Genomic DNA, 136,807 nt, shown 5'->3' on the forward strand with positions numbered 1-136,807 from the left:
TTCCTCTTGTTTTCCTCCTCCAAAAACTAGGTGCGTCTTGTGGTCTGGTGCGTCTTATAGAGCAAAAAATATGGTAATTGTAGTTTCCGGGTCACCTTCAAAGGTAGCCCCACATAGAGCGCATTGCAGTAGTCCAAGCAGGAGATAACCAGAGCATGCACCACTCTTGTGAGACAGTCCACGGACAGGTAGGGTCTCATCCTGCATACCAGATAGAGCTGGTACACAGCTGTCCTAGACACAGAAATGACCTGCACCTCCATGGATAGCTGAGAGTCCAAAATGACTCCCAGGCTGCTCACATAGAGGACAAGGTGATCCATTAAGTTACCTAGTTCTGAGCCATTAAGGTTTTATAAACCAATAGTTATAAAATTGATGCTTTTGAATTATGGTGCTGGAGGAGAGACTTGAGAGTCCTATGGACTGCTAGAAAATCAAACCTATCCATTCTTTTTTTTTTTTAATATACTTTTTATTAAGAAATTTTTATAACCACAAAAACATAACAATACAACACAATAAACACAACAAACAAACAAACAAAAACAAAAACAAGTACAATTTCAGATCTTATTTTCTTATACCTTTCTTCTCCGACTTCCTCATACCTCCCATTTCTGTATTCCAATTTCTAATCAATTATTCAGCAAATCTTCCCTTAATTTAATTTAATTTACTCTTCCTTATTCTCCTTATCTTGTCCATTACTAATAGTAACCATTTATTTTCTAATCCAACATCATTTTAACTTTCATTAATTTTGTAATATTTCTTTAAATAGTCCTTGAATTTTTTCCATTCTTCTTCCGCTGCTTCTCTTCCCTGGTTTCGGATTCTGCTCGTCATTTCTGCTAAACCCATGTAATCAATCACCTTCATCTGCCATTCTTCCAGGGTGGGTAGCTCTTGTGTCTTCCAGTACTTCGCAATGAGTATTCTTGCTGCTGTTGTAGCATACATAAAAAAAGTTATATCCGTCTTTAACACCCCTTGGCCGACAATACCCAAGAGAAAGGCCTCTGGTTTCTTAGGGAAGGTATATTTAAATACCTTTTTCAGTTCATTATAGATCATTTCCCAGAATGCCTTAATCTTCGGGCACGTCCACCAGAGGTGAAAGACTGTACCTTCCTTTTCCTTACATTTCCAACATTTATTATCAGGCAAATGGTAAATCTTTGCTAGCTTGACTGGGGTTATGTACCACCTATAGATCATCTTCATAATATTTTCTCTTAAGGCATTACATGCCGTAAATTTCATCCCGGTGGTCCACAACTTCTCCCAGTCAGCAAACATAATGTTATGACCAATGTCCTGAGCCCATTTAATCATGCTTGATTTGACCATTTCATCCTGTGTATTCCATTTCAGCAGCAAATTATACATTTTTGACAAATTTTTAGTGCTGGATTCTAACAGTTCAGTCTCCAATTTTGATTTTTCCACCTGGAAGCCAATTTTACTGTCCATTTTAAACACTTCGTTTATTTGATGATAGTGCAGCCAATCTCTCACTTTCCCTTTTAATTTCTCAAAGCTCTGCAATCTCAGTCTGTCCCCTTCCTTTTCCAGAATTTCCCAATATCTTGGCCATTTAGACTCCATATTTAACTTTTTAACTGCCTTAGCTTCCATTGGCGACAGCCACCTTGGGGTTTTGTTTTCCAACAAATCTTTATATCTAATCCAGACATTTAATAGTGCTTTTCTGACAATATGGTTTTTAAAACCTTTGTGTGCTTTAACCTTGTCATACCACAAATATGCATGCCACCCAAAGATATTATTAAAACCTTCTAAGTCCAAAATATCTGTATTTTCAAGAAGCAGCCAATCTCTTAACCAGCAGAAAGCTGCCGCTTCATAGTACAGTTTAAAGTCTGGCAGGGCAAATCCCCCTCTTTCCTTTGCATCCGTTAGTATCTTAAACTTTATTCTGGGCTTTTTGCCCTGCCAGACAAATTTAGATATATCTTTTTGCCACTTCTTGAAACAATCCGTCTTATCCACTATTTGCAATGCTTGGAACAAAAACAACATTCTTGGCAATACATTCATTTTTATAACTGCAATTCGACCTAACAAGGAAAGCTTCAGATTTGACCAGATCTCCAAGTCTTTTTTCACTTCTATCCAAGTTTTTTTCATAATTATCTTTAAATAAATTCACATTCTTAGCTGTCATATTTATCCCCAAATATTTCACTTTTTTAACCACAGTCAACCCTGTCACATTCTGAAACCTTTCTTTTTCAAACTGTGTTAAATTTTTCTCCAATACCTTAGTCTTTAACTTATTCAATTTAAATCCTGCCACTTGACCAAACTCTTGAATTATTTCCAAAACTCTTTTCGTGCTAGCTTCTGGCTCTTGTAATGTAAGTACCAGGTCATCTGCAAATGCTCTCAATTTATATTGTTTAGCTCCGACCTGAACCCCTTTAACCAACTGGTCCTTCCTAATCATATTTAGCAAAACCTCCAGGACCGATATGAAAAGTAATGGGGAGATAGGGCACCCCTGACGTGTCCCTTTTTCAATCTTGAACTCTTCTGTAACCACATTATTTACAATTAATTTTGCTTTCTGTTCAGAATATATTGCACCTATACCATTTTCAAACCCTTGACCTACCCCCATCCCCCGGAGGTTCTTCAACATAAAACTCCAAGATATATTGTCAAACCTATCCATTCTGATGGAAATCAGCCCCGAGTGCTCACTGGAAGAACAGATCCTGAAGCTGAGGCTCCAATACTCTGGCCACCTCATAAGAAGAGAAGACTAAACGACTAAACAACAACAACGAATCAATAGTATCACCTTGAACTTGGACCAGTAATGAAATGGCAGCTGGTGCAACCATGATATGATTTGTGATACATAGTGTTCTGCTTGACCACAAGCTGAAAAGCCTCTGCATCTGTTCAGAGGTGCCGTCTTCCTTGATGCGTCACATGTCATTGGAAGGAAGAGCGCCACGTGTCAACAAGCAAGGCAGAAGTGGCCCTGTGTTCCTTCATCCTTGCTGACTGTCTTTTGTGTTTCAGGAGCCTGTGTCGTTCGAGGAGATAGCTGTGCATTTCACTGAGGGTGAATGGGCTCTCCTGGACCCCCCTCAGAGAGCCTTATACAGGGATGTCATGCAGGAGAACTATGAAAATGTGACCTCTTTGGGTAAGCATTCCTTTATCTTGTATTTTGAGTGTGGAGTGTGTGCATTATTGAATCCAGCTGATCCCCTCCTGGTGTTATGGGATTCAAGAAAGTTTGCATGGTTTTGTTTATTTACAAGTGCCTTCAGACCATACCTTGAGACCATGCTTACCCTTTCCAAATGTTTTTATCCCCTTCACTCTCTATTCACACAGCTGCTTCTTTGTCTGTCTGCAGCTTTGATGCTGTTTTTCTTTTTTAAAACAAGGGCTTCATGGGAAGGCAATCACAGCCAATCAGAAATCACACAGGTAGCATAAGAACAAATTCATTCTGGCTACACAGTGGCATTATGAAGCCAAATCAGAGCTAGGACAGGAAGCCCCGCCTTTACTCTGATTTGGCTTAATAACATTATAGCATAGAAAAATGTAATCGGGCCCCTAGCATTGTCAAATTAATCTGCTTGGTTAGATTTGGCTATGTTGATTGTCTATGATTCAGATTTTCTTTATTTGTAGCCAGTTGCCAATATAACAAAACAAGCAAGACAATACAGGAATATGTTAAACATATACATTTTTTTGTATCCAACACTGTCATTCCACTTGCACAATGAAACTCTGCTTGCACAACCAAACTTCCCCCTCCTCTCACCTGCAGCAAGCCTAGTGTACCCTCAAAATCTTCTCCAGAGGGTTGGAGGACTCTCTGGAGCATATTTTGGGGACTTGTGGGGGAAAGAGAAGTCCCATTGTGTGAGCAACTTGTGTGGCGTTGAACACAACCATTTGTCTTCTAAATTTACTCCAATTCATTTACATTAAATTTTAAAAAAATCACATTGGGAGTCTCAGCACTGTTTTGGTTCAAAAAAGTATCTTATAGCTTCTTGATGCCAGTGCATATAAATAACAAATGCGTGTATATCAGCCAACAACCATCTAATTTCGAAATCATTTTAGTTATTGACGCTCTAGAAAATCCTGACATGAATAGAGGAATCCATCCAATTTGGCCGTGTCAAAGTGTCATAAAGCGATATGATGCAGGAATAACACCTCAAGGCACGCTGTTAAATTTTATTAGGGTGGTTCAGCAAAAAACCTTCAAGTTGAATTAACAACACAGTTTTTCTTCTTTCTGATTTCACTTTTGCACCCAGTTCTTTCCCTCACCAATTCGGATCGAAACTCCTGGGTGGAGGAAGGGGACGAGTTGATCTCCCTGGGTCTACACCCTCCGGGCTCTGAGAAAGGGAACAAACATGAAGTCACCAGAACAGGTGAGAGAAAAGGAAGTCCAAGAGAGACCAGCACTGGCAATGGCTACTGGCAATGGTGGCTAGGCTATGCCTCCAGCGTTTGTGACTGTATAATTCTGAATGCTAGGAATTGCAACTAAGGAGAGTGCTTTTGCACTCAGGTCCTGATTGTGGGCTTTCCATAGGCTAGCCGCTGAGGCAAACTGTGGCAGAGTTGATGCCAGGATAGAGCATTCCATAGACTAGGGGCTACTACAGAGAAGACCTGTTCTGTTGTCCTCACTCTCCAGACCCCTGTCTGAGTGGCACTCAGCTGACTGTCTCAGGGTCCAGGCGGGTTCATATGTGGAACTGCTGCAGCCCTTCAGGTATTCACTGACCTATCTTTCCTCTCTTTATTGCAGTGCAAGATGGGCAGGAGAAAAAGGAGGAGGAGAATCCAGCAGCGGAAAATGCTAAGGGAGATGAAAATCCTAAGAAAGGCAATGTAAGAAAGGCAAGGAAGAACGTAGTGCCAGGAAATCCTAAGGTGGTCAAAAAGTCTAAGGAATACATTCTTAGGAGGAAAAATCAAGTCTCTGGAAATTCTAAGGAAATTGGGCAGTCTAAGAGAGATGTTCTGAGGAAAAATCAAGTCCCTGGAAGTTCTAAGGAAACTGGACATTCTAGGGGAGAAGTTCTGAGGAAAAATCGAGTTCCCAGAAATTCTAAGGAAATTAACCATTCTAGGAGAGATGTTCAAAGGAAGAATCTAGTGCTGAGAAATGCTAAGGAAATTGGGAATTCTAGGGGGCATGTTCTGAGGGAGAATCTGGTGCCAGAAAATTCTAAGGAAATTGAGTGTTCTAGGAGAGATGTTCTGAGGAAAAATCGAGTCCCCAGAAATTCTAAGGTAACTGGACATTCTAGAAAAGTTCTGAGGAAAAATCAAGTCCCTGGAAATTCTAAGGAAATTTACCATTCTAGGAGGAATATTCAAAGGAAGACTCTAGTGCTGAGAAATTCTAAGGAAGTTGAGTGTTCTAGGGGAGATGTTCTAAGAGAGAATCTATTTCCTGGAAATCCTAAGGAAATTGGGCATTCTTCGGGAGACATTCCAAAGAATAATCTAGTGCTGAGAAATGCTAAGGAAATTGGGAATTCTAGGAGAGATGTTTTGAGGAAAAACCAAGTTCCCAGAAATTCTAAGGAAATTGGACATTCTAGGAGAGACGTTATGAGGAAAAACCGAGTCCCCAGAAATTCTAAGGGAACTGGACATTCTAGAGTAGAAGTTCTGAGGAAAAATCAAGTCCCTGGAGATTCTAAGGAAATTGACCATTCTAGGAGAGATATTCAAAGGAAGAATCTAGTGCTGAGAAATTCTAAGGAAATTGGGAATTCTAAGGGGCATGTTCTGAGGGAGAATCTGGTGCCAGAAAATTCTAAGGAAATTGAGTGTTCTAGGGGAGATGTTCTAAGAGAGAATCTATTTCCTGTAAATCCTAAGGAAATTGGGCATTCTATGGGAGACATTCCAAAGAATAATCTAGTGCTGAGAAATGCTAAGGAAATTGACCATTCTAGGAGAGATGTTCTGAGGAAAAATCAAGTCCCCAGAAATTCTAAGGAAACTGGACGTTCCAGAGGAGAAGTTCTGAGGAAAAATCGAGTTCCCACAAATTCTAAGGAAATTGACCATTCTAGGAGAGAGATTCAAAGGAAGGATCTAGTGCTGAGAAATTCTAAGGAAATTGGGAATTCTAGGGGGGGTGTTCTGAGGGAGAATCTGGTGCCAGAAATTTCTGAGGAATTTGAGTGTTCTAGGGGAGACATTCCAAAGAAAAATCTAGTGCTGAGAAATGCTAAGGAAATTGGGAATTCTAGGAGAGATGTTCTGAGGAAAAACCAAGTTCCCAGAAATTCTAAGGAAACTGAACATTCTAAGGGAGATGTTCTGAGGGAGAATCTGTTGCCAGAAAATTCTAAAGAAGACACCTCTTTCAGAATGTGCAAAGAAAAAATGTTCCAGGGTCATGATAGGAAAAATGCAACTTGGCATCAGCACAGATCAGAAAGGCAGCAGAAAGCTGCACAAAAGACCAGTCAGGAGAAACCAATTCCTTCTCAGGATGATGGTGGGGACATTGGTCAAACCACTGCCCAGAAGGAGATCTGCAAGGACAGGAGGCAAAAAGCATGCCCTAAATGTGGGAAAGTTTTTAGTCAGAGTATACTGCTTCTTAAGCATAAGAGAACCCACACGGGAATGAAGCCGTATCAGTGTTTGGACTGTGGAAAAATCTTCAGCCAGCGTTCCCACCTTAATATACATAGGAGAACCCACCGCAGAGAGAAACCATATGAATGTTTGGACTGTGGGAAAGCTTTCCATCGGAGCTCCCACCTTGCTTCACACCGGGGAATCCACACAGGAATCAAACCTTACAAATGTTCAAGTTGTGAGAAGAGCTTTCGTCGGGGGCCTGACCTCAGGAGGCACCAGAAAACCCACACAGGAGAGAAATTGCATAAATGTTTGCATTGTGGGAAAAGCTTTGGTCTGAGCTCTAGCCTTATTAAACATGAAAGAATCCACACAGGAGAGAGGCCGTATAAATGTCCAGACTGCCTGAAAGGTTTCAGCCAGATGTCTCATCTTATTGTACACAAGAGGATCCACACGAAGGACAAACCATACAAATGCTCTGTCTGTGGCCATGGCTTTAGCCAGAAAGCACATCTCATTTCACATCAGAGAATCCACACGGGAGAGAAACCTTTTAAGTGCTCGGAATGTGGCAAAAGCTTTAAACTGAACTCAGCTTGTATGAGCCACGAGAGACGACACAGAAACAACTTGGCAGTTTGAATCCCCACAGTGGCATGAGCTCCCATTGCTCTGTCCCAGCTCCTGCCAACCTAGCAGTTCAAAAGTACGCCAGTGCAAGTAGATAAGTACAGTCATACCTCGTGTTACGTTTGCTTCATGATACGTTTTCCAGGTTGCGTCCTGCAGCGACCCGGAAGTACTGGAAAGGGTTACTTCTGGATTTCGCCGCTCGCGCATGCACATGTGCGCAAAATGATGTCATGCAGAAGCGCCGAATCGCGACCTGTGCATGTGCAGACGTGCCGCTGTGGGTTGCGTTCTATTCATGTTGCAAACAGGCCTCTGGAACGGATCCCGTTCACAACCGAAGGTACCACTGTGGCGGGAAGGTAAACGGTGTGCTCTGGTTTCCATCACAGTGTTCCGTTGCACCAGAAGTGGTTTAGAAACCTGTCTGTGGACAAACGCCGGCTCCCTTGGCCTGAAGCGAAATGAGCTCCACAACCTCATAGTCGCCTTTGACTGGTAAAGGGGTCCTTTACCTTTGTAAATTGCCTTGTGGTTGTTCAAGAGCGAATTGATGATGATGATGATGATTATATTATATGACTGTCTAAAGGAAGAGGCTCTCCATAAATTTTGGATCCATGGTCTGAAATTACCCTGGGTAATTATTAGGACAAAATTTTCCAAAGCTGGTATGGCGGGTACATGGACCAGGGGGACAGGAACTTGTGCCATGCCTATGTTTCCTATGTATGTCTGACAGCTTCAAGAGATGATTTAATTAAACAGGAGGCAAAAGGGTTATCTCTTCCCCAGTGCCACTGCCCCAATCAGTGGGGAGATTTATCACAGGGATGTCTGTGCCTTCAGTGCTAATGAGTGATGATGACAGAACCACTTGTCCAAAGAACCCTGGAAATCACAATTTGTTAGGGGTGCCTAACAACTCTCAGCACCTAACACAGAGATGCCAGGATACTTTGCCAGGTGTGTTGGGGGGGGGGGAGCCATGACTATTTTAAATTGTATAAGAGTACTTTAAATGGGTGGTGTGGATATGAGAAGATAAGTTGATGTTACTAGCTGTTTGACTGCAGACCAGACTCCCTCAACCAGTAGTGGACTCTCCTTCATTAGGGGTTTTTGGGAGATGGCTGATGACTGACTATCAGGGATCGATCATTAGCAGACCCAAGGGTCATCTAGTCCAACCCCCTGCAATGGAGGGATCTCAGCTAAAGCATCCATGACAGATGGCCATCCAACCGCTGCTGAAAAACCTCCAAGGAAGGAGAGTTCACCACCTCTCATGGGAGTCCGTTCTACTGTCGAACAGCTCTTACTGTCAGAAAGTTTTCTTCTGATGTTTAGTAGGAATCTCCTTGTAATACGAAGAAGAAGAAGAGGAGGAGTTTGGACTTGATATCCACCCTTTCACTCCCCTTAAGGAGTCTCAAAGCGGCTAACAATCTCCTTTCCCTTCCTCCCCCACAACAAACACTCTGTGAGGTGAGTGAGGCTGAGAGACTTCAGAGAAGTGTGACTAGCCCAGGGTCACCCAGCAGCTGCATATGGAGGAGCGGGGAAGCAAACCCGGTTCACCAGATTACGAGTCCACTGCTCTTAACCACTACACCACTGCAATGAAGCCATTGGTTTGAGTCCTACCCTCCAGTGCAGGAGAAAACAAACTTGCTCTCTCTTCCATGTGACAGCCCTTGAGATATTTGAAGATGGCTATCATATCTCCTCTCAGTTTTCTCTTCTCCGTGCTAAACGCCCCTAAATCCTTCAACTGGTCCTCATAAGGCTTGGTTTCCAGACCCTTGATCATCTTTGTTGTCCTACTTTGCACACATTCCAACTTGTCAACATCCTTCTTAAATTGTGGTACCCAGAACTGGATATAGGAAGTTATCTGGAGTTCCTTCCAGCTCTGATTCTATGCCTTGGGGTAGGTTAGCTTTCCCTCTCCCCAAAATACACATTTCCCCTTTGCTCTAAAAAATGGTCTCTGTCCTCCTCCTTCATTTATGATTGGGGCAGACCTCTTTCTCCTTTTTTTTTAAAAAAACATTCCTCCCAGCTTCATGCCATGGAGATGGGAGGAAGTGATGGGTCCCTGAGGTAGCAGGATGGACTGCATCCCCTCAGGCGTGCAGGTAGAGAGGGAGTGCTTCTTTGGAATGTTTCTTTCCATTCAAACAAAACCCTGTAAGTAGAAAACAGAGGGAGCTTGGTTCATTCATTCAGAGTGATTGTTGCCCACTCTTCAGCAGGAAAAGCTCCAAGAGAAGCTTAGAAATCAATAATAAATAAATAAATGAGCATGCCCTTCCTTCAAGATTTACAGTCTAAAAAGGCATGGCAAAAAAATGAAATGAGGGAAGAGGTTCTAGTCTAAGTTTTCGTCTGCTGTGCTTTTTTCTGTCTGCCTCTTGTGGGAGCTCATTCCATATTTTAACTATGGGCTGTGTGAAGGAGTACTTTTATTGGTTCTTCTAAATCTTTCAACGTTCATGGGATGTCTCCCAAGTTCTCTCCATTTTCCTCCCTCTCCTGCTGTAAAGAATCTTCTATTGCCCAGGTTTTTGACTGATTAGCCTAGCATTAATTTGGTTTATGTGTAACATTTTAGTAATAATTTAACTGAGGAAAGTGTGTAAAGTTGTTTAGAGTTACTGCATTGCTGGTTTTTATTCTTAACTGTTGCCTTTGGCATTTTAGCTGTTTTGACAATTGTATTTTTTCATAACTACATTTTAAAATTGTTGTAATTTAATTTTGCTAGTAGAAATGGTAAAAAAGGCAAGGTATCGATCACTATTTTAAATAAATGCATAATTTTAAAGAATTCATTTATTTTATTTTAAAAAGGTTATCTGCCCACTTTGGCTATATCCACTTACCAAAAGCATTCAGTGGTATTTACTTCCCCAAACACACATTCTGCTGGTCATGCCTCGCCCCCCGCCCCCCCCCCCAGCAGGAGCGGGAAGATCTACTGGTAGAAATGGCGATCTACTGCTAGCTCTCCAGGTGATTTGCCATAGATCAGCAAGGGTTTCTGTCCATTTATTTATTTAAATTTGGACACCACTTTTCCATATAAACTACTGCATTAATCGAAACAAAATGTTACCGGAGTTTGGCTGGGCTCTCTGTCCCAGAGGGAGCAGCCTGAACTGTCATGCAACGAAGCCACTTTGGTGTCCAAAGATAAGGCTTGATTTAATAGCAAGCACCCCCTGCCCTATACGGGACGCGGGTGGCGCTGTGGTCTAAACCACAGAGCCTAGGGCTTGCCGATCAGAAGGTCGGCGGTTCGAATCCCTGCGACGGGCTGAGCTCCCGTTGCTCAGTCCCTGTTCCTGCCAACCTAGCAGTTCGAAAGCACGTCCAAAAGTGCAAGTAGATAAATAGGTACTGCTCCGGCAGGAAGGTAAACAGCGTTTGGTGCGCTGCTCTGGTTTTGCCAGAAGCAGCTTAGTCATGCTGGCCACATGACCTGGAAAAACTCTGTGGACAAATGTCGGCTCCCTCGGCCTGTAAAGCGAGTTGAGCACTGCAACCCCAGAGTTGTTCGTGACTATACTTAACTGTCAGGGGTCCCTTTACCCTTTACCTTTACCCCCTGCCCTAACTGCATATTTGAGACTGCAACCTTATCTAGAATAAGACCAGAGACACCTTCCGACAAAAGTGCTTCACCCAACAATATTGCGACGGCAGGCACTTATAGGGCAAAATATGGGGCGGGGTGGGGGCACTGGGGCCCTAAAATTTACTTTGCTTGGTGCAGAAATGACTTCAAAACAATCCATTACAATGGCCCACAGTTTACAGTGCTTTACAGTGGTGCCTCGCAAGACGAACGCCTCGCAAAACGAAAAACTCGCAAGACGAAAGAGTTTTCCGGTTTTGAGTCGTTCCGCAAGACGAATTTCCCTATGGGCTTGCTTTGCAAGAAGAAAGCCCATAGGGAAATCTCCGGGGACCTCTTTTAAATGCTGGCGGTGGGGAGCAAAGCCTTTCGCCCCCCTCCGGCCTTCAGAAGAGGTCCAGGAAAGCCAGCGGGGCCCGAAAGGCTTTGCTCCCCACCGCCAGCATTTTAAAAGCGGTCCGGGATAGCAGGGAAGTGCGCTGCACTTTCCCGCTATCCCGGACCGCTTTTAAAATGCTGGCCGTCGGGAGCAAAGACTTTCGCCCACCGCCGGCCTTCAGAAGAGGTCCTGGACCTCTTCTGAAGGCCGGTGGGGGGCAAAAGTCTTTGCTCCCCCCTGCCTGCCTTCCTGGGATAGCGGAGAAGCGCAGCGTGTTTCTCCGCTATCCCGGACGGCTTTTGAAGGCAGGCGGGGGGGGGGAGCAAAGACTTTCGCCCACCGCCTGCCTTCAGAAGACCTCCGCTGTCCCGGGGGCTTTTAAAATGCTGGGGGTCAGCAGCGAAGGCTTCGCTGCCGCCCGCCAGCATTTTAAGATCGCCCCGGGACAGCGGAGAAGTCTCCGCTGTCCCGGGGGCTTTTAAAATGCTGGCGGTCGGCAGCAAAGCCCTCCTGTCCCCGGAGCTTGCGGGGCGGGAGGTGGGGAGAAGGGCTTTTCTTCCCACCGCCAGCCTTCAGAACAGCCTTCTGAAGGCTGGCGGTGGGAAGAAAAACCCTTGTCCCCCCCCCCCAGCCTTCAGAAGAGGTCGGGGGACAGACTGTCCCCGGACCTGGTCTGAAGGAGGTTTCCATAGGAACGCATTGATTGATTTTCAATGCATTCCTATGGGAAACCGTGCTTCGCAAGACGAAAAACTCGCAAGAAGAAAAAACTTGCGGAATGAATTAATTTCGTCTTGCGAGGCACCACTGTATTCAATGGGGGGACCCAAAATGTGTGCTTCGAGAGTGTATTTAATATTGCCACATTGGAAACAAAACTAGTGTACCTTTTGTCTCATGTAACCCCAAACCTGAAGGACCCATCTTTTTAAAAGAATAGGGAACTTCAGCTCCAGGGGCCAAATGTGGCCTTCTGATCCCATCTAGTCCTCAGACTCTCTTGACAGACCACAAGTTTTCTGAGCTGGACCCTTCACACCAGCTTTGCTTCGCACCCACACCTGAATATGACCCTCAGGCCAAAAAAAGGTTTGCCACCCATTTTAGAGCGTGAATCTGGGGCCATCTCCTTTTACAGAGATTACCCAGAATGCTGTACTTATTGCCTCCTCAGGCCTTTGCTTCTTATTTGTGTTCATTATTTTCATCAATTTTCTCAGAAACTGAGGAAACACAAGCTATAGTACATTTTCTCTCTTAATGCAATCATTTCCATGTGCTGCTGAGGCAACACGTAGCCCAAAACATCTTGGGAGCAGCCTCATGTTATCCTGTCATGGCACTCCAGCTGCACCCTGGATCATCTACCATGAGGCAAAGTGAAATCTGGGCAAAACAGAGCGTTCCCCTCTTGTTTTTATTCCTGCTTTTTGCTGCTACCAGGTGAAATATTTTGCCAGGCAGCCTTTTACTAAACATCCTAAAATAAACAATAGTTAAATATACTTCTTCTGTCTCTTTGTGGTAGAGTATGAGGTTTGGCATCGGGGTGGATATAAATTAAGAGACCACACAGTTTTATGAATTATGTTCAAAGATTTACTGTAAGTTTAGAAAAGGCTGTTCTTAGGGGGAAAGGTTTAACATAAGAATGGTTACATACAGTCAAGGCTGGACAAGCAGCGTCATGTGATAGGACTCCATCATCACATGGGAATATCTCATCCTAGATTCAGGATATTTCTGTCAAATCCTGGGGAGGCGATATATTTCCGTTACAAAGTGACAGACCGCCACAGCATCATAAGCTACCTTGCACCTGCCAACTGACATTCAGTGCTTTTCCAGCTGCACTGGCTCCCGGTGGAGTACAGGGTCAGATTTAAGGTGCTGGTTTTGACCTTTAAAGCCCTTCACGGCCTAGGACCCTGGTACCTACGGGACTGCCTCTCCTGGTATGCCCCATGGAGGACCTTCAGGTCCATAAATAGCAACACCCTAGTGGTCCCGGGCCCTAAGGAAGTTAGATTAGCTTCAACCAGAGCCAGGGCATTTCAACTCTGGCTCCGGCCTGGTGGAACGCTCTGACCTCATGAGACCAGGGCCCTGCAGGATCTGATTTCTTTCTGCAGGGCCTGCAAGACAGAGTTGTTCCGCCTGGCCTTTGGCTTGGAGCCAATTTGATTCCCTCCCCCTCTTTCTTTTTTCTTTTTCCTTTCTCCTCCTGTGAGGAGGCTGCATTTTTAATTTTTTAATGTTGTATTTTAATCTTGTTTTTAAGTTGTATTCATTCAACTTGTTTTTATTATTGCTTGTTAGCCGCCCTGAGCCCAGCCTTGGCTGGGGATGGCGAGGTATAAATAAAAATAAAAATAATTATTATTAATAAGAGTGGAAGTGTAGCTGTAAGAAAGCTTTCCAATCCGGTCTAGTCTGAAGCCAAAGGGGTCCCTTGTGTACTTCGAAACCCTGCAAGTTTATAATATAGTAATTTATTAATTATGCCCCACCCATCTGGCTGGGTTTCCAACAAAATAAAAAGTGATTAAATATAAAACATTAAAAACTTCCCTAAACAGGGATGTCTTCTAAAAGTCAGATAGTCATTTATCTGTTTGACATCTGATGGGAGGGTGTTCCAAAGGGCGGACACTACCACCGAGAAGGCCCTCTGCCTGCTTCCCTGTAACCTCATATCTTGTAGGAAGTGCACCGCCATAAGGTCCTCGGAGCTGGACCTCAGTGTCCGGGCTGAAAGATGAGGGTGGAGACATTCTGAAGCAGCTGGCTGTAGAAGTATAATCCTCCCCTGGCCTATAAGTTTTCATTCTGCAGCCCTTGTCACAGGGCTCAGTTACAACCTGGCCAGTGAGAGAAAGGGAGGCCCTCCTTTCTTGGGACCTTTCCACTGCTACCAGGTAGAAGTCTTTAATGTTCTGTGATGCCTCTCCACCAAACAGCCTAAGTTCCCCTGGGTCTTCTTGAGGACACCCTTTACATAGGGCAGGGTGTAACTTTTAAGCATGGGATGAGCAAAATAGCCGGTAAGGAAACTGCTAGGCTTCATGGACCATGTTTAAGCATTTGCTTTAAAAAACGAAAAAAAGAAGACTCTTCTTCAGAAAGAGGTTTTAACATCTAAATTGTTACGTACAAACAAAACTATCTCAAAGGAGTAAAAGGGTACTGAAAATAAAACCGGATAAATACACTTAGCTAGCCCACATCTCTCTAAACTGGTTAGCCACTCTCCTGTTTCTTCCAGTGCAAGGCTTGAATTCCACTTGCAGCATGGAATCTCTGTATCCCCAAGCTGTCTTTTAAAATCTCTAATCCACACACACACACAAAAATCACCTTTGCCTGCAATCCACTTTACTTCATTTTAACACCTCTTGGAAGTGTCTGCCTTCAGATACAGTTAGGAACATAGGAAGCTGTCTTATACCGAGTCAGACCGTTGGTCCTTCTAGCTCAGTATTTTTTTTAAAAAAAGATGTTTATTAAGATTTTCAAAGTTAATACAATAAAGATATAAAAAATCAAAAAGAAAAAGGAAAAAAATACGAAAAAACAGAACAGAAAAAGATACATAAAAATTAAAATCATTAAGTTCACAATAATTTACTTTCATTGACATATTTTCCCGACCTCCTCATACCTCCCCTTTTTGTATTCCAATTCAAATTATTGATTCAGCAAATCCTTAACCATAATTATTAACCTAATTCCACCTCTCTTTTTTTCCCCTATCCCTCAGAACATTACAGCTGAAAACCTCTTAAATTCCATCCCACATCATTCTAACATTCATTAATTTTACAATATTTCTGTAGATAATCCTTAAATTTCTTCCAATCTTCTTCCGCCGACTCTTCTCCCTGGTCACGGATTCTGCCAGTCATTTCTGCCAATCCCATGTAATTGATCATCTTCAACTGCCATTCTTCCAGAGTGGGCAAATCCTGTGTCTTCCAGTACTTTGCAATAAGTATTCTTGCTGCTGTTGTAGCATACATAAAAAAATTTCTATCCTTCTTTGGTACCTGTTGGCCGACTATGCCTAGAAGAAAGGCCTCTGGTTTCTTCAGGAAGGTATATTTAAATACCTTTTTTAGTTCATTATAAATCATTTCCCAGAAAGCCTTAATCCTTGGGCACGTGCACCAAAGGTGAAAGAATGTACCTTCACTTTCCTTACATTTCCAGCATTTATTATCGGGCAAGTGATAAATTTTTGCCAGCTTGACTGGGGTCATGTACCACCTGTATATCATTTTCATGATATTTTCTCTTAAGACATTACATGCCGTAAATTTCATACCTGTGGTCCACAACTGTTCCCAGTCAGCAAACATAATGTTATGTCCTACATCTTGTGCCCATTTAATCATGGCTGATTTAACCGTCTCATCCTGAGTATTCCATTTCAGCAGCAAGTAAACATATCAAGTCCAATTGTTCTTTTCTTAATATATGAAAAACACCTTTTCTCTTTCGAGGGGAATTAAGTCCATTACAATTCCAACTTAGAAGTTGCAGAGCCATGATCAGTTACTTAATTTTACCTCCAACTGCTCCAAGTTGTTGTTCTTCTTCTGTAGGTGGTTTATCTTTCCCTGGGCCCAGAAGTCCAAATGATAAATTTGCTATGTCTAAGATTCCTTTTCCTGATGCAGTTGGGCCCTCAGCAGATTCCACTTCCTTCTGTAGATCCTCCTTGTGGTCTTTCAAAAACTTGTCTTTATCATTCACTGTCCTTATTCTTATTTTCCTTCCTCTGTATTTAAAAGATAGGCCTTGGGGGAATTCCCACCTGAAGAGTATTTTATTTCTTCTCAAAAGAGCCACCAGATCTCTGTAGTAGGCTCTTACATCCAAGATATGTTTGGGTATGTCCTTGAAAATCTCTACAAATGCGTCTTCAATTTCCAAAGTTCTTTGATAGTGCAAATTCAGAATTTTGTCTCTTTCTTCTTTTGTTCTTAAAGTGATCAAGCAATCTCTTGCTTTATTCTTTCTTTGTCTTCTGCCAAGTCTAAAAGCACTCACTATTTTGAATTCCTCTTTTCCCAAGTCCTGTTGCCAAAAATCTGTAAATTCCTTTGTAAGGAAGTCTGCCAGGTTGTCTTTCTCACTTTCAGGTACTGCTCTAATTCTTAAATTTCTCTCCTTTCCTTGTAATTCTATCATAGACAGTGTCAAATCATGGTCTTCTAATTACTTATATACCAGTGGTATCTTTTCTCGGACAGCAGATGCAATTTCCTTAGCTTCCTCTGCTATCCTTTGAGTTGAGGCCGATTCCTCTAGTAACTTTTCAATGGACTGTGTTAGAATTCACCTTCTTTCCCAATTCATTTATACTTGTAGTGTTCAAGTCGATTTTTGCTGAGGCCTCAACTACTTGTTTATTTGTCTCTGCAACCTGTTTAGCTAAATTTTCCAAAGATGCATTAATTTTGCCAAGTGCCTGAGCCAATAACTCTTCAGATGACATAACTTTTGGTTTTACTTGCGAAGCGGCAGCTCCTACTGTACCTGCTGCTCCAGATGTCGAGGCCCTTCTCTGATGTGTAATATCAGTCTTGTATTGTCTGCCGGACCTAGTAATTCTTTCCTGAGCCGACTCTATCTTCCCTTTCCCATCTGCCATAACACTCTCATGTACAGTCCAAGGTCAATCTAACGCCTGGTAGATTTGTTTTGAAGAGGAATTTTCCACAGCTTGGTTACTTAGTGGCTTAGTTGTTATTGCAACATAGTCTCCTCTAGGGGGACACACTTCCAACTTCACTTTGCAACTTTTAAAAACAAATATAGTCCTTATATGTCCCCAATACCCTTAAAAGCCACAAATTCAGTGTCCTTAAAAGTTACTTTTTAGTCAAAAACAGTTCCAAAAACACTGTATCTTTCACAGAGTTGTATCAGAAATCTTTACCTTTAACGTGCTGGCAATTCTTCCCAATTAGGCTTTCCCTATCATAGGCAGTCCGTTCCCAGATTTCAGAGGCAGCAGATGTAACTTTACTTCCCTCCTTCCTTGCAGGTAAATACTTCTCAAATTTCTCCCCTTCGCTCCTGCAGGCAGGGGGGGGGATCGCTTTTTTGGTGCTGGATTTTAAACCTTTAAAAAGACGTCTTTCAAAGTTACAGCTTTACAGTCTCTTTGCTTTGATCTGTTTACAAGCCAGAAAGGTAGACTTCCTGTTTTTACCTTTCCTGTTTCGGTGCCGAATTTTTAAAAAAATTTTTTCCTCCAATTAATTCACTTAATCCTACTCACGAGTAGTTGCTTTAGAGTCCAATTGCCCAGGAAGAAATCAGCGCTCTCCGACTATGGCCGTGCGGCTTCACTCCACGGAAGCGGTAGACGACTCTCAGCTCCGCGCCGCTCACCCCCGTTCCGTTCCGCAGCCTTTAAAAAGGCTCCTTCGCAGTCGGGGGGGGGCGCAAATGGAGCCCGTTGAGTCTCCAAGTTCACAGGCTTCACTGCCTGTGATTTCTTCGGGTCCCCGCTTCGCCGGAGCGGCAAGACCCTGTCCTGTGGAGCCGATTCCCTCCGGAGCTCAGAGGGAATCCGCCATTTGTCGCTGGCGCTGACCGGAAGTCCCTTCTAGCTCAGTATTGTCTAAACTGACTGATAGCTGTTCCCCGGGATTTCAGGCAGGAATCCCTCCTGGCCCTCCCTTGAGATGTCAGGGATTGAACCTGTGTCCTTCTGCTTGCAAGGTGCTATTCCACTGAGCTATGACCCTTCCACTCCAGGAAGCAAATTAACAACCCAAGGCTGCTGTTCCACTTAAGAAACAGAACTCCCTTCTCCCTTCCCCTGCAACCCCACTCCCAGGCTAGAGATGTGAAGGCCTGAGTAAACTCTGGGATCCACCCTCCCCCCACCCTGACATTTGTTTCCAAAATATTGGGGGAAACCCAGGGAAAAATATGGGAAAAAACCTATGTCATGTTCTTTTCTGGGACTTCACATCTCTGCCCTGGGCTCTCTCAAAATTTGCTCCAAAGGATTGAGGGAGAAGAAGAAGAGGAGTTTGGATTTGATATCCCGCCTTTCACTCCCTTTAAGGAGTCTCAAAGCGGCTAACATTCTCTTTTCCCTTCCTCCCCCACAACAAACACTCTGTGAGGTGAGTGGGGCTGAGAGACTTCAGAGAAGTGTGACTGACCCAAGGTCACCCAGCAGCTGCATGTGGAGGAGTGGAGATGCGAACCCGGTTCACCAGATTACGAGACTACTGCTCTTAACCACTACACCATACTGGCTCTCAATAGATGTTAGGAGCAGCTGGGGAGAGGAAGGCGAGGTCCCGTTGCATGAGCAGTGATGGACACAACTCCAAATTCCCAAATTGAACTGTATACAAGATTTATTTTTTTTAAAAAATGTCCAATTCCTTCAATGCTATTGGGAACTTTTGGCGAAGTTTCAGGTTCTCTTACAGTTCCTGGTACTAATTGGTCTTCCATGGAATCAGTGCCTTTCTGGAATCAGTGCTGTGGATTCTGCTTTTATACCAGCTATACCCCTGATCCTGACTGAGTGCTAGCTAAGTTGGGTAAGAAAAATGGCACTAGGGCAAGTTTCTCCCTCCTTATGTGGGCTATGTGAATTATAGTAAGGTTTCTGTTTTTGCTGGAGTTCTGACATTCCATGCATTTTTATGGTTTCTCACTTATGTGTATTCTTTGATGTGAAATAAGGTTACTTCTCTGAGTAAAGGCCTTTCCACACACCAAACATTTATAGGGTTTCTCTCCTGTGTGGGTTCTCTGGTGTGAAATAAGGTGACCTTTCTGTGTGAAGGTCTTTGTGCACGCCAAGCATTCATACGGCTTCTCTCCTGTGTGCCTTCTTTCATGTCTAACAAGATATACTCTTTCACAAAAACCTTTTCCACACTCCATACATTTATATGGTTTTTCCCCCGTGTGAGTTTTTTGATGTACAATAAGGCTTCTCCTATCACTGAAGCTCTTTTCACACTCCGTGCATTCATGTGGTTTCTGCCCTGTGTGGCTGTTTTGATGCACAGTAAGACTTCTCCTATCACTAAAGCTCTTTCCACACTCCATGCATTGATATGGTTTCTCCCCTGTGTGTGTTCTTTGATGTGAAATAAGGTTACTCCTCTGAGTGAAGGTATTTCCACACACCAAGCATTTATAGGGTTTCTCTCCTGTGTGGGTTCTCTGATGTGAAATAAGGTGATCTCTCTGAGTGAAGGTCTTTCTACATACCACACATTCATATGGTTTCTCCCCTGTGTGGGTTCTCAAATGTACATTAAGGCTTCCATTATGAGTAAAGCTTTTTCCACACTCCTTGCATTGATATGGCTTCTCCCCTGTGTGGGTTCTTTGATGTTTAGAACAAGCTCGTGAATCACTGAAGCTTTTTCCACACTCCATGCACTGATATGGTTTCTCTCCCGTGTGATTTCTTTGATGCCTTGCAAGATGTCCCCTTTCAATGAAGCTCTTTCCACATTCCATACATTTATATGGTTTCTCTCCTGTGTGTCTTCTTTGATGCCTAGCAAGATACCCTCTGTCAATAAAACTGTGTCCACACTCCATACACTGATATGGTTTCTCCCCTGTGTGGGTTCTTTGATGTGAAGTAAGGCTACGATGCACAGTGAAGCTCTTTCCACACTCCATGCACTTATATGGTTTCTCCCCTGTGTGGGTTCTCTGATGTACAAAAAGACTTCTTCTATCACTGAAGCTCTTTCCACACTCCAGGCATTCATACGGTTTCTCTCCTGTGTGGATTCTTTGATGTACAATGAGACTTCTCCTATCACCGAGGTTTTTCCCACACTCCATGCATTTAAAAGGTTTCTCCCCTGTGTGGGTTCTTTGATGTACAATGAAGTTTCCTCTCTTGTTGAAGCTCTTCCCACATTCTGTGCATTTATATAGGATCTGCCCTGTGCGGGTTCTGAAATGTCTATTTAATGCAGATTTATCTTTGCATATTTCCCCATACACTATCCACTTTTTCAGTTGATTTCTTTTGTGGTCTTCTGGGTTTGGGACTTCATGGTCATCTGCACCTTGAGAAATAGAAAAATTCTTCCTCCCATTCTTTGATTGGTATCTTTCTAGCCTATTTTTCCCCCTTTGAAGTCCAAACATTTCTTCTCCTGCTTTATGCTGGCCTGTTTCCAGTGGCTCACTGTAACTCTTGTCCCACTGATTAGCTATTTGGAGATAAAAGGAAAACACATATTTCCTGTTAGGACTTCAATGCTAAAAGCATCATGAGTTATCAAGCCCAATTACCCTTTTCTTTTTTCTGATTTCCTAGGTTGTCCCCTCCCCTCTCTGGACACCTTGCCGAAACGTATGTCACCTTTTGAATCTGTTACTCAACAGCATTAATGCCTTTCTTATTTATTTCCCATTGATTAAACAAGACACAGAAGTGTGTGCATGTGTGGATTACGCTCCCTCCTCTGATATAACAATGAAATGGGGTTCCACAAGGTTATGTAAAGTGGGGGGGGGGAGGTATGAAACTGCAAGAAGACTAGGAGAAGGGACACACCAAACTGAAAAAAGATAACTGTTCTATGGATTTTATTAAATGGGCGGTAATTTTTTTAAAAAGTAGATGGTGAGAAACAACACAGTTACATAGTCCAAAGCAGACTGGGGATATTCCGGTGCAGCAAAAGGGGAATGAGACGAGCAAATAAAAATGGTTATCACTGAAGGGATAGGGAAGTGGTCCCCAATACTTACCTCTCCTACTCCCAATGGGTCAACTTTGACAGGTGGATCGGGCCATTCACTTGTCAATCACCTGACATCACAATAACCCCTACACACAGCACTTTGGAGGTGCCACCCGTCAGCTGATTGTCAGGTGCAAGGAAGGTGGGCATGGTTTAACCCAAGCAGACCAGTGGGCCATATGGGGAGGTCTTGCTGGCCTAATTAGGCCTGTGTGCCAGAGGGTCTTCACCTCCGTTTTAAGGTAGGGTGTGAAGCGATGTGCCTTTGTTTGCAAAACAGTTCTCTGCTTTTGCTATCTGCTCTGACAAGGAAATCCAAAAGGTGTGTGTGTCAAATACTCAACCCTGGAATCTGAGATCTAATGGGGAAATGGAACCTAAACACTGAAAGAGAGAGGGGAAACAGACTGTCCCATTAGGAAGTTGAGCAGAACATAAAAGAAGCCTTGCTTCACCAGGCCCAAGCCAATGGACATGCTTGCTGGGGCTGATGGGAGTTGTAGTTCTGCAACATCTAGAGCAGGCATAGGCAAACTCGGCCCTCCAGATGTTTGGGGACTACAACTCCCATCATTCCTAGCTAACAGGACCAGTGGCCAGGGATGATGCGAGTTGTAGTCCCAAAACATCTGGAGGGCCGAGTTTGCCTATGCCTGATTTAGAGAGCCAATGGTTCCCTAGTTTTAACTAAGGGATACTTAGTGAGTGTCAAATCTACATCAGTGGGAAGGAGGAAGCCACAAGTTATGTATACCAGGAGTTTAAACACAGAATTAAGGAATGCCCTGAACACCCAGACAAGAACTGACCCATCACAGAGTTAATCTCTCTGCTTCCTCACAGTCCCTCAGAAGCAGATCTTCCCCTTTCTCTAGCCAGAGGTCTGATTTGGGAATTTCTTTCAAAGAAACAAGGCAGACTAATAACCACGAAATATTCAGGCAGTTCAATTCACCCACTGCTTTGACCCCCTCCCAAATGTAGCGGGGGATTAGTCCGTTGCGCCCTCTTCTTGTTGAGTATGACGGGGCAACTGGGCACCCAGTGTTCATTAAGTCCAGTTCATTGATAATGTAGCAGCAGCAGCAGCAGCAGCAGCAACCTCAAATATTGGACACCTCTCAACATGGTGTCCAGCATTCCCTCTGTGGCCTACGAACTGCCTCTGGGAAGCCTCCAAAGCGATACATGAAGACTGTGAAATGAAAGCACTCCAAATGCTAAGGAAAGGTTTAATGCTCACAAGGTCTTTAGAGCTCTGTGACGTCATGCGCCTGAGGCAGTTATGGCAGTTGGTACAGTTATGAACTGTCCTAACAGTTAGAGCAGCAGGTCTGTTCTGTTGCGCTGCTGTCTGCCTCAGAGTTAAGTCAGTCTGTAACAGTATTTATCTTAGATCCAAATCTACGTAAGATGCATTAGCAACAGCACTTGTCAACCAAGGGACAAGACATCCTTACCCAGAAACATTACATTTGCATAATTTTCCAGCATCACTTCCTTGTAGAGAGCTCTCTGGCAGGGGCCCAGGAGATCCCACTCCCCCTTGCTGAAATACAAAGCCACCTCCTCAAAGGACACCAGCCGCTGAAAGAAAAAGATAGATTCTCTACTCAGAAATGAACTCTTGTGTAGATAAAATAATAAACGTATATCTGACAGGGCTCCCAGCGTGAAAATAAAAGGGCTAACCTGGTAGCTTTATTTCTCTTGCTATTATTAATAATGTTATTTATTGATCACGTTCTACATACAGTGGTACCTTGGTTCTCAAACGCCTTGGTTCTCAAACGCCGAAAACCCAGAAGTAAGTGTTTCGGGTTTTGAATGTTTTTCGGAAGCCAAATGCCTGATGTGGCTATCAGCTATTGTTTCCAAGGTGCCTGCACCAATCAGAAGCTGCACCGAGGTTTTAGAACATTTCAGAAGTGAAACAGACTTCCGGAATGGATTAAATTTGGTGCTTTTGTTTTTGCTATATATTTTGCGTTTTGTTTTTGAGGCTTTTTTGGTTAATTTGTTTTTGTGACTGTGTGGAACCTAGTTCAGCTACTGATTGATTGAATGATTGATTGTGTGACTGTGGAAATGGATAAACCCCCCCCATCAAAACAATGACTATCATCAGTGCAGGTAAGGAAAAAAATTGATCTTAATTTTTATTAACTACAATACTGTCTTGTTTATTTTACAGTACAGTACATTGATTTTTGCTTTCATTTTATGGATCAATGGTCTCATTAGATAGTAAAATTCGTGTTAAATTGCTGTTTTAGGGGTTGTTTTTAAAAGTCTGGAACAGATTAATCCATTTTGCATTACTTTCTGTGGGAAAGCGCACCTTGGCTTTGGAATGCTTTGGTTTTGGAACAGACTTCTGGAACGGATTAAGTTTGAGAACCAAGGTACCACTGTACATCCTGAGGTGTTGTACAAAACGTAATGCAAAGTGGACACCGATGGCAGAGAGCTTTGCAAAATCCAGCTAGGAAAGCTTTAATTTTTTTTCTGCGGGACTGTAGACATCACGCAAGAGACATTGTAGAGTTCATAGCTTAAGTTGGGTCTCCTAGACATTTTGTAGGAGCAACAGAGAAGGGGCAGCGCATGTTTCCTGCAAACCTCACAGCCCAACACAGAGGGAGGCACCCAGGCTGTGCCCTGCCTGTCTCCACAAGGAACCTGCCTCTTACCTGTGATGGGTCCCTGGCAGAAGTTTCCACTCCAGCTCCAGCAAGCGATGATCCAGATTGGGCCTCTGATGCCATTGCTCTGTCATGGGGGGGAGAGGGAGAGAAAGAAGCGGTAAACCAGGCCATCTCTGGGACATGGTTGGAAGAAAAGTCCCAATCTGGGGGCAAGTGAGAAGTGGAGTTATTCACATTTCAGCTGAAAGGTGAAGGCAAGACTTTCACCCTTTTCACGGTTTCACGGCTTTTCACATAATTAAAATGAATTTCACTTTGCCCTCCTTTAAATTTATTCCTTATTGTCCTGCCTGGGACTCTCTTCTCTCTCTCTCTCTCTCTCTCTCTCACACACACACACACACACACACCCTCAATCAATCCAAATATACTGATGTCGTATTCCACGGGTGTCAAGCACAAGGCCCGCGGGCCGAATCCGGCCCGCCAGACCTCGTCATGTGGCCCGTGTAGCCGCCGCCAGCCGCCAGCCTTCACCTTTTATTCTCGCTTTTTTTTTTTGACACAAGAAAGCCGCCTCTTCAGCGCATGCGCGGCAGCCTACAAGCCAGAGAATGTCTGCCCTCTAGCAGCGCCGGCCGTTCTACACAGGAAACCTCCACTTTACATGCATTCAGGAAACCTCCACTTGTTTTTATATTGAGCGCATGCCATCCTGTGATGTGACAGATCCAACGGCTGCCTGAACCCTTCTCTCCTGTACTGTAAGTCCTACAGATACAACCGGCCCTTTGAGGGTGACCAAACTGCTGATGCGGCCCCCGATGAATTTGAGTTAGACACCCCTGTCGTATTCTACCCACTCCTGTTTCTACAAAACCTTCCCACTCCCTCAAGCCTAGAGGCAAACACTGAAAACTTTCCCTCGCGCAAAGGAACATAAGAAGCTGTTTATTTACACAAAAGCACAGGCGGAGTGGGGAGGGAATAGGGATCTAATTTGATGCTATTCACAACATGTATCTGGGGTTGTGAGCATCAGCATTTAGTAGTAGTAGTAGTAGTAGTAGTAGTAGTAGTAGTAGTAGTAGTAATAAATTACTTATAACCCCCAACCTGGCCGGGTCTCCCCAGCCACAACATTTTATAAATGTTGATTAAGCTTGGTGGTGGAGTGGGGGTGACAGAGGGAAAACCCTTTTTTCCAAATCCACCACCACCCAAGGGCCTTTCCCTTCCCGCGCGTGCGTAAAAACCACGGTCGCCCAGAACAAGGGGGAAGAGAGGCTTCAAAGTGCAGCTCTTGGGGGTCGCCTCCTTTTGCAGCTGGATTTGGGCGCATCAGCCTCAAACATTAAGACGACTCCCCTCCCCAGCCTTCCCCCCAAATGCAAGCTCCGGGTGTCCCACCGCCGCCCGCCGCGTGGCACCTCGTCGCCTCTTTCGTCTCCTGCCCGCCGCTTCTCGCCTGGGATTCCCGACGACGAGCCTCTTTCCTCCAAATCCAAATGGAGGTGCGTCGGCGACGGTCTTCCCCCAGTTCCAAAACTTCCTGCCTCTCTAGGAATCACAGCTCGGTTTGCTTAACCCTCGCAGGGCTGCATCTCTCAGCTCCTCCCTGCGCGCGCGCGTCGTTCTTCGTTCCAGATGGAAGCAAATTTTGAAGCGTTGTGGTTGCTTTTGACGCATTTATACATCAAATTTATGCATCCGTCAAACCAGGGAGCAGTTCATCCACAAAGCATATGGGGAATCTTATGCAAACAGCATATGGGAAATCTTATGCAAACAGTTGGAGTTATGCTTTCCAACTCAAGGCAACTGAACCCAGAATTATAAATGAATATATATTGTAATGATAATTATTAGTTTCCTTCCTCCCCCCCCCAAAAAAAAACCACGTTAAACCCGTAACAAATAAAGGGAAGAAATCTCTGTCTCTTACAATACTACATAAATATATTCAATCTCCACCCCCACCCCCAACTTAGATTTTGCACTTTGGATCTATTATGTTTATGCCATCACTGCATGGTCCCAATAAATTTTTGCAGAGTCCTTCAGTGATGAGTCTTTTAAAAATGTTTTTGGTTGTAAGGAATTCAAGCCTGCTGTTCTTTTTGTGACTGGACAACATTTAGCTTGGTGAGTCTACGTTTGATAAAGAAGCACATAAACTGCTGTTGGAAACCCAAAGAATTTTATTTTTACTTTCTGAAAATGTCAGGCAAAGCTAAATAATAATAATAATAATAATAATAATAATAATAATAATAATAATTACTTAGCAATCATTTTCAATGATTTCTACGCAACTTTACACACATTTTGCTTACCAAGCAAATTATATAAATTTAACCAAAATATCTTTTGAATTCTCAAGTCATGTTACAACTTTTTAGCATCCCTCATTTTTTGAATTGGAAAGTTGAAAAATTCAACACACCCTAATACACCAGTATAGATGTACAGTGCAACTTCCTACGGCATGTCACGTCACGACTCTGGGCCAAAGATCTTAAAATGTCACTCCCCTGTATACAAGTTCAGGTGTAGCATGTGGTCAGCATTAGGCTTGGTGACATCTGACAGTCAGATCCTTAATCTGCCCCAGTCCACAGGAAGGTTTCTGACCAGAAGCTGAAATCAGCTTGTATAATGTATTTAAACTACAATAGCAGGAAATAAGTGAATTTCAGTTTATGAAGCACATCTACATAATAATATTATCAAAAACAGTAATATGCACGTTGCACAAAAAAGGAATCCTGGGAAAGGGGAACTGAATGCAAGGGGAAAAAATAGGATACAAGAATTACACAGGACACAAAATATGAAGAGCACAATAATTATACTGAAATAGAAGGAAATTTTGAAGCATTGAATAAATGTCTATTAGAAGCCATATGGTATACAAACTAGTAAGGATTTCATTTACTAAATTACTCCCAACAGGTCAAACTGGTCAGTGGCCCTGCTACATTTCCACTATTCAGTCACTTTTTAAAAAACGTTAAGACATGAATTTTTTAACTGCCTATGTAAGCAGACGTTTGAAAGGTTCTGTGGATTCTTTGGAGATTTAAGAGGTGAATCTGGGATCCAAAGAGCTTAGATGGGGAGGGCAAATTATATATGTATACACACAGAGACACTCTTCTTATTTCATGCTAGAAACTACAAAAAGCTAAGTCTGATCAAAATTATTCCTGAAGCCCCGTATCCAAAAGGACTGGTTCAGAGGGAAATGGCAAAAAAACAGCTTCAAACTCTTTGAAAGAGAGGGTGAAAGGTCAGCTGGGTTCCAAAAAGCTGCAGAAGAGAAATCTAGTAGCCAACCTGAAGTTCAGCAAGCAAATGGAGTGAGCGGGAAAGGTTTGCCAACACTGAATTTGTGAGTTTTCGCCATGGATTCAAAATGTGGCCTGGCCTTATTTTATTTGAAGAATGAAAAAGAGATTAGGAAGATCTGAAGGACTCTTTAATGCTTTTTACCGTTTATAGTACTGTACATCTGTCTAAATTAAAGGGCTTATAAGAATACAGTGGTACCTCGGGTTACAGGCGCTTCCGGTTACAGACTCCGCTAACCCAGAAATAGTACCTTGGGTTAAGAACTTTACTTCAGGATGAGAACAGAAATCATGGCACGGCGGCAGCGGGAGGCTCCATTAGGCAAAGTGGTACCTCAGGTTAAGAACAGTTTCAGGTTAAGAACCAACCTCCAGAACGAATTAAGTTCTTAACCCGAGGTACCACTGTACTATGGGACTATGGGACCAGTAGCCTCACCAGATGTGTCCATTCTGTCAAGAAAATATCTATCACTTCAGATGACAACCTAGCTCCTAACCCAGGTGTGAGAAATGTAACTTAGATAACTTTCTCCCATGTATTTTTAAAAAAATGTGTATTAAACATTTGTTTCTCAAGTTATTTCAATGCGGCATGCATTTTTATGGTTTCCCTATAGGGGTTCTCTGATGTGAAGCAAGGCTTCGCCGAACAGAAGTATTTCCACAAACTCTGCATTTATATGGTTTTTCTCTTAGATGGGGAATCCCCCCCAAAGTATATAAAGGCTTCCACCAGTGCCAAACTTTTTCTAGTCTATACATTCATGTGGGTTCTTTCATGTTTTCTAAGAGTTCCACCATCACGGAAGCTCTTTCCACATGCCATACATTTATATGGTTTCTCGCCTGTGTGGATTCTTTTATGTTTAGTAAGACTTCCATTCACACTAAAACTTTTTCCACACTCTTCGCACTTATACGGTCTCATTCCTGTGTGGGTTCTTGCATGTATGACAAGATTCCCACTGTCACGGAAGCTCTTTCCACATTCCATACATATGTATGGTTTCTCTCCTGTGTGCTTTCTTTCATGTGTTTTAAGGCTTCCACTCACGCTGAAGCTTTTCCCACATACCAAGCATTTATACGGTTTCTCCCCTGTGTGAGTTCTTTCATGCTCACTAAGAGTTCCGCTGTTTCTGAAGCTTTTCCCACACTCCATGCACTTATATGGTTTCTCCCCCGTGTGGATTCTTTTATGTGCTTTAAGGTTTCCATTCGCACTGAAGCTTTTCCCACATTCCAAGCATTTATATGGTCTCTCCCCTGTATGAGTTCTTTTGTGTTCAGTAAGACTACCCCTATCTCTAAAGCTCTTTCCACACTCCATGCACTTGTATGGTTTCTCCCCTGTGTGGGTTTTGCAGTGTCTAGTGAGAGTTCCCCTATCTCTAAAGCTCTTCCCACACTTCATGCAATCATATAGTTTCACCCCTGTGGGGGTTCTGTGGTATCTATTCAGTACTGATTTATCTTTGATCATTTCCCCAAAGATGGGACACTTTTTTGGTTGCTTTCTTTGGTGATATTCTGGGTTCAGAAGTTCAAGGTCACCAGCACCCAGAAAAGTAGAGGACTCTTTCCTTCCATTCTTTGATTGATTTCCCTCAGGTCTCTTTTGTCCTGATGGATTTCCAAGCATCTCCTTCCCTGCTTTCTGCTTGCATGTTCCTGCTGGCTGACTAGAGTTTTCACTGTTGTACTGATCACCTCCTTGGAGGAAAAAAAACACAGGAAAAAAGCCAATTTTGTTAGGACTTCAAAGCCAAAATCAAGGATTTCATTAGACATCAAGACTGATTACCCCTGACAAGTTTAAAGAGCAAGATCATCAAGGAATCTGCCTGCATACCCAGACAAGACCAGGTCCCACCACAAACTGAAGCACATACCTGCCAATCTCTCTCCTTCCTCGCAGATCCAGACAAATGGCTCTTCACCTCCTTCCAGGCGGGAGATGAGGACTGGCTTAGGAATTTCTTTCAAAGAAACAGACAAAATATTCAGGCATACTCTCATTCATTAATTGCCTTCCAAATATATGAGCTGAGGTACAGAACATAGCAAGAACAGTTAGAAAGTGGGTGTCTTACCAACGAAAGTTGGTTAAAGGCACTCCGAGCCACCAAAGACCCGTGTCTGTAGGGGAAGAGCTGGATCCAGGAGCACCCCTAAACTGTGCACTTGCTCCTTCCGAGAAAGTGCAACAACATCCAAGGAAGGTCAGTTACTGACTTCCCAGACTCAGGACACTCATCTACCAAGCCTCTGCCTTGTCAGGATTCAGATTCAGTTTATTCAAAGTGTTGGTGCTGACCTTTAAAGCCCTAAACAGCCTCAGTCCTGTATACCTGAAGGAGCGTCTCCACCCCCATTGTTCAGCCCGGACACTGAGATCCAGCACTGAGGGCCTTCTGGCGGTTCCCTCATTGTGAGAAGTGAGGTTACAGGGAACCAGGCGGAGGGCCTTCTCGGTAGTGGCACCTGCCCTGTGGAACGCCCTCCCTTCAGATGTCAAGGAAATAAACAACTACCTGACTTTTAGAAGACATCTGAAGGCAGCCCTGTTGAGGGAAGTTTTTAATATTTAATGCTGTATTGTTTTTAACACTTGATTGGAAGCCGCTCAGAGTGGCTGGAGAAACTCAGCAAGATGGGCGGGGTACAAATAATAAATTATTATTATTAATATTATTTGTTCAAATCCAGTCCACCACTGTATCCAGACTCCAGTCTAGGGCCTTCTGCCACTCCCAGTTAGGATGTTACAAAGAAAAAGAGTTGGGCATTATTAGGGCAATTTCTGAAGGATGCAATGGAAGCAGCGAAGTATTCCTCTTCACAATTTCACTGCTACACGGCAGACACTGTTGCTTTCTCCAGCTCATAACCGCAGTGGGACTTTTGCCACTTGTGTTGTAGCCATCATCTGGCTAGTTTCATGACACGTAGCTCCTCAGTATACCAGGTAGCCAGACATACTCCACAGCATCGGAAAGGCTGCGTATATCCATGCTCCTCTGCGTTATGCTATTCCGTGGCTAGTCACCAGCTCTAACCACTGAAAAAATCCCCCCAAGCATTCAGAAATCCACTGCACTCCATAGGTCTCTCGGGGCAGACCATCCTAACTGGTCCCTCATTCCTACCGGAAATTGGAAATGGAAGCCCAGACTTCACCAGGAAGTGGTCTGGCCATGACAATGGGGCTTTACTTTCTTTTTCTCAACAAATGAATAAGCATCCTTACCTGGAGAGGCGACACTCTCATAATTCTCCAGCATGACTTCCTTGTAGAGAGCTCTTTGGCTTGGACCCAGGAGATCCCACTCCCCCTTGCTGAAATACACAGCCACTGCTTCAAAGGACACCAACAGCTGGGAAAAACAACAACACACCATAATGGCCTATGCTCAGATATGTACTCCCCATGTATACAAAAATATCTGTGTATTAAACAGGGCTCCCAGTTTGAAAGGGGAAGGACTAACCGGGTGGGTTTGTGTGCACTTCTTTTTTTTTCCTGCAGGACTGAAGGCATCATGCAAGGAATACTGCAGAGTTCATAGCCTTACTTGATCAACTTGACATCTCCTAAGAACAAAAGCTAAAGAGGCACATTCCTTGAAGATCGAACACCCCCAAGGTGCCCCCAACCTCTCTCCACAAGGATCCCTCTCCTACCTGAGATGAGTGCATGGCAGCTCCTTCCACTGTGCCACAAGGAAGTTATGGCCCAGACAGCACCCCTGATGCCATTGTTCTGCCTGCGGGGGAGACAAAAGTGAGGCAAGAGAGTCTGGGTCTAGGGGCAGCAGGGAAATTGTGTCATTCATGTCCCCATTTGCAGGCAGGGTAGAGAATGAAAGGTGACGAGAACAGTTTCATCCTTTGGGGAACTCATTTGGGTTTCACAGCTTTAACGTTTCTGAGCTGACCCATATTTTTGGACCATGTAAATAACTGTAAAGGAGGGTCCAGAGGCTGCAGCAAGTGCAGAATGTGGCTGCTAGGTTGGTGAGTGGGCAGCCAATGTGACCTTGTGATACCAATCCTGAAAGCACTGCACTTGAGCTACTGGACCCCATTCAAGGTGTCAGTACTAGCACATAAAACTCTAAATGGCTCAGGACTCAAAGTACTTAAAAGAGTGCCTTTCCAATCATCTCAGATCTTACAACTGGCAGGTGAGGCTTTGCTGGTGCTGCTGCAACCAAGGGCTGCCCTGTTGGTGCTGCCCTGACAGGGCCTTTCCAGCGGTGGTTCCCCAGTTGTGGAATGACCTCCCTAGTGAGGTGCACCTGTCTCCATCACTATTAACTTTCAGGAGGAATTTGAAAACATTCCTGTTTACTCAGGCCTTTGTTGTGTGAGGACTACTGTTCTGGGCAACCTTGAGCACACTGGATGAAATAAATGTTTTTAGTCATGTTTTTAACTGTAACTACTTTTAGAAGTTTCTTATTGCAATTGTTTTCAGAACGCTTTTACTGTTTTCCAGTTTTGTTTTTGAAATGTTGATGTGTTTGCCACCCTGGGCTCCTTCAGCAAGAAGGGGTAAGATATAAATTAAATTCAATAAATAAATAAAACAATTTAGTTTCTGCCTTTGACAGTAGCTTTAGAAAACAGGAGCCTGGTTGGTTTCAACACACAAATCCCTTACTTGTGCCTTGCTCTACTTTGAACCTTTTCCACAAAAAAGTTAGATTAAAGATTCCTTTTATTCTCTGTTGTCCGTTTTAAAGGCCTTTGGTTATATACAATAAAAATTGATTGATTGATTGATTGACAGTGGCCAACCAGATGCCTCTTCTGGGAAATACAGAAGCTGGATTTGAGTACAAGAGCACTCTCCAGAAACTGGTTTTCAGAAGCATTGCTCCCTCCAACTGTGGAGACAGAACATAGAGCCATCGTGGCTAGTAGCCATGACAGCCCTCTCCTCCATGAATTTATCTGATCCTCTTTTGAAGCCATTAAGGTTCATGGCTATCGCTGCCTCCTGTGGGTGCGTCCCATAGTTTGTGCAATAGCAAGTCAAAGTAAGCAAAAGATTACACAGCTGCACAAACACTTATAAAACATTACAGCTTATAGTTAAGTTTTCTTATTCTTTACATTCTTAAAATGGGGTTCTTATTTCCTTGGATACACATTTTAAGTCTACTTAATTAGTAGATTGATTGTTAAATTCCACCTTGATTGTTTCTATTGTTTTTGTAAAGAACTATGCAGAAATTTTGGTTTTAGTATGCTGTAATAATAAACATTCAACGTTCCACAGTTTGCACGTGAATCTGCTTCAGTGGACTTAAGAGAAAAGTGGTTTTGTGGGGGAGTGGAAAGCCTTTTTCTAACCACTTTCTCCCTGCCATGCAGAATTTTCTTAACAAGTCACTTCTTACCTCTCTTATTTAGCTGTAATTCTAATTAGTGATTAATTGCCTTTTAATGAATATTCCCCTCCTCCCCTCCTCAGTGTTGGAGAAGGTCAGGATAGAAATAAATATAATAGCAATAGCAATATTTTTCTTTAAACTAAGGAGTCCCGAAAGCTGCAAGCTTTGCTCCTTGCAGGGTGGGGGGGTCGTTCCCCGCCCTTGGTCGTTTTTTATTGCCCTTTTCTGAATCTCTTCCACCGTCCTCCTCCTCCCTATGGAGACGAGGGGCTTCCCTTCCCCGAAATAGCAGGGCCTCGGCCTCCCTTCCTCGCAAGCGGGGCAGCCTTTACCTTCCTGCCGGGCCCGTTACGCGCACAAAGCTCTCCTTTCCGCACGAAAGAATCCCAGGAAGCCTCTTTCCCTTCCGGGAATAACAATCATAACAATACTGTAATAACAACAACCATACAAGTGCGTCCGATATTATCGTCCCCGTTATGGCATTTCCTGCCTCTCTAGGAACCAGGTCTCTGTGGGTTTAACCCTTGGAGGACTAGAATCTCATTCTCTAGCATGGGTAGGCAAACTAAGGCCCGGGGCCGGATCTGGCCCAATCGCCTTCTAAATCCGACCCGCGAATCAGTGGGCGAATGAGTAGAATGTGTGCTTTTATTTAAAAGGCATCTCTGGGTTATTTGTGGGGCCTGCCTGGTGTTTTTACATGAGTAGAATGTGTGCTTTTATTTAAAAGGCATCTCTGGGTTATTTGTGGGGCATAGGAATTTGTTCATTTACCCCCCCACAAAATATAGTCCAGCCCCCACAAGGTCTGAGGGATAGTGGACCGGCCCCCTGCTGAAAAAGTTTGCTGACCCTTGCTCTAGAGGGTTTTGCCCACGCGCATAACTTTTAAGCTGGCATGTAGCTGGGAGGAATGTTTTTTTAAAAGGGGGGGCAGAAATAGGTCTGCCCCAATCACATATGAAGAAGGGGGGCAGAGAGACCAAATTTTAGAGCAAAGGGGAAATGTGTGTTTTGGAGGGAGGGAAAGCTAACCTCATCCAAAGGCATAAAATCATAGAGCTGGAAGGAACCTCAGAGATCTTCCTATATCCAGTTCTGGGCACCACAATTTATGAAGGATGTTGACAAGCTGGAATGTGTGCAAAGGAGGACAACAAAGAGGATCAAGGGTCTGGAAACCAAGCCTTGTGAGGAACGGTTGAAGGAGCTGGGTACGTTTAGCATGGAGAAGACATGGAGAAGAGATATGATAGCCACCTTCAAATATCTCAAGGGCTGTCGCATGGAAGAGGGAACAAGCTTGTTTTCTCCTGCACTGGAGGGTAGGACTCAATGTTACAAGAAAGGAAATACCAACAAAACATCAGGTAGAATTTTCTGGCGGAAAGAGCCGTTTGACAGTGGAATGGTCTCCCTCGAGAGGTTGTGGACTCTCCTTCCTTGGAGGTTTTTAAGCAGAGGTTGGACACCCATCGGTCATGGATGCTTCAGCTGAGATTCCTGCATTGCAGGGGGTTGGGCTAGATGACCTTCCAACTGTGATTCTATGAGGACAATCACAGTTTGTTGTGAACAGGGTTTTTCAACTCTGAAAAATATGAAAGATCAGAAGAGAAAGGCTTCTTTGTGTTGATGAGAAGATCTCAAAGCCACACCAATGGCTCTGATGAGAGGGGCAATATTGCAAAACAGTTGGAAACCCTTGATCATTTGTTAGCTGGTCTGTGTCTGAGGGTAGTCCTTCTAGGACACTCTCACAAACTGTCACCTGTACAATGACCCCAAATTTCTGCTAGTTACCACTTACTGTTTTCCTTCGGGAAACAAAAATAACCTCTGGCATAAAATTACCCAGAAATGCATTGAATTTTGCCATTAGGCAAATGTTACTCTAAGTAATGTTCCCCTCTCTTCTCAGTTTTGTTTTCTGTGTGTTTTTGCAACCTTTCATTTATTCTTTTACAATAAAGAACAGCAGCTTTTGTCCTCCACATATAATGAATGAAATGAAATGTTGTAAAACTATACAGAAATTTTTTTGTTGCCCTCCACCCCCAGATATCTGAGCTACAAGAGATTCCAGGCATCCCAATGCTTACCTATCCTCCTGATTCCTTGGAATAAATACGATGGTTATCATGGAACTTTGAAGTGTCAGGCATAGCTCTAATGGCTTTAGCCCAAACGTAGCAGAGTTTTCCTGCACAGCGAAGAAGCTAGTTGAGGTGAAAATTACTAGTCAGCTAGACTCAGAATAACTATTTACAGGATTTATTAAAAGGAAACATAAAACCAGCAGAGTTTCTGCATACAAAACAAAGCAAAATAAATCCTTTCTCTCTCTCTCTCTCTCTTAACCATACACAGCACTCCTACTCCTAACACACCTAACATCACACTGTGCTAGCAATCCCTAGATAACAGAGTTGAGTGCTGGTCGTTAACCAATCAGAGTAAGTAGTTTCTAAGGTCAAGCTGACCTTGGCTTTCTGCCAAGAGTAAATTGACACTGCCTTGAGTTAATTGTGTGAAGCCAGAATCTGTAAGTTTCCCATGAGAACCAATTAACAGAAACTGAACAGGTTATCTTTAGGATATATGGTTTTATTTGCACATATATACAGCCTTAATAAAGGATGCAGGGGCTCACAGTACAAACACTCAGATCTTGCCTTCCCACTAGGTTTCCAGGGTCAGTCTCCAGCTTCCAGCATCACACACCAAAACAAACTCCCCCTAGGGTGACTCAGAATGCAATCAGGGGAGGGGTGGGGGGTGAAGTGCTTATCCCTTCCTGGAAGCTTCTTCAGTTGTCACTACGCCAACACATATCTTCCTACCTAACTCTTCAAGATGCTGATGAGATCAGTCAGGGCAATTATTTTAACAAAGGTCTTGGCTTGTTTTACCAGGTTTTCTCTTGTAGATTCTAATCTTTCTTCACGGAGCTAAGAAGGCAGAAAACCCAGTGGGAATAATCTAGTTGCATGTCTACCTAGCTGAATCACCTAGAGCATGTGGCCCTCCAGGCCTTTTTGGTGGCCCTCAGCAACGATTGATACTCCCCCTCCCAGCCACCTGGCAAGTAACAAGGAGGGCTCATAAGGAACAGAAATACCTGTCTCTCCTGGGCCTTTGTTGAGATAACAGCTCATCACAGGTCTTATTTGGGCAGTCCTAGTTATTTTGGGGCCTTGGTTGCCTTTAGTGCCCCCTCTTCCTGTGCATCAGTATGTATAATAATAATAATAAATTTTATTTATACCCCACATACACACCCAGCCAAGACCGGGCTCAGGGCAGCTAACACCCGATATAAAAACAAATTGATTGAAATACAACTTAAAAACAAGATTAAAATACAACATTAAAGCATTAAAATACAGCCTCATTTCAATAGAAACTCAAATCAAAAACTTTTTGGGGGATGAAAACGTCAAGTCTTCACCAAGGCTAACTTTCCAGACTGGTCCTACATGGGCCAGAAAAAAGCCAGGGAAGTCCCCAAATAGGAGTTCCATCACAGGAGGAGAAAGGAAAAAACAAAGAGGGGGAGGGAATCAAATTGGCTCCAAGCCAAAGGCCAGGTGGAACAACTCTGTCTTACAGGCCCTGCGGAAAGAAATCAGATCCCGCAGGGCCCTGGTCTCATGAGACAAAGCGTTCCACCAGGCTGGAGCCAGTGTTGAAAAGGCCCTGGCTCTGGTTGAGGCTAATCTGACTTCCTTAGGGCCCGGGACCTCTAGTGTGTTGCTATTTATGAACCTTAAGGTCCTCCATGGGGCATACCAGGAGTCCTGTAGGTACAAGGGTCCTAGGCCGTGAAGGGCTATGTGTTGTGAATCCTGCTTTTGTACTAGCTATGCCCGCACAATTGCTAAGGCCTAGCTTGTTTAGTCTGAAAGTCTAAGGAACAGACCTCAGGCAGGTTTCTTCATTGTGTGGGTTTTCTGATGTATTTTAAGGTTTCTGCTTTTGCTAAACCTCTTCCCACACTCCTTACATTGATAGGGTTTCTCACCTGTGTGAGTTCTTTGATGTAAAGTTAGACTACTGCTCACGCTGAAGCTCCTTCCACACTCCACACATTTATATGGTTGCTCTCCTGTGTGGGTTCTTTGATGTGCAGAAAGGCTTCCACTCACACTGAAACTTTTCCCACATTCCATACATTGATACGGTTTCTCTCCTGTGTGGATTCTCTGATGTGCAGTAAGGTTTCCGCACTGACTGAAAGTCTTTTCACATACCAGGCATTTATATGGTTTTTCTCCTGTGTGGGTTCTTTTGTGAGCAGTAAGACTTCCACCATCACTGAAGCTCATTCCACACTCCATACATTTATATGGTTTTTCCCCTGTGTGGGTTCTTACGTGTGAAGTGAGGTGTTGATGTTGACTGAAGGTCTTTCCACATTCCAAACATTTATATGGCTTTTCGCCCATGTGAGTTTGTCGGTGTGTATTAAGGTTTCCACTTTTGTTAAAGCTTTTCCCACACTCCATGCATACATATGGTTTCTCCCCTGTGTGGGTCCTTAAATGTAAAGTAAGGCTACTGCTTACAGTGAAGCTCTTTCCACACTCCATGCATTTATATGGCTTCTCCCCGGTGTGAATTCTTTGATGTGAAGCAAGGCTACCGCTCACACTGAAGCTTTTTCCACATTCCAGGCATGTATATGGTTTCTCCCCTGTATGCGTCCTTTGATGTGAAGCCAGACTTCCACTTACACTGAAGCATTTACCACATTCCAAGCATTTATATGGTTTTTCTCCTGTGTGGGTTCTTGCATGTGCACAAAGACTCCCACTGTCAATGAAGCTTTTCCCACACTCCAGGCATGTATATGGTTTCTCGCCTGTGTGGGTTCTTTGATGTGTAGCAAGACTACTGCTCACGCTGAAGCTTTTCCCACATTCCATACATCTATACGGCTTCTCTACTGTTTGTTTTCTGCAGTGTCCATTTAATATTGGTTCATTTTTTAATATTTCGTCCTCTACTAGAATATCTTTGCTTCTCTTTCCTTTCTGATCTTGTGCGGCCAGAAGTTTGTGGATGCCAGCATCCTGAGAAGCGCTGGGCATGTTCACATTCTTTGAATGGTTTCCCTTGAGCCTCTTTTGTTCCATTTGATTTCCAAATATCTCTGTTCCGGCTTCAGCTTGGGTTGTTTCTAGTGACACCACTGGTGGGTTCCTATAATTCATGCTGTCTTGCTCATCACCTGCTTGCGGGGTGGAAATCCCATAAAGAGATTAATACAGTAACCAAGGATTTCAACAAGCACAATTACCAGCGACTATTTTTAAAAACTCAAAAATCTCCCCTTCCTGAAACCTCTATCACCTTTTGAATATGCTCCTGTCTCAGAAAATAACCTGAGTTCCTTTTGGTCCATTTCCTACTTGAGTTCAGTAGGTGTAAAAATGGTGGATGAGGGTTTTTTTTCTTCTGTGATACAGCTGTGATCTCAATTTCTGCAACTTAATATAATAAGGGTGTTTGTGCATATGAAAACCCCAGCAACATATGCACTCTGTATATTTATAAAGGACCTTGAAAGTGACTGAGAGGGTGGTGCAACTCTCCTGAGAGGAAATGTGACAATGAACCAAGGTTTATAGGCAAGAAAAATGGCAAGTAAAGCAGGTATATGATGCAAATAACGTAATGCATGATGAAGAGAGAGATTAAGAGAGATTTTCTCCCCTTATCATAATACTATAACTCTGGGTCAGCCCAGGAAGATGAATGTTGGAAGATTCAGGATGGCAAGAGAAAGTTCTTCTTCACATGACACATTATTTAACTATGGAATTCGTCCCCATAAGAGGCCTGGGCAGTGTGTGATTTCAGTGTGTGATTTCAGGCTGCAGGGCAAGTGCTCGCGTTATGGAAGGCACACAAAAATGGAAATAAAAGAAAGCAACGAATCTGTTCACACACACAAAGCCAGCATGTCAGGAACACAGCTTGGTAAGACTTGCTCCCTGATAGCTAGCTTTCTACATGCATTGATATTTGTATTTTCTTTTTGCAAAGGGTGTGTGAAAGGGAGGATTAAATTCCACTTAGTTCCTACGAAGAACCTGAGGTTTACCACCTCATGTACTGTTTGGAAGAAAAAGGCTGCGACGGGATGATATAGCATTACACTCACATCCATGCAAGCATCACTTCTCCCTCAGTGGAAGTGTCCGTGTGTGTGTGTGTGTGTGTGTGGCAACAGCCAAGGCCAGGTCTAACATTTTATTCTGATCCTGATCTGAGGATGTATTTTAATTGCTTGTCTGATTTTATGTTAATGTGTTATACATTTGATGTTAGCCGCTCTGAGCCCGGCTTCGGCTGGGGAGGATGGGATATAAATAAAATTTATTATTATTATTATTATTATTATTATTATTATTATTATTATTATTACAGGGAAGGCATGTCCAGAGCACATGGCCCAGCCTCCCATGTCCACACTGGCATCCCTACAGGGCCCTGAGAAATATCACAAAAAGGACCAAGAGTGGGTGATCTTGGGCCAGTAGCTGCCTCTAAGCATAACCTACATCACAGGGTTGCTGTGAGGATAAAATGGGGAGGAGGAGAGCTATGTACACCTGGAGGAAAGGTGGGATAGAAATATAATAAATATATAAAATAAATCAATAAACATGTATCAACCAAGGAATCCTTACCCGGAGTGGCCATATTCCCACAATTCTCTGGCATGGCTTTCTTGAAGAGCTCTTTAGCCTGGATCGAAGAGATCTCACTCCACTTTGGTGAAATACACAGCTGCCTCCTCAAAGGATTCTAGCCCCTGAAAAAATAAAGAAAATTCTCTATTAAGAAATAAACGCCCATGGACATAAAAAAATAGTACTATGGTTCCCAGCAAAGACTGAAAGGGTGCTATAACTGAAGAGATTTGTGTCTAGTTTTTATTTGATTATTAATATTTGATTATTAATATTTCTTACATTTCTATACTACCATTGATCAAAGGGTGGTTTACGACATAAAAGCACAGAAATGCATACCACAGTAACAAGCAATAACAATCAGCCTCTCTGCAAATATTATTATTTTAATTGTGCAGGAGTCAAGACTTCATGAGAGAGACCTGAAGAACATACACCCTTCCCAGCTGGTTCACCTTAATATCTTGCAGTGCCAAAAAATGAAAGAGTCAAATCCTTTCAGACACACACTCTCAATAAAGCAACATGCCTATGTCACCTCCACACCATACATTTAAAACACATTCAAGTTTGTTAAATTTGGTGGGAAGGGGGACACTACCGTTCTTAGGATTCCTTGGGCGTATCCATGGTGCCTCCCACAAGGATACATTTTACAACTGGCTTACGTATGACTGAAGAAGCAAAAATAAAAAATACTTGTGATCTATTGTGGTGAGGCTCAGAACCCATGCAGAATGAATGACAAAGCTCAAAACCTCACAGTCACTTTGCACAAGCCAAAGCTTGAAAAGCCACAACATTTGCAGCAGCTGTGCACTGTGAAACACAGCAGAACCATCACAGTACTTACTTTTCTCGATGAATATTTGGCAGCAGTTTCTGTATTGTGGTATGCGTTAGAATATCCAGTATTTTTATATTTTAAAATAGTAAATATATAAATAATAATAATAAGAATAAATAATTTTTATATTTAAAAATAATAACAAAAAAATTCAAAACAAAGGAAATGTACCCAGTTGATCCCTTACAGCTTAATTTATTATTTTTATTATTACAGTGGTACCTCGGGTTACATACGCTTCAGGTTACAGACTCTGCTAACCCAGAAATATTACCTCAGGTTAAGAACTTTGCTTCATGATAAGAACAGAAATTGGGTGGCGGCGGCGCAGCAGCAGCAGGAGGCCCCATTAGCTAAAGTGGTGCTTCAGGTTAAGAATAGTTTCTGGTTAAGAACAGACCTCCGGAACGAATTAAGTACTTAATCCAAGTTACCACTGTATTACTATTACTATAGAGCTTACAGGGTTAAATGACTGTAATAAACTGACTGAATCAAATGAAGCACTAAGCGCTCTGATTAAGTTGCCTCTGGTTTTTACCTAGCGCAAATGACATCAAGGTGGAAATTAAAAAAGAAACACACTTTAAAGCTAAATGAAGGAAGTCCTTTTTGTTGTTGTTGTTGGTACTCAAACAACCTGCAGAGCTTTGGAGGGGGCGGGGGAAGGTTCATAGCTGTCAACTTTTCCCTTTTCTTGCGAGGAATCCTATTCGGAATTTCTCTTAAAAAAGGGAAACGTTGACAGCTATGGCTGGGGAAGCCCAGCCAGGTGGACGGTGTGTGTGTGTGTGTGTGTGTGTGTGTGTGTAAATAAATAAATAAAATAATTACCCACAGAATCATAGAGTTGGAAGGGATCACGTCCACCCTACTTGCTTTTTGCCACATTCGCTCACTGCAGACAGTCCATTTGCATCCCTCTCAGCCTGCAGGTCTCCTCAGCTCCCTCTCAGCGAGGACTGAGCTAATCTTGGGGTTGGCAACGGAGGGTGAAGCATTTAAGAGGCTCTTGCCATGGAAATAATGCAGAATGCCCACTTTGGATTCGGACACATCAGCCCCCAGTACCTACCTCCCCTTGCTGCAGAGCGCAAAACTGTGGCGGGGTTGCCCCCTTCCTTGCAATTTGGGGGGCCGCCTCCCTGGCGCCTCTCAGCTTGTTTTTGCTGCGTTTGCAGCACCCAAGTGGCCTCCTGGGGGGGGCGCAAGCCTGGGCCGTGTTTCTGGAGGTCCTGGGGTGCCCAGGGGACACGACCCCCCCCTCTCAGCCTCTCTGATGAGGTCCAAAGGAAATCAGAGCCGTGCATGTGACACCAGCTGGGCTGCAGCAGTTGCCAGAGGGAGGCATACAGGATCCAAGCATCTTTCCCCCAACAATGAGGCTTTACCTCTTTGATCTCAGGAGGCTCCGTCCCTTTCCTGGAACATAAAAAGGAGCGTGCTTTACTATTGCCTTGCCCACTTCGATTTCTTTCCCCAGCACGCCCCACCTCTCTCCTGCCTCTCTAGGAATCTCAACTCAATTGGTTTAACCTTTGGAGCGCCGGGGTGTACGCTCTCTCTCTCTCCACTCCAAGGCCGCATTCTGCAAACCTTCACAATTCTGAGCGGTTTTAACAGTCAGGGTACTCCGGGAATCGTAGCTCTGGCAGGGGAATAGGAGGTCTGCCAGGAACCCTCAGCACCCAGAGCAAACTACAGGAGGAGGCAGCCAGCAAAAATGAGGGCAGAAAGGTTGGCACAGGAAAAATGCCAACATAAGAGCTGTTTGACAGTGGAAAAATCTCCCTCGGGAGGTGGTGGACTCTCCTGCTTTGGAGGTGTTTAAGCAGCGGTTGGATGGCCATCTGACATAGATGCTTTAGCTGAGATTCCTGCATTGCAGGGGGTCAGGCTAGATGACCCTTGGGGAGCCCTTCCCAACTCTACAATTCTGTGATTCTAGGGTTGCCATATTTAAAAAACCAGGACATCCCAAGGTTTTTTGTTTTGTTTTTTTGAAAACCCGAAAATTGTTGCGCTTTCCCCCAACAACTCCCAAAGTTGTTTTTTTTTTAAAAAAATATTTTTTATTAAGGATTTTCTTGTTTTACAGAAGTGTAGTGCCTCGTATTTCTTCTTCTTCTTCCATGTAACATTTTTACAAATCCGTTTCATTTGTTGAGGCATTAGGGGGAGAAGAAAAAAGAAAGAAAAAAGAAAGGGGGGTGGAGAGAGGGAAGATGGATGGGGGTGGGGTCGGGTGGCGGTGTTTCTATTATGTTTAATGTATGTAGAGTTTGGTGTCAGCGTTGCTTGTGTTGTTCACTTGTGTTCCTTTGGTGGTGAGAGAGGTTGGGATTGGCCTAGGGTGTGGTTGTTTGCTTGTGATTGGCTGTGGTGATCTTTGTTTTCGGGTGTGAGTGAGGTGTGTGTGTGTTTTGGATCAGGTTAGCCATATTGATTTGTATGCTGTTGGTGGATTATTGTCATTGTCCTGTTGGGCTGTGTATGTGATAAAGGGGAGCCATACCGGGGTGAAGGCGTCTTCTTCTGTTTGTCCCCGTGTCAGTTTCAGTTTATTAGTTAATTTTTCTAGTAGGGCTGTTTCCCATACTATTTGGTACCATTGGTCCATGCTTACTCCTGACAGGTCTCTCCAGTGTCTGGTTATGAACTCCCAAAGTTGTTGAGCTTTGGACCCTGAGCCTAGCAAGGGAGACTCGGAGGAGGCAGCACCTAATACTCTCCCCTTCTCCAGTATTATGAGGCTGAACTTCCAGGCAGTTCTTCCAGGAAGAGGATGAGGATGTTAGTAATAATAATAATAATAATAATAATAATAATAATAATAATAATAAATTTTATTGATACCCCACCCATCTGGCTTGGTTTCCCCAGCCACTCTGGGTGGCTCCCAACAAAATATTAAAAACACGATAAAACCTAAAACATGAAAAACTTCCCTGAACAGGGCTGCCTTCAGATGTCTTCTAAAAGTGAGATAGTTGTTTATTTCCTTGACGTCTGATGGGAGGGCGTTCCACAGGGCGGACGCCACTACCAAGAAGGCCCTCTGCCTGATTCCCTGTAAGCTTGCTTCTTGCAGTGAGGGAACGACCAGAAGACCCTTGGAGCTGGACCTCAGTGTCTGGGCTGAATGATGAGGGTGGAGATGCTCTTTCAGGCGTACTGGGCCAAGGCTATTTAGGGCTTTAAAGGTCAGCACCAACACTTTGAATTGTGCTCGGAAATGCACTGGGAGCCAATGAAGATTCTTAAGGACTAGTGTTATATGGTCCCAGCGGCTGCTCCCAGTCACCCATCTAGCTGCCGCATTCTGGATTAGTTGCAGTTTCTGGGTTACCTTCAAAGGTAGCCCCACGTAGAGTGCTAGCCCCATATCCTTTGCCTTGACTTCTCTTTGCATGGCTCCAACTTCTGTTTCACACACCCAGGACTCAACCTCTCTTCTCTCTTTTCCCCAAGGAACTGAAGGGGCATCTCCAGCTTACTTTTCTACTGTAGCAGGACACCCCCCCCCCAATCATTCAGTTTGTACAAACTTCACACACACTCACACTCACACACTACGTACACTACGCTTCTGTTATGAATTTATAGAAAAATCAACCATATACCGGATTTGCACTGTTCCACTTTATTTTACTCCATATGACAAGGACTATCAAAGGGGGGGTGGCTTGGTTCTGGTCAGCCATAATCCCTTAACCGTGAGAGCATGTACTCAGGAGCCCTGCCCAGTTGCTATGCCAACCCTGATGGTCTCAGACAGAAGACCATCAACAACACAACGGACTGCATACACGAGTGGATTCAACACGGACTAGAACAAAAGAACAGTGATTGGATTCCCCCTCAGGGGGCAGGAAACTGAGACTACCTTTTGTCCTCTGAAAATGACTCATGGGGAGGGGGAGAAGGGAACCAGAAGGTGACAGGACACTCAGGTTACCACCACAACTCCTCCCTCAACCCCTCCTTTCTGTAATGTATGCATGATGTTTCTGGGGGTGGGCTTGATCTACAGGGTGGGAATTTCAAAAGTTTTTATAAGACCTTGCACACCATTTTTCTGGGTCTTTCACCTGCAAGTGAGGGGAGCACCCTGCTGCAACAGTCAATAAAGGCCAAGCCTACAGGCTGCTGATTTGCTCCAATTTACTCTGGTTGGTGTCTTTGTTTTTGTCCAAGGGAGCCCTCAGATTTTTCCGGTAACACTACTCTGCTCTCTTCCAAAACATCCTGGGGCACCTGAAGTGCTTTGAAGATTGCTGCCTGATTTTGACCTTGGCGGCTCTTTTCCAACTGAGGCGAATGGGGTATTTTGAATGGACACTTTGCAAGGAACTGACAGCCTGACTTTTGCATTCCACCAACAGGAGCAAGAACAGCTCTACTTGCTCCAGGTGATTGAGAACTGCCAGACAGCTGGGCCTTGGAGGCCCTTCTCCAGCTGAGGTGGTGACTTTTTAATGGGCAGGGTTGTGTGTGGTGTGTGTGGGGGAATCTCAGGGTGGGGAATAGCAGGCAATCTAACGCTGTTCCCTACATCTCTCCAGCTTCATGAGGCTGGATTTCGGATCAGTGGTGTGAGGGACCCCCACAGAGAGGTGGGTGCGTGGGAGGGACATATATCACCCCAGCAGCCATCCTGTTTTGTGGGGTCCAACGAGGACTGAGAGAGGAAAGGAGGAATTTCTGGAGGAATCCGTGGCAGAGGCAGCTGATTGAACAGGGCTGGAGGGCCACCTTCTCTGAGGAACCACCTTCTGGGGGCTGCAGGCCAGGACTGTCCCCAAGGCCTGGGGTGCCCCACTCCTAAAGCAGGACTTTGAGTAGAAGCCAAGGAATCCAGGAGATGATTCTTGGAACAACCTTGCCAGGTGCTCTAAGATGAACTCACCTGTCCCCGTGTCCTTCTCTTGTTGCAGATCTAACACGGGTATTTTTCCCAGCACCAGTTGTGAGCATTGGAGAAAACAAGACCAGGGACTAGATCCCTCAGACCTGCCTCCCCCTGCCCAGAGGCTCTTTGCTTCCCACTCTGCACTCTCAGATGCGGAGCAGCCCACCCCTCATGCGGAACTGAAAGCCTGACTTTTGCCATTTCAGCAGCTGGAGCTGAAACTGGAGTTGCTCCAGCAACAAGACTTCTTGCTCCAGGTCATCCATAGAATCATAGAATCATAGAGTTGGAATAGACCACAAGGGCCATCGAGTCCAACCCCCTGCCAAGCAGGAAACACCATCAGAGCACTCCTGACATATGGTTGTCAAGCCTTTGCTTAAAGACCTCCAAAGAAGGAGACTCCACCACAATCCTTGGCAGCAAATTCCACTGTCAAACAGCTCTTACTGTCAGGAAGTTCTTCCTAATGTTTAGGTCCAGACCTGCCACGCAGCTGCGATGAAAGGCCTCTGCAGTATTCAGTGCTCCAAGCTGTGGACGACGGAAGGAGGTGGGTGGGCGGGAAGTTTGGGGGTGGACAAGCCAAGCCTGGCGTTTGGGGTTGGAGCCGTCCTCTGCAGGACCCTGGAGGGAGCTGACTTTTCTCCTCTGCTCTCTTCCAGAACATCCTGGGGCACCTGGAGCGCTTTGAAGATCTCCCCCTGATTTTGCCCTTGACCCTGGAGGCTCTTTTCCAGCTGACGTGAACGGGGTCTTTTGAATGAACACTTTGCAAGGAACTGACAGCCTGACTTTTGCATTTCAGCAACTGGAGCAAGAACAGCTGTTCAGCCTGGACACTGAGATCTAGCGCCAAGGGCCTTCTGGCAGTTCCCTCATTGCGAGAAGTGAGGTTACAGGGAACCAGACAGAGGGCCTTCTTGGTAGTGGCGCCTGCCCTGTAGAACGCCCTCCCTTCAGATGTGAAGGAAATAAGCAGCATCTTCCCTTTGAAAGACATCTGAAGGCAGCCCTGTTTAGGGAAGTTTTTAATATTTAATGCTGTATTGTTTTTAACACTTGATTGGAAGCCACCCAGAATGGCTGGGGAAACTCAGCCAGATGGGCGGGGTATAAATTATTATTATTATTATTATTATTATTATTATTATTACTCTCGGTGATCGAGAACTGCCAGGCTCCCTCAAGCACCCTCAAGCGCTCCAAGCACCCTAAGGCTGAAACCATTCTGGTGAGTGATGAATGGTGTGAGGGACCCCCACGGGGAGGTGGGGGGAGGGCGGGGCAGGGCAGGGCTTTGGGGAAGGGGTTGTGCATCTGCCCAAGAGGAGGCCCCTGTCCCTTAGGGCATGGGGTTGCCATTCCCCTGGAAAGCCAAGCATGGTGTTTGGGGTCGGAGCCATCTTCTGGAGGTCCCCGGAAGCAGCTGACTTTTCTCCTCTGCTCTCTTCTGGACGTATGACAGCCTTGGTGATTCTATTTTAAAGAACTTAACATACCACAATATTCTGCATTGGTCAGACCACTACAGATATAATTTATTACAGGGGCAAGGAACCCCTGGCTTGCAGACCAAACCATGGTCTCCAGGCCTCTCCTCCTGGCCCTGGGGATGCTCCCCTTGTCAGGCCCCTCTTAAGCCTTGCACCTGACTCACCTCAAGTGTTTTCCTTCCTAGAACTGAGATACAGTCGTACCTTGGATCCCAAACACTTTGCAGTCAAATCTTTTGGCTCACAAACGATTGAAACCCAAAAGTGAGTGTTCTGGTTTTCGACGGTTCTTTTGGAAGCTGAACGTCCGAAGGGGCTTCTGGTCGGCTGCAGGAGCTCCCTGCAGCCAATTGGAAGCTGTGCTTTGGTTTTCAAACATTTTGGAAGTCAAACGGACTTCCAGAATGGATTCCGTTCAACTTCCAAGGTATGACTGTGGGTTTAGAGGAGCGCCACTGGTTCGCCCACACTGGGTGCCAAGCCTAGAAGGAATTTTATTTATTTTTGTTTAAACAACATTTATATACCCCTTGATGGTAATAAAAAAAGAATTTAAGCTGCTATAAAACAATAAACATGCTTGCCTAAACAATTAAAATAATTAACAGGCTTGCCTGAACAAAAAAGTGTTTTAAATAGGTGCCAAAGAGATCGCCAAATGTGCCTTCCTGGTGTCACTAACATGCTGATTTCTCCCTATATGGGACAGCTGCATATTCCTGCAGTGTAGGTGGGGTTGGACTAGATGATCCTTAGGGTCCCTTCCAAGTCTACAATTCTATGATTCAACAAGTGTCTCGTCAGCCACACTTTATGACTCCTTTCATGAGCCAGGTTGGACTGCTTTTGTATTGTGAACTCTTTTAAAGTGTCTCTGTGGGAGCAACCAGTAGCTGAGGAGGAAGAAGAAAGGGGCAGTAAGAGATGCGGAGGGAATGAATAAAGCTCTCTCTGAGAATTGTTTATTTCTTATGGTTGGAAGGGTAGACAAGAAAACAGGGTGCCTGTACCCTAGCTTTAACTGCCTTGTCTCATACACAAATGTGGAAAGTTAATCCCTCTCCTAAACTAATTCCACTATTTTGAGGACATAAGCTTTGTCCGGCTGATTTTTTTCAGATAAGTACTTTTTAAAACTAATAATCTGTTGGCATCCATCCGTCTTGAGAGACAATGGAGTGTGCCTCTGGAGGTGAAGCCAAACTGCTGCACTAGGAACACCAAGCCAGCGCGCAAGCCTGGGCAGTGCGTATGGAGGTCCTAGGCTGCCCAGATGACAAGACTCAGCCATTTACCTTCCCGCTGGAGTGGTACCTATTTATCTACTTGCACTTTGACGTGCTTTCGAACTGCTAGGTTGGCAGGAGCTGGGACCGAGCAACAGGAGCTCACCCTGTGTGGGGATTTGAACCTCCGACCTTCTGATTGGCAAGCCCTAGGCTCAGTGGTTTAGAAAGGATAGACCTCTTTTATTAAGGTAGCTTTGTGATCACTCGGGCATCATTATCTCAGAACCTAGTAATGTCAGCGGCATCATCAAAGGTTTGTTCCCCTGCTCATCTTCCAATGTGGTATATGCTACCAACTGCCACTATTACCACTCTGCATTCTACAGGTCAGCATTTACACAGAAGAATAAAGCGATGGCAACCTGAAATCAGAAAGGCCAGTGTTGAGAAATTGGGTTAGCTTATGAACTTTCTCAAGACTCTGGCCGTTCATTACCACACTGATCTCATTTTCAAAAAAATACACGTTCAAAGTTTCACAGTTCACCACTTGAATCTTTTATTGTGTATTTAAAGCATAAACGTTAGTAGTGAAGTTTTCAGGTGCAACTGATCCTATTTTCTTGATTACATCTCAACCGCTACATTAAAAATGGACCAAACACAAATCACCAACAACCTCTAATCTCTAAAGTAACTTCGACAGGAAATGTAATTTGCAAAGGATGGAGTTCCGTGACGCACCATTACAAATGTTTCACCTGCACAAGCATTCCAGCTAGCTGGTTGCAACACGCCCCCCCATGCTCTACTTTGTTTTTTTCCCCTGAACTGCCGCTTCAGCCAATTTTGGGGGCTTCGGTGGGCCACCCCCATTACATGACTTCTGCTGATGGGATTGATTAGGTGAATCTCAACCAGTGTTGGAAAGTGTGCAGTGGGTCTCACAAATGCACCTAAGAAATAGATCAAGTATAAGAAAACTACAAAAGATGGAAAATCAGCCACCATATATATTTCGACTACTTCTACACCATCTAATAACTGGAGCTTTTATAAACTTGGTCCCCTCTCTCAAATACAGACTGGTCACACATTTCCTTCCCCCATTAATTACTGCAACGCATTATTAGTCTCACTGCTTCCTTTCTCAAATCTGCCCACTCAAATCTTCTGCTAATTTAATCTACACTGTCCAACTTTACAACCAACTGATTATTTCCTACTATTCATATCCTCACTTTCTAATCCACCCCATTAACCTTGGGTGTTGGTTACATTTTCCAAAGACATTTACCATGCAATGTGTGTTCCCAATAGACAACCTTTCTTACTGCACAAATAAAAACTGTAATCCAAAGAGCAAATTCTAGTGTAGGCACACTGATGGAAGGGATAGTCCCCAGGAGCATGAGTGAAGAATACCTACTGCATTTGGGGAAAACAGAGAAAAGCATAATCTTAATAAATCCTAAAATATCAAAGAATTTGTCACAGAAGCATGCCAGTGGGTTCTCATCTGTGTAGGTTCTCTAAAGTCTAAGAAGATTTGTGTTGATTCTGCATCACACACATCCCAGATGTTTCTTCCTTATGTGGATTCTTTGATGTCCCCTGTGAAACTCATTTCATATACCATACATTCATATGGCTTCCTCCCTGTGTGGGTTCTTTCCTGCATAGCAAGTCTGCTCTCAGAGAGCATGTATTTAAATAACTTCACTCCTGCCTGCATAAAATAAGAAACCACGCTATCTAAATCTTTCTTAATTTATACATTTATTATTTCTTCCCTGTGTTTTTTGAATATTTCGTAACCATTTTGCTGTGCTCTTTCCACTACCCAGGGATTTATAGTCTCTCTTATGCAATTTCTTTTGATCCATACTAAGATCTTTATGGATCATGGGTCATATTAGAGTTGGAATACAACTTCTGTGGGAAGCCAGGGTGGGAAAGGCTTTCTTAGGCATTTATATTATTCTCACATTTTTTGCTGCCAAGAAAGCTTTCAATCAAGATTGAAGCTTGGTTCAAACTCCATGCATTTATATAGTTGTTTCTTTGTGTGGGTTCTTTGATGGGTAGTAACACTTCCACTCTGACTGAAGCTTTTTCCACACACTAAGCATTTATATGGTTTCTCTCCTGTGTGAGTTCTCTGATGTGAAGTAAGGGTGCTGCTCACACTAAAGCTCTTTCCACATATCATGCATTTATAAGGTTTCTCCCCTGTGTGGGTTCTTTGATGTTTAGTAAGGTTTCCACTATCATGGAAGCATTTCCCACACATTAAGCATTTATATGGTTTCTCCCCTGTGTGAGTTCTTTGATGTGTATTAACGTGTGCACTCTGGCTAAAACATTTTCCACACTCCATGCATTTAAATGGCTTCTCCCCTGTGTGGGTTCTTTGATGTGAACTAAGCTTTTCACTATTAATGAAGCCCTTTCCACACTCCACACATTTATAAGGTTTCTCTCCTGTATGGGTTGTTTGATGTGTTTTAAGGTTTGCACTTTGGCTGAAGCACTTTCCACACTCCATACATTTATATGGTTTCTCCCCAGTGTGAATTCTTTGATGTAGAGTAAGGCTACCACTCACACTGAAGCCTTTTCCACATTCCATGCATTTATATGGTTTCTCCATAGTGTGCATTTTTTTATGTTTAGTAAGGCTTCCACTGCCATGGAAGCACTTTCCACACAGTAAGCATTTATATGGTTTGTCTCCTGTGTGAGTTCTTTCATGTGTTTTTAGATTTACGCTCTGGGTGAAGCACTTTCCACACTCCCTACATTTATATGGTTTCTCACCTGTGTGGGTTCTCTGATGTGTATTTAGGTTTGCACATTGGCTGAAACACTTTCCACACTCCATACATTTATACGGTTTCTCCCCAGTGTGGATTATTTGATGTGCAATAAGGCTATTGCTCACACAAAAGCCTTTTCCACATTCCATACATTTATAAGGTTTTTCCCCTCTGTGGATCCTTTCATGTGAAGTGAGACTTCCGCTATCACTAAAGCACTTTCCACACTCCGTACATTTATACGGTTTCTCTCCTGTGTGGGTTCTTTGATGTTTAGTAAGGTTACAGCTGACACTGAAGCTCTTTCCACATTCCATACATTTAAATGGTTTCTCTCCTGTGTGGGTTCTTTGATGGATTGTAAGGTTACCACTCACACTGAAGCCTTTCCCACATTGCATGCATTTATAGGGTTTCTCCCCTGTGTGGGTTCTGCGATGATTATTTAGTGTTGATTTGTCTTTGAACATTTTCCCGCACACTGGACACTTTTTCACTCTTTCAGTATCTGGGGGAAGTTGAGGGTGTTCTGAACATGGAGAAGCAGAGTATTTCTTCCTCCAATTCTTTGACCGCTTTCTGTCCTGCCTTTTTGATGTCCTTTGGTTTCCAAATGTATTTTCCCCCACTTCATGCTTGATTGTTTTCAACGAATCCAAAGATGGCTCCTCATGAATCTCATTATCCTTCGCATCACCTGCTTGGGAAGAAGAAAGGAAACGGGGGGGGAAATGTTATTCAGCTATTTCCCAGACTCTGAGGTTCTGAGGCAATGACGTACAAGATGTTACAGAACAGAATGGAAGAAGAATTTTGGTCCAGAAAGTCACTTGTCTATAGCACAAGTCCATTTCCCTTTTGCTTTTTCAAACTGCAAATCTGAGGCAGGGACTGACTCACTTCTTTTAGCCATCTGTATGGCCCCTCTGAGTGTCTTTATTCTGGCTGAAGAATAGGATAAACAAACTAATGAAGGAGTATTATTACCAGCCAGAAATAAAGATATCTGTTTATATGTGAGTGTGACTGTATATTCATGGAATACTTGACTACAGGAATAATTCTGAATTATGTTTTATTTATTTTCTAGCTGTAATCCACAACACCTCACTAGCAACAGGCAACACAGCAATGTTTGGAAAAGGAGATTGCTGGAACCTGCTGCTCTGTTTATCAGGTTCAAACCGTTAAAAAATAAATAAATTAAAGTTTTCCATATTAGCACAGTTCTATGATCTTACCTCTTATTCTGCTCTTTTAGATGCAGCAGACATTTTGTGTTATGTCATGCCAAAAGAGCAATTTTACGCTATGCCACACTCCCACAGGGACATTTTTGTGATTGGAGCTCACAACACACTCTCATAATTCTGAGTCCCAACAAGATTTAGCCACCACTGACCTCAAGAGTCCCTGAATGTTATGCTGATGCCTGGGCTGGTGACTCCTCCCAGAACTGCCCAGTTTGCCAAATGTAGCTTGCACCAATGAAGAATCACAGAGAAGAGGGCTCAAGCAGTAACAACAGCAACAATTTATTGTTTATACCCCGCCCATCTGGCTGGGTTTCCCCAGCCACTCTGGACGGCTTCCAACTGAATATTAAAAACAATACAGCATCAGACACAAAAACTTCCCTAAACAGGGCCACCTTCAGTTGTCTTTTAAAAGTAAAATAGTTGTTCATTGCCTTGACATCTGCTGGGAAGGCGTTCCACAGGGTGGGCGCCACTACCAAAAAGGCCCTCTGTCTGGTTCCCTGTAACCTCACTTCTTGCAGCGAGGGAACCGCCAGAAGGCCCTCGGTGCTGGATCTCAGTGTTCAGGCTGGATGATGGGGGTGGAGACGCTCTTTCAGGTATACAGGACTGAGGCTGTTTAGCGCTTTAAAGGTCAGCACCAACACTTTGAGTTGTGCTTGGAAACGTACTGGGAACCAATGAAGATCTTTCAGGACTGGTGTTATGTGGTCCTGGCTGCCACTCCCAGTCACCAGTCTAGCTGCTGCATTCTGGATTAATTGCAGTTTCCAAGTCACCTTCAAAGGTAGCCCCATGTAGAGTGCATTGCAGTAGTCCAAGCGGGAGATAACTAGAGCAAGTTGGGAAGCCCCATATTTATAAGTCTGAAAGGGCCTTTGAGTGGAAAGAGCCACAGGGGAAATGCCTGAATGACTAGCAAATTAGATGAGGAATGTCTAAAGTAACTAATAAGGAAAAGGACCGATATGTCAAAGTGGCTATTACAGGTAAAAAATACTATATTCTGTAACAGAAACACCACACTGCACTGAGCCTGCATGATCAAGGCATTACATTCCTCATTGTATGTGGGAGCTACTTCTCTCCCTTTCCAAAGAGACAGCTGCTCCCCTCACATGTCAACAGTTCTTTTCTGCCATTTGCTCCCAGAAAAAAGTGCCAGCGCTGCATTTGTTTCTGCCTGCAGCACGCTGAAGGGTGCTGAGCAGTGTAGTTCTGCCTTTGTTTCCCAGAGAGAGAGAGAGAGAGACCAGGTGGATAGTCAGTCTCTCACTGACTGGAATTGGAATTAATTTTGATTGGTTCTCCTGCTTGGAACAAAAACACACACTCATAGACTCACGTAAGTGTAATCTTGCTTATCTGAATCCTGTCATGCAATAACCATTTTAGGGTTACTTATTTAAAAGCTGTTTAGATTTTACACTCTCCAAGTTTCATTTACATATGATGTACTTTTGATTTTTCTATCAAATAGTTATCCTTTATTAGGCATAACAAACCACACATTATCAAACAGACACCATATACAAATTATGCAAAATATGAGCTCAACATAACAAGGTTTGTCCCGGTCAATTCTTTAACTCCAGAGAAAAGCAATTTGCATAAATAACACAATACAGCACTACCGAATCCCAGATCAATTACCGTATTTTTCGCACTATAGGACGCACTTTTTCCTCTCCAAAAATGAAGGGGAAATGTGTGTGCGTCCTATGGTGCGAATGCAGGCTTTCGCTGAAGCCTGGAGAGCGAGAGGGGTCGGTGCGCACTGACCCCTCTCGCTCTCCAGGCTTCAGGAGAGCCCCACCGCCAGCCCCACAAGCTCGGGGGACAGCGGGGAGGCGGAACGCCGCCATCCCGCTGTCCCCCGACTTGGTTAGAAGGCTGGCGGGGGGAGAAGCCTGCTCCTCCCCGTCGCCAGCCCCGCAAACTCGGGAGACAGCGGGAGAGGTGCAACGCGCCATCCCGCTGTCCCCCGACTTGGCTAGAAGGCTGGCGGGGGGCAGAAGCCTGCTCCTCCCCGTCGCCAGCCCCGCAGACTCGGGGGACAGCGGGAGAGACGCAGCACGCCCTTCCCGCTGTCCCCCGACTTGGCTAGAAGGCTGGCGGGGGGAGAAGCCTGCTCCTCCCCATCGCCAGCCCCGCAAACTCCCGACTTGGCTAGAAGGCTGGCGGGGGGGGGGAGAAGCCTGCTCCCCCGACTTGGCTAGAAGGCTGGCGGGGGGGGGGAGAAGCCTGCTCCTTCCCTTCGCCAGCCCCGCAAACTCGGGGGACAGCGGGAGAGGCACAGCGTGCCCTTCCCGCTGTCCCCCAACTTGGCTAGAAGGCTGGCGGGGGGGAGAAGCCTGCTCCTCCCCGTCGCCAGCCCCGCAAACTCGGGGGACAGCGGGAGAGGCGCAGCGCGCCCTTCCCGCTGTCCCCCGACTTGGCTAGAAGGCTGGCGGGGGGGAGAAGCCTGCTCCTCCCCGTCGCCAGCCCCGCGGAATCGGGGGACAGCGGGAGAGGCGCAGCGCGCCATCCCGCTGTCCCCCGACTTGGCTAGAAGGCTGGCGGGGGGGAGAAGCCTGCTCCTCCCCGTCGCCAGCCCCGCAGACTCGGGGGACAGCGGGAGAGGCGCAGCGCGCCATCCCGCTGTCCCCCAACTTGGCTAGAAGGCTGGCGGGGGGGAGAAGCCTGCTCCTCCCCGTCGCCAGCCCCGCAGAATCAGGGGACAGCGGGAGAGGCGCAGCGCGCCATCCCACTGTCTCCCGACAGCATGGCTCTGGGTCCCGTTCTGGGGGAGGGAGAAGCTCGGGCTTCCCCCGCCCCAGCCCCGCGCCTGGCGGGGGAGGGGATAAATTCCCCCCCCTTTATTTTCCCCCCCAAATCTAGGTGCGTCCTATGGACCGGTGCGTCCTATAGTGCGAAAAATACAGTAAGAACCACCAATTATAATGACCCAGTCTTTCTACATGGACAGCACTCAAAAATTCAGCCACTATTAAAGTAATTTGATCATTCCTGTCCGAAAGCAGGTCCTGAACCCTTGGTAGGGTAGATATCAGCCTATTGAGTTGTAAGGCCTCTAATAATTGTCTTCTGGCATAAATGCCAAAATCACAACAAAAGAAAATATGCTCCAAAGTATCAGGTTCCTGTTTACTACATTTGCATAGACACTCTGATTCTGGGAGAGCTAAATATCTTCCTCTCACTATCATCGAGGGAAACATATTAAATCTGGCTTGAAGCAGGACCTGGAGGAATTTTAAGCTTATGCTTTTCATATAACCAGTTATCCATATAATCAGTTATCAGTTTTCAATATATTCATATATAACCAGATATTTTTAATAATGATTTTATAATCCATGCTTGAATCGTGAAAGCTTCTGCTTAGCTTAGCAAATTGCTTAAATTTGCAAAGTCTTAGATGAACTTTGTCCCAGTACCTCCTTGTTCTCTCTCTATCTCACCGAACAAGAAGGGAAGCGATAAATCTGATGTGCTGGCTCATTTCCCCCCCTTGTCCAGACAAAGTCTGTACAGTGAAACAGGAAACGGCAGAATGTCCCTTATAGCAGATGGTCTGTAGGAGCTCAACAGCCGAAGTTCCTCTTTGCCCTAAGTTTCTATTTCTTGCAATAAATCTAGGGGAAAGGTCGGACTGGTGTTCAAACTAAAAAGCAGAAGTTGGGAGAGAACTCTTTGTACGGTCAGGAGCAAGGCTTGTATGTGCTCATTAGCTTATTTTGCTGCCGTTCGCAATTGTATCCCATTATGTCATGATCTGTGATGTATGTACTCAGGTATAAAAGCCCCTAGGCAATAGGTCTTGAGGCCCAGTCTTTTGGAAAGGATTCCACTGGGTCAATTATTGCTCAGCAATAAACCTCACTTTCTTTTTCTCCAATTGCTGCATCTGTCAATTCTTGGACCCTATTTGAGTTGGTCACTGGTAGCTTTTAAAATCCTTGCAACAGGCTAACATAAACAGCCTGCACAATTCATGATTCTTCAGATTTGTCATAATATTTGTCATAATATTGTCTTTTCATAACATGAGCTACATTCACTGGTCCACTGCTGATACATTTAAAATAAAACTTTATTAAAGGGTTTTAGCCTCTGGGCCACAAGGATATAGAAAGAGCTCTGCTGGATGAGGGCAGTGGCCCATCTAGTCCAGAGTCCTGTTCTCACAGTGGCCAGCCTGATGCCTGTTGGGAACCTGTAAGCAAATGAGAACCCTCTCCTCCTGCAGTTTCCAGAAGTGGTTTTCAGAAGCACTAAAGGTAAAGGTAAAGGGACCCCTGACCATTAGGTCCAGTCGTGACTGACTCTGGGGTTGCGGCGCTCATCTCGCTTTACTGGCCGAGGGAGTAGGCGTACAGCTTCCGGGTCATGTGGCCAGCATGACTAAGCTGCTTCTGGCGAACCAGAGCAGTGCACGGAAACGCCGTTTACCTTCCCGCCGGAGTGGTATCTATTTATCTACTTGCACTTTGATGTGCTTTCGAACTGCTAGGTTGGCAGGAGCAGGGACCGAGCAATGAGAGCTCACTCCGTCGCGGGGATTCAAACTGCCGACCTTCTGATCAGCAAGTCCTAGGCTCTGTGGTTTAACCCACAGCGCGACCCACTGCCTCCAAATTTGGAGGCAGAGCATAGCCATCATGGCTACTGGCCAATGATAGTCTTATCCTCCATGAATTTGCTCAATCTTCTTTTAAAGCCATCTAAGATGGTGGCTACCACTGCCTTCTGTGGGCCCTGTTTGGTCACCACTCGCTTGCCCACTGGTGTGATTGAAGAACTTCATTTTCAATACCATCCAAGGGGGAAAAGACATTCTTACCTACAGATGCCATGTTCTCATTGTCTTCTGGCATGACTTCCTTGTGAAGAGATCTATGCTCTGAATTTTGGAGGTCACACCCACCTTGGTGAAATACACAGCCACTGGCTCAAAGTGCACCACCCCCTGAAAGAAAGAAGGAAATATTCTCTAATCAGAAATAATATATTCCTGAACTCTATATTTCCATTGAGTTCTTGCATTTCAGTATTCACCACTAAATACATGCTGATTCAGAAATGTTTTAGCTGTCCATTTCAACCAGGGTCCAGTAACCCTCATGATATGATAGATGTGCAGATTCTCTGGACTTTGTTTTTGAGCTGTTTACACACCCCATGCTTTAAAGGGGCTTTTGTCATATGCAGTACTATGCACCATTAACTTATGGAATTTGCTGTCTTAAGTTGTACTAGCTGGCACTAGCTTGGATGTCCTTAAAAAGGAAGAGAAAACCAGGTAACAGAGAATCAGTATACTGTGACCCAGAATCGCCCTGCCCCTTCACGCCTGCTTGACAGCATCAATGTCCAGAAATTGCACTTTTACAAATCACTCTTTTGGTGAGGCAGCAGCTGTGCTTTGGGAAATTAGGCAGGTATCCTTATTATATAATTTAGTTACGTATACAGTGGTATCTTGGGTTACATATGCTTCAGGTTACAGACTCTGCTAACCCAGAAATAGTACCTCGGGTTCAGAACTTTGCTTCAGGATGAGAACAGAAATCGTGCTCCGGCAGCACGGCGGCAGTGGGAGGCCCCATTAACTAAAGTTGTGCTTCAGGTTAAGAACAGTTTCAGGTTAAGAACAGACCTCCAGAACGAATTAAGTACGTAACCAGAGGTACCACTGCACTTGCTTTCAATTTTTGTTAATTTTAGTCTATGAATTATTGACAATTATGTATTGTTTGGTTATTTATAAAAAATATTTATATCCCGTTATGTAACCAACAATATACATCAGTAAAACATAAAACTGTTCAATAAAAACCATAAAAAGTTATAAACAGACAGCAATTAACCATCGTGGAAGGATGTTAACTTTTATGCTGTTCTATGTATACCACCGATTCTTTGATTGAGCCCTCTAAGTAACTATTATCTGGCCTAAAGAGGGTAGGTAATCTATTCTCCGCTGCTAAGCTTGGGGGAAAGCCAGCAAATCCATTCCACCACAGGAGACGCCACACTACTTCTTTCTCAGGGCAAGCTCATACCCAAGGAGGCTACATAGCACACTCTAAGCTGGGCAACAGCAGCTTGGGAGCCACCACCATCAGAAGCTCAAGGGGGGTGGAAGTGGTGTTGGCTCCAGAGAGGGCCTTCTCTGTGGCAGCCCCTAAGATGTGGAACCCCTCCCCCCCCAGAGGTGCATCTGGCACCTTCATTATGCAGTTTTCAGGGAATTCTGATGACTTCATCCTGGCATATATTTTCTTTTTTTAAAAAAAATGTTATTTATTTGGTTTTTCAAATTACAGTTTTACAATCACATATCTAATACATAACATAAATACAAGATTCCAAAGAATCTCCTGGATTTCCCTCCTTCCCTTTGTGGGTCCTATTGTTAGCCATTTCTTCTTGCATCTTTTATAACAATCCCAATCTTTTACATCTCCATTAAATCCAAAATTCACCATTAAACTATAAGTGCTATTCCACTTCTACTAACAATTTTAACAGTTTGCAATGGTTTTTAGTTATAAATTTTCCCCATTCTTTATTAGAATTTTGGTCTTTCTGATTCTTCCGGTCATTTTTGCCATTTTGGCATAATCCATCAATTTAACCTGCCATTCTTCTCTGGTTGGGACATTATCTTCTTTCCGTATATTTTCAGGACCCAGGTTATTTCTAGGGTTTTGTTTTGAACCGTTTTTGTTGTTGTAACCCACCCTGGGACCTCAGGGTGAAGGGAAGGTATATAATACTGATATCAACAACAAGAACAATAATAATTTGCAGTCAGATAAACATTCTTAAGGCTGGGGGGGGGTCATTTCCTTCTCTCTCTCTCTCTCTTTTAAATAGAGCTCTCCCCTCACCCCAGGACTGAGCCTCTTTTCTCTTCTGCAGCTCCCCCTCCCCATGTCCTGGGCGGGGAGGGGGTGTGAACCCCAACCGGGTGTTCAAAGGAGACCCTCTTTGGTCCACCTCCAAGAGCCAGTGGTGGCGAAATGGTTAGAGGCTGTTGGACTAGGGAATGGGAGGCCATGGCTGGAATCCCCCACTCAGCCATGAAGCTCTCACTGGGCTTGACCTTGGGCCTTCTGCCGTCTTCTTGCCGCCTAACCCACCTCACAGGGTTGTTGTGAAGATGAAATGGGGAGTTGGGGGGGGAGAGAGAGAGAGAACCAGGGAAGCCACCTTGAGGAAGGGCAGGGAAGGAACTGTGCAAATGCAATGAAATAGCAAACTAAATAAACAAACCCTGCCAACAGAAGCCCTACATCAGGCATCCCCAAACTTGCCCCTCCAGCTGTTTTGGGACTACAATTCCCATCATCCCTGCATAGCTGTCAACCTTCCCTTTTTTTTGCAGAAAATTCCCTTATTCCGGCGCTTCTCACTGCTATCCCGGATTGTTAGATATCCCGTAGATTGTCCCTGGGACAGGTGAGGCTGCTGATCCCTTACTTTCGAGGCTGCTGATCCCTTATTTTCAAATCTGAAAGTTGACAGCTATGCATCCCTGACCACTGGTCCTGTTAGCTAGGGGTGATGGGAGTTGTAGTCCCAAAACAGCTGGAGGGACGAGTTTGGGGGTGCCTGCCCTACATGCAATTCCCAGAGGAAATTGGGGTGAGGGTCCTTCTCTCTTCTGCCTCTTCCCCTCGCCTCCCACTCAATTATTGGGTTCCTACCTCTCTTCCAGTGTTGCAGCTGAGTACCTGTCAGGGGAAAAGGCGGGGTATTAATAAATAACAACAAATATAATACGTTGTCTTAATAATACTAATAACAATAACGGCGTTTCTCCGCCCTGTACGCGCACCCACCTCGCAGAGCAACTGCTCAGTCTGTCGGCCAGCCTCTCTCTTGTTGGAAGACAAAAAGGAAGCGACCCCCTCTATTTCTCCCCCCACTAGACCATTTCCTGCCGCTCTATGAAAAAGAGCTCAGCTCATTTAACCCTTAGAGAACCGAGTGGGTGGCCGAAAAGAAAAAAAGGCGCTCTTATCCTTGTCTTCGAACTTTTGAAAAGCAGCACCCGCAGAATCCTAGAATTGTAGAGTTGGAAAGGGACCCCGGGGTCATCTAGTCCAACCCCCTGCAATGCAGAAATCTCAGCTGAAGCATCCATGACAGATGGCCATAAAACCTCAAATGAGGGAGTCTGTTCCACTGTGAACAGCTTGTAAGCCCTGTAGGGGGGAGAGAGGGAGAGACCTGTCAACGGACTCAATCACAAAACCACAGGCCCAGTTTTGTGGTTGGGTCAGGGACATAGCTGTCAACGTTTCCCCTTTTTTAAGGGAAATTCCCTTATTCCGAATAGGATTCCTCGCAAGAAAAGGGAAAAGTTGACAGCTATGGTCAGGGATGTGTGGCTGGGGAGGGTGTGTGTTTGTGTTTGTCTGTGACAACCATGAAATAACTCCTTCTGAAGTTACCACCACACTACTGGACATGATGAAAACTTGTTTTCTATTTTGCATCTAGATAAGTTTGGATTACTTTACCAACTCTCTTCAATGCAGGAAATACAGCTAAAGAACCCCTGATAGGTGGCTCTCCAACCTCGCTTCAAAAAACCTGCAACGAAAGAGAATCCACCACCTTCCAAGGTAGTCCATGACTGGCACCGCAACTGTGGGACCAAAATAAATGAGGCTTCAGGGTCTGAGTTCCTGGAAGGGGTTCAGCAGAAATTCATCTGGAATGACCCTCTTTCCATCTGACAAAAGAATTCCCTGACCGGGAATCGAACCCGGGCCGCGGCGGTGAGAGCGCCGAATCCTGACCACTAGACCATCAGGGATGTGCAAGCTGATCTCCCTCCCTCTGTTCTTTCAAGAGACGAGCTCCGCATCAAACTGCTAAGAAATGGTTCTCTGCCAGTCAGACATCCTGCCAAATGGCAGGTTTTCCTTACTTGCTGTGAAGAGTTCCAACTCCATCAGGAAGCTGAAAAGGAGCATTTGGTCATCCTCTTCCATGGGGAGTTTTTGCCAGGGAAGGGAAACCAAGGCCACACTCCTTGAAAGTGAATAGGGTGGGGGGAGAGACAGTGACTGGCTCTGGTCAACCAATGAGTTTCATGGCCCAGTTGAGAGTGGAACTGTGGTCGCCCAGATCCTGATCTGACACTCTAATCTAATCTGACCCTGCAAGCACTTCACCACGCTATAGCAAAACCATCCTCTGCTACATGGTTGTTGTCTTTTCATTGGTGCATTTCACAAAAGAAGGGGGGGAAAGGGCTCCTCCGAATAACTGAACAGGACACCAAAGCCCCTCCCTCTTCTGGGTGCAAGGGGCGGCTGGTTGGTTTCAGTCTCTTGAGCTCTGTGTTATGGGCCCAGGATGTTCCCACTGTGGGTTCTGCCTGGCTGAAGGAAATGAGCTGGGAGTGGCCCATCAGCCAGTTTAGAGCTAGTTACTATACAAACTTCATCCCTCAGAACTTTTGAGGGAATTTGCTTTCTTCCTCCTCTCTCCCAATCCTTTGTCCTTTCATGCCATCCCTTTTAGATGTTAAGACTGATGACAGGAATGGTCTCATTACTGATCTTGGCTTGAGTCATGGCTGGTGCATTCCTTCCTCTGTTTTTCATTATTTATTTATTTATTTATTTATTTATTTATTTATTTATTTATTTTCTATGCCGCCCTATACCCGAAGGTCTCAGGGCGGTTCTCATAAAATATTGAATACATAAAATCAAAACAAAAATAACAACCCAGCAACCCCCCCCACCTACTTCTCTTTAAACAAGTGTGGCCTTGGTTTCCCCTTCAGGGAGGCAGACCAGCACACCCCAACAAAAGGGCTGCTTGGCTATTGCGTTAAACTCCTAGAGATACTGAGGGTGGACTTAATCCCTCATGTGTGCAAAGGGCAAAAGATTAGCAATTCACCACTCAGGCTCCTCATTGCAGGTGGATTTCCAGCAGCCGTCCCTGGGTGGGCTCGAACCACCAACCTTCTGGTTAACAGCCAGACGCGCTAACCGATTGCACCACAGAGACCTGGGCAGAGCTGATTCTCTGCCTCCTGTTATGCTCGGTGCTGGGAAAGTTCATTTTGAAAAGGATCTAGTTCAAGTTCAAGGAGGATCCAGTTCCAGGAAGAATGATGTTCTGGGTCTAGCAGACAAAGTAACCACTGATAAATGGTCAGGTCTGGATGGCATCCCCCACATTTGGCTCTTCTTGGGCAAAAAAGAGGAGGATGGCATCTTCTCTTGGCTATAGGCAGGGCCAATCTGCCAGGATACCAAATTCAGGGTGAGCAATTGTAGTTGAAATGGGTCTATTGCACAACAAGCCCCATCCCCTAAGCTGGATTTTTTTCAAATAAAGTCAGCAGGAGGAAAATGCCCTGAGATGTGTAGAAGTGCAATTTGCTTGAAGCAAACAAATCAAGATGAATGTCCATAGAAACATAGAATCGAAGAGTTGGAAGGAAACCCAAGGATCCCCTAATCCAACTCTCTTCAATGCAGGAAGTACAGCTGTAAAATCCCTGACAGGTGGCTCTCCAACCTCGCATCAAAAAACCTGCAACGAAGGAGAATCCACCACCTTCCAAGGTAGTCCATGACTGACACCACAACTGGGACCAAAATAAATGAGGCTTCAGGGTCTGAGTTCCTGGAAGGGGTTCAGCACTGGTGGTATAACAGAAATTCATCTGAAATGACCCTCTTTCCATCTTGCAAAAGAATTCCCTGACCGGGAATCGAACCCGGGCCGCGGCGGTGAAAGCGCCGAATCCTGACCACTAGACCATCAGGGATGTGCAAGCTGATCTCCCTCCCTCTGTTCTTTCAAGAGACAAGCTCTGCATCAAACTGCTAAGAAATGGTTCTCTGCCAGCCAGACATCCTGCCAAATGGCAGATATTCCTTACTTGCTGTGAAGAGTTCCAACTCCGTTTGGAAGCTGAAAAGGAGCATTTGCCATCTTCTTCCATGGGGAGTTTTTGCCAGGGAAGGGAAACCAAGGCCACACTCATTGAAAGTGAATAGGGTGGGGGGAAGAGGCAGTGGCTGGCCCCGGTCAACCCGTGAGTTTCATGGCCCAGTTGGGATTGGGACTGTGGTCGCCCAGATCCTGATCTGACACTCTAATCTAATCTGACACTACAAACACTTCACCACGCTAGAGCAAAACCATCCTCTGCTGTTGTTGTCTTTTCCTTTTCCTTTGTATACCTCACAGAAGAAGGCGGGAAAGTGCCCCTCTGAATAACTGAACAGGACACCAAAGCCCCTCCCTCTTCTGGCACCAACCCTGGCAGAGTTGGCACCTGCGGGGAGCGCAAGGGGCTGCTGGTTGGTTTCAGTCTCTTGAGCTCTGTGTTATGGGCCCAGGATGTTCCCACTGTGGGTTCTGCCTGGCTGAAGGAAATGAGCTGAGAGTGGCCCATCAGCCAGTTTAGATCTAGTTACTATACAAACTTCATCCCTCAGAACTTTTGAGTGAGTTTGCTTTCTTCCTCCTCTCTCCCAATCCTTTGTCCTTTCGTGCCATCCCTTTTAGCTGTTAAGATTGATGACAGGAATGGTCTCATTACTGATCTTGGCTCGAGTCATGGCTGGTGCATTCCTTCTTCTGCTTTTTGTCTTTTATTTATTATTTTTATTTATTAATTTAATTTCTATACCGCCCAATACCCAGAAGTCTCAGGGTGGTTCTCATAAAATGTCGAAAACATAAAATCAAAACAAAAATAACAACCCAGTAACGCCCCCCCTACTTCTCTTCAAACGAGTCTGGCCTTGGTTTCCCTGTTAAACTCCTAGAGATACTGAGGCTGGGCTTAATCCCTCATGTGTGCAAAGGGCAACAGATTAGCATTTAACCACTCAGGTTAGCATTTAACCATTGCAGGCGGATTTCCAGCAGCCGTCCCTGGGTGGGCTCGAACCACCAACCTTCTGGTTAACAGCCAGACGCGCTAACCGATTGCGCCACAGAGACCTGGGCAGAGCTGTTTCTCTGCCTCCTGTTATGCTTGGTGCTGGGAAAGTTCATTTTGAAAAAGAACTAGTTCAAGGAGGATCCAGTTCCAGGAAGAATGATGTTCTGGGTCTAGCAGACAAAGTAACCACTGATAAATTGTCAGGTCTGGATGGCATCCCCCACATTTGGCTCTTCTTCGGCAAAAAAGAGGAGGGTGGCATCTTCTCTTGGCTATAGGCAGGGCCAATTTGCCAGGATACCAAATTCAGGGTGAGCAATTGTAGTTGAAATGGGTCTATTGCACAAAAAAACCCTTCCTCTAAGCCGGCTTTTTTTCAAATAAAGACAGCAGGAGGAAAATTCCCTGAGAAGTGTAGAATTGCAATTTGCTTGAAGCAATGCTGTCTAAGCTCTCCACAAACAAATCAGGATGAATGTCCATAGAACACAGAATCGTAGAGTTGGAAGGAAACCCAAGGATCACCTAGTCCAGTGGTGGCCAAACTTGGCCCTCCAGCTGTTTTGGGACTACAACTCCCATCATCCCTAGGTAACAGGATCAGTGGTCAGGGATGATGGGTATTGTAGTCCCAAAACAGCTGGAGGGCCAACCTTCAACGAAGGAGAGTCCACCACCTTCCAAGGTAGTCTACACAGAATTGTAGAGTTGGAAGGAAACCCAAGGATACCCTAATTCAACTATCTTCAATGCAGAAAATGCAGCTAAAGAGCCCTTGATAGCCCTCCAACCTCTCTTCAAAAAACCTGCAACGAAGGAGTATCCACCACCTTCCCAGGTAGTCCATGACTGGCACCGCAACTGCGGGACCAAAATAAAAGAGGCTTCAGGGTTTGAGTTCCTGGAAGGGGTTCAGCACTGGTGGTATAACAGAAGTTCATCTGGAATGACCCTCTTTCCATCTTGCAAAAGAATTCCCTGACCGGGAATTGAACCCGGGCCGCGGCGGTGAGAGCGCCGAATCCTGACCACTAGACCATCAGGGATGTGCAAGGTGATCTCTGTCCCTCCATTTTTTCAAGAGACGAGCTCCACATCAAACTGCTAAGAAATGGTGGTTTGCCAGTTTGCCAAATGGCAGGTTTTCCTTACTTGCTGTGAAGAGTTCCAACTCCATTAGGAAGCTGATAAGGAGCATTTGGCAATCTTCTTCCCTGGGGAAGGGAAACCAAGGCCACACTCATTGAAAGTTCCATGGTACCACTTTAAACAGTCGTGGCTTCCCCCAAAGGATTCTGGGAGTTCCTAGTTTGTTATCAGGGCTGAGAGTTGTAAGGAGTCTGCCCCCCGCCTGCCCACCTTGGGGTTCCTTCCAACGTTGCAATGCTATCATTCTATGTTTTGTGGGGTGAACGAGGCCTTAGCCTAAAGCAGGAGCTGCCTGCTGTTTGCACTTGCTTGCAAATAGTTTGACCTGCTTAGCTGGCCCCTGATTATAGGATTGGTTGGCTAACATTCAGCATGGATCACTTGGTTACAAATTTGCAGCAAGTGTGAACAAGGGTTTCCAAGGAAGATTTTTGTGGTTTGTCTCTAGTGAGACTAGAGGGCTCAATTCCCCTTAAAGCAGGTTACGTGGTTGTTCTGTTTCAACCCTCTCCCTTGTGAACCATTTTGTTCAGACAATAACAGGAGCTTTCCAGCCACAAAGCCTGTCAGGTGAACTCTCTCTTGGAAGAGCAGATGCCAGCTACGTAGGTCACACTGTTTGCAAGCAGAGTCCTGACTGAGAGAGAAGAAATACAGTGGTACCCCAGGTTACATACGCTTCAGGTTACATATGCTTCAGGTTACAGACTCTGCTAACCCAGAAATAGTGCTTCAGGTTAAGAACTTTGCTTCAGGATGTGAACAGAAATTGTGCTCCGGCGGTGTGGCGGCAGCAGGAGGCTTCATTAGCTAAAGTGGTGCTTGGGGTTAAGAACAGTTTCAGGTTAAGAACGGACCACCGGAACGAATTAAGTACTTAACCCGAGGTATCACTGTAATAGTGGCACTTAGGTCAAGAGGGCCTCTCGGATCCCCTACATTAATGCTAGGGTTAGTGCAGGCTTCCTCAACCTCGGCCCTCCAGATGTTTTCGGCCTACAACTCCCATGATCCCTAGCTAGCAGGACCAGTGGTCAGGGATGCTAGGAACTGTAGTCTCAAAACATCTGGAGGGCCGAGGTTGAGGAAGCCTGGGTTAGTGGGTAGATATCCAGTCTGTGTTTTGTTTTGGGTAGTGCACTATGTTAGTTCCTTTTTGTTTTAGATATTATTTCTTTCTACACCTTACAAAAGAATTCAGTAGGCACATTTAAAAAGAAAAGAAAAGAAAAGAAAAGAAAAGAAAAGAAAAGAAAAGAAGAGGAGCACCATGTTTCTGCCTGGTTTCGAACCAGGGACCTTTCGCGTGTGAGGCGAATGTGATGACCACTACACTACAGAAACTCTGCCTTAGCTGAGGCCCTTGTTCCTGCCCCCTGGCCAAGAAAGATCCTTTTGGTTCATCTGAAATCACCGTCTTTCCATCTTGCAAAAGAATTCCCTGACCGGGAATCGAACCCGGGCCGCGGCGGTGAAAGCGCCGAATCCTGACCACTAGACCATCAGGGATGTGCAAGCTGATCTCCCTCCCTCCGTTCTTTCAAGAAACAAGCTCTGCATCAAACTGCTAAGAAATGGTGCTCTGCCAGCCAGACATCCTGCCAAATGGCAGATATTCCTTACTTGCTGTGAAGAGTTCCAACTCCATTTGGAAGCTGAAAAGGAGCATTTGCAATCTTCTTCCATGGGGAGTTTTTGCCAGGGAAGGGAAACCAAGGCCACACTCATTGAAAGTGAATAGGGTGGGGGGAGAGGCAGTGACTGGCAGCTCTTTGGGGGCAAAAAAGAAGAGAATTGCACCTTCTCTGGGCTATAAAGGTAAAGGTACCCCTGCCCGTACGGGCCAGTCTTGACAGACTCTAGGGTTGTGCGCCCATCTCACTCAAGAGGCCGGGGGCCAGCGCTGTCCGCAGACACTTCCGGGTCACGTGGCCAGCGTGACATCGCTCCTCTGGCGAGCCAGAGCCGCACACGGAAACGCTGTTTACCTTCCCGCTGGTAAGCGGTCCCTATTTATCTACTTGCACCTGGGGGTGCTTTCGAACTGCTAGGTTGGCAGGCGCTGGGACCGAGCAACGGGAGCGCACTTTCGATCGGCAAGCCCTAGGCGCTGAGGCTTTTACCCACAGCGCCACCCGCGTCCCTTCTCTGGGCTATAGGCAGGGCCAATTAGCCAGGATACCAAATTCAGGGTGAGCAATTGTAGTTGAAATGGATCTATTGCACAAAAAGCCCCTTCCCCTGAGCCGGATTTCTTTCAAATAAAGACAACAAGAGGGAAATGCCCCGAGAAGTGTAGAATTGCAATTTGCTTGAAGCAATGCTGTCTAAGTTCTCCACAAACAAATCAAGATGAATGTCCATGGAACACAGAATCGTAGAGTTGGAAGGAAACCCAAGGATCCCCTAGTCCACCTCACTTCCAAAAACCTGCAATGAAGGAGAGTCTGCCAGCTTCCCAGGTAGTCCATGAGTGGCACTGCAACTGCAGGACCAAAATAAATGAGGCTTCAGGGTTTGAGTTCCTGGAAGGGGTTCAGCACTGGTGGTATAACAGAAGTTCATCTGGAATGATCCTCTTTCCATCTTGCAAAAGAATTCCCTGACCGGGAATCGAACCCGGGCCGCGGCGGTGAGAGCGCCAAATCCTGACCACTAGACCATCAGGGATGTGCAAGATGATCTCTGTCCCTCCGTTCTTTCAATCGATGAGCTCTATATCAAACTGCTAAGAAATGGTTCTCTGCCAGTCAGACATCCTGCCAAATGGCAGGTTTTCTTTGCTTGCTGTGAAGAGTTCCAACTCCGTTTGGAAGCTGAAAAGCAGCATTTGGCTACCTTCTTGCCTGGGGAAGGGAAACCAAGGCCACACTCATTGAAAGTTCAATGGTACCACTTTAAACAGTTGTGGCTTCTGTCAAAGACTTCTTGGGGCTCCCAGTTTGTTATCAGGGCTGAGAGTTGCAAGGAGTCTGCCCCCCGCCTGCCCACCTTGGGGTTCCTTCCAACTCTGCAATGCTATTATTCTGTTTTGTGGGGTGAATGAGGCCTTAGCCTAAAGCAGGAGCTGCCTGCTGTTTGTACCTGCTTGCAAATAGCATGACTTGCTTAGCTGGCCTCTGATTGTAGTACAGTCATACCTCATGTTACTTCTGCTTCATGTTACATTCTTTCAGGATACATCCTGCGGCGACCCAGAAGAACCAGAAAGTGTTACTTCCGGGTTTCTGTGCTCACTCATGCACAGACGCACAAAATGACATCATGCGCGTGTGCAGTAGCGGCGAATCGCAACCCACGCGTGCACAGACGCGCCGCTATGGGTTGCGCTATTTTCATGTTGTGAATTTGAAGGCTGAAGCCTTATCCTTGCCAGGGAATCGTTTGCCTGCGTCCCCAGGGCCGAAGAGAGAGCAAAAAGCACCAGGAAAGATTCTTCTTTGGAGAAAAAAAGTTTTATTGAAATCTGTGCACAGAGGTGGCCAGTGGGATCGTTCCCAAAAGACTGGCCCATAGATACAAATAAACAAGCATCTTTATACCTGAGAGTCTGCCCATCTCTTCCCACCTCTTCAAATTCTCCAATCAGCTAGCAAGGTTAAGCTTATTTCCTTATATGGTATATAGCTATCTGGCTAGCTAAGCCCCCCTCCTTCCCTTGTTCGTGTGTTCCTCTCTTGCGTTAGAGCATGTGCAGAGAGTAGTTCCTGGTTTGCAGAGCTCAAGTAATTGCAGAGAGGAAGTAGCTCCCAGCTTGCAAAGCTAAAGCAATTGCGGTTTTGTTAGCTGCTTAACCACAACTGCAGAAGTTAGCTTAGGTGCAGATAGTATTGAGATTAACCCTTTCAATTCCCTCCTCTTCTTTTGGACAACCTATCTCCTAGGTTCGTCCTGGTCTCTTGGGTTTATAATCCTGGGGGAGAACAATAAGGGCCATGATATTTTTTTTATTTTTTTTTTTGCATCACACCTTGTAAGCATTGCACCAAGCAGGGTATACAGAGGCAAAGAAGCAAAAGGATTAATAGCGGCCCTGCTAATAATACCACAATATGCCTGAGCCAACTGCCATGAGGCAGCCAGAAATATAACCAACCCCATAGATCACCTCCTGTAGTTTTCAGCAGGTTCCTGGCTATCATTGTTTCCATGTGATCAATGGTGGCTGAAATGCTGACATTATTATCTGGGACATATCTATTTTATTGCTGAAGGGCCCACTGATACTCGTGCTCTATCAGCTGCCTTGCTTCTTGGGAGGTTGTGTCCCACCTCTCTGAGGAGGAGCCTCTTATCTTAACCAATTTTCCCACCTGTCCTTGTGGATGCTTAATACTCTCATGATTTCTTCCCAACACACTGTATCCGAAAGGGGCTTCTCCCTCTACATATATTAACATATACCCACAGGAATATATATCCACCCTTGCAGAGGCCTGACACACAGAGTGACTATATCAAAGAGTTCTGGCCCCAATATCAAAAGTCCTGGCGGTGCCTTAAAATTTGCTGGGAAAAAAAGTCTCTACATTGGGGACGCTGCCCGCGGGCGTCCCTCCCATCCACTTGTCCAGCCGTCTGGCGCTCTTCTGGAGATGGTTAGCTTCAGAGGATCATCAGGATTTGGTGTAACTGTCCAATCTAAAATAGCCTTCTTCACTTAAGTGTGGTGGACCCAAGGGGTGAGGTAACAGCAGTGGGCCTGGGTCCACCTGTTAAGAAAGAGACAAAATCTCGGGAGAGTTACTGCACATAATTATCAAACTGCACATTTTGACTAGCATGGGGGGTTATTGCAAAACTGAGTGGACAAAGGCTGGTCCATTGTCAGATTCTATTAACCTAGGTAGTCCATAGCGGGGAATGATCTCCCTAAGCAGGCACCTGGTTACCTCTGGAGGTAAGCAAACCTCTTTCCTTCCATAAGGCTCCATGGGCATGTAAAGTCAGAAAGGCATACTTAGAGTATAAATGTTTATCTTCTGTCCCTTTGCTAGGGTCAGGGCTCTGGTGAGCGCTGTTATTTATGCCAGCCGGGCCGACGTTCCAGGCGGGAGTGGCTGCACTTCGATCACTTGGTCTTCCAAGGCTACCACTGCATAGCCTGCCTTCCGCTGTCCAGCCTTAACAAAGCTGCTTCCATCCACAAACCATGAAGGCCAATGGGGGTTTGCTTCATCTTTGAGGTCTGGCCTGCTAAAATATTCTTCATCCATTACTTCAATGCAATCGTGCATCTGCTCCTCACCTTCTCCTACCGGGGACAGGGTAGCTGGGTTGAGGGCGGTGGTGACCTGAAACTTCAAACGCGGATGCAGCAATAACATCTGACACTTTCTCATCTTTGCTTGGGAGAGGAAATAGGTACCCTTCATGTCAAGCAGAGCTGGGACTGCATGCGGGGTCACACAAACAGTGTCTTGGCCAAAAATAAATTTGTCTGCTTTGTTCAGTAGGGTGGCTACTGCCACAACTGCTCTCATGCACGGCGGTAAGCCTTGTTCTGTAGGCGTCAGGCGCTCAGATAGGTATGCCACTGGCTGTTGCCAGCTTCCCAATTTTGGCACAAAACCCCTTTCGCCGTCCCTTGGTCCTCATCCACGAATAGAGTAAAGGGTTTCTCAGGGATTTGGGATGCCAAGCGCTGGGGCTTGCTGCAGTGCCCTCTTCAAATCCACGAAGGCTTGCTGTTGTTCTGTGCTTCAAACAAAGGGGTCTCTCTCAATTCCTCTGGTTGACTCATGTAGAGGCTTGGCAATGATGCTGTAATTAAATATCCATACCCTACAAAATCCTGCAGACCCCAGAAAGCCACGGAGTTCTCTGCAGTTCTTTGGCTCTGGTATCAGGATAATAGCCTGCTTCCTTTCTTCACTGGTAACAAAGGGGTGTTTCACTGTGATTGGCATTGCCTCAAGATCCTATGTTGGAGCAGTCGCTCTAGATGCACCCACACTCCTTCAGTCGCCGTTCGTGGGATGGGATACTTATTTACTGCAACAGGATTGACAAATGGCTTGGGCTTCACGATTATTGGTGGGACATCCTTTGCCATTCCTAGGGGGTTGCCTTCAGCCCATACTGCGTGGTTCACTTGTTCCAGAATACTGGCGGGGATGGGTCCCTCCTCTTCTTTTACCATCATGAGGCGCCAGTACTCCCTCAGGGGTGCCTCCATAACCAGTTCCCCAAGTGACATAATGGACATTGTGGCTTCTCCCGATGGCTTTAAAAGTAATTTGGGCTTGCAACTTTACCAACAAATCTCTTCCTAATAATAGAATAGGGCATTCTCTCTTCCAGTGCCCTTCCTGTCGGCAGATGGCGCACTGATTCCGTCCGAGACGGCTTCGCCCTCCTCCCCGGGCACTTCCTCTTTCCTGAGGGGTGGGTGTGGTAGCCTGTAATGCCATCAACTTCCTTGTTTGATACTTCTCCTTTTTTCTCTGGGCCTCCTCATCTCTCTGATTGCAAGTGGTTTGAGCTATTTCCAACATCTATTCCAGCCCATGGCCGATGAACCCCTCAGGCTTCTGGATTTTTTCTTTGGCGAATATCGGACGCTGCCTGAGCTACAAAGGCAGCCTTTATAATGGGGCGTTGGCAATATCATCTGGGTTCTCCTCAAAGGTAGGGTTCTAATTTCTCCAATTGCACACATCAGCACTTGAAAAAGGCACATGTTGGACTGTATAAGTGCATGGTGGTGCTTCCCCACCCTGTCCTGGGGGCTGGTGGGTCATACACTCTGCGTAGAGGCATCATTGCAGTCCCACCCTTTTTCTGTGCCTTATGGGACTTATGGAGGGACGCCCTGGTTGCTGCTAACAAATGGGAACTAACATCCACTTCTTTCACATAGGGTTGTACATACTGTTGCAATCTCAATTGTCTGATACTGTGTCCACATTTTTCCTTTCTTTGCTAACTCAATTAGTCCCTTCATAAACTCCTCATCATCCTCTTCCTCTTTGCTCTCTAATTCATCAACCTTGGAGGGTTCAGGCTGAGGGCCGGCTCCTCCCTGGTCCTGGGGCCCTGGGCCTGGGGGATTCGCTAGAGGGGCAGTTGGTGGAGCATAGGGTGGCGGCAGTTTAATGACTTCCCCCTCTTCTCCTTCCGGCTCTGGTATCACCGGGGGCTTTTCTGACTTCCCTGCCGGTCAGACTGCACAAATTGTATTTTGTGGGGCGTCGCCTCGGCAGGCTTTTAGCCACGGTGGATTCTTTTCTACATTGATTTTCCAGGTAGAAATATAAGGGATCTGGTCTGGGTGGACGTTCAAGATATTTTGATATAGTGGGTTGATTAGTTGCAAATTAAATCTGCCCTCCGAGGGCCAATTAGTTCCTTGGGTGGGCCAATCAACCTCACATAATGTCCTCATCCTCTCTCTTCTCAATTTGAACCCAATCATCATGCTTCGTAGCTGCTTTCCAGTTGGTTAAAAAGCATTTCAGAGGACTACGTTAGCTTGCCCCAGACCCCATTTTTTTTTTTTTTTTTTTCAGATACTCCGCTCCTAACCGGGCTTAAGATCCTTTCACACACCAACCACTACAGGCTGTGACTTGGCGAACTCTCGTTGCCAAGAAATGCACAGCCCTGCAATCGCTCGGCCAAGGGGACGCTAAGCCCCGGCCCACACTTGACAATTCAACCACTGGAGTATCTGACATGCAACATACAAAACACACCCCAATATAATTCCAACATGCAACACACAAAACACACCAAAATAATTTTCCCTCTGTTTCCCCTTTCCCCAACCTTACTGGCGGCACTCTACTGCCACCTCTGTTTCCCCTTTTCCCTTTTCCCGTCCCTGTCTGGCGGGGCGGCACCTTATTGCCACGGCCAGTTCCCTTGTTCCTTTTCTGGCGGCACTCTACTGCTCACAGCCAGACCCTTTATCCCTTTTCTGGCGGCACTCTACTGCTCACAGCCAGGTGAAGCTGTCCAGGCTTCCTACCACGCCCTTTCCCTTAGGGTTACCTGTTCCGCTGCGGACCCCTCCTTCGGCCGTCCTCTTTTCTCCCTCGACCAGGTGTCTCACTCCGGAGCGGTGTGGCCGGCTCCCCCCACGAACAGGCAGGGGTGCGCACTTGGAGCCGCGAACGCCGGTCCGGGGCTGTTCACCGAGGTCGGGCCTGGCCCTCCCCGGCCCCCTGGGGTGGGGCAATTCCCGGCCAATGCACCAAAATGAAGGCTGAAGCCTTATCCTTGCCAGGGAATCGTTTGCCTGCGTCCCCAGGGCCGAAGAGAGAGCAAAAAGCACCAGGAAAGATTCTTCTTTGGAGAAAAAAAGTTTTATTGAAATCTGTGCACAGAGGTGGCCAGTGGGATCGTTCCCAAAAGACTGGCCCATAGATACAAATAAACAAGCATCTTTATACCTGAGAGTCTGCCCATCTCTTCCCACCTCTTCAAATTCTCCAATCAGCTAGCAAGGTTAAGCTTATTTCCTTATATGGTATATAGCTATCTGGCTAGCTAAGCCCCCCTCCTTCCCTTGTTCGTGTGTTCCTCTCTTGCGTTAGAGCATGTGCAGAGAGTAGTTCCTGGTTTGCAGAGCTCAAGTAATTGCAGAGAGGAAGTAGCTCCCAGCTTGCAAAGCTAAAGCAATTGCGGTTTTGTTAGCTGCTTAACCACAACTGCAGAAGTTAGCTTAGGTGCAGATAGTATTGAGATTAACCCTTTCAAATTGGCCTCCAGAATGGATCCTTTTGCCACCAGAGGTGCCACTGTACCAGGAGCTTTCCAGCCACAAAGCCTGTCCAGGTGAACTCTCTCTTGGAAGAAAAGGTGCCAGCTCTGTAGGTCACACTGTTTGCAAGCGGAGTCCTAACCGAGAGAGAAGAAATAATAGTGGCACTTAGGCACTCTTGGACCCCCTACATTAATCCTAGGGTTAGTGCAGGCTTCCTCAACCTCGGCCCTCCAGATGTTTTTGGCCTACAACTCCCATGATCCCTAGCTAGGAAGGCCAGTGGTCAGGGATGCAGGGCATTGTAGTCTCAAAACATGAGGAGGGCTGAGGTTGAGGAAGCCTGGGTTAGTGGGTCTGTGTTTTGTTTTGGGTAGTGTACTATGTCTGTTCCTGTTTGTTTTAGATATTATTTCTTTCTACACCTTACAAAAGAATTCAGTAGGCATATTTAAAAAGAAAAGAAAAGAAAAGAAAAGAAGAGTAGCACCATGTTTCTGCCTGGTTTCGAACCAGGGACCTTTCGCGTGTGAGGCGAACGTGATGACCACTACACTACAGAAACTCTGCCTTAGCTGAGGCACTTGTTCCTGCCCCCTGGCCAAGAAAGATCCTTTTGTCTTGAAGTCCTTGGCACTCAGAGAATGGCGGTGCCACATGCTCCAGATTTATGGGGTGGGGAATAGCCCATCCAGCTAAGTGGCGCCGTGGAAGCGTGCTGGGCCCATAACCAAGAGGTTGATGGATCAAATCCATCGTCAGCTGCGCAGCAGCAGCCACTTTCCTCTTTTGATTTGGAGAACCCACAAATGCGGGAAGGAGATTTTCCTGCTACTGAGTAGGACGCTACAGGCCCTCCCTCCTTGGGCAACTGATCTGGGAGAACGAATTCTGTTGCAGAAGAGAAGGGGAGACACTTCTTTTAAAGGAGAAATAACATCTCTCCCACCCCACCCCCCCACAACATACAATACTGGATCAACCAATAGGCAGAATAAGCATGTGCTTAGAGCACCAATCTTTATTTTTATTTATTTTTGAAGATTGCTATAATCATTGCTGCCGCAATCCCTCTCCTAGGGACCCAAGCGCAACCTGGAGTACAGGCCTTGGCAACAGCTTCATTCCATTCTTTGACATAATTTGATGCTGGCCATAGAGCAGAAGCTGGTGCTGCAACACTCCTTCCATTTGGCAAAACAATTTCCTGGCTGGGAATTGAACCTAGGCTGCAGTGAATCCTAACCAGGGATGGGCATGGTGATCTCTGCTTCTCTATTCTTTTCCTGTGATGGACCAACTGCAAGGAAATGGCACTTGACTAGCCAGCCAGCCTCCTAGTCAAGGGGCAGATTTTCCTTCTGTAGGCCAAATCAACAGCTGACCCTACAGAGTGGCAAAGGTAGTATAGTAAACCAAAGGCTTATGCCGCAGAGGAATATCCAAAAAAAGGCTCACTTGCAGGATCATCACCTTGTCATGGTTGGTGGGCTTGCACTTTCCTATGATCCTTGTAAGTGAAGCCATCGGGAGTCTTGTACTCCCAGTAGGGTCACCAAAGGCAGTAAGGTCAAAGGGTAGGATCTAGACAAAGAATGATCCAATAAGTCCTCAATGGCACAACAGACGGATGATAACAAGCAGTATGTTACAACTGTGAAGACGGATGAAGGCTGCAGCAGATAAGAATCTACTGGTCATTGTGATACTCATGCCATTGGAATAGAGCCTAACTACAAAGACTGTGCATTGGTCAGCGTGCTCTGATCTAGACACATAAATTCACAGGCAGGCATCTTCCAAAACCCAACTAATCCTCAGCATGATCAACTCCTATGGAGAAACCTATGTCCCCACTGTGGAAAGCAGTGGATCCAGAATTGGCCTCCACAGTCATTTATGGAACATATTCATGGAAGACAATCCTACTCGGCTACGAGCAATCGCCAAAGAAGAAAACCCCAAAAAGGGACCGACGAGGGTGGGATTCGAACCCACGCGTGCAGAGCACAATGGATTAGCAGTCCATCGCCTTCACCACTCGGCCACCTCGTCCAGGAATCCTGCCCACCGCCGTCCCTGGGTGGGCTCGAACCACCATCCTTCTGGTTAACAGCCAGACGCGCTAACCCATTGCGCCACAGAGACCTGGGCGGTAGCATCCTTGGTCTAAGAACTTATTAGTGGAACACTACTGACAGACTAAAGATGGGATGTGCATGTGTCCTTATACCAATTTCCCAGTTTCCATGGAGAAAGAGGAGGAGGAACTGTCCTGCAGCTCCACAAGTAGAGTGGGAGCAGGGTACTCAACAAGCAAGCCTTGAAGAGTTAAATATTATGGGCTAGAGTTAGACGCCACCCTTTGAACGTTCCTTTGATCTGCTTTTCAGTTTCAGCAGTGTTCTCCACCTCGCCAGAAATAAAGCAGTAAGAGTCACACATTTATTTATTCTGCACTTATTATGATGAGGAAAAGCAGTACTGGGTGCTTATTGCCAAAGGGTGAAATAAGGAGATAAAGTGATCTGGGAGAAAAAAAACTACCCCAAGTTCCTCTCTCTTATTTTAAAGCACTCACTATATTCACAGTCATAGTGGCTCTTTTTGGCAGCTTGGATAATGTGCTGAACTCCTAGGGAAAAGGGCTACTAAGGGTGGGGGCTTGAACCCCCATGTGGGCAGAACACAACAAATTAGCAATTCACCACTCAGGGTCCTCATTGCAGGCAGATTTCCAGCAGCCGTCCCTGGGTGGGCTCGAACCACCAACCTTCTGGTTAACAGCCAGACGCGCTAACCGATTGCGCCACAGAGACCTGGGCAGAGCTGTTTCTCTGCCTCCTGTTATGCTTGGTGCTGGGAAAGTTCATTTTGAAAAGGAACTAGTTCAAGTTCAAAGAGGAACCAGTTCCAGGAAGAATGGTGCTCTAGGTCTAGCAGACAAAATAACCACTGATAAATGGTCAGGTCTGAATGGCATCCCCCACATTTGGCTCTTCTTGGGCAAAAAAGAGGAGGATGGCAATTTCTCTTGGCTATAGGAAGGGCCAATTTGCCAGGATACCAAATTCAGGGTGAGCAATTGTAGTTGAAATGGATCTATTGCACAACAAGCCCCTTCTCCTAAGCCAGATTTTTTTGCAAATAAAGACAGCATGAAGAAAATGCCTGAGATGTGTAGAATTGCAATTTGCTTGAAGCAATGCTGTCTAAGCTCTCCACAAACAAATCAAGATGAATGTCCATGGGAACACAGAATCGTAGAGTTGGAAGGAAACCCAAGGATACCCTAGTCCAACTCCCTGACAGGTGGCCCTCCAACCTCGCTTCAAAAAACCTGCAACAAAAGGGAGTCCACCTTCTGAGGTAGTCCATGACTGGCACCACAACGGCGGGACCAAAATAAATGAGGCTTCAGGGTCTGAGTTCCTGGAAGGTGTTCAGCAGAAATTCATCTGGAATGACCCTCTTTCCATCTGACAAAAGAATTCCCTGACCGGGAATTGAACCCGGGCCGCGGCGGTGAGAGCGCCGAATCCTGACCACTAGACCATCAGGGATGTGCAAGCTGATCTCTGTTCCTCCATTCTTCCAAGCAATGAGCACTGTGAAGGCTGGTGGAACAAAGTTTTTTGTGGGGGAGTCTTGAGTTGGAGAAGTTAAAGGGTGGAACAGACATTTGAGGGGAGTCAAACTGAAAAGTACATTTGATGGTACATGGTGCTCTGTCATAACTTATGTGATCCCACAACTGGTTCATATTCTACCTGACCCTAAAAAATATCTGTGGCCAGATAGGATACCCAAGCATTATGGGCAAACAACATATGAGGTGTGTAATTTGCTATTGATTTTATTGTGAGACTTTAAAATGGCTTCCATTGTAATGTAATTGTGAGTAGCTATCCAGTCTATGTTTTGTTTGGGGTAGTTCACTATGTTTGCTTTAGATGTTATTTCTTCTATATTTTACTCAAAAAATTATTAAAAGTGGAGCACCATGTTTCTGCCTGGTTTCGAACCAGGGACCTTTCGCGTGTGAGGCGAACGTGATAACCACTACACTACAGAAACTCTGCCTTAGCTGTGGACTTTGTTCCTGCCCCCTGGCCAAGATAAATCCTTTTGGCTTGGAGTCCTTGATGCTCAGAGAATGGCAGTGCCACATGTTCCTGATGGATGGGGCACTGGCTCCACAGCTCCTTCTGGCTGCAGCACCTCTGGGGCTGTCCCTGCCAGCCCTTTGAGTTCAGATTCTTCGCCTCACTTGATGAAAAAGAATCGACTCCTGGCCCTGACAAACACACCTTCATGCCCCATCCAGCAGAGTGGCGCAGCGGGAGCGTGCTGGGCCCATAACCCAGAGGTCGATGGATCGAAACCATCCTCTGCTAGGCGGCAAGGGCTGCCTTTTGTCTTTGACTTGGACAACCCCCAAATTTGAGGAGAAGGGTATTTTCTTGCTCCTGAGTAGGGTACTCTCTCTCCTTTGGCAATAGGTCTTGGCCAGAGTATGAGTTCCTGGAAAAGGTTCAGTACTGTTGACATAACAAATATTTGGCTGGAATGACCCTCCTGCCATATGGCAAAAGAATTCCCTGACCGGGAATCGAACCCGGGCCATGGCGATGAGAGCGCTGAATCCTGACCACTAGACCACCAGGGATATGCAGTGTGTTTTCCTTCCCTCCTTACTTTCCAACTACGAGCACTGTATCAAACTGCTAATAGATGGCTCTTTGCCCTTCGGACATCATGCCAAGTAGCAGGGTTTCCTCAATGGAGTTGAAACACTTGGCAGGGAAAGGCAGGGACTGGCAAGATATTGGCAAGTCTGAGACGGGAGAGGAGGGCTGCAGTCTCACTTGGAGGAAGGGGTCAGTGATTTGTGGGAACTATGCCAGCCTGGAGGTAAGAGTTGGAGGCAGGGGAAATGTCAGAGATGGAGCACAGGCTCAGTCAGTAGAAGAGGAAGAAGAGTAAACCAGGAAAGTTAAAGGCCAGTTGTTTCCACACCCTCTCCTGCACAACTGTCTCCCAGAACCAGGAGGGGATTGAAGAGGGATGAGCAGAGGCTGTTTCCAAGCAGGCGCAGTCTCTGGCTGTGTGTGTGCAGCCCATTGGGGAAAGATGCATAAATTTGTGGAGTGGTCCCCTGTTGCTGCAGCTGCTCTGGGGAATAACTGTCTAGACTCTAGACTGGTGTGCCTGGGTATTCAGAGTTGTAGAAAAGAGTGTTAAGTGTCCGCTTTGACAAATAAGAGTTAACTACCATGTGCATTCCTTTGGCTTGAAAGTGCAGTGGACAGAGTTGAGGGAAAGCTGCCAGTCGCTAGGACATCTGACGAGCAGAGAGACATATATTGGCAGTTGGATACAGTGGTCATCGCTTGAAAGAATGGAAGGACAGAGATCATCTTGCATATCTCTGATGGCACCACAACACAGGTTTGATAAAAAATGAACTTCTCAAGCAACTGAGCATAACAAGAAGCCAATAAGCGGCCCTGCCCAGGTCTCTGTGGCGCAATCAGTTAGCATGCCTGGCTGTCAACCAGAAGGTTGGTGGTTCAAGCCCACCCAGGGACGGCTGCTGGCCTTCTACCTGCAACGAGGTGGCTGAGTGGTGAATCGCTAATCTATTGTCCTCTGCACACATGGGGGTTCAAGCCCACCCTCAGTAGCCCCTTAGGAGTACAATATCTAAGCAGCCCTTTTGTTGGGGAGTGCTGGTCTGCCCCTCTGAAACGGCTCCTACGTGGACCCTGAGATCATCTTCTGAGGCCCTCCTTTGTGTGCCTTGAGAGGTCTGGAGGTGGCAACATGAGAAGGGGCCTTCTCTGCAGTGGCTCCCTGTCTATGGAATGTTCTCCCCAGGGAAGTTCGCCTGTTGCCTTCATTATACACCGTTAGGCTCCAGGCAAAAACACTCCTTTTTAACCAGGCTTTTGGTTGATCCGATTGACATCCTATGCCCTTTTAAAAATGTGGCCCTTTTGGGGAGATGGGGTGTTATTGGGTTGTTGTTTTTATGTTGCTTTTATATATTGTGTTTTTTATGTTGATCTTTTCTGTGAACCACCCTGAAACCCCTGGGTATAGGGTGGTGTGTGTGTGTGTGTGTGTGTGTGCGCGCGCGCGTAATATTTCTTTAAAAGGCAGAGGAAGGAATGCACCAGTCAAGACTCAAGCCCAGATCGGTAATGAGACAATTCCTGTCATCAGTCTTATGATCTAAAAGGGATGACATCACAGTCCTGCCCAGCATCTCTTCCTCTGCCTTTTGCTCAGTCAACAAGCAAAAACAGTGCAGGCAGGCAAAAGTCTGCAAACAGCTGAGGAGGGTGGGATTCAAACCCACATGTGCAGAGTGCAATGGATTAGCAGTCCATCCGCTTCACCAGTCATCTGCTTTATGAGGGATGCGGTGCCCACAGCCATCCTCCAAAGTAACATCCAGATGCACAGACCTATCGTACCACAGAGACTCTGCCCCTCAGCCTCTTTTGGTCTGAACATTCCCAGACAGGGACGGATGGCTGACAAACAAGGCAATGATCCACAGCCAGCCACTTTCTCCCAAGCAGCTAGCAGAGTGGCGCAGCGGGAGCGTGCTGGGCCCATAACCCAGAGGTCGATGGATCGAAACCATCCTCTGCTAATTGGCAGTGACTGCCTTTTGCTTTTTCCTTGGACAACCCACAAAAGAAAAGGCGGAAAGGGATCCCTTTTTGAGTAGGACAGCACAGCAACTCCTCCCTCTGGCAAAAGGCCTGGCAGAAGAAATCGCCTCAAAGGAAGATGGAGTGCTGCTGTTGCTTTGGTCCACCCTGCTAGTAAGGTGCTTGCTATGCTTTGATAGTGTTGCACACACCCCAGTCTCCAAGTGGCAAGAGATTCCAGGGGTTGTAGTGTTTTACCCAGGGTTCAGTTTCTTTTGAACAAAGCTCAGTGGAGACTGTGGTGTCTTTAGGATATATGGCTTTAATTGAAGCTATATACCAGGGGTGGCCGCTCCCAAGAGACTGCGATCTACTCACAGAGTTAAAAACTGGCAGTGATCTACCTTCTTTTTGGGTGTTCAGGTCAAAGTTGTTGACCTTTTTTTAGGAAGGAAAAACCTGTTTTTTGGGGTTCGGGAGCCAGTGATCTACCGCTAGACGTGCCTGTTGGACCTGCCTGCTATATGCAATCTGAGCACCAGATTTAGCGGTTTGCAGCATTCAGTCTGCAGTAGAAGCCCCAAACCACAGTTCTGTGTCCAGCGCTGAGCAATACATGCCTCTGTCTCCAGCTTCCATGCTGTTATTGCATCCTGCATTGTCAGTCTGGCATTCAGCGTCAGGCTGGACTAGAGGACCTTCAGGACCCCTTCCAACTTTCACATTCTGATTCAAAGGATAAACTAGGTAGGCACACAGCTTTTTCTCAGCAGCCAACCAAGATGGATCCACCTCGAACCCCCTGCCAAGGTAATGGGAAGGAAAAACTGCTTTCTTGCTGGAAGAGAATAAGAAACGTGGAAAGTGGCGGTAGGATCCTTTCTCCCAGGCCTTTTGCCAGAGGAGGGAGTTGCTGTGCTGTCCTACTCAGCAGCAGCAACAAGGGATCCTCTTCCCCCTTTTCTTTTGTGGGTTGTCCAAGGAAAAAGCAAAAGGCAGTCACTGCCAACTAGCAGAGGATGGTTTCGATCCATCGACCTCTGGGTTATGGGCCCAGCACGCTCCCGCTGCGCCACTCTGCTGGCTGGTTGGGAGAAAGTGGCTGGCTGTGGATCATTGCATCATTCGTCAGCTAGGTATCTGGTCTGGGAATGACTTTATTTGGATTCCCCAACCTGTAATGAGGCAGTATCATGCCAGAATCCACTGTCTCCAGTTGCCGTGGCTATTTTTATTCTACAAACGGAAGATACAGACTTTCCCACCTGGGCTATTGCAGATGGTTGACATCCACCCGTCTTGGGATACAATGGAGGCGTGTGCCTTTGGATCCTGCTAACAGCAAAGCAATATTAACATGTCATCTCTCTCTTCAACAATATTCCTTTTCCTAGGCTTGTTGCCAGAGGAGGGGGGCACAGCAGCTTCCTAGCTTCCTACTTAGTAGCTGCAGAGAAATAATTTCCACTCACACCCACATTTTGCCAAGGCAAAAGTAAAAGTACCTAGCAGAGGATGGTTTCGATCCATCGACCTCTGGGTTATGGGCCCAGCACGCTTCCGCTGCGCCACTCTGCTGGATGGAGCAAGGAAGAGCCTAGTGCGCACCATCAGTTCGTTTGTCATCTCTCCAGTTCCGGCAACAAAACCACAGGATAAAAGAGACTGAGGGGCAGCCCTGCCCAGGTCTCTGTGGTGCACTTGGTTAGCGCGTCTGGCTGTTAACCAGAAGGTTGGTGGTTCGAGCCCACCCAGGGACGGTTGCAGGCACTTTGTCCAGGATGAGACATCTGTTGTCCTCTGCACATGTAGCTTTGGATTCTATCTCACCATCCCTTTTTCCCATTAATTGGACCCAGGTCAAAAGATTGGGAACCTCACATGATGCCTCTGGTCTACAGCACTGGTGCAGGTCTTTTGCTTCCAGGCATGTGATCCTGTCAAAGGAAAACCTCCTGTGGGCTTGCCTGGCCCACAGCAGTTATTTGCAGAGCATAAAATTGGACCTTTTTCTTTTGCATGGCATCAAAGGAAGCATAATAAGAGATTGAGGGGCACCTTTCTCCAGGTCTCTGTGGCGCAATCAGTTAGCGCGTCTGGCTGTTAACCAGAAGGTTGGTGGTTCGAGCCCACCCAGGGATGGTTGCAGGCACTTTGTCCAGGATGAGGTGGCTGAATCAGTTCAGCTTCCATCTTTGCTAGCCCTTTTCCCCACTGACTGGAAGTCCCAGAGCAGTGGTCCCCAAATATTTCCCCCCCAAGGACCACTTGACAATTGCTGAGGGTCTTGGTGGACTACTTAATACGTTTCCTGCCTGTTGTAGCAGCTGTAATGCGCTGTGCTAAATGATTTTTAGTTGTAACCTTACAGCACTCTGCGGAACACCTGAATGAAGCTTGTGGACCACCGGTTTGGGAAGCCCTGTCTTAAGGCATAAACTTCTAGCTGGCAGGCTGAAACTGTCTTCAACTCTCTGAAAGGGGAAAAAACAAAACAGGAAGGTATGCACCAGCCGGGACTCGAACCCGGGTCACAAGATTGGGAACCTCGTATGATGCCTCTACACCACTGGTGCAGACGATGAGGACTTTCTCCTTCCTGGGCAGAATGTCTGCCGAGGAAAAACCTCCTGTGTGGTTAGATGGCCCAGAGGAGATTTTCAGCATCCTGACCAAAATGTGTAGGGACCTCTAGCTTTTTGCATGTTGTGTCCAGTGCAGAAGAAAAAGTCAGCAGCAGAATAGCAGATGACATTTTTCTTCTATCAATCTCTGGTTATGGGCTCAGCATGCTCCCCTTCCGGTTTGGGAAAAGGAACCTGAAATGGCTTGTATAACTGTTTTTCTCTTAGCTGAGTAAAACCTCAGGCCAAGAGAGGTGGAGATCTCTGTGATGCAATTTTTTAGCACATCTGGGCTTTAGCTGAAAAGATGCAAGGCCACCCAGCTGCAGGTATCATGTTCCCAATGACATGGTCAAGTGGTGAAGGCCGTGGACTGCTAATCTGTTGCGCACTGTTGCTGTGGGTTTGAATCCCACCCTCACAGGACGCTTGCAAGCTTTTGGCTGCCTGCGCCTTCTTTGCATGTCAGCAGAGAAAATGCCAGTCTGGATTCGCACCCAGGTCACTCGCAGCACTGGCAACGTTGAATGAACGCCATACACAGGATTGGCACTGTTGCATAATGAGGCTTCTTTCTACATAAGTAGCGCAACTGAGCGGTCCCTTCCTTGGCATAAACCCTTTCAGGCAAACGGGTAGCAGCTCTTTAGGTTCCCTCAAGCCCTGGGGATTATTTTGCAGGTGGCGCTGCAAGAGCCTAGGACTTGCCAATCAGAAGGTCGGCGGTTCAAATCCCCGCGACAGGGTGAGCTCCCGTTGCTCGGTCCCTGCTCCTGCCAACCTAGCAGTTCGAAAGCATGTCAAAGTGCAAGTAGATAAATAGGTACTGCTCTGGCGGGAAGATAAACAGCGTTTCCGTGCGCTGCTCTGGTTCGCCAGAAGCGGCTTAGTCATGCTGGCCACATGACCCGGAAGCTGTATGCCGGCTCCCTGGGCCAGTAAAGCGAGATGAGCGCCGCAACCCCAGAGTCGGTCACGACTGGACCTAATGGTCAGGGGTCCCTTTACCTTTTACTTTCTTCCAGACGACTAGGAGTTAACATAACAGAGTTGCGGATCCTAGAGAGGCTGGGGAAAAGAAGTAAACAGCGCAGGGCATTTTCCTCTTCCGCCTCCCGCTTCTCTCCCTCGCGCTGTGCTGCGAAAAAGACTTTAGGTCTGGAGCGTCTGCTGCCGGTTGCATTCCTGGCTGCGGGTGCAATGCAAATAAAAAAGACCGTGTGGAGCAGGTGAGCTAAAGCAAGGAAGGAGAGACAGAAAGCCTAGGAGGAAACAGCTGCTGGGCGGCGGCGGCGGGGAACAGAGGAGCCCATTTCTGCAGCAGCCAAATGCAGACAAAGAGCCCTGTGGAGCCTCGAAGGCTATCAGATTGCTGAGGAGCCGGGGGCTGGAAGGGATCTTCTGAGGGAGCTTCCAGGCAGGCGTTTGTTTTCTTGGGGAGGGGCTGCAGCTCAGTGGTTAGAGCCTCTGCTTTGCATGCAGAAGGTCCCAGGTCCAATCCCTGGGGCTGGGAAACAGCTCTGTCCGAAACTGCGAAGCTGCTCTAGCAGCCAACTCCTAGGGACCGAGGTCCCTTCAGCCGCCCCCCCCTCCATAAAATATTTGAGGGCCCCCTCCCCAAGTTGATGGGCATTGCCATTCAAATGGTGCGTGTGTGCCATGTCATGTAATCAGTTATGTGGGGTGGGGGTTACCTGTTCCTGTCCCCCCCCCAATATTTTATTCAAGCCGGCACACCTGGAAGCTGTTGCCTGTCAGTGTTGACAATAGTGAGCTGGATGGACCTGACTCGGTACAGTGGTACCTCGGGTTAAGTACTTAATTTGTTCTGGAGGTTCGTTCTTAACCTGAAACTGTTCTTAACCTGAAGCACCACTTTAGCTAATGGGGCCTCCCACTGCCGCCGCACGATTTCTGTTCTCATCCTGAAGCAAAGTTCTTAACCCAAGGTACTATTTCTGGGTTAGCGGAGTCTGTAACCTGAAGCGTATGTAACCCGAGGTACCACTGTATAAGGCAGCTTACTATGTGAGATTGTGACTAGTAGCCAATGACAGCCTTACCCACTGTGGATTTGTCTTTTCAAACCATTAGACTGTGGCTTTTTTTGTTTTGTCAGGGCAAAGTTAATTATTTCAGTTCTGTTTTAGGTTTTTAATCACGTGTGCACGCTGCCTTTGGATGGCTTGTCCCGAAAAGCAGCAAAGGAATACTTGAAATAAAATAATAAAATAAAGAGAGCAAAAACAAGGGTGGGGTGATAACATGGATGTAATGAAACATCACAAAGAAACAACTGATACAAATGCATCTGTGGTGTGTTTTTTGTCATTTTTCTTAGCAGCAACTCTGGGGAGGAAACATCCAATTCCAGATATTGCACTCCAAAAGAAAAACAAAGGTATACAAACCAGGAACTCTTCAACTCAATAGCTATTCCAATTTAGTCCAAACCAGGAAACTGTGGTTAACTGTTTCGGAACAAACCAGGGTGTAAACCCATTGTTTCAAGCTGGCTAAATATCTTGGTTTGTTGTGAAGCTGTTAATCATGGCTTCCTGGTTCAGTTGAAATGGAAACTATAGTGAGTTAAAGAAATCCTGACTTATTTGCTGGCTCCTGCAAACAGAGGAGTAAAGAGGCTGCCCAAAGTCTTGTTTATATCACCTTTATTAAATCAATATATGATCATGGGAAACATCTAAATGTAAAGCATCATCCCGTGTTTTCTGTTTTGTTCCAGAAGGTGATGACTTAGACAAGCAGGAGGAAGATCTTTCACTAGAAAGGTGTGAGCTTCCCTATCCTATTATCATCCAAAAGTGGCAGAAGTTCTGGGGTTGAAGAGATGCCTGGAAGTCAACAGGGACAAGAAGGACAACCTGAAAAGGCAACAGAAGGAGCTTTCCTTTGTGAAGATGGAGATAGTAGTTTAAATGAAAGTACATTCCAAGAAGGAATCCTCATAAGTAAAGGGGGAAATATGGGCACAGACTGTGGAAAAAGCCTCCATCAGAGCTTTGAGTTTCTTGAGGATGACAGTGTGAAGAGAGGGGGACATCAATATAAATGCTCATCGTGCTGGGAAACTTTCCATGACAGAACCCACTTGGATGCACATGAGAGAATCCACACAGGAGATAAACCATACGAATGCACAGATTGTGGGAAAAGCTTTAGCACAAGCTATGGGTTTATTGATCATATAAGAGTACACACAGAGGAGAAACCATATATGTGTTCAGACTGCGGTCAGCGCTTCCATCTGAAATCAAACCTTACTGCACACAAAAGAACCCACACAGCAGAGAACCCCTACGAGTGCTCTGAATGCGGGCAAAGCTTTGGTAAGAAATCACATCTTGTCACGCACGAGAGGACCCACACTGGAGAGAAACCCTATCAGTGCTCAGATTGTGGGAAGAGCTTTAGCCAGAAAGGAAACCTCGTTTCCCACATGAGGATCCACACAGGGGAGAAGCCGTATAAATGTTCACAGTGTGGCAAATGCTTCTCTCATTGCACTTCGCTGATGATGCATGTGAGAACTCACACAGGCGAGAAACCTTACAAATGCTCCATCTGTGAAAAAAGCTTTGTCAACAAGGGAAACCTTGTTTCACATGTGAGAATCCACACAGGGGAAAAGCCCTATGAATGCAGAGATTGTGGGAAAAGCTTTAGCACCAGCTTTCAGTTTATAGAGCATAAAAGGCTACACACGGGGGAGAAACCCTACATGTGCTCAGACTGTGGGCAAAGCTTCAATTCAAAATCAAACCTTATCACACACAAGAGAACCCACACAGGAGAGAAGCCCTACCAGTGTACTGTGTGTGGGAAAGGCTTCCGGGTTAAATCATCCCTTACTAAACATGTGAGAATCCATACAGGGGAGAAGCCCTACGAATGTCCTGAGTGCGGGAAAAGCTTCAACACTAGCTCCCTGCTTGTGAATCACAAAAGGGTTCATACAGGAGAGAAGCCGTATAAATGCTCAGGATGCGGGAGAAGCTTCCGTCAGAAAGGAAACCTTGTTTCACATATGAGAATCCATACAGGGGAGAAGCCATACCGGTGTTCTGACTGTGATAAAAGCTTCATTGATAAAAAGTCGCTTATTAAGCACAAGAGAACTCATACAGGAGAGAAAGCTTACGATTGTAAAGATGGTGGGCAACTCTTCAGGTGCAACTCAGTGCTTTCGTAGCACAGTATAATTCACTGGGCCTGACTGGACAAAGCCTCTCCTTGGACTGACCTACAAATGCATGGGGGGAGACGGAGACTGCAGAATTGGTGCTTTCTCACTGACTCAGCATTTCTTCCCCACCTCTGGCATCACCAGACGTCCGCATGGGACCATATATTGAAATATGGATGTGTACTTGGGTTGAATTTGTGTGGTCAGTACCCAAATAGAGGGTGGTCCATTTCTGACCTACACTGGTCATAGAACTGTAGAGGGCGAAGGGACCCCGAGGGTCATCTAGTTCAGCCCCATACAATGCAGGAATTTCAGACTGCATCGGAAATGCTGTGTATTTCCAAGTGGGATGTCTCTAGAGGAAGGGTCTGGCAAGGGGTCTGAAAATCAGGACACCTTCAGAAACAGCTGAAACATCCGGGTGTGCTTAGCCTGGAAGAGAGATTGTGGGAAGAGAGAGATTATACCAGCCTTCAAATAACCACACAGAATATGGAACAGGCTTGTTTTCTGTGGCTCCAGAGGGCAAGACTTGGGCGGAAAGTGCAGGGAAGCAGATTTTGGCAAAACACTTAGAAGACTTATTCAACATTGGGACAATATTAATCAGGAGGTGGTGCTAGAGTTTTTAAAATCTGAAATTAAATACAGTAGTACCTCCGGTTGCGAATGGGATCTGTTCCGGAGGTCTGGCCATATCCCGAAGTTTTCGCAATCGGAGAGACCGCTTCTGCGCATGCACGCGTGGCGGTAGACCGCTTCTGCGCATGCACGCATGGCGATAGACCGCTTCTGCGCATGCACGAGCGGTGAAACACTTCCGGGATTGCCGCTTTCGCAACCCGAAGTTTACATTACCCGAGGTTCCGCTGTATGTCATCTGAACCTGTGCACCCTGGATATTCCAGTGTTCCTTTCTACCTTAACTGTCAGGCAGCCCATGCCTCTGATTGCCAGTTGCTGGAAACGACAGGAGGGGAAAGGGCTCTTGTTCTCGGGTCCTGCTTTTGGGCTTTCCATTGGGGCAAATGGTTGGCCACTGTGAGCAGGATGCTGGACTTGATGCCACCTGATTCAGCAGGGCTCTTCTTACAGTCTTATGCCACACCACCACACGGATAGCTTCAGAGGTCGGCAGCTACCCAAGTGGGCAGGAAGGAATGATGTGCTGCCAGCTACACATGTGGGCAAGATCAGGGAGAGGTATTGTCCGATCTCGCTGTGATGCCACAACACATCCCGTTAGAGCAGCCTTCCCCAAGCTGGTGCCCTCCAGATGTTTTGGATCACAGCTCCCATCAGTCTGAGGCCAGCATGGCTGTGCAGCATTAAGAGGAGGGCAAGGGGGGAACTTCTGTTGCCATTTGGAGCAACTTCTCAATTGCCCTTAAATTGGCATCGCCAGCCACCACTGGCCATAGGCAGAAGGGCAATGGGACGAGAGATGGGATGCTTACCTTTGTACAGTAGAGTACATCTGACCCCACAGGCCTGGGGTTCCTCCTCCTGTTTTAAGACCATGTTGGAAACATCTGGCGTTCCATGGGTACAAGCATGCAGAAACACAGTGGTGGTAGGGATCTGAAATGCATATTCTGTTCTCGTTTATAATAATTTGATGCTGCCTTTTTAAAAACGTTGCTAACAGGAAACACAGTATTTTTCTGGTCTTTTTGTTCAAAGTGCATATCTACTGAGTGAGAAATAAATAAATAAATAAATCTGGCGCGTTGTAATGGAATGGCACAGCTTAGACCGGGATGGGGAACCAGCAGTCTGCCAGATGTTGCTAGACCCCAGCTCCCCTGATCAATGATCTGTGGCAATGCTGAGTGGGGAGGGAAGGTGATGAGACTTGGGAGCCCAAAACATCTGGAAGGAGTCAGGCTGAGGAACATGTTTTACAGAGAGAGAGAGAGAGAGTTCAATTGCCAGTCTAGAGCAGGCAAGTTGGGCTAGAAATGTAAATGCATCATCTTACAACTTAAAATTTAGTAGATTTATATGAATTGAACTGTAGGTTGGATGTTAAAATCTTTGTTTTTCTCATTAAATTCTACATTACAAAATATCTGTTGCTCCATGCACTGTCTCATGTACGGATGACCACTGCCCCATGCAGTGAACTGCAGAACATCACCCCTGGAGGCGCACTCCATTGTCTCTCAAGACAAGACGGATGCCAACGCAAGTCGATACCAGTGACTCATGCTGGTCTGGTGAGGTATTTTGCTCCACCAAAAACTCTGTGCAGACAAATCCTTCAAAATAATAAATAAAAAATAAGTTTTTATTATGCTCGTATATTTCATGTCAGCTCTTGGGCAAGTAACAGAGTCCAAAAGATAAATTAAAACACAGATAAATTAAACACAGTTAAAACATGACGAAAGACGCTAGAACTGATATCCTTCCAACACAATCAAACGTAAACTTTTCTTATGGCTGAGTGCATACATTCTCCAACAGAGCTAGAAAAGTATTTCAAATATCTGTGTGCCCCGGCGACCCACTGCCTGGGATTCCTCTAGCCCTGTTCATCCAGATAACTATTTGGTGCAATGTCAAAAGGTGGGAAGGGCCAGGGAACCGCACACTTTGCCGGCTTCTCCAATGGCAAGGGCGCTGGGGGCGATCATGGCATCTTCTGCCTCCGCCAAGGTCTCACAAGAGTCTGCCTGAAGAACAGTCAGAGGATGGGCATCAAGGGGACACTTCCTTTTTTGCAACTTCCTCTGTGCATCCTTTTGCCTGCGAACCGCCGCTTGTTCGGGGGTTTCAGTAGCCCGGCGCCGCGCATTCCTTTCGGCTTCAACGCGCCGCCGCTGCAGCCGCTGCTCCGGGGTCTGCCGCGCTCTGTGGCGTCTCTGGCGCTGCCTGGCCAGGAGCCTCTTCCGCAGTTCTCGAGTTTCCACGTTGAAGCACACGTTCATCTGTATGTACCGATCTGCAAGGATGTCAAAATTGAAGCGGGGCGAATTGTGTTTGGGGTTTGTGTTTGGAGGGGAGGGCAGGAAGAAATTGCTTGGATCATGGAAGGTTGAAGTATGTGGGAAGAGGGGACTGGCGATGTGAGAATGTTCAAGTCACATTTGTGGCAGACTTCGCTTTACATAGGAAGCTGCCTTTTGCTGAGTGAAACCATCTGCTCTGACTGGGGCAGCTCTCCAAAGTTTCATTCTGGGGATATTCCCAGTGCAACTTTGAGAGATGCTGAGCTTTGAACTCGGGACCTTCTGCACCCAAAGTAGATGCACTGCCATCTACCTATGGCTCTCCCCTTATTTGCTATCATGGTTCTTCAAATAAACGCTCAGTCTGTCCTGAACCCAGAATAGTTTCAATTAAACTCGGACTTGGAGAGGTTGAAACCTAGTCCAGCACTTCAACAGTTAACAAAGTAAAAGGTAAAGGTTAAAAGAAGCAGTAACCTGGAAAGTTCAAGTACTGTCAGGCTTTTGAAGGCTTCAGATGACTAAGCCTTTGCTGAGCCAACCTCTTCCTGTGTTCAGCTAGCAGAGCTCCCTGGGAGCTGTCCAGAATCCAAATTTAATCTTGCTTTAGCGACATGGAAGAGGCTGTGGTATTCATGCGGGTGGCGCTGTGGGTTAAACCACAGAGCCTAGGACTTGCCGATCAGAAGGTCGGCGGTTCGAATCCCCGTGACGGGGTGAGCTTCTGTTGCTCTGTCCCTGCTCCTGGTTCCGTTCCCTGTAAGAGTCCAATCCCTGGCCTCTTCAAGTAGGGCTGAGAGAGACTTCTGTCTGCAGCCTTGGAGACCCCAATGGGCTGACTGGTTACAAGCCAACTTCTGATGTTCCCATGTGACTGAGAGAGAGCAGCTGGCCTGAGGCAACCCAATGACCTGCACGGAGATATGGGGATGTGGACTCTCCTTCCATGGAGGTTTTTCAACAGAGCTTCTGTAATAGATGCTTTAGCTGAGATTCCTAGATGAGCCTTGAGGGTACTGCCCAACTCTATGATTCTATGAGATCTGCAAACTAGGGGCTTCCTGGCTTACTACTTGAACCTCACATGCTTGGGGCCAAACTATATCCATCCATCCATCTATCTATCTATCTATCTATCTATCTATCTATCTATGCACAACTGTGGGAGACTTTTCCTCTTTGCCATAGCCCCAATCAGGTCACACCCCTCACCGCTCAGGAGCTGCTGTTGGCTGCAGAGAGAAAATATGTAGGTTTACATTTTTCCTTCTCTGCAGCGAACAGCAGCTCTGGGGGAAAGCAATCTACTTGGCTGCTTTGCAAGGGGGCAAGGTTTAGCATCCCCTCCTCACACACTCCTACTTCCCCAGCACAAGTGCAAAAGCCATGGTTTAATGACCTCAGAAATGTTGGAACGTTAATGAGTCAGCCACCAGAACCCTTACTTAATAAGTTGATGTCCACGTCATCCTCCGTTTTGGCCTCCAGGGGGAGCCTCTGCATCGTCTTTGGGGAATCTGAAGAGGCTCCGGATGACTCCAGAGAATTCAGCTCATCCTCTGGTGGGAACAGCACCTGCAATTCAAATAGGCATCTACTCAGTGAACAAAGTGCAAACAACAAGGAACTAGGACCTTCTCTGGCCTAGAGGAAAAATCAAGTGGCAGTCGCAGTGCAAATCAGGAACCAGGGTCAACGTGGGATGGACTTTTGTGTGATTACAAATATCTAAACAAAATGACTAAATTGTCTGCTGCTCTATTTTCCACGGGGAAATTTCCCACTTTTAGGAACACACCCACCCGCCTCAATTAGGCAGTATGAATGAATGAGGAAGGACTCAATGGAAGAGCATCTACTTTGCATGCAAAAGGTTGCGGGTTCAATCCCCGACATCTCCAGGCAGGGATGAGAAAAGGATCCCTGGCTGAAAATTTTCAGAGCTGCTTCCAGTCTGTGTAGACAGAACTGAGCTAGGTGCACCAACAGCTTGACTCAGGAAGTACAGGAAGCTGGGCATTAGGCTAACACAATCCCAAGCAAACTGGGCGTTTGGGGTGGATTCAACGCCAATCAAAGCTGCAATATACTTTTTTTTTCCAGGGAACTCTCCCTAAAAAGTACATCTATTTATTTGCAGAGCTCTTCAAGCATGCTAAAATTAATACATCAATAGCTTTTAGTGTCTCCAACCTCTACCACCCGCCCCTTAAAATGTGAACAATGGAAGGGAAATCTGTTCTATTTTGCCATTATGTCTCGGAAAACAATGCAATAAAAATAATTTCCACGTAAAACTTTGAAATGGTCTGAACGTAACAAGCCACGCTGCTTTTTTTTACCCTAATCAGACATTCGAATTCAGTTACGTTGGGATATTGAGAAATACCTTTGAGGTCTTTATACAGCACATAGAAGCATAATGTGAGTTGTATCAAGCTAAGTTAATAATGGATGATATGAATATGTCTGTGGAAAACGTTAAAATTTTCAGAGGAATCTATTCTTTTGAACCACATACCTGCTATATGGAATTTGACAACTGGACAGCTCCATCTAATCAATAGATATAACTAGACGTGCAAGTTATGAATGGATTGTTTACGGACGTAGACTTTGCATGGACAAGTAGAATGACATTTGGAATGCATTCATACAAAAAATAGCAGGTTAAAAATAAACATATATGTATATGGCTAGTAATAATAGTAATTAGATAAGCATTTATATGGAACTGGAACTGTTAACTCTTGCAATGATATAATACTGTATAGCTTTATTTTTATTTTGCGTTGTCCAGTTAAACTTTTCTTAATAATAAATAATAATAAAAGCTATGTCAGGGGTGGGGGATTTTTTTCAGTCCTAGGGCACAAATTCCCATCTGAGCAACCTTCTGAGATCAGTGGTGGGTGGGGCCAGAGGCAAAAGTGGGCAGAGCAACCAATACAAATTTTACCTTTGTAAAGTAAGATTCTAGCCCTCAAGGTTCTAGATAAGGCACTTGGAAGCTGCTTTGTGCTCTGGTAGCTCTTTCCCTCTTCCCACACAACATTCCTCCATTTGGGGGCTATCTGAGGAGGAAAGTTTGTAAAAGAGGCGGGCATACTATTAAGATGGGAACATACGATGCTGCCTTATAATGACTCAGACCATTGGTCCATCTAGTTCAGTACTGTCTACATTGATTGGCCATGGCTCTCCTCAGCCACATTGGGAGATCTTTGCCAACACTATACTGGACAAGCTCTGTGACTGAGCTACAGCCTTTCCTGGAGGTGGCTGGGGTGACCCCAAAGGCTGGCACACCCACCTTTGGCTCCTGTCTCTTGGGCTCCTGCGGCCTCAGGAGGAAGACCTCCGCCAGGGCCACCGCCTGGGCACAAGTCTCTGGGCGGCGTTCCCTAACCCAGCTCTCCATCTTTACAGGGAGGACGCTCAGAAACTGCTCCAGGATCAGCAAATCCAAGATCTGCTCCTTCGAGCGCCTCTCCGGCTTCAGCCACTGGTGGCAAACCTCCCAGAGCCTCTTGCAGACGTCTCGAGGCCTCTCAGCTTGCCGACAGCGGAACTGCCGGAAACGCTGGCGCAGAGCCTCCACGCTGGCAGCGTCCTCGTCAAGAAGCATCTCCTCTTCTGCTTCCTCGGAGGAGTCTGCGTTGTCAGAAGCCTGCTGAGCTTCCCTGCTCAGGCCTGTCTGCCTTTGGGTGGCCCACAGTCCTTTGGGCCACTGGCTGACATTGCTCCTTCCCGTCGCTGAGAGGACCCTGCCGTCCTCTGCAGGCTTCCCCGAGGCAGGTGGGGTCTGTGGGTTCTTCCACCCTGGGGCAGGGGACTGCATTGTCCTACGGAAGTCCTGCAACTGGGCTTCCCAGCGCTCTCGCTGCCCCTCTTCAGGCTCCAGTTTAACTGGCTGCAATGCTGCTGCCCCTTTCAGTGACTCCCCTGTGGTCTCCATCTGGACCACGTGAAGGTCTTCTTGCGCTGCCAAATCATCTCCCAATTTGGCTTGCCCTCGGTCCTGCATCTTCCTTTTCGCTTCGGGCCGCACCTGAGCTGGAAAGGAGAAAGCAATGGGTTTTATTTGCTAGCTCCCTTAAAACATCAGCACAAGCCAGGAGTAGCCAATGTCGTGCCTTCCTGATACTGCAGGACTCCAACTCCCATCAGGCCTAGAAGGCATGGCCAATGATATGGGATGGTGGGACTTGTAGTCCATCAAGATCTGCATGGCACCATTTTGACTAAAGGTCTAATTCTCATCCTAAAGGTCTAATTCTCACCAAAGTGGTCGGCCTCTGTTTGGGCTGTTTCACTTCAGGTGGTGGGTGGAGGGCTCAAACAATGGAATGCAGAGTGGGGAAGCCATGCACACAGAAAACTATAATGTCAGGGAAAAGAGGTCTTAGCCTTCCCTCTGATATGGTAGCTGATATGGTAGCTTTCTATATGCAAGGATCTTTGGGAAGAGACAGAGGGGCATGTGCTCATGAAAGCATCCTGTGTGTCAATTTACACTTACACAGCACAGCGCAGCACTTACAAAGCACAGCACAGAACAGAACAGGAGTCCCCAACCTTTTTGAACTACAGTGGTACCTCAGGTTAAGTATTTAATTCGTTCCGGAGGTCCGTTCTTAACCTGAAACTGTTCTTAACCTGAAGCACCACTTTAGCTAATGGGGCCTCCTGCCGCTGCCGCACCACCGGAGCCCGATTTCTGTTCTTATCCTGAAGCAAAGTTTTTAACCTGAAGCACTATTTCTGGGTTAGTGGAGTCTGTAACCTGAAGCGTATGTAACCTGAGGTACCACTGTAGTGGGCACATTTTGAATTCTGAGAGGAGGTGCCAGTTACAAAATGTAACTGGGGAGGGTGTGGCATAACATAAAATGGCTGCTGTTAGGGGTTCTCATTTCACAGAAGCTGCTTAGAAAGTACCTACACACTTTGCCCCATGATGGTCTTCCCGCTAGGGTTAAAAACTTGCTTTTAAAAAGTGAAAGCTCAGTGTCCGGGACACCTGCCCTGCAGCACGACTGAGAGCCGTTGTGGTTACCATGATGCCGGTGGTCACCAGTTTAGCCACCCTGGTGGAGAAAGCGACAGTGACTTGCCCAAAGTGCTCTTCTCTATCAGAGGCAGTATACCTCTTGGAAGCCATTTTGGCATATACCGTTAAGTGGTATATTTTTATTATTTTTATTTATTTATTGAATTTATATACTGCCCTATACCTGGGGGTCTCAGGGCGGTTCCCAGAATAAAATCAAGATATAAAACCACAAAATACATAATAAAAATAAAAACAACAACCCAAAAGCGCCCCCCCAAAACACATTTTAAAAGGGCATAGGATGTTTGTCCCTTACCTTTCCCGCCCCGACCTGGCCACAGTGATCCATGTGACGGTCACCTCCAGGCTTGACTACTGTAATTCGCTCTACGCGGGGCTGCCCTTGAAGCTGTCCCAGAAACTCCAGCGGGTGCAGAATGCTGCAGCCAGGCTCCTCACGGGGTCTCTGCCATGGGAGCATATTCACCCAGTGCTTTTCAAGCTGCACTGGCTCCCGGTGGAGTACAGGGTCAGATTTAAGGTGCTGCTTTTGACCTTTAAAGCCCTTCACGGCCTAGGACCCTTGTACCTACGGGACCGCCTCACCCGGTATGCCCCACAGAGAACCTCAAGATCCATAAATAGCAACACCCTAGTGGTCCCGGTCCCAAAGGAAGTTAGATTGGCTTCAACCAGAGCCAGGGCCTTTTCAACTCTGGCTCCGGCCTGGTGGAACGCTCTGCCTCATGAGACCAGGGCCCTGAAAGATCTGATTTCTTTCCGCAGGGCCTGTAAGACAGAGTTGTTCCACCTGGCCTTTGGCTTGGAGCCAATTTGATTCCCTCCATCTCTTTTTTCTTTTCCTTTCTCCTCCTGCGATGAGGCTACATTTTAATATTTTAATGTTTCGATATTTTAATGTTGTATTTTAATTTTGTTTTTAAGTTGTAATCATTCAACTTGTTTTTATTATTGCTTGTTAGCCGCCCTGAGCCCGGCCTTGGCTGGGGAGGGCGGGGTATAAATAAAATTATTATTATTATTATTATTATTATTATTATTATTATTATTATTATTATATCAGATCAACGAAAGGCCTGGTTAAAAAGAAATGTTTTTGCCTGGTGCCTAAAGGTGTATAATGAAGGCGGTAGGTGAACTTCCCTGGAGAGACCATTCCACAGACGGGGAGCCACTGCAGAGAAGGCACACAAAGAAGGGCCTCAGAAGATGATCTCAGGATCTGTGTAGGTTCATATGAGAAGAGGCGGTCCTTGAGGTATTATGGTTCTGAGCTGCTTAAGGCTTTGTAGGTCAAAGCTTAAGGCTTTGACTTGGGCCCGGAAACTAATTGGTGGCCAGTACAGTCAGACCAGGATTGGTGTAATATGCTCAAAGCATCTTGCTTCGGTGAGCAACCTGGCTACTGAATTTTGCACTAGCTGAAGTTTCTGGACCATCTTCAGAGGCAGCCCTACGTACAACGCATTGCAGTAATCTAACCTTGAGGTTACCAGAGCATAGACAACAGTAGTTAGGCTGCTGTTGTTGTTGTTTAGTCGTTTCCGACTCTTCGTGACCCCATGGACCAGAGCACGCCAGGCACTCCTGTCTTCCCGCAGTTTGGTCAAACTCATGCTGGTAGCTTCAAGTAGTTAGGCTATCCCTGTCCAAATAGTGGTGAAGGACACCAGCTGAAGCTGATGGAAGGCACTCCACACCACTGAGGCCACCTGAGCCTTGAGCGACAGCAAAGGATCTAGGATCTACCCCCAGGGTACAAACCTGCTCCTTCAGGGGAAGTGTAACCCCATCAAGAGCAGGCAACCTCCCAGTCATCTGGTCTAGGGAACCACCCACCAACAGAACCTCTGTCTTATCTGGACTGAGCTTCAGTCTGTTGGCTCTCATCTAGTCCAATACTGAGGCAAGACACCAGTTTGTTGGGAATCACAAGTGTAGAGAGTGGTGCAGTTGTGCTCAGGTCCTGCTTGGGGTCTTTTCGCAGGCGACTGGCTGATTACTGTGAGAACAGGATGCTAAATTATGAGGGGCCTTTGGCTTGAGCCAGCCAAGCTCTTCTTAGGGACTTATGTGAGCTTCATGGCCGGGTGGGGATTTGAACCCTGCTCTCCCAGGTTGTAGTCCAACACTCTAACCACTACACCACATTGAGGAACAGATCTTTACCCAACATGATGGCTCTACTTTTGCCTTTCCACAGTCCCTCTGTGCAAAGTTGTGCTATTGGCTCCTCCTCTGTCTCTGGTGAGCGAGCAACCGCCTCTTCAAACATCAGGTTAACCTAAAAATAAAAAATGAAGGATTTATAGAGCATGTTAAGCAAAGCACCCAAAGCGGTTTGTGTGATTTTGACAACTCTGCAAAATAGGCCAGTATTGTTATTTTTATTGTTTAACAGTTTAGAAGCAAGATACAGTCGTACCTTGGTTTTCGAATGGAATCCATTCCGGGAGTCCGTTCGACTACCGAAAACGCTTGAAAACCAAGGCGCGGCTTACGATTGGCTGCAGGAGCTTCCTGCACTCAGTCGGAAGCTGCATCAGATATTCGTCTTCCGTAAAACGTCCACAAACTGGGACACTCACTTCTGGGTTTGCGGTGTTCGGGAGCCAAAACGTTCAAGTCACAAAGTGTTCAACAACCAAGGTACAATTGTATTACAAAATGAAATAGGGAGTACAAACAAAGAAAAAACAATAAAATTCGTTTCCTCTAAAATTTGTATCCTGAACTGCCTTGTGTATAGTAACAAAGGAAGACCATATGCAAATCAAAAGTGAAATGAAATGAAATTATAAACTGAAGTGGCAGGTACCTGGAAGTGTCCTCTGCAGCCTCCCCACAAAGATTGTCTCTGGGCCCCTTGAAGGATTCACAAAGAAAGAAATGTTCTCACCTGTTGCTTCTGCTCCTCAAGCTCCTGCGACCCAAGCAGGAAATCCTCTGCCAGAATCACTGCCTGGGCGCAAGTCTCTGGCCCATGCCCCTGAACCCAGATCTGCATCTCTGGGGGCAGGATGGCCAGGAACTGCTCCAGGATCACCAGCTCCAGGATCTGCTCCTTGGTGTGCTCCTCTGGCCTCAGCCACTGGTGGCAAAGCTCCTGGAGATGCCTCCACAACCCCATGGGTCCTTCGGCTTCTTGGTAGCAGAAGTGCCTGAAGTGGTGGCAGCGTGCCTCCAAGCTGCCAAAGTCTGGACTCTCTTCTTTCACTCCTGTGGGAGAATCCAGGCGGTGCTCACAGACCTTGAGGGATCCTCTTGAAAAGTCTGGCAGGGTTCTCTTCGTAAGCTCGCTCTGAGGCCACTGAGTGGTGTCTGTCACTCCATTCGCAGACAGAATGAGCAAATCCCTAGGGCCCTCTCCAGACTCAGGATCAAGCAAGCATGGATCATCATGTTCTGTGTGAGGGGGTTGTGCCGGCTGCATGAAGTCTTGCCACTGGGTTTCACAGGACCCGTCCTCCGGTTCCTCCTTTATTGGGAACGGAGACAGCCTTCTTGACAGCTCTTCAGTGGTCTCAACCTGGACAACATGCAGGTCCCTTCCTCCTGCCTCAGGCACCTCCCCTTTTTCAGGCTCTTCAAGGTCCTGGTCCTCCATTTTGACTTCTGGTGGTATCCAGTGCCCTGTAAATAAAAGACTTCTTAGATCAGGCACATCAGAACTATGTACAGTGGTACCTCAGTTTTCAAGCATCTTGGAGGCCAAACGTTTCGATTTTCGAACGCCAAAAACCTGGAAGTAATTGCTTCCGTTTTCGAACACACCTCAGAAGTTGAATGGCTTCCACAGTCCCCCCCCCCCAATTTTTCCAATTGAACTTGTAGCCAGCCCTTTGCGCTTCAGTTTTCGAAGGTTTCAGAAGTCAAACAGTCTTCCGGAACAGATTACATTTGAGAACTGAGGTACCACTGTACTCCCATGGTTAGAGCTTTAGACCAGGGATGAGGAACCTTTTGTTTTTTCCTAGCAAGGGTTGAATTCTCTCAGCGGTCGTCTGTCAAGGGCTGTGTACTGGTAGCGGGCAGGGAGGGCTGCAGTGAGAAAGCCAAAACTGGATGGGGCCCAAAAGGAGGTGGGGAACCCCGTTTTATTTCTCTCTCTTTCTGCCACATTTGTTTCTCTTCACTTTCACCCCCCACCCTGCACATGGAATTCGACTGAAGACAATTCTGAGCTCAACAGACCAACAGTCTGACTAAATATTTCTTATAAAGCAGTGCACGGTAACACAAAAATTAAACGCATTCATAATAGCAATCTGTAAAACATAATTTAAAACTCGCTCCCTACCCCCCCCCCCGGGACAGAGTAATTGCCACACATAGGAAGAACAAGGATATAGGTTTGAGTGCTTCACCTGTAGTTTTATAAATAATTTAATGTGTCAATACAAATCGAATTGTTAATATTTCAATGGTTGTATAAGGGATTGGTATTTTGACCAGAGTGTAATTGAAATTAATAAGATTTTGGAACACAGAAATAAAGTAAATCATCAAACCATCAATTCTAGCATGCCGGGGGGGGACCTAAATTATCTGAATGATTGGTATTAGTAATTGTATTATAATTTGGCATTGTTATAATGAGGCAAGTATTGGATTATTGTAACTGAAAATTAATAAAAATCATTATAAAATTAAAAATAAAACTCACTCCCCCACCTGCCTCCTGGCCACCATTAACAACCAAAGTGATGAACACTCAGGGATGACATTAAACTCAACCCAGGAAGAGCCACGGAAATGCATATCTGTAGCTTTTACCAAATGTTTGGTGTGACGTAAGCGGCGATGCCTGAGAGGACCCGGCCTTCCTCAGCACCTCCTCAGCATCTTTCCTCCTTTGCCTCATGAGGCGCATCCTCTTCCAGGAGTCTTCCCTGTGCTTCTTTTGGTATGCGCTGTCCAGCTTCCGCTCTTCCCTGATCATCTTCATTGCTCTCCTCGCCTTCTCTCGCTCAAGGAGTCTCTGCTCGTCGCTTTGCCTCGCCCGGCTCTCTCTCTTCCTCTCGGCGGCGCTCTTGCTCATCGTGCAGAAAACGGGCACCCTCCCTTCAGCAGTTGTTTCGTGGAGTTTTATATATTTGAAAATTCATGAAACGACAGGTGACTGGGCTTCGCGTGATAGAGGCTGGCTCCCACCATTTCCCAACAGGGTCTTTGTCCCAAAAGGCGAGGGAAGGGACTGTGTTCAGCTCCGGGGTGGATCCATCTCTTTGGTCTAGCTGGGAAGAGTCAGAAAGGGAGAGAAGCTTCTGGAAGAAGCCTGTAAATTTCTTCCACAGTTGAGGAGAAGTTAAAGACGTATATGGGCAATCTCTGAAAGATAAATGGTATTTCGAGGAGTTAGTGATCTAACAGTTACCGTATTTTTCGCTCCATAAGACGCACTCCCCCCCCCAAAAAAGTAAGGGGAAATGTGTGTGTGTGTTAAAAAGCAAATGCAGCGGGAGGCAGGCAGGAAAAGCCCCCAAGAGCCGCACACAAGCTCCGCGCAGCTCTTGCGGGCTTTTCCCTAGGAGGGAGAAGGGACTGACGCGGCCAGTCAGTCCCTTCTCCCTCCTCGTAGAAAAGCCCGCAGGAGCTGCACGCTCCTTAAAGGGTGAGCAGCTCCTGTGGGCTTTTGCGGAATGTGGGGGAATTGCTATAGCCGCATGCGGCCTCTCCCGGAGGGACTGCGCGCGGCTATGGCAGAAGCCAAGACAGCCAGCGGGATGGATCCTGCTCGCTGTCTTCGCTTCTTTACTCTTTGGGGCTAGGGGGGGACCCGGGCTTCCCCCGGCAGCCCCGAGAAGTTCTGGGAGAAGCAGACAGGCTGCTTCCCCCCCCCCTTGATTTCCCCCTCTAAAACTAGGTGCGTCTTGTGGTCCGGTGCGTCTTATAGAGCGAAAAATACGGTCCCTTTCCTGCCTCTGTTTGCTTTCTCCTCTCTATCTCTTTTTGAGCTCTTTGATGGCTGAGAACAGCCTTTAATGCCATAATCTGTTGGGAGGAAGTGATATTATTGGGTACCTTCTTTTGATGTTGGACATTGTTTGAAGAAAGTGAGGCATTGGGAGAGGTGGCTAATGAATACAGTCATACCTTGGGTTACAGACGCTTCAGGTTGCGTTTTTTCGGGTTGTGGACTGCCAAAACCCAGAAGTACCGGAACGGGTTACTTCCGGGTTTTGGTGGTCGTGCATGCGCAGAAGAGCTAAATCACGCTTTGCGCATGCGCAGAAGCGCCGAATTGCAACCCGCACGTGCACAGGTGCTGGTTGCGAATGCTGTGGGTTGAGAACGTGCATCCCACACGGATCATGTTCACAACCCGAGCATCCATTGTAATCTGCGCGTAGCCAGTCAAGCAAGCCACGCAGGCTAACAGGCTAGCTATCAGATGATTTTGGACCGAGTTCTTTGAAGCTCGTGCACGGACTGATCAGCAAACTAAGGCTACCTGGGGAGTCGCTTCGCCACTTCTTGAGGGCTTCCAAGTGACAGAAAGAAGTGTTTGCTTGGTATGTATCTATTGAGTGCTGTATAGAATAAAATATCTAATCTTTTCCCTCACTCGTGTTTTGTATTACTTCTGGATCTCATTTTAAAAGAACCACCTTGCATTTGGCAATACAATACCTTGAGAAGTGTCCATTTGCTGGACCAAAGGCCCAGTTAGCTCACAGGCCGACCTGGTAAGGTAAGAGGTAAAGCACCCCAGGATGGTTAAGTCCAGTCAAAGGCAACTATGGTGTTTCGGCACTCATCTGGCTTTCAGGCCAAGAGAGCCGGTGTTTGTCCACAGACAGTTTCTGGGTCATGTGGCCAGCATGACTAAACCGCTTCTGGTGCAACAAGACACCATGATGAGTGCCAGAGCACACGGAAATGCCTTTTACCTTCCCGCCACAGCAGTGCCTTTTGATCTACTTGCACTGGTGTGCTTTCGAATTGCTAGGTTAGAAGAAGCTCGCTCCGTTGTGGGGATTCGAACCGCTGACCTTCCGATCGGCAAGCCCAAGAGGCTCAATGGTTTTATACCACAGCGCCACCCGTCCGATGGGAAGTCCACAAGAAGGAAGCGAGTGCAACAGCACTACTTTTCCCCACTTGTGATTCCCAGCCACTGGCATTCAGAGGCATCCTGCCTGCCTCTAACAGTGAAGGCAGAATCACTGGCCTGCTGCCTATTTTCTTGGAGAGGTCTCTGACAGAAGAATTATATTAAAATAAATTTTGCCCTGTCTTGCATGGTTCACATATAATATCTCGTTTTGAACATAGCATATCATCAGACTCTGAGAAAAAATGTTTAAAATTATGCATATCAACTGTACATTATAGGAAAGAAATGGATTGTATGCTTGGTGGGGATGCAGGAGACAGGAGGGCTAGACTTTTGCCTTTGAGGCGTCCCTTGAAGACTTTTTATGCTGACAGGCCTAGGCTGATTAACCAGTCATTTTAATGCATGGGTAGGCAAACTAAGGCCTGGGGGCCGGATGCGGCCCAATCGCCTTCTCAATCCAGCCCACGGACAGTCTGGGTATCAGCGTATTTTTACAGGAGTAGAATGTGTGCTTTTATTTAAAATGCATCTCTGGGTTATTTGTGGGGCAATGGAATTCGTTCTTTTTTTTTTTCCTTTTCAAAATATAGTCCGGCCCCTGGGCTATAGCCCCTGACAAGGTCTGAGGGACAGTGGACCGACCCCCTGCTGAAAAAGTTTGCTGACCCCTGTTTTAATGGATATGTTATTTTGTTTTTATGGAGTTTAGTTTTATTATACTTGGCTGCACACACACATACATATATATGTATATATGTATATACAGTGCTTTGATATTTTTTATACAAGTTGGTGGTATACTAACAAACATTTATAAAGAAATTGATTTATTAGTCACTTTTTATATAAAAAGCTTCTGAGACTTGCAAAAGATTAAGAGGTTGACATTTTCATGGAATTACCCCCCATGGATAACCATTAAAAATAAGGTGTATTTTAAAATGCTATATAACAAACAGATAATTGTAGTCATTTTGTGGGTTGCATTTTGTTTTATGATTTCATCTGATTTTGGCTTATGTTTTGTCTAATCCTTGCCTTAGACTGGTGTTTTTCAGTATCAAGTGCCTCTTTGAACATTGGCAGAATAACCCGTATATATATATTTCTAATTAAATAACCCTGATACTTAACATTGGCCATTAAGAGACAACAAAGATAAGAGATAATACTGCTTTTTAAAAAATGTTTAAATATTGCTATATACATTTCCCTGATATTTTATGTAGGGGCAGTAAAGTTCCTTTTATAAAATAAATAATGTGATGAAAATTATCTCCCAAACATAATCTGTTTAGCTCTGACTGTGTGTGTGGCCACAGGTAACAAATTTAACTATATTCAAACCCAACTAAAAACCAGCTTTTATTAACCCTCACTTTTTAATAATTCTTTTTTAAAAAGAGAAGCTGAATATGAAACAGGGCATTCGATTACAATAGATGTGATCATTAATCCCCACAATGCACGCACACCTGCTTAATCTGTGTAATCTGCTCAGAGGCTGCTTGGCTGTGGTTGCCATGGAAACCAGGAAACATCGAGGCCTAAATCCTGCTAAAGTTAATTTGGAGTAAAGCTTGCTTCTCACAAGTAGCGGAGGAGGTTGTGAAACTTTTTCTGAGTCTCCTAATGAGGAGGTGAACTCACACGACATACACCCACACAACAAACAAACCAACAAACATATCTTGCACATAGAAAAGTAGCTGGTCAGGAAGAAGCTTCTGGCCTAGACTTTTCTGACATACTAGTTTTCCCACATACAGGTAATCTTGCTATATTTTAATGGAGAAACATTCAGTCATGTGAGCCTTCACCTGTTGTCTAAAGTGGCACAGGTAAAGTTTGCCTCCTTGTCTGATGTATGTGGTTACCAACGTCAAACCTTTAAAAGTAGTCATGAAGACCGACTCCAACCCCACTGCTGTGAATGGGGAGCTCATCACAAACTCATTTTAGCTCAAACTGGGCCTAGGGTTGATATAAGAATTAGAGACCCCCCAGGTGTATAATTTCATTCCCGGTATTTTAATAAAAGGTAAAGGTACCCCTGCCCGTACGGGCCAGTCTTGCCAGACTCTAGGGTTGTGCGCTCATCTCACTCTATAGGCCAGGAGCCAGCGCTGTCTGGAGACACTTGCGGGTCACGTGGCCAGTGTGACAAGCTGCATCTGGCGAGCCAGCGCAGCACACGGAACGCCGTTTACCTTCCCGCTAGTAAGCGGTCGCTATTTATCTACTTGCACCCGGAGGTGCTTTCGAACTGCTAGGTTGGCAGGCGCTGGGACCGAACGACGGGAGCGCACCCCGCTGCGGGGATTCGAACCGCCGACCATGCGATCGGCAAGTCCTAGGCGCTGAGGTTTTACCCATAGCGCCACCCGCGTCCCTGCTTTTATAGTAGTGCTGCTTTAATTGCATTTAACCTTTTAGATTAGCCTTGAATTTCGTGTGTTCTGCATTTGTGAGTCTCTCCCTCCTACACCGCATTCCATCTCTCCTTATCTATTTTTTATTCATTTTATTTTATTTTATTTACTGAATTTATATGCCGCCCTGCAGTTTCGTGATGGGAACGGGGGTCTCCCAGCAAAGTTCAGCACCCTTAGGAAACTACAGCTCCCACAATTCTCGGGGGAGGGGAAGCCATGGCAGCTGGGAGCAGTAGGACGCTGCTTGAAATCTGCAACGCAAATGGGGCTGTGTGTGTGTGTGTGTGTAAAAAAGCAACTAGATTACCCAAATACATAGAACAGGATTTGTTTTACAATGTGCAAAAGAGGAAAGCGTCCTGGCAAGCCACGTGTTTGGACGCAGCTGTTTCAAGGGGCAGGTGTCCCCCCTCCCCGCCTGCCCTCCTGCCTCCTCCTCTGCATCTGCTTCTCCTGCTCAGGGATCTCCTCTTCTGAATCATGCTTGCCCCACACACACCCCCCACACCCCCCACAACCTCCTTGAACTCACCCTCTCCTTGCAAATATTTCCACCAGGGGACGCGGGCAGGAAGTCCCCGGGCAACACGCCTTGCACGATTATGATCGCAGGCTGGAATGTGCAAAAGGGAAGTTTTTTGGGTGGTGGGGTTTGTGGGGGGTGGGTTCCCCTACCGAGAAGGGAAAAAGAGGGGGGGCGGGACAGGAAAGTGACATGCATTGCTCCCTTATCCCATTTCAGGAGCTCTCTAGGCAGGAGGACTCTCTGCGTTTAACCCGTTCAGTCTCTTTTCAGGAAAGCTGACCTTTCCTTATGGAGCAGGGAGTGAAGACAAAGACCAACTAAGTCCTGCTCAGAGTAGACCATAGCTGTCAATCTTCCCTTTTTTTGCGGGAAATTCCCTTATTCCAGCGCCGTTTCCGGCTGCTTCCTGCTGCTATCCCGGATTGTTAGATATCCCGTAGACTGTCCCCGGGACAGGTGAGGCTGCTGATCCCTTATTTTCAAATCTGAAAGTGGGCAGCTATGGAGTAGACCCACTGAAACTAATGAACTTTAGGTAATCTATTAATTTAGAATCATAGAAACAAAACCTCTACAATACCTTGGATAGCTCAGTTGGTAGAGCATGAGACTCTTGGGCAAAGGATATTCCTGCGTTGCTGGGGATTTTACTACAATAGATGACATTTGTGGTCCCTTCTAACTAATTCTACAATCCATAGGATTGTCAAGTTGGACAGGACCCCAACGGTCATCTAGTCCAACCCCCTGCAATGCTGGAATCAACTAATGGGCTCTTACTGTCAGAAAGTTCTTCCTGGTGTTCAGCTGGAATCTCCTCTCTTGTAACTTGAATCCAATGGTTCTGGTGCCACCCTCTGGATCAGGAGAAAACAAGCTTGCTCCATCTTCCATGTGGCAGCCCTTTGACGGGAGTCCACTGCATGCATGAAGAGCACATGCTCGCCAGCTGAGATACTGCCCTCCCTGTGTGGTGGCTTCTACCAGGCTGAAAGACATTCCCCTCCATAACACTAAATCTGACCAGATGATACTGGTCTAACAATAATCTCTTGGCCTAGCGGCCCCTAGCCTACTTCACAGCAGCCTTGTGAAGGCTAAAAAAGGGCAGGGGAGCTGAGAACCACACATGGCACCCAGAGGGCTTTTGAGGAGGGAGGGGATTAAAAAGAAAGCACTTGCACGGCAGGCAGAAATTCAACACGGTGTGTGGTATAGTAGTAGTGTAAGACTACGACCTGGGAGACCAGGGTTCAAATCCCCACTTGGCCACGAAGCTCACGCCCAACCTACCTCACAGGGTTGTTGGGATTAAGTAAGGAGTTGGAGAACCATTTAAGTCATTTTGAGCTTCTTGGAGAAAAAGGTGGGACAGCAACCCCCCTGGAGCCTATGAAATCCAGTAACCATTTGGAAACCCAATCTTGAACAAGTCAGTGCATTTTTAAAACCCATTCATTCTCTTTAGTACACTTCTCTTCTTTTTTATTTTTTTTCTGGCAGAGGTTCTTAACAACTTTTTTGGGGTCAAGGATTCCTTTGAGATTTGGATGAAAGTTGTGGACCCTGTCACCAGAAAAATGCACATAAAAACATTTTATGTACATCTTTCCTTTTACCTCTCTCCCAGTTTACAGGCCATGTGAAGCCAATCTGTGGACTTCAGGTTAAGAACCCATGGTCTCCAGTCCTAGTCCTGCTCAGCTTACCTGAAGAAGCATCTCCAACCCCATCGTTAAGCCTGAATGCCGAGATCAAGCTCCGAGGGGTTTTTGCCGATTCCCTCACTGTAAGGTTACAGTGAACCAGGCAAAGGGCCTTTTCAGTAGTGGCACCCACCCTGTGGAACGCCCTCCCATCAGATGTCAAGGAGATAAACGGCTATCTGACTTTTAGAAGACATCTGAAGGCAACTCTGTTGAGGAATGTTTTTAATGGTTGAAATTTTACTGTGGTTTTATAATTTGTGGGACGCCGCCCAGAGTGGCTGGGGCAACCCAGTCAGATGGGTGGCATATACAGTGGTACCTTGGTTTCTGAACGTAAACCATTCCAGAAGACCGTTTGAACTCCAAAACATTTGAAAACTGAAAACTCAATACAGAAGCCTCTATACGGAAAACTCAACACGGAAGCAATGTGGCATGTCTGACTTTCGAGGTGTGTTCGAAAACCGAAGCATTTACTTCCATGTTTATGGCGTTCGAAAACCAAAACATTCGACAATGGAGACATTAAAAAACTGAGGTACCACTGTAATAATAATATGTTGTTGTTGTTAACCCATCAAACTTGATGGCCATGGTCATGAGTAGAACTTAGTTGGAAACAAAACAAGAGTTTGAGAGTTTGGATTTGATATCCCGCCTTTCACTCCCCTTCAGGAGTCTCAAAGCGGCTCACAATCTCCTTTCCCTTCCTCCCCCACAACAAACACTCTGTGAGGTGAGTGGGGCTGAGAGACTTCAAAGAAGTGTGATTGCCCAAGGTCACCCAGCAGCTGCATGTGGAGGAGCGGAGACGCGAACCCGGTTCCCCAGATTACGAGACTACCGCTCTTAACCACTACACCACACTGGCTCTTGTGCACTTGTGCACGATTTGAATTGCATTTATTGTTGTTAGCCGCTCTGAGCCTGGCTTTGGCTGGGGAGGGCAGGATATAAATATTTTTTTAATTATTATTAAGAGAGCTAGCCCCCCCACAACGCCAAGCCTCACCATAATCAGAAAGGAGCATAAAACAAAACCACACAGAGACACTTGGAATTAAAACATTTATTTATTTATTTTATAAAAAAGAAAGGAAAGAATGAAAAAAGGTCAGTCGATGTCCCTTCTAAACCCACCTCTCTATGTTCTACCCACATCATGTATTTCTATCCCTAACCTTACCCACCCAGGCAAAAATACCTGCAAAATCAGAGATGGGGAACCTTTGGCCCCCTAGAGCTTCCTGGACTTGAGTGGCCACCATGTCCCCCACGCATCCTTGGGGGGCCTGACTCTCACACGTTCTCTCCTGTGTGGATTCTCATGTGCGTCCGGAGGTTTGAACTCTGGCTGAAGTTCTTCCCGCAGCCCGAGCACTTGTAGGGCTTCTCCCCGGTGTGCATGCGCCGGTGCACCCTGAGGGCAGAGCTAGAGTCAAAACTCTTGTCACAATCGGGGCACTTGTGCGGCTTCTCCGCCGTGTGGGCCCTCTGGTGCTTGAGGAGCTCGGGCTCTCCGTTGTAGCTCCTGCCGCACTCGGCGCACTTGAAGGGCCTCTCGCTCCGGTGGACCTTGCGGTGCCCCGTCAGCGCGGAGATGCAGTCGAAGCACAGGCCGCACTCCTTGCACTTGAAGGGCTTCTCCCCCGTGTGGGTCCTGCGGTGCTTGATGAGCTGAGACTCCTTGTCGTAGCTCTCGCCGCAGTCCGCGCACTCAAACGGCTTCTTCCGGGTGTGGTTCTTGGCGTGCATCTGGTAGTTGCTCTCCCAGCGGAAGCACTTCCCGCACTCCAAGCACTGGAAGGGCCTCTCTCCCGTGTGCGTCCGTTCGTGGAGGTAAAGCACGGACCTCTGGGTGAAGCTCTTCTCGCACTGCGAGCACTGGAAGGGCTTCTCGCCCGTGTGCGTCGCCTTGTGGCGGATCAGGTGCGAGGACTTGCCGTACCGCTTGCCGCACTCGGAACAGGCGTACGGCCGGTCGCCGGCATGGTTCTTCATGTGCATCTTGATGCTGCTCTCCCAGCGGAAGCTCTTGCCGCACTCGGCGCATCGGTAGGGCTTCCCTCCCATGTGGATCCTCCCGTGGACAAACAGCTGCGAGCTCTGGCGGAAGCTCTTCCCGCACTCAGGGCACGGGTAGGGCTTCTCTCCCGTGTGCGTCCTCTCGTGGATGAGGAGGTCGTAGCGCCGGCTGAAGCTGTTCCCGCAGTGCGAGCACTGATGCGGCTTCTCTCCGGTGTGGATTCTCTTGTGAGTGATGAGGTGCGATCCTTGGCTGAAGCTCTTCCCGCACTCGGCGCACGTGTACGGCTTCTCCCCCGTGTGGCTCCTCTTGTGGGTGGTCAGGAGGCTCTTGTCGCCAAAGCTCTTGTCGCACTCGGAGCACTTGTAGCGCTTCTCCCCCGTGTGGGTCAGCTGGTGCCTCATCAGGTGGCCCCTCTTGATGAAGCACTTCCCACAGTCGGCGCAGGTGAAGGGCCTCTCTCCCGTGTGGATTCTCTCATGATCGGAAAGGATAGTGCTGGTGCTGAATGTCTTCCCGCACGCCAAGCATTTGTACGGCTTCTGTCCTTCGTGGCTCCGGCCGTGCCTCACAAGGAGCGCTTTGTAGCCAAAGCCCTTGCCGCAGTCCACACACTGGTAGGGCTTCTCTCCTGTGTGGATGGTCAGGTGGTTTGCCAGGACAGAGAGCCGGTCAAAGGCTTTCCCGCATTCAGAGCACACATGCGTTTTCTTTCGCCTGTGGGCCAGCCGCCTCTGTGGGAGGTCAGAGCTCTGGCTGCGTCCTTCTCCGCGGTCAGATCCCTCTGTTTCTCTCTCACAGGACATAGCTTCAGGGGAACCTTTGCGACCACCAGGGCTTTCTCGAACCTGCTGGTTTCCAAATGTTTCTTGTGTGTTTGGTCCCTGAGAAATAATCCCGGTTGCTCCATCCAGTAATGCCCCGTTGAGTACACATTGCTCGGGTTGTTTTGCCAGCTGAAATGTCTCCACCTCATCTTCCGTCACCTGCTGGTCACCTGCTGGAACAGAAAGAGGATATCTTGGTTTCAGTCAAACATGGTCCACCCTGAGGGAAACAACAGTTGCTTCTATGGATTGTCTATTGATCTTATGAATTGTGTCCAACCGTGTCATCACTCAGCTGCTGGAAAATATGTTTCTAGCCCACATTTCCCCCGCAAAGGCTCCCAGGGCAGCAAATTGATAAAGCAGTACAATTAAATATAAGCTAAAAACATATTTCAACCATTTAAAATCAACTGCCTTTGCCTCCTTCCTCTCCTGCCTTGGGAAGGGAAGCAGGAAACTACAGGTCTGGCCAGGCAACAGGGCTGCCAGCTGTAGTCACTGCTGCCAGAGCCCCCTAAGTGCACCCCCCAAAAAATCATGGGGTCTAGTCTGTACCAGTAGTAGGCTACTTCCTAGGCAAGGATAACGACTCCCCCCTCCCCCCAAAAACTTGCTAGTGTCAATTTTAAAAGCCAGATGTCTTGCAGAAGAAAAATGAAAAGCACACAACTTGAAACTGCTAAATTTATTTTAAATTGCAAGAATAAGCGATGCATCGTAGATGAGCTTTATCAAATAAGAAAGAAAACGCTTCAGCACGCAAATCATTTTGAAATATCTTGTGAATTGTGATGTTGAAATTTATGTAAAAGTTTCACACAGTTGGAAGTGTGTGCCTTGTGCATCATGGAATTTTAAGCAGGGAGATCAGAAATGCAAAAACAAAAAACCCCCAAAACGTGTTACAATGACATCAAAGGCTAAATATATGGAAGACCCTTAAATAAAACAAGTGTTGATGAGAACAAGAACATCTTGGCATTAACACTCCAGGTGTTAGTTAGCTTCCCAGTGCTGGGATGTGTGTGCTATCATCAAGGGTGCTTTGATTTTCATTTCCACAAGTCTGTGATTTCTGCGTGTACAAACTGGGGACAGAGATTGTTTTTGGTTTTTTTTTGTCTTTTTGCAAAAACCATCAGCACCCACCATAGCCATTGATAGCCGTATCCTCCCTGAATTTGCCTAATCACCTTTTTAAAGCTGATGAGCATCCCTACAAGATGTTATTGTACAGCGGTACCTCGGGTTACAGATGCTTCAGGTTACATACGCTTCAGGTTACATCCACTAACCCAGAAATAGTACCTCAGGTTAAGAACTTTGCTTCAGGATGGGAACATAAATTGTGCGGCAGCAGCAGCGGGAGGCCCCATTAGCTAAAGTGGTGCTTCAGGTTAAGAACAGTTTCAGGTTAAGAACGGACCTCCGGAATGAATTAAGTACTTAACCTGAGGAACCACTGTCGTTTAGCACACAGCAAGGCCTCGGATGTTGGTCCGTGTGACAGGAAGTAGACAGGGACAGGTGCTCCAGAACCCAGGTCCCAGCTGCCATCCCTGCAAAAAGGCTCACCCAGCAAGCAGGCTGCTCCCATGTCTTCTTGCTTGGCTTCCACTTGGAGGGTCTGATGACGGTCTGACGGGCTCTGCTCCGATAGGGGGAAATCAACAGAGTCCTCCTTCAGTGGTCCTGGGGGCTGAAAGAGATGCAGGCAGGTTAGGGAGTTTTGCAGGGATGCTGTGGGGAACCCCCAGTCAATGCTACAGATATAATAATGTCTCGAGTTCAAAGGTCTTCAAGTCTGGCTCCACCCCCACCGAGAAGACGCAGGAAATTGGCTGCTGTGCGGCATCATTCTGTGTGAACTGGACCATTAAAGATCGTTGGAGTCTTGTCTCAATGGCCAGGTTGAGACATGATGTCAGATTTAAAGGAGGGGGCAAGACAAAGACAAGATAAACTTTCAACAAACAGCAAGCCATTTATTGAATATAGTAAATATTTGCAGTTAATTAAGACACACGGAAGTTTTTAACACCGTTTTAAGATTGAGGTTTGACAAAATTTAATCCATTGCCAAAAAGTTGTGCTATAGATTAACATTTCCCCTCTTCTTCCCCAAATACATTTGTAGCACACCCCAAGAATCCTGGGAAAGGTAGTTTGTGAAGAGCCCTGGGAATTGCTGCTCTGTGAGGGGTAAACAACAGTTCCCGTAAATCTCTCCCCCACCCCCGTATACAGTGGTACCTCAGGTTAAGTACTTAATTTGTTCCGGAGGTCCATTCTTAACCTGAAACTGTTCTTAACCTGAAGCACCACTTTAGCCAATGGGGCCTCCCACTGCTGCCGCGCCGCTGGAGCATGATTTCTGTTCTCATCCTGAAGCAAAGTTCTTAACCTGAAGCACTATTTCTGGGTTAGTGGAGTCTGTAACCTGAAGCATATGTAACCTGAAGCGTATGTAACCCGAGGTACCACTGTATATTCATTTATAATAAAACACAACAAAATCTAATAACAGATGCTTAACAAAATGAAATAGATGTGGAGTAAAGGGGATATATAGAGGCAAACGTATAGGAACAGAATTCCATTCCAAAATCACATGCAATGAATTAATAGCACGAAGTTCCAAGTAACACAAATGGTTTACATTCTCCTGCACTTTATTCCTCCAGTACATTATAAAAAGGCTCCACTTCTCGATGAATGTCTGTCTACCCCAGGCATGTCCAAAGTCCGTTTTGGAGGCCTAATTAGTTCAATCCAGCCTGTGACAGTTTATGTTCGGGGGGGGGGAGCCTAAAAAAACCTCAACAACTTCAACCCTAAAAGAAGCTCACCGCTGGAACTCTACCCCCTCTGGTTCTCACCAAATATGTAAGCTAAGCATACATATCGCGCCCCAAATTTTAGTTATCCATTTTCTCATAGATAGTTTTTCCAGAAGATAGACAAGATAATGCCTTCTTTGAGAAATTGAGCCTTTTCATAATGTACCGCAGTAATAAAGTGCAGAGGAATGCAAACGCCTTTGCGTTACTTGGAACTTAGTTCCCATAATTCTTGGAGCGAGTGCTACATATGCAATTAAATGTGTGGCGTGGATGTGATCTTGTTTGTTCGTACTAAGCCACAGTTTCTTTTAGCATCCGGTGAGAACCAGGCCAATATTGTGCCTGCTGAGGAAAAAGAGGATGGGGCACAAACCCACAGCTCGTTGGCTCTGGCTTTCATTGGGAAGCGGCGCCACCTACTGTTGGGCTCCCTGCCTTCTGCCCTACCAGTCCCAAAGGGGCACCAGCCACACCGCTGAAACCGCCTCACCTTTTGCTCCCCCTCTTCAGAGAGGAGAGGGAAGCCTTCGGCCAGTGCCATCGCTTGAGACATATTCTCGGGGCTGCGTTCCTGCACCCAGCGCTGCATCCCTTGGGGCAAGACGGCCAGGAACTGCTCCAAGATCACCAGCTCCAGCATCTGCTCCTTGGTGTGTCTCTCAGGCCTCAGCCACTGGCAGCAAACCTCCAGGAGCTGCCGGCCATTTTCTCGGGGGGTCTCCGCTTCCCGGTAGCGGAACTCCCGGAAGTGCCGGCATCGTGCCTCCAAGTTTTCTTCGTCTGGAATCTCTTCCTTCACTTTCCCGGAGGCTTCTGGGCTCATGTAGGCCTCGGGGAGGCCTCCCGCTGGATCTGGGGCCTGCTCTCCTCTAGGCCACTGGCCAGCATCAGCTGCCCCCTTGAAAGAGGGGTGGAAAACAGCAGCGTCGTCCATCACCTGGGGGTTTCTCAGCCCAAAATTAGGAGACTGCATCATCTTCAAGAGTTCCTGCCACAGGGGTTCCCCCATCGCTCCCGGAGGCACCCCTGTCCAGAATTCTCGGACCGTTCTGATCTGGATATCATGAGGGGTCGGCCCACCTTCCTCTGGCGTCTCCCCAGGTTGCGCTGAGTTGTGCTCCTCCATCTTCATTCCTTGTGCTGCAAACAAAATCAGCATTGAAAAGTGTGGAGTCATAATAATAATAATATTAAAAATTTATTTATATCCTGCCCTCCCCAGCCGAAGCCGGGCTCAGAGCGGCTAACAACAGTAAAATGATACAACATATTAAAATCATTTCGTTATAAAATCAGTTCAAGTCAGATAATAATAATAATGCATGATGGGAGCTCCTCATTCAGGGAACTTGAGAAGAGAAGCTCTGCTGGGTTAGACCAAAGGCCCATCTCAGACAACATCCTGGTTCCACCAGTGGCCCACAAGCTAATAGGAGGGCAATAGCCGCTGAAGCTCCCCAGTGGCTGGTATTCAGAAGCAGGCTGCCTCTAGAACAGCGTTTCCCAAACTTGGGTCTCCATCTGTTTTGGGACTACAATTCCCACCATCCCTGACCACTGATCCTGCCAGCTAGAGATGATGGGAGTTGTAGTCCAGCAAGTGCTGGAGACCCAAGTTTGGGAAATTATGCTCTAGAACATAAGCAGAGTCCTGCTGGATCATGCCAATGGCCCTTCTAGTGCAGCATACTTCCTCACAGTGGCCGAGCAGATCCCTCAGTGGGAGCCCCACAGGCGAGACCCGAGTCATTCATTCGCTTAACAGTCAACCTGGCAGATTCAAAAGCTCACTGATCATTCTTGGGAGTTTCCCCCCGCTTTTTATAAACATATTATTTTTGCTGACAGTGGTTTTCCAAGGGTGTGGCAGGAAATGTAGTGGGAAGAATCAAGGACAATCAAATAAACATCTAAACATTTCAGTGTGATATAATACGGTATCAAAATAATGCTTGTTATTTGCAGAATATAGATAGAAATATTTTCAAAACAAGAGCAAGAGCATCAAGTGATACTTCTATAAATCAATCTCTGCTAGGAGTCCCACCCCCCATGTATTTATTATCAATAAAACAAAACTGTGAGCACATTTTTATTCTGAAAGTGTAGCCCAAAGAAAAAAAGTTTGAGAACCACTGATTTACGGGGTTCACTTTCACAAGGGGTAGCAGTGGCAGGCCTTAAAGAAGAATTAGGCATCTCTTCACCCTTTGGGAAGTTGCCCATCAAATCAAAAGCAGTCGCAATAGCTAAGCAAAACCTCAAGAGCTCAAGGCAGTGCAACTGTGAATTCTCCATGCTAGAGCAGAGAGCAAGTCATGGGAGAAGAACACTGCAAGCTGCCTAATACCAAGTCAGTCCCATTGGCCTGCTTAGCTCAGTATTGCCTACACCGACTGGCAGCCCCAGCCCTACCTGGGAATACCAGGGAGCTTTTGCATGCACAGAGAGAGACATTCCGCTTCTTGTGGGCTTGCACAGAATTCGAACCCAGGTGCAACCAGGAGTGAGAATCACACTAGCCTTCCCAGGGGTGCCAACTTGAATAAAATACTGGGGGAGAGGTGTTCAGGTAAGCCCCGACCCGCATAATCGATTGCATGATGACGGGCACGCACAAAGTTTGAATGGCAATCCATCAACTTTGGAGGGGAACAGGCCCCTCAAATATTTTATTGTGGGGGCTGAAGCTCCCACGGCCCCCAGGAGTTGGTTCCTATGAGCCCTCCCTGGACCGACAAGCCTGTCTTATCAGAAACAGGATACTGGGGTGAGAGGGGAACCTATCTAGCAGGGCTCTCTCTCCTCCGGGTATCCCATACAGTGGTACCTCGGGTTAAGTACTTAATTCGTTCCGGAGGTCCTTTCTTAACCTGAAACTATTCTTAACCTGAAGCACCACTTTAGCTAATGTTGCCTCCCGCTGCTGCCGCACTGCCACCACATGATTTCTGTTCTCATCCTGAAGCAAATTTCTTAACCCGAGGTACTATTTCTGGGTTAGCGGAGTCTGTAACCTGAAGCGTATGTAACCTGAAGCGTCTGTAACTGTATTTCCTTCATTTGGAATTCCCTGGGGAAACCAAGGCACTACAAAAGCCAAATAGTACCATGTCCGTCCGTCCCCCAATATCCTCAGTGCTGGTAACATTTCCCTTCTCCCCACTAAACAGGCTGAGATCTCTTGCTGGGAATAAGCCGCCCGCTTGTCTCTCTGACCTGCCACAGGTGCGAATCCTTTATTTCGGAGGTGGGAGACGCCTCTGCCTTCATCTTTCCAGCCAAGGATGCTTCGTCCCAGGCCAGCCCTCCTTGCTTTGCACTCACCTGATCCAGGAAGGCTTTGCATGGCGCTAGTCCTGCGGGTATGCGCGGCTCTCCCCACCCCCTTCTTTTCTTTTTTTTTCTTTTTGCAAAAATAAATGCAAAGAGGTAGAGAGCGGGTGGTGATGGGCGGATTTGGAAATGCACCTCCTGGAAGGAGAGACCGGGCTGGGGAAAGCAGCCAACCTCCTCCCGGCTCCTCTTCTGCAGCCGGCCGCGCCTGTCTAGAAAGAAGAGCTCGGTGCGTTTAACCCCTCTCAGCCCAGCGCCTCCTCCTCTTAAAATCGCCGCCCCCCAGAAGCACCGGCGGGGGGGTCGGGAGGATGCAGCGGTGGGGCGTCGGATGACTAATCCGGTCCCCGTCCACATTCCCCGCCGGGTCTTAATTTTGCGCGGGAGAAGCTGCACCGGTTGAATGCCTGCCTGCCCGCGATGCACAGAATGCAGGTTGGCCGGGGGGAAATTCCACAACAGGGCGATGAAACATTTCAAAAAGAATGGGGGGAAATTATGTCATACATAGGAAAGATAAGGTGAAATAGTGAAACCAGTAGAACTGAAACAAACCTCGTCATGGGAAATACAAAGAATTTTACTGGACAAGAATAACAATAAGAAGTAAAACATACAATGTGACCAATGTAATAAACAGTAGATGGAAATGGAAATAGACGACAAGAATCGTGTGTTATAGAAGGATTTATTTGTTGACAGATATTTTATGGACAAATGTGGAAGAAGGATAACAATATACAAAATGGATAAGGAAAATGCGAAAAATTTAGAGATGGTATAAAAAAAGTCAGAAGAAGGAAGGGGAGAAGTCAGCTGCTAGGAGCAAGTATAAATGTAAAATGTAATGCAATATGTGTATGTGCAGTATGTAATTAAAAAACCAATAAAGATTATGGGGGGGGGGTGAGAAAAGAACAAATTTCAGGTTGGCAGCAGGGCAGGCACCACTGCTAAGCTGAGAGCGGTTGCTTAACTTCTGCAAAGCGTGCTCAGGCTTTCTCAATGGAGTAAAGTGTAAAGTTATAACAATGCCAAATACATATCTACCTTTAGAGATTTCTCTGAATCTCCAGACTTCCCACCATCCCCTTCAAGGGTCTTATTGTTAACATTTTCAGCTGCATATTATTTCATAATCCATATTTTGTATTTTTCCATATTGTCATTGTTACATTACAAGTGTTATTAAAATCCTGCTAATGTTTTCATCTGCTTGCAGTGGTCTCCTAAATAAATTATAATTTTCCCCCATTCTTTCTTGAAGTTTTTGTCTTCAGTTTAACCCTGTTTAGGGAAGTTTTTAATGACTGATGTTTTAATGTATTTTTAATCTTTTGTTGCAAGCCGCCCAGAATGGCTGGGGAAATCCAGCCAGATGGGCGGGGTATAAATAATAAATTTATTATTATTATTATTAGAACCAAGAAAGACAATTCCTAACCTGACTCCACTAAAAGATGAAGAGGCAGACCTTAACTACCAAAGGGATGGTTAAATAAAATGTCCTAGTCTGGTGCTTAAAAGCTGACAACATTGGCGCCCCAGCGGTTTCCCCTGGGGATAGCCTTCTAGATGCAAGCAAAAGTGTTTTGTCTTTAAAGCATTCTGGATCAACTTCCCTGGGTTTCACAAAAGAATGCTAATCTTTCTGAATGGCTACTGGTGCCTGGTCTGGGGCACTGGCTGTGAAACAGTGCTGGGTACTTGGGAAGGCACAGGAAGCAGAAACAAAAGAGAGAGTTTGTCCAGTATCTTTGGGAATAGAGGGTACCTGTCCACTGAGAACCTGTTGTGAGGTAGCAGGTCTGCTGTCAATGCACCAGCCATTTAAAGGATGTTTTCCCCAAATAATCCCAGGAATTGTAGCTTAAGAGCACTGGGAACTGTAGTTCTGTGATAGGTAATAATAATAATAATAATAATAATAATAATAATAATAATAATAATTTATTTGTACTCCACCCATCTGGCTGGGTTTCCCCAGCCACTCTGGGCGGCTTCCAACAAAGACCAAAAATACACTAAAATGTCACACATTAAAAACTTCCCTGAACATGGCTACCTTCAGATGTCTTCTAAATGTCAGGTAGTTGTTTATCTCTTTGACATCTGATGGGAGAGTGTTCTACAGGGCGGGTGCCACTACCGAGAAGGCCCTCTGTCTGGTTCCCTGTAGCTTTGCTTCTTGCCATGAGGGAACCGTCAGAAGGCCCTCAGCACTGGATCTCAGCGTCTGGGCAGAATGATGGGAGTACAGACGCTCCTTCAGGTATATTGGGCCAAGGCCGTTTAGGGCTTTAAAGGTCAACACCAACACTTTGAATTGTGCTTGGAAACACAATGTAGGTCTTTCAAGACCGGTGTTATGCGGTCTCGGCGGCCGCCCCCAGTCACCAGTCTAGCTGCCGCTTTATGGATTAGTTGTAGTTTCCAGGTCACCTTCAAAGGTAGCCCCACATAGAGCGCATTGCAGTAGTCCAAGTGGGAGATAACCAGAGAATGCACCACTCTGGCGAGACAGTTCGTGGACAGGTAGGGTCTCAGCCTGCATACCAGGTGGAGCTGGTAGACAGCTGCCCTGGATACAGAATTGACCTGCGCTACCATGGACAGCTGTGAGTCCAAAATGACTCCCAGGCTGTGCACCTGGTCCTTCAGGGGCACAGTTACCCCATTCAGGACCAGGGAGTCCCCCACACCCGCCTGTCCCCCAAGAACAGTACTTCTGTCTTGTCAGGATTCAACCTCAATCCTGTCTTGTCAGGATTCAACCTCCTCCATCCTTCAACTGCCTCAAGGCACTCACACAGGCACTCACACAGGCAAACTACAATTCCCATGATTCTTTGGGAGGGGGAGTTGGGTGCTTTAAATGTATGGTGCTTACCAGGGCTTTTTTCAGCCAGAACTCCGGTGGTCTCCACTGCCATTATAAAGAACAAGGGAGGCGTTTTGGTACCTCTTTTTCTAGAAAAATAGCACTGGCATATACAACCTCAGGGATGGGGAACCTGCAGCTCACCAGATGTTGGACTCTTAGCTCCCATCATCCCTGACTCATAGTTTGCATTCCTAATTTGTCCGCAAGAAGACTGCAAATAGCAATTTTGTGCAATGGTATCTGAAGTGTTGGGCTATGAGCTGGGTTTGTACCCAAAATAAGTCACAGGGGCTAGCTCCTTTAATTTTGCCATTTAATCTATAGACAGAGAGCAGAGAGGCTGTGCTTTCTGGGGCTGCTGGGAGTTGGGGTCATGCTAGTGCAGGTTGCTGTAAGACATAGCAATCCAGGGAACTTCCTTAGCAAGGAGATCCTGTTTTTGGAATTGCTCCAGGGCTCCCAACAGTTTCAAAGATCCAGATAAGGATCCTTATCTATTTGCCTAAATTGTCACATATCTGGGCTTCCCCTCTTGTCTTTTGTCCCCACTATTTAAAACCCGTTCCACTTCCTTATGTATATCACTTTCCCACTTGAGGATAAAAATTCAGCCCTTTGACTGAAGAGGATTCCAGTACACAACTGCTTTGTAACAAACATGCCAATCTTAAACTGTGATTACTCTTTTGTTCATGCTAATGTTGAGCAAGCTTGCCATTCTTGTACCTTTAAGCAGCTGCATGCAAAGGCGGATATTCAACAGGTACGGTTCTGCCTAGGTACGGCAAACCAACCCAGGGATTACAGTTCCAGCTATTGGAATCCTGACTTTTGCGCAAACAGTTTAAAAGGTGCGAAGGCTCATCAGCTTCTGTCTTCATAACTGATAAGTGGAAAGGTGAAGATCACCAGGTGAGCTTGGGCCTGTTACTATCTCTCAGCCTAACCTGCATAGACTCCTTGGACTCAGCAGAAGGTACCTTTTATGGGGGCTAACTCTGGTTCTATATAAATGGTGCTGTTGCATCTGGTTCAGTGGCCTCCTGCCTGCAACCCACAATTACAATGGTCCCTTAAGAACATACAAAGAACATTTTAAAGTCTATTATTATTATTATTATTATTATTATTATTATTCCTCTATCAAAAACTCCCAGGGCAGTGTACAGCATTGAGAACACACTATAGAGAGCACAGTAATAAAATCATAATAAAAAGCATAACAACACAATGACAGTGGGAGGTACACCATGGCTATTGTAGCAAGTAGCCAGTAGTGATGTATGGAAGTGAGAGCTGGACCATAAAGAAGGCTGATCGCTGAAGAATTGATGCTTTTGAATTATGGTGCTGGAGGAGACTCTTGAGAGTCCCATGGACTGCAAGAAGGTCAAAACTATCCATTCTGAAGGAAATCAGCCTGAGTGCTCACTGGAAGGACAGATCCTGAAGCTGAGGCTCCAATACTTTGGCCACCTCATGAGAAGAGAAGACTCCCTGGAAAAGACCCTGATGTTGGGAAAGATGGAGGGCACAAGGAGAAGGGGACGACAGAGGACGAGATGGTTGGACAGTGTTCTCGAAGCTACCAGCATGAGTCTGACCAAACTGCGGGAGGCAGCGGAAGACAGGAGTGCCTGGCATACTCTGGTCCAGGGGGTCACGAAGAGTCGGACACGACTAAACGACTAAACAACAACAACAACAGCTATTGATAGCTTTATTCTTCCATTGATCAGCAGCCTCTGGGCTCAGAGCCAGGAACCAAGTCTACAGCCTCCAACATGGTGTTCTGCCACAGTAGGTTCCAAGGTTTTTAGAATTTAGGCATCAGGCTTGCACTTTAATAAATGTTAGTATTGCCTTGCACTTTAATAAATGTTAGTATTGCTACAGTGCAATTCTGATATTTTTTAAAAACAAATATTATTAAAGATTTTCTTGATTTACAAAAGTGTGTGCAATGTCTCTCTCTCGTTTTTTCCCTCCCTCCCTGTAACATTTTCAGTTCTGATATTTTTATGGTTACTTTTAAAAAACTCAATGATGTTTTGACTTTAATTGTTCATGCTTTATCTTTTTAATAGAAGATATTTTGTCTACACTGTTAGCTGAGCCAAAGTACTCAACCTACCTACCTACAGGATATAATCCCTTCATGGTGGTGCATTCAACCATGTGTGGCCCCACCCAAATCTGAAGTGCTGCAGTCTAGACACAGGTTTACCACCACAGTGACAACGACCTAGGATGGTCATGTGCCCTACTTTAAGGAGAACAGTCCTCTATTTGATGGAATCTCCCCATCAAGTCTGGGTTGAAGATGAAAAAAAACCTCTAAGATGCCAGAGCAGGGATGGAGTGGAGATTAACACTATGCACTTGAAACGCATCTAACACACATGACGTCACCCCCTGGGAACTGTAGTCTTTCTCTACAGTGCTACAATTCCTAGCACCCTTAAAGAACTACAGTTCCCAAGACTCTTTGGGGGAATTCATTTTTTCTTTTGGGAGGGTGCGTTGAAATGTTTTGTTGTGTTTTCAGTGCTGGTTTCAATAGGGTCCCTTACGGTTCTGCCTTGGGATAGAAATAAAATGTAAAATAAATGAAAATGTATGGTGTGGATCTGCGGGGAAGTTGCTACATCATCCACAGGCTGTGGCTGCATAGCCGACTGAGCAGTCACAACAGTTACCACGATTATATTTCTGCTTAAATTGTTCCAATTGTTTCGAAACGCGCATCTCCGCAAAGAAGCACGCGCGCATTTTATGCAAAAAGGTATCCTCTTTTTTTGATTGTGCATTTCATCTGTAAGTAAGTGCCCCCCCCCACTTAAAATGCTACATAGTGTCCCTTTGCTCAAGGGGTTAAACGTACAGAGCGAGACTTCCTAGAGAGAGACCCAGGAATTTCAGCAGCAGACGCTCCTTCCTGCTTCTTGCCCTCCCCCGCACCCCTTTCATCACTCCTGGAAAACTGCTTTTGGGATTTGATAGCCCGAGATCTGACTGAGCGGCTGGGCGGCTGCAAATTCTTCAGATGCGTGCATGCGCGCCATGCAGAAGCCCCAAGGAGCAGGTGGGTCAGAGAAGGGGAGATCTGTCTGCAAAGAAAGGGGTGGGTGGCGGAATAGCAGAAATCCATGGCTGGAAGAAGAGAGATGAAGGCAGCAGGGTTGATCCCGCCCTTTTCAATAGGCTGGCCACCGCCCACCCCTCTCCGCCTGCAGAAACGTAGGAAACTTCCTCGTGCCGAGTCGGATCACATTGGTCCATAGAGCTCAGTATTGTCTGCACTGGCCGGCAGCCGCTCTCTGGGGGTTAAGCCGGGGTGTGGGTGTTTCTCTGCCATATCTGCCTGCAGGGATCCTCTGCACTCAAAGCTTTCTTACTGAACTAAAGCCCTTCCCCACAAACGTCTCTGGCAATCTCTGCAAAAATTGCTCTTCCTAGGGATTTAGGAACATCAGAAGCCGCCTTTGAGCGATTTTGCACTATATTGTCACACGGACTTTCAGCAGCTCTCCAGGGGCTGAGAGCTAGGAGTCCCTCTCCCAGCTTACCTGGAAATGTCAAGGATTTTAGCTGCTTTACCACCAAGCTTTGAGTCTTCCCCAAGAGCTGTATGACAGACAGAAAACCAACTGGAAGAACTCCTTTTTTATCACTGGGTTCTATGTAAAAACTGCATTTTTAAAGGTTTTTTAAAAAATAAAATAAAATTCTGCTGTATGCTGCCCTGATGTTTTGCCGAAGAGTGGTGTATAAATAAATGGGAGGGCGGAATTAAAAGCAGAAAGCTTGGTGGTGGCAGCCCAATTCTTCAATGCCTTCGAGGTGTCTACATTTCTGAATGTCCATGCATTTTAATTTGAATTGGGAACTTTTTCAGCAGGACAGGAGTGCCTCATTTGGCTTGAGCCCCCACCCCTCAATGTGTAATGCCTTATCATCAGCTGTATATTTTATGATAGTGCCTTTATTGCCAGCGATGGCCCAAGTTGATGCCCCAGATCTGAGAGCCCAGCATCATCTCCCGATGATGATGATGATGCTCCCAATGACCCGTCCCTGCCCACTGCTTCTGGCTGTGGAGGCCTGTCAACGATTGCTTACTCATGAGTAGCCCCTCTGGATCTGTAGGTGCATATGGAATCGTCATTGCTAATTCAGTCCGGACCTGAAACTTTTGACCTTGGTGCTGTCAAGGACTGAGGGGGTGGCTGACAGTTCCAGGGGTCTTTCCTTAGGTATCAACACAGAAAACCCCTTAAAGGGGATCCTCAGGCCTAGATTCAGGGGGCCTTGCTTGCTCTGCAAATCCCCGGCCTATGGAGTGTTTGATTTGCCCTCCAAACACCCCCATGTCTGGCGCCAAGTCAGGACATAGGCATGACATCCAGGAAGCCATGTTGGAATGTCCTACGGTTGCTGTGGCAACAGGACAACAGCTCTTTTTCTTCAAGGCCTCCTCCTGGTAGCTGTCTGGCAGGCAAGGTAGCCCCTATTCTAGCCCTCAGGGGAGTGACTTCAGCCCCCCAGAGCCGCCCCCCCCCGGCTTTGCCTTTTCACAAGGTGAGAGGGCTGGGCCTTGGAGGCCTCTTCAAAGAGCAATAAATCTTCTCACTGCTCTCAGGGTTTCCAGAGCTTAGCACAAGGGTAGAGAAACTTGTGGGCCTCTGAGAGATTGCTGGACTACAACTCCCATCCTCCATGGCTGTTGCCCATGCTGGCTGCGGCTGATGGGAATTGGAGTCCAACAGCACCTGGCAGGTCTCAGCTGCCCCAAACCTTGCCTCAGGGGGATGCTGCACAGACCAGAATGTGCCCCTCGTGAACCCTAGGTCGGAAAAGAACTGAGTCAAGCTTTGGGCTGGTCCCATGCCTAGGAAGCACATGCCTAAGTGGTTTTCCATTTGCTCCACCTCATTCCCCCTGGGAAACCTGCTTTTGCCGCTGCATCAGAGCAGATGTCGACCTGCGGAGAATGCGATGGACATTTGCTCCAATTCAGCAGTAAAGAGTGGGAAAATAGTGGGACAAGCAGAAGTGTGGATAGGTTCCCCAATAATTTGTAGAGCAGTGACTTTGATTGTTGCCACATTTGCACCTTACTTTTACAGCAGTATTATACCACTTTAACAGTCATGGCTACCCTCAAAGAATTCTGGGAAATGTAGCTAGCTAAAGCTGCTGCGTGTTGTTAGGAGACCCCTCAATTCCCCTCACAGAGCTACAGTCAGTGCTTCCCCCCCAAAAAAAAGTTTAGGGGTACTCTCATTTTCCTACTCATATTGAAATACTGCCCCCCAATGAGGTCAAACAAATTCACGAAATTTTTAGGGGTATGCGTCCCCCCAGAAAAAAAGCACTGGCTATGGTTATCAGAGTAGCTTAACAGTCAAGCTCTCTGGGAGTTGCTGCTCTGTGAGGGGGAATAGGGCTCTCCTAACAGCCCTCAGTATGGCAGCCATTATTAATTGCTTCTTACTCATTGCCGGCTCTGAAATCAAGAATCTTGTTTTCCTACTGATTCCACCAAACTGTGTATCGTACTGGGGCTTTGTGGGTTGCAGAGCCGTAGCTAGCTGATCTTGTGCCCCTGGCAGAACCGTCAAGATAGCGCCCCCTAGGAATGTGGCACAGAAAAAAATAGGGAAAAACAGCGCCCCACATATTAAATAAAGAGCCTCTATTTTAAACCTTTTCTTATGAGGCAACAATCAATGTTTTTATTTATAGATATATTTATGGACATATATTTTAGCCGATTTTGTGGGGGGGCCCTCTCCTGCGCCCCTGGCGGGGGGCTTCCTCACCCCCCCAGCTACGGCCCTGGTGGGTTGTGAGGGTGTATGTACTGAGCACTTTTATGGGCACCACAGGGGGAGGACTGGTGTGCGCACCAATGCCCATGGGTACCATGTTGGCAACCTCAATGTTTTTTGAGCTACACGTATTGATTGGAGGTTACATTTGCTTGGCATGCCCTATTTTTCGACTTATGCCTGTGAATTTCCTTTTGCAGTGGAAGAACGTTACCCAGAAGCACCTGAGGAAGAGGAGAGGTTAGAGCCCAGAGGGGAAATTTTTCACGCTGCCCAGAGTGGGACCAAATAGAAGCTTCTGGCTGGGATGGCTCCAAAGCCAATTAAGGAGGAACCCGAGGAGGGGCTGCAGCCGTGCTGGGAGGCCCAGTGGCAGGAGTTCCTGAAGACCATGCAGACCCCTTATTTAGGGTGGAGAGCCCCACAGCTGTCTCTACCCCACTCGGGGGGAGGCCCGAAGGAATTCTGGGCCTCCTCCTTCAAGGAGACTGGCTTGTGGCTGAGAGGAGAGAGTGCCACCCCGATTCCCCCCAGACTTCCTAGAGAAGCCCCCAAGAAAGCTGATGAAAGCAGCCCAGATTCTCCTGCAAAAGTGAAAGAAGAGATTCCGGAAGAGGAAGAGCCCACTGGCCTGGAGAAACGGTGCCAGCACTTCCGGCGGTTCTGCTACTGGGAGGCCGAGGGGCCCCGCGAGCTGTGCAGGCGGCTCCAGGGGTTTTGCCGCCAGTGGCTGAAGCCGGAGAGACACACCAAGGAGCAGATCCTGGAGCTGGTGACCCTGGAGCAGTTCCTGGCCGTCCTGCCCCAGGAAATGCAGAGCTGGGTCAGGGATGGCTGCCCGCAGACCTGCGCCCAGGCAGTGGCCCTGGCAGAGGATTTCCTGCTGGGACTACGGAGGGCTCAGAGAAGTGAAAAGCAGGTGAGTATCTAAATCTCAGGGACACGGGTGGCGCTGTGGGTTAAGCCACAGAGCCTAGGACTTGCCGATCAGAAGGTTGGCAGTTCGAATCCCCGCGACGGGGTGAGCTCCCGTTGCTCGGTCCCAGCTCCTGCCAACCTAGCAGTTCGAAAGCACGCCAAAGTGCAAGTAGATAAATAGGTACCACTCCGGCAGGAAGGTAAACAGCGTTTCCGTGCGCTGCTCTGGTTCGCCAGAAGCGGCTTAGTCATGCTGGCCACATGACCCGGAAGCTGTACGCCGGCTCCCTTGGCCAACAAAGCGAGATGAGCGCCGCAACCCCAGAGTGGGTCACGACTGGACCTAATGGTCAGGGGTCCCTTTACCTTTACCTAAATCTCTGCTACTGAGCGATGCGCCTTCAGCAGTTGCTGTAGGGATAGAGAACCGGTTGTCCTCCAGATGTTAGTGGACTACAGCTCCTATCATCCCTCATTCTGGCTCATGCTTCCTGGAACAACATTTGCAGGGGCACAATTTCTGAATGGTTCCACAGAGGCAAAGCTGGCTGAAGCAATGAATGCAAATTTCACCCTTATTTTACAGTAAGCTAGGTTCTATGGATATTCACACAACCCTTTGCAGGCTCCATCCAGACCAGCAAGAGACATTATCAGAGGTCAAAGACACATTCCAGAAAGGCAAAAATCCCAACAAGACAATGACAATAATCCACCAACAGCATACAAATCAATATGGCTAACCTGATCCAAAACACCCACCCACCTCACTCACACACAAAAACAAAGATCACCACAGCCAATCACAAACAAACAATCACACCCTACACCAACCCCAAACTCTCTCACCACCAAAGGAACACAAGTGAACAACACAAGCAACACTGACACCAAACTCTACATACATTAAACATAATAGAAACACCGCCACCTGACCCCACCCCCATCCATCTTCCCTCCCTCCACCCCCTTTCTTTTTCCTTTTTTTTTTCTTCTCCCCCTAATGCCTCAACAAATGAAACGGATTTGTAAAAATGTTACATGGGGGGGGGGGGGGAAATACGAGGCATTACACTTCTGTAAAACAAGAAAATCCTAAATAAAATATTGAAAAAAAGAAAAAAAAAGAAAGGCAAAAATCCACAATAAGGGTGTGAAGTAAGGACAGGGAAGGGGGCGGCCTGGGGAGAGCAAATGTGGCCCTGGGAGGGTTCCAAGGGCCAGATATAGATATGTGGACCTGTGATGAAGCAACAGGAAGCCTTTCGTCTGCTGAATTTCTGTGTGTTGGGTCGTGACTATGAAAAGGACAATCCTTGATATAACCAGGCCCCAGTTCCTGTTTCTCATAAGATAATTGTACACCTGCTCTTATTTCCAGCTGTCCAAGGTTTTGGAAGGGGTGGTTGTTGATCCCTCTGATGCTGAGCACAGCCTGTCAGATGCGGTGAAGATGCAGCTTGCCACGGAGGCCCAGACGGAGGGTGCTGGTGCAGCCATCTTGTTTAGTAAGTTCCAGAGAAGGAGTTGGGATTCAGCTCAGCTTATATGAAGACTAGTGTGGTTTACATGGGGAGAAAGCTTCCTTTCGTCTTTATCTGTCCCGTAGAGAGCAAAAGAGCGAGTATGGCTCCTTTTGCATCTCCAATTTAGTTTGCTAGAACCAGGAACTCTTTACTATGCAATACGTATCTCCTATACAGTCATACCTCTTGTTACGTTCGGTTCAGGTTACGTCTTTTCAGGTTGCATCCCGCAGCGACCCAGAAGTACCGGAAAGGGTTACTTCAGTGTTTCGCAGCTCGCGCATGTGCAGACGCTCAAAATGATGTCACGCGCATGCGCAGAAGTGGTGAATCATGACCCGTGCACGCGGAGACATGGGTTGCGTTCTGCTCATGTTGCAAATGGGGCTCCGGAACGGATCTCGTTCGCAACCAGAGGTACCACTGTACTAAATGTAGCTTTCTTTATTTTCCACATCTAAAGTCTCACTGTGATTGCTTTAACTTTGAAGAGTGCCCAACAGCAAGTATTCAGTACTCAAACAGCTTCCAAGGTGTGTGCTAACTAATAAAATCATAGAATTGTTGAGTTGGGACCCAAGGGCCATCTAGTCCAACCCCCTGCAATGCTGGAATCAAGGTTAAAGACTCCCTGTCAGATGGCCACCCGACCTCTGCTTAGAAACCTTCAAGGAAGATGAGTCTACAACCTCCCAAAGCAGTGTGTTTCCACTGCCAAACAGCTCTTACCCTCAGAAAGTTCTTCCTAACGGCAAGCTTAATAAGCAGAATGAGCCCAGTTAGGTGATGAGAGGTTGCAAGAGCGAGTGTGGTGTAGTGGTTAGGGTCTCAGGCTAGAACCTGAGAGACCAGGGTTCAAATCCACATTCAGCCAATAAGCTCACTGGGTGACTTGGACCAATCACTGCCTCTTCACCTCACAGAGTTGTTTCAGGGATTAACTGAGAAGTATGAGAATCATTGAGCTCCTTGTGGGAAAAGTGGGAAATACAGTCATATCTCAGAAGTCGAACGGAATCTGTTCGACTTCCGAAATGTTCAGAAACCAAAGCACGGCTTCTAAGCACCTGCAGCCAATCGGAAGCTGTGGAAGCCCTGTCGGATGTTCGGCTTCCAAAAGAACGCTCGAAAACCGGAACACTCACTTCCAGTTTTCGATCGTTCGAGAGCCAGAACATCCAGTTCCCAAGGCGTTCGAGAGCCGAGATACGACTGTAAATGCAACCAATAAATTACTCAATAAAAATTTTAATTGTATCAGATTCATTCTGAGGTGCTTCTGTTCTGCCTTGTATTTATTAACTCGGGTGTTCACTGTGGGCAACGAAGGATTCCATGTGAATGAATGAGCAGGCCAGCCAGTCTCCTTGGTTTCCATTCTATCCTCAGAGCGGGGATGGGGGAACCTGGGCTTGAACCAGGGATGCCCATTGCCTTGTGTTGTGTCCCATGAGCCTCCTGATTGGTGTAGCTTGGCTCTTCGTTTGCACCCATTGCCTCATCTCGCCCTAACAGATGCCATAAGCTGATTAGGTGTATCTTGTAGCGTTGAGTTCCACATGCTGGTTGTGCTTATGCTGAGATTCTCTCCATTTCAGGGGCCAACAAGCAGGACCACAAAGCTGGACAAAAGAGCGTGCAGTGGACTCCACATGAGCAAGTGGAATTCGGTGGGGCATCTTTGGGAATATCCGAGGGGAATGTATTCCTGCTTCCTGAATTGGAAGAGGTGCGCAGATGGCCACAGGCACCACAAAGCCACATGGGAAGTGATCTGGGAACAAAAGTGAAGGAAGCCTCTTACCTTGGGGAAGGCAAAGAAGAATTAAGCAAAAGCACTTTCCAAGCAGGAGTCAACCAGCAGGAGATTAAGGAGGCAGGCATCAACTGTGTGGTCAGCTTCAGCCAGACTTCTGTCACCCTTAAGAATCAGGCACTGGAAATAGTTGACAAGCCGTACAAATGCTCAGATTGTGGGAGGGGTTTCCACCAGAAACCGTACCTTCGAGTCCATGAACGAACCCATACGGGTGAGAAACCCTACAAATGCTTGGACTGCGGGAAATCTTTCAATCGGAGGACCGGGCTTTGTAGCCATCAGAGAGTGCACACAGGAGAAAAGCCATACCGGTGCTCCTATTGTGGGAAATGCTTCACGGGGACTGGGAGCCTTAAAGAACACGAGAGAACCCACACAGGAGAGAAACCTCATAAGTGCTTGTACTGCGGCAAATCTTTCAACCGGCGGGGTGTGCTTTGTAAACATAAGAGGCTGCACACCGGAGAGAAGCCATACAGATGCTCGTACTGCGGGAAAAACTTCAGTCAGAGGTCGCACCTCATTTCCCACGAGAGAACCCACACAGGGGAGAAGCCCTACGAATGTGCAGACTGCGGGAAATCTTTCCGTCAGAGCAACGACCGCTCTCGGCACCAGAAGATCCACAAAGGTGAAAAAACGCACAGATGTGCCAAGTGCGGTGAAGCCTTCTGTCAGAGAGAATACCTCGTCAAGCATGAGAAGACCCACGCAGGGGAGAAACCGTACGAATGTGCAAACTGTGGGAAGAGCTTCTACCAGCAAGCCCACCTTAATGCACACAAGAAAATCCACACGGAAGAGGCGGCTCACCATTGTTTCGAGTGCGGGAAATCTTTCCTCCAGAGCTCTGACCTTCGTAGACATCAGAGCATCCACAATGGTGAAAAGCCACATATATGCCTCGAGTGCGGGGAACACTTCTATCAGAGAGCGTACCTTATCAGGCATCAGAGGATGCACACGGGAGAGAAACCATACGAATGCTCGGACTGCGGAAAGGGCTTCTACCAGCAGGCGCATCTCAATGCACACAAGAAAATCCACACGGAAGAAAGACCGTACCACTGCTCCGAGTGTGGAAAATCCTTCCGCCAGAGCGCCAACCTTCGTAGACACCAGAGCACCCACAATGGCGAAAAGCAGCAACAATGCCCAGAGTGCGGAAAGAGTTTCTATCACAGAGTGTACCTACTGAGGCACATGAGGACCCATACTTGAGACGCAACTTAGCTTTCCCCCACTGCATTGATGTAGAAAATAGCTTGCACAAATAAGAGCGCTTACCTTCATGGATCAACTGTGACGAGGGGAGAATGCATCACCAGTCCAGTCACAGACTTTTTAAACTCCTGGGAGGAATTAATCATCATAACCTTTGCTGGGTTGTAAGAAAACCCAGAGATTGCAATATTTAGATTATTTTCCCTTGGAAAAAGAATTAATGCATTAAAATGCCCTCAAACTGTTGCAAACTAAACGTGGAAAGAACTTGTGCCAGACATGTCTGGGTTTTACTGCTACACCATTGGGACGCGGGTGGCGCTGTGGGTAAAACCTCAGCGCCTAGGGCTTGCCGATCGTCAGGTCGGCGGTTCGAATCCCCGCGGTGGGGTGCTCTCCCGTTGCTCGGTCCCACCGCCTGCCAACCTAGCAGTTCGAAAGCACCCCCGGGTGCAAGTAGATAAATAGGTACCGCTTTATAGCGGGAAGGTAAACGTTTACGTGTGCTGCGCTGGCTTGCCAGATGCAGCTTGTCACGCTGGCTACGTGACCCGGAAGTGTCTGCGGACAGCGCTGGCCCCCGGCCTCTTAAGCGAGATGGGCGCGCAACCCCAGAGTCGGACACGACTGGCCCGTACGGGCAGGGGTACCTTTACCTTTTTATTGCAGAAACTGGTCGTGGACGAAGGATGAAGCATGCAGAGGACCTCATTGTTCAGTTGTTGCCGCTGTTTCATTTCTCTTTCAAAAGCTTTCCTGGCCTTGTAGCCTGCTAAAGCAGCTTTGAAATGGCAGAGCCACACAACCTTGGGTTGTCTCCAAAGCCAAGGGAATGAGACTGGGCGTTTCTGTGGTCAGCAGAAAGGGCAGGAGTGGTCAGCGGTGCTTATCTGTCCTGTTACCAGCATCTCAGTAGCTTAGTGAGTGTGGCAAGTGGTGCAGATGCATTGTTAGAACAAATCCGGTGCCCCTGATGGCGTGTTTGCACCTCGCTGACATCACTGCCGTCTCCTCTTTTAGTAAGCTGCAGCAATGCTGGCGATGGGATTCTGCTCTTGCCAGCTGCTGCTATTGAAATAGCACAGTTACCACCAGAAGCCATCTTGAAAGCCAAGAGAGAGCAAGCATCAGTGGTCAGCAGAGATGGAGGACTGGGTTGGATCCTAAGAGCAGCTCACTTAAAAATTCACAGGAGGAACCTTTCCTGTCCTTTAATTTAGGATCCCAAGCCATTAGAGTCTCTGAATGACTAGAGTTGGGCCACACTGTACATTTAAAGCACTGTTGATGGTGCTGATGGGAGTCAGAGTTTGACAGTGTCTAGACTGAAGCCCATCTGGTGATCTTTAGCTGGCTGTAGGGAGGACAAATGTCTGGGGAAGTCTTGCCTTTCTTACAGGAAGGTGGCATGGGGGCCAACAGTAGGTGGAGCCAGAATCAAGAGCAGGTGGAGGTGGAGAGACACAGCCAACTATTCTGGTTTTGTTCCCATCCTCTTCTGTGCTGAATTCCACAAAGGCAAAATTGAGGCTAAGCAGGAAGCTGACAGATAAGGCTACTCCCTGGACTGGAGGCAAGTAAGAAGGCAGGCCAGACTGGGCTGGCCGAAAGCTATTTGATGCGGCAGTGCCCTATTGGCCCTAATGGGCTCGATATTGTGTATAGGGAAAACTAAATGTCAGTGGGGAAAGACTGTAATCGAACCTCACTCATGCCATGCTTTGATTCCGCAAGGATTTTCTTTTTTCTTTTTGTGAGGATGACCATTCATGTGGGATAACCATGTCTAATTAATACACAAAGTTATACCACAGAGTAAGCTGTCCTGCCAGGCTTAGCCTAGGTCACTCTCCTTCACCTTGGGAGGAAGGTAATCAGACCTATTGTTGTACCCTCAAGTTACCTGAGAAACTTGGCACGTAAAGAGCTGGGTGCTCCAAGCTCAGACCACATAGGTCCAACAAGCCCCACTTGAGCTCCTACACCAATAATTTAAGAACTTTTGCCACTTTAATGAAGCCATGTTTACTGCCTGTGCAACCTTTTCTGAATGCTGTATGGAAAAGCACATGAACCTGACCTTTGGAGAATTTGTAAGTAAACCATTTTTAACATACCAAACGTGTGGTCTTTTTCTATACTAGAGAATGAGTACTGGAAGCTTGAAACCCATATTATACAACACAACAGTACAACCATATTATATCAAAACAATACATTTTATAAATGGAAGAACATGACTTCCTGAAATGCTACGAGCAACCCCCCTTGGGCTGTCCAGGGGTGGTAGTGGTGGAAAGTCTGTGGATCCTATCAACCTTTCTCTATCGCAAGGTATGGGTGTGTATAGCTGCTGTTGTACAAAGCCAGTCCCAGCCAAAACATAATTGGCAGTTAACAAAAAAGGCTGAGAAATGCCACTGAGGGTTTTGATCCAGTCTTGGTATAGCTGGTCAGTCTACCTGCAAGGATGCTTACGGAGATGAGGGAAGTTGTAGCTCAGCAACATCAGGAGAGGCAAAGGTTTTCCTATCCCTGATGGAGTTGCTGATCGTGACTGAAGCTTGGAATCACCTCTGTCTCATAACTCAAATTTTAGGAGATTTCACTGTAGTATGAAGGGTTTCAATTTGGCATCCAGCTTGAACAGATGAAAACGCAAACCTTTTTTTAAGAATCCCCCCCCCCACATCCTCCTCTTAAGGAATTAAAAGATAGAATTTCACTTTCCCAATGACAGTCTCCCTTTTGGTTGACCTCCCAGGGTTTATTTTCTGATATTGAATAAAAGACAAATGCAACAGCTGATGTTTCTCTCAAACAGAACATTTATATAGTTCCTGCATGTAGGTAAGACTTGTGCTCACTGACCAAGGTTTTGTGGCATTTTCACAATCCAAACACACTTCCAGACCCACTCCTGTTGCATACTGCATTTGAAGCCTGCACAACACGTGACACACATTCTTCGCCCATCAGCTGAGTGAGCCCAGATGTTACACAGCCCATGTACGGTGGCCTGCTGGGGCCTGCAAAAACAAGGCTGCTTGTTAAGTGCCTGGCAGGCCACCCGTACATGGCTAGCATGTTCTGCTTCATGTGGCAGATCTTGCTTTTTAAAAACGTGTGGTGGGAATCACCAATGCGGTGCCTTCTACATTTTGCTGGACCAGCAGCTCCCATCTGGCCATTTTGGTTAGGGCTGATGGGGAGCTGAAGCCCAACAACGTTTTCAGTACATTCCTGATGTATGATGTTATCAGGGTCAGCATATTTTCACTCTGCAGTAAAAGCAATGGCAAATCGTTGCCACTCAGTAATGCATCAGGCCCAACAAACCACACCTTTTCAGTGCCTCTCAGAGTTACGCTCCTTGGTTGCTCTCGCCCTTCCTCTATAGGCCAAACTCTTTAGCTAGGACAGGTTTCTACACACTGAGCTGCCACAGGGGGTCGGCACCACAAAGGGTGCATTTCCTGCCGCTGTCGATTCCCAAATAAAGCTCCAACCACGCTCTTCGAAGGATTTCTCCGTCCTGCCCCTGTCCCCACCCCATTGCGCTCTAATCATTGGGATGGCTACTTTCCGGCACATATCCCGTCAACGTATTTAAGGGCTGAGTGGCTAGGGGGGCCTCTCCTCCCTTTGGCGCAATCACACGGTTCCTCCCGCCCTGCGCCGACTTCTTCATGCACAGCAAAGTGCAGTTGCCCAGGACCACGTAACCCAGTGCCGGGGCGTTTAAGTGGCTACCCTTCCGGCAGGTCTCCCGCTCGTGCTGGAGCAGCGACGCTCGGCGCCGGTAGCTTTTCCCGCAGTCTTTGCAGCTGTATGGCCGTTCCCCAGTGTGGACCCGCTTGTGCTGGCTGAGGTTGGAGCTGGTGCTGAAGCTTTTCCCGCAGTCCGTGCATTTGTGGGGCCGCTCCCCCGTGTGGATCTTCACGTGCCGGCGCAGCTGGGACTGGCAAGGCCATCTCTTCCCACAGTAGGAGCACTCATACGACGGTGCCTTCTCCGGACGAGATACATCAGGGCTCTGGGCGAAGCCTTTCCTGCACTCTGCCTTCTCAGGCGTCCCATCGGGGATTTTCTCTTGGGATGGGTTTTTGTTGAAGCATAGAGCATCTTCTACTCTGCAGTCAAAGCCTTTCCTTGGGGTGTTTCCCAGAGGGTCTTCCTGGTGTTTCTTCACCCCCTGCCGACTTGCGGGCCCTTCAAACACCTGGAACAAAGCCCCACTGCCCTTTTCCAAGGAGATCTCACTAAGTTCCACTCCCTTGGGTCTTTCTACATGAAGATGATTCTTCTTCTCAGTTACGGAAACAAACAGAGAATCCTGGGTAAATTCCCCTCGGGCTTTTTCTCTGGGTGCCCAACTTGCTTCCGCTTGCTCACGTCTCTCCAGCTGACGATTCTCCTCCTCATTCTCGCTACGCTGCCCATCACCTAATAAAACAAAGAGAGAACAAGAAGGTGGGTCTAAAGGAATAGTTCCCAATGTGGGCAGTGCTGGGGAGGGGTGCTAAGAGGCAAATTGGTGGCAGTTCCGGCCCTGGGGGTGTCTACCAGACTTTGAAAAGCTGAGATTACTGGATCAAGTTCATCCATTTCGTTGAAGTAATTAAACTAAATAGTTTTAACTGGATTTTGAATAAATGCACAATTGATTGCTGCTGTTTAGAACCTTATTGTGCTACTGTCTTTTTTGTGGCTTGTGCAAACCACTATTCTGAAGAATGCTTTTTATAGTGTAGGGAACACTGGAGTCATATGAGTTTATGGAATCAAGGGGGTGATTGCCTGAAAAAGTTTTGGAACCACTGGTCTAAAGAATTTGAGGTTTTTCCATTTAGGAAAAACATGGAGCAGTGGCAGGCGGTGGCATGAAAGAAGGTGAAAAAATTAGGCAGGGGGTAGAAAAAGTCAGTATATCCAATTTCAATATTTTATCAATTTATTTCATAAACTATATATAACCACGATTGCAGGGGGGGAACCCTCAAAGAGGTTTACAAAAAGAATAAAACAACGAAACTATCAGGAAGAAGAGAGTTTAAAACAATAATTTAAAACCATCAAAAATACAGTAACTGAAAACAACAATTTAAAACCATCAAAAATACAGTAACTGAAATCAACAATGAGTTAAAAAACAGGTTAAAACACACGTCAACGTTCAACATGTCTTCATAGGCTTGCCTCAACAATGTTTTTAGCTGGCACCGAAAGGAGGCATCTGCCTGACGTCAACAGGCAGTGAGTTCCAAAGTGTGTGTTAAAATATAGATTTCTTGCAAATTATATTCCTAATGATCAAATCGCCCACTACCACAATCCCTCCACCCACTGGCATGAGAAGATAGGTGTTCATCCCCATCCCCCGAGGAATGGGCTTCTCCTAAGGGAATGCCTCTCTCTTCCTCAGATCTGGTTCCAACATGAGCCCGTTCCATCAGCCCCAGGCTCTCCTCTTCCAGCAACACTTACTGAGCAAGTTCGTCTCCCCATCGCTGTCCTGCCCAACAGCCATGGGGAGCTGCAACTCTTCGGTGTCCGAGGGGTCCTTTTCTGCCTTGGGGGAATTAACAATCACCCGCTCGAAAGGCTCCAGCTCCTGAAAGTGAACAGGGGATACCATTCAGAAAACAGCCCTGCTACATCAAGCCAACTCCCATCAGCCCCAGCCAGGCCGAAGGTGATGGGAGCAGCACCTGCAAGAGTTGCCGTCTCGAGGACCACAGGTTGGGAAAGGCTTATCTATATAGCAGATATTATCTCATATGTATCAATGGGTCGTTGACTAGGACCTGCAAGACAAGAGTTCAAATCCCCACTCAGCCACAAAGCTCATTGGGTGAGCTTGGGGCAGTTGCTTACTCTCACCCTAACCTACCTCACAGGGTTGTTGTGAGGAGGACTATGTAAGCCACCTTGAGCTCCTGGGAGGCAAGATGGGATAATAATGTAATAAATAATAAAAATAAAAATAAAATAATAAAATAATAATAGTAATAGTAATAATAATAATAATAATAAGAAGAAGAAGAAGAAGAAGAAGAAGAAGAAGAAGCACAGCAGGCAACCAAATGTCCCCTTTAAACAAAAGGGGTATTAAAAACTTCACCTGCCTCCACTGTTTATCCCAGCAACCTGGTATTACAAAGATAGACTGCCTCTGCACATGGAGGGCTCCTTTAACTCAGGGGTGAGGAATCCCTGGTCCTCCTGATTGGATTCCAATTCCCATCAGCCCCAGCCAGCACATGCCAACCATCAGGGATGCTGATTTATTAAATTTCTGTACTACCTATCTGAAAATCACAGGGTGGTTTATAATATAAAAATATAAGAATACACACCATAATAACAAACAAAACAAAACAAACAAAAACAATCCCCCCACAGTTTAAGAGGCTATAGATTGTTTAATTAGTCAAAGGCCTGGGGAAAGAGGACTGGTTTTTGTCTGTATGTAATGGAGGCACCAGGCGAGCCTCGCTGGGGAGAGCCTCCCACAAATGGGGAGCCACCACAGAAAAGGCCTGTTCTTATGTTGTCACACTGCGGACCTCTTGCAGAGGAGACACACAAAGAAGGGCCTCTGATGATGATTGCAGGGTCCAGCTTGCTTCATATGGGGAGACGTGGTCCTTGAGGTCTGATGAAAACCACACCTCAAGGAGCTATGATTCAGTTTCCACACCCCTGATTTAACTACTCCCCGCCTGCACAATGGCAAGAGAGGCATGAAGTGCAACCTGAGAGAGAGATTAATTACAT

General features: G+C 46.5%; 8 protein-coding genes, 1 long non-coding RNA gene and 23 other non-coding genes across 40 annotated transcripts in view; 9 read left to right on the plus strand and 23 right to left on the minus strand.

Annotated features, from left to right (window-relative positions):
* Positions 1–7,278, plus strand: part of LOC128408787 (zinc finger protein 37 homolog) — a 12,732-nt gene extending 5,454 nt beyond the window's left edge. Inside the window, exons 4-6 of the mRNA XM_053378809.1 lie at positions 3,058–3,184; positions 4,329–4,448; positions 4,832–7,278. Of these exons, the coding sequence (XP_053234784.1) occupies positions 3,058–3,184; positions 4,329–4,448; positions 4,832–7,278 (2,694 nt within the window). The remainder of the gene's footprint in view (positions 1–3,057; positions 3,185–4,328; positions 4,449–4,831) is intronic.
* Positions 7,279–18,650: 11,372 nt separating this feature from the next.
* LOC128408789 (zinc finger protein 850-like) lies at positions 18,651–39,284 on the minus strand. The gene is made up of 9 exons (XM_053378810.1): positions 39,160–39,284; positions 36,388–37,697; positions 30,307–30,433; positions 28,949–29,035; positions 27,813–28,769; positions 25,111–25,282; positions 23,746–23,824; positions 22,513–22,639; positions 18,651–20,515 (listed from the first exon to the last, which is right to left on the minus strand). Exons 1-9 carry the CDS (start codon positions 39,191–39,193, stop codon positions 18,969–18,971), a joined length of 4,440 nt encoding a protein of 1,479 aa, XP_053234785.1. The 5' UTR covers positions 39,194–39,284; the 3' UTR covers positions 18,651–18,968.
* Positions 39,285–45,402: 6,118 nt separating this feature from the next.
* On the plus strand, positions 45,403–51,689 carry LOC128409310 (uncharacterized). The gene is made up of 5 exons (XR_008329210.1): positions 45,403–45,477; positions 45,590–45,678; positions 46,096–46,158; positions 47,130–47,730; positions 51,559–51,689. It is a non-coding gene; the product is annotated as an uncharacterized LOC128409310 (long non-coding RNA).
* On the minus strand, positions 48,184–59,684 carry LOC128409251 (zinc finger protein 501-like). Of its 3 annotated transcripts, XM_053379575.1 has the most exons (4): positions 59,581–59,655; positions 59,446–59,472; positions 56,574–56,699; positions 48,184–51,168 (listed from the first exon to the last, which is right to left on the minus strand). In XM_053379575.1, exons 3-4 carry the CDS (start codon positions 56,605–56,607, stop codon positions 49,661–49,663), a joined length of 1,542 nt encoding a protein of 513 aa, XP_053235550.1. In that variant the 5' UTR covers positions 56,608–56,699; positions 59,446–59,472; positions 59,581–59,655; the 3' UTR covers positions 48,184–49,660. The 3 variants fall into 3 exon arrangements, with proteins under 3 accessions (XP_053235550.1, XP_053235551.1, XP_053235552.1); XM_053379576.1 differs by lacking the exon at positions 59,446–59,472 and having other exon boundaries at positions 59,581–59,684; XM_053379577.1 differs by lacking the exon at positions 59,581–59,655 and having other exon boundaries at positions 48,184–51,165; positions 59,446–59,542.
* Positions 59,685–60,491: 807 nt separating this feature from the next.
* Positions 60,492–60,563, minus strand: TRNAE-CUC (transfer RNA glutamic acid (anticodon CUC)). The gene has a single exon. It is a non-coding gene; the product is annotated as a tRNA-Glu (tRNA).
* Positions 60,564–61,700: 1,137 nt separating this feature from the next.
* Positions 61,701–61,774, minus strand: TRNAN-GUU (transfer RNA asparagine (anticodon GUU)). The gene has a single exon. It is a non-coding gene; the product is annotated as a tRNA-Asn (tRNA).
* Positions 61,775–62,471: 697 nt separating this feature from the next.
* TRNAE-UUC (transfer RNA glutamic acid (anticodon UUC)) lies at positions 62,472–62,543 on the minus strand. Its single transcript has one exon. It is a non-coding gene; the product is annotated as a tRNA-Glu (tRNA).
* Positions 62,544–63,656: 1,113 nt separating this feature from the next.
* On the minus strand, positions 63,657–63,730 carry TRNAN-GUU (transfer RNA asparagine (anticodon GUU)). Its single transcript has one exon. It is a non-coding gene; the product is annotated as a tRNA-Asn (tRNA).
* A 915-nt stretch (positions 63,731–64,645) lies between these two features.
* TRNAE-CUC (transfer RNA glutamic acid (anticodon CUC)) lies at positions 64,646–64,717 on the minus strand. The gene has a single exon. It is a non-coding gene; the product is annotated as a tRNA-Glu (tRNA).
* A 1,374-nt stretch (positions 64,718–66,091) lies between these two features.
* Positions 66,092–66,164, minus strand: TRNAV-CAC (transfer RNA valine (anticodon CAC)). Its single transcript has one exon. It is a non-coding gene; the product is annotated as a tRNA-Val (tRNA).
* A 93-nt stretch (positions 66,165–66,257) lies between these two features.
* TRNAE-UUC (transfer RNA glutamic acid (anticodon UUC)) lies at positions 66,258–66,329 on the minus strand. The gene has a single exon. It is a non-coding gene; the product is annotated as a tRNA-Glu (tRNA).
* A 1,089-nt stretch (positions 66,330–67,418) lies between these two features.
* Positions 67,419–67,490, minus strand: TRNAE-CUC (transfer RNA glutamic acid (anticodon CUC)). The gene has a single exon. It is a non-coding gene; the product is annotated as a tRNA-Glu (tRNA).
* A 6,529-nt stretch (positions 67,491–74,019) lies between these two features.
* TRNAV-CAC (transfer RNA valine (anticodon CAC)) lies at positions 74,020–74,092 on the minus strand. Its single transcript has one exon. It is a non-coding gene; the product is annotated as a tRNA-Val (tRNA).
* A 1,408-nt stretch (positions 74,093–75,500) lies between these two features.
* On the minus strand, positions 75,501–75,582 carry TRNAS-GCU (transfer RNA serine (anticodon GCU)). Its single transcript has one exon. It is a non-coding gene; the product is annotated as a tRNA-Ser (tRNA).
* Positions 75,583–75,601: 19 nt separating this feature from the next.
* TRNAN-GUU (transfer RNA asparagine (anticodon GUU)) lies at positions 75,602–75,675 on the minus strand. The gene has a single exon. It is a non-coding gene; the product is annotated as a tRNA-Asn (tRNA).
* Positions 75,676–76,272: 597 nt separating this feature from the next.
* Positions 76,273–76,346, minus strand: TRNAN-GUU (transfer RNA asparagine (anticodon GUU)). Its single transcript has one exon. It is a non-coding gene; the product is annotated as a tRNA-Asn (tRNA).
* A 672-nt stretch (positions 76,347–77,018) lies between these two features.
* TRNAE-CUC (transfer RNA glutamic acid (anticodon CUC)) lies at positions 77,019–77,090 on the minus strand. Its single transcript has one exon. It is a non-coding gene; the product is annotated as a tRNA-Glu (tRNA).
* Positions 77,091–77,531: 441 nt separating this feature from the next.
* On the minus strand, positions 77,532–77,604 carry TRNAV-CAC (transfer RNA valine (anticodon CAC)). Its single transcript has one exon. It is a non-coding gene; the product is annotated as a tRNA-Val (tRNA).
* A 248-nt stretch (positions 77,605–77,852) lies between these two features.
* On the plus strand, positions 77,853–77,924 carry TRNAM-CAU (transfer RNA methionine (anticodon CAU)). Its single transcript has one exon. It is a non-coding gene; the product is annotated as a tRNA-Met (tRNA).
* Positions 77,925–78,124: 200 nt separating this feature from the next.
* TRNAE-CUC (transfer RNA glutamic acid (anticodon CUC)) lies at positions 78,125–78,196 on the minus strand. Its single transcript has one exon. It is a non-coding gene; the product is annotated as a tRNA-Glu (tRNA).
* An 849-nt stretch (positions 78,197–79,045) lies between these two features.
* TRNAD-GUC (transfer RNA aspartic acid (anticodon GUC)) lies at positions 79,046–79,119 on the plus strand. The gene has a single exon. It is a non-coding gene; the product is annotated as a tRNA-Asp (tRNA).
* A 1,000-nt stretch (positions 79,120–80,119) lies between these two features.
* TRNAM-CAU (transfer RNA methionine (anticodon CAU)) lies at positions 80,120–80,191 on the plus strand. Its single transcript has one exon. It is a non-coding gene; the product is annotated as a tRNA-Met (tRNA).
* Positions 80,192–81,202: 1,011 nt separating this feature from the next.
* TRNAM-CAU (transfer RNA methionine (anticodon CAU)) lies at positions 81,203–81,274 on the minus strand. The gene has a single exon. It is a non-coding gene; the product is annotated as a tRNA-Met (tRNA).
* A 424-nt stretch (positions 81,275–81,698) lies between these two features.
* Positions 81,699–81,770, minus strand: TRNAM-CAU (transfer RNA methionine (anticodon CAU)). Its single transcript has one exon. It is a non-coding gene; the product is annotated as a tRNA-Met (tRNA).
* A 108-nt stretch (positions 81,771–81,878) lies between these two features.
* On the plus strand, positions 81,879–81,952 carry TRNAN-GUU (transfer RNA asparagine (anticodon GUU)). Its single transcript has one exon. It is a non-coding gene; the product is annotated as a tRNA-Asn (tRNA).
* A 308-nt stretch (positions 81,953–82,260) lies between these two features.
* TRNAN-GUU (transfer RNA asparagine (anticodon GUU)) lies at positions 82,261–82,334 on the plus strand. Its single transcript has one exon. It is a non-coding gene; the product is annotated as a tRNA-Asn (tRNA).
* Positions 82,335–82,697: 363 nt separating this feature from the next.
* TRNAG-CCC (transfer RNA glycine (anticodon CCC)) lies at positions 82,698–82,768 on the minus strand. Its single transcript has one exon. It is a non-coding gene; the product is annotated as a tRNA-Gly (tRNA).
* Positions 82,769–83,890: 1,122 nt separating this feature from the next.
* Positions 83,891–87,208, plus strand: LOC128409271 (zinc finger protein 501-like). 3 transcript variants are annotated; one of them, XM_053379614.1, is made up of 3 exons: positions 83,891–84,045; positions 84,967–85,087; positions 85,560–87,208. In XM_053379614.1, exon 3 carries the CDS (start codon positions 85,665–85,667, stop codon positions 87,024–87,026), a length of 1,362 nt encoding a protein of 453 aa, XP_053235589.1. In that variant the 5' UTR covers positions 83,891–84,045; positions 84,967–85,087; positions 85,560–85,664; the 3' UTR covers positions 87,027–87,208. The 3 variants fall into 3 exon arrangements, with proteins under 3 accessions (XP_053235589.1, XP_053235586.1, XP_053235587.1); XM_053379611.1 differs by lacking the exon at positions 84,967–85,087; XM_053379612.1 differs by lacking the exons at positions 83,891–84,045; positions 84,967–85,087 and adding an exon at positions 85,114–85,217.
* A 2,077-nt stretch (positions 87,209–89,285) lies between these two features.
* On the minus strand, positions 89,286–105,388 carry LOC128409209 (uncharacterized). Of its 3 annotated transcripts, none has more exons than XM_053379476.1 (7): positions 105,085–105,386; positions 99,831–100,287; positions 97,954–98,687; positions 97,224–97,338; positions 93,291–94,033; positions 91,423–91,552; positions 89,286–89,970 (listed from the first exon to the last, which is right to left on the minus strand). In XM_053379476.1, the coding sequence occupies exons 2-7, from the start codon at positions 100,093–100,095 to the stop codon at positions 89,588–89,590; spliced, it is 2,370 nt and encodes a 789-aa protein (XP_053235451.1). In that variant the 5' UTR covers positions 100,096–100,287; positions 105,085–105,386; the 3' UTR covers positions 89,286–89,587. The 3 variants fall into 3 exon arrangements, with proteins under 3 accessions (XP_053235451.1, XP_053235452.1, XP_053235453.1); XM_053379477.1 differs by lacking the exon at positions 105,085–105,386 and adding an exon at positions 103,593–103,990; XM_053379478.1 differs by lacking the exon at positions 99,831–100,287 and having other exon boundaries at positions 105,085–105,388.
* A 2,453-nt stretch (positions 105,389–107,841) lies between these two features.
* On the minus strand, positions 107,842–116,084 carry LOC128409204 (zinc finger protein 345-like). 3 transcript variants are annotated; one of them, XM_053379457.1, is made up of 4 exons: positions 115,814–116,084; positions 112,977–113,626; positions 111,219–111,342; positions 107,842–109,810 (listed from the first exon to the last, which is right to left on the minus strand). In XM_053379457.1, the coding sequence occupies exons 1-4, from the start codon at positions 115,833–115,835 to the stop codon at positions 108,087–108,089; spliced, it is 2,520 nt and encodes an 839-aa protein (XP_053235432.1). In that variant the 5' UTR covers positions 115,836–116,084; the 3' UTR covers positions 107,842–108,086. The 3 variants fall into 3 exon arrangements, with proteins under 3 accessions (XP_053235432.1, XP_053235431.1, XP_053235433.1); XM_053379456.1 differs by having other exon boundaries at positions 107,842–109,813; positions 115,814–116,083; XM_053379458.1 differs by lacking the exon at positions 115,814–116,084 and adding an exon at positions 115,706–115,807 and having other exon boundaries at positions 107,842–109,813.
* Positions 116,085–124,744: 8,660 nt separating this feature from the next.
* Positions 124,745–130,497, plus strand: LOC128409219 (zinc finger protein ZFP2-like). The gene is made up of 3 exons (XM_053379502.1): positions 124,745–125,459; positions 126,840–126,966; positions 128,583–130,497. The coding sequence occupies exons 1-3, from the start codon at positions 124,848–124,850 to the stop codon at positions 130,022–130,024; spliced, it is 2,181 nt and encodes a 726-aa protein (XP_053235477.1). The 5' UTR covers positions 124,745–124,847; the 3' UTR covers positions 130,025–130,497.
* A 2,335-nt stretch (positions 130,498–132,832) lies between these two features.
* The window catches only part of LOC128409201 (zinc finger protein 271-like), a 17,052-nt gene continuing 13,077 nt past the window's right edge, over positions 132,833–136,807 (minus strand). Inside the window, exons 6-7 of the mRNA XM_053379448.1 lie at positions 135,515–135,647; positions 132,833–134,473 (exon numbers count right to left, since the gene is read on the minus strand). Coding sequence (XP_053235423.1) covers positions 133,590–134,473; positions 135,515–135,647 — 1,017 coding nt within the window. The 3' untranslated portion in view covers positions 132,833–133,589. The remainder of the gene's footprint in view (positions 134,474–135,514; positions 135,648–136,807) is intronic.

The sequence above is a fragment of the Podarcis raffonei genome, chromosome 2 (assembly GCF_027172205.1).
Source record: "Podarcis raffonei isolate rPodRaf1 chromosome 2, rPodRaf1.pri, whole genome shotgun sequence".
NCBI classification, from domain to species: domain Eukaryota; kingdom Metazoa; phylum Chordata; class Lepidosauria; order Squamata; family Lacertidae; genus Podarcis; species Podarcis raffonei.

Coding starts and splice junctions, on each gene's coding strand:
- LOC128408789 (XM_053378810.1), bottom strand. CDS start 39,193: ATGCCAGAGAATTGTGGGAATATGGCCACTCCGG. Junction 25,283..27,812: donor AAGAACCCACATGAATGTAT/AGACTAGAAAAA, acceptor GCGAGGGTTAAG/CAAACCGAGCTGTGATTCCT. Junction 22,640..23,745: donor CTGCCAGGGACCCATCACAG/GTAAGAGGCAGG, acceptor TTTTTCTTTCAG/CGGCTGGTGTCCTTTGAGGA.
- LOC128409251 (XM_053379576.1), bottom strand. CDS start 56,607: ATGCCAGAAGACAATGAGAACATGGCATCTGTAG. Junction 51,169..56,573: donor TGAGAACATGGCATCTGTAG/GTAAGAATGTCT, acceptor CTTCTTCCCAAG/CAGGTGATGCGAAGGATAAT.
- LOC128409271 (XM_053379614.1), top strand. CDS start 85,665: ATGCCTGGAAGTCAACAGGGACAAGAAGGACAACCTGAAAAGGCAACA.
- LOC128409209 (XM_053379476.1), bottom strand. CDS start 100,095: ATGAGCAAGAGCGCCGCCGAGAGGAAGAGAGAGAGCCGGGCGAGGCAA. Junction 97,339..97,953: donor TTGAGGAGCAGAAGCAACAG/GTGAGAACATTT, acceptor TTTTATTTTTAG/GTTAACCTGATGTTTGAAGA. Junction 89,971..91,422: donor CGTGGACATCAACTTATTAA/GTAAGGGTTCTG, acceptor ACATCCTTGCAG/ATCGGTACATACAGATGAAC.
- LOC128409204 (XM_053379456.1), bottom strand. CDS start 115,835: ATGCAAAGCCTTCCTGGATCAG. Junction 111,343..112,976: donor CTGAAGAGGGGGAGCAAAAG/GTGAGGCGGTTT, acceptor CATCTCTTTCAG/CCCCCAGGACCACTGAAGGA. Junction 109,814..111,218: donor GGGAGCAGCCTGCTTGCTGG/GTGAGCCTTTTT, acceptor TTTCTGTTCCAG/CAGGTGACCAGCAGGTGACG.
- LOC128409219 (XM_053379502.1), top strand. CDS start 124,848: ATGGCTCCAAAGCCAATTAAGGAGGAACCCGAGGAGGGGCTGCAGCCG. Junction 125,460..126,839: donor CTCAGAGAAGTGAAAAGCAG/GTGAGTATCTAA, acceptor TCTTATTTCCAG/CTGTCCAAGGTTTTGGAAGG. Junction 126,967..128,582: donor TGGTGCAGCCATCTTGTTTA/GTAAGTTCCAGA, acceptor TCTCCATTTCAG/GGGCCAACAAGCAGGACCAC.